The sequence below is a fragment of the Oncorhynchus masou genome, chromosome 27 (assembly GCF_036934945.1).
Source record: "Oncorhynchus masou masou isolate Uvic2021 chromosome 27, UVic_Omas_1.1, whole genome shotgun sequence".
NCBI classification, from domain to species: Eukaryota; Metazoa; Chordata; class Actinopteri; order Salmoniformes; family Salmonidae; genus Oncorhynchus; species Oncorhynchus masou.
The window spans coordinates 33,045,452-33,189,436 of NC_088238.1; the positions used below are offsets into that span (position 1 = coordinate 33,045,452).

A 143,985-nucleotide genomic window follows, 5' to 3' on the forward strand; every position below is an offset into this window, starting at 1 on the left:
AGTTAGGAAACACATTTTAGACAGACCGACGGACAGAAACGAGGACAGACAGACGAAAGGAGTGGCAGAGTTTTTTGTCTACACCTCGGTTGTAGGTCTGATAACCATCAGTTTTAAGTTCATCTGCGTCCACATCACATGGACCAACAACATCACCACTCTTGTCAAGAGGGAGTGACAGGTAGGCTCTACTTCCTAAGGCAGCTGAAGAAATCCGGCATGCCATCCCAGGGCCTCTCCAAATACTACCGCTGCACCATCGAGAGCGTCCTGAACAGTTGCACCACGGCCTGGTATGGGAATTGCTCTGTCAATGACCGCAAGGCCCTCCAGCGGGTGGTGGCTCAGTACATCCCTGGGACCGTGCACCCACCTATCCAGGACATCTAATCAAAACTGTCCCTGGAGAAGGCCCGCAGCATCATCAAGGACCCCACACACACTAGCCACAACCTGCTCACTCCCTTACCGTTGGGCATATGGTATCAGAGCATGAGGTCTGATACCAACAGACTCAGATACAGTTTCTATATACAAACCATCAGTCTGTTGAAACCTTGAACTGATCACCTGCACTGACTCTCTGCACCTTAGCGCGCGCGTACACACACACACACACACACACACACACACACACACACACACACACACACACACACACACACACACACACACACACACACACACACACACACACACACACACACACACACACACACACACACAGAGAGAGAGTATACCAAACGTTAGGAACACCTTCCTAGTATTGAGTTGCACCCTCCCCTTTTGCCCTCAGAACAGCATGAACTCTACAGGTGTCGAAAGCGTTCCACAGGGAACTGGTGTATGTTGACTCCAATGCTTCCCACAGTTGTGTCAAGTTGGCTGGATGTCCTTTGGGTGGTGGACCATTCCTGATACACACAGGAAACTGTTGAGCATGAAAAACCCTGCAGCATTGCAGTTCCTGACACAAATCAGTGTGCCTAGCACCTACTACCATACCCCGTTCAAAGGCACAACTATTTTGTCTTGCACATTCCCCCTCTGAAGGGCACACATACACAGTTCATGTCTCAATTGAAAAGAACAGGTGTTCTTAATGTTTTGTACAGTCAGTGTATTCATGTGACACACACATCATAGTGCACAATTTAAACACTTGCTCCCCAATTCCACTTCCCCAAAACACGTGTAAATATTGAACTGTAAATTGTGCCTTCCTGTATTATACTTATGCTAAAATGTTTATTATATTCTACTGAGCCATTTACTTTATGTTCGTATTCTTAACTTTTATTATTTCTTATTGTTGTTGCATTGTCGAGAAGGAACCTGCAAGTAAGTACTTCGTTGGACAGTTGTATACCATGTGTATCCCGTACATACGACTAATTTAGGGGCGACAGGTAGCCTTGTGGTTAGGGGTCGGCAGGTAGCCTAGTGGTTAGGGGCGGCAGCTAGCCTAGTGGTTAGGGACGGCAGGTAGCCTAGTGGTTAGGGTCGGCAGGTAGCCTAGTGGTTAGGGGCGGCAGGTAGCCTAGTGGTTAGGGGCGGCAGGTAGCCTAGTGGTTAGGGACGGCAGGTAGCCTAGTGGTTAGGGGCGGCAGGTAGCCTAGTGGTTAGGGTTCGGCAGGTAGCCTAGTGGTTAGGGGCGGCAGGTAGCCTAGTGGTTAGGGGCGGCAGGTAGCCTAGTGGTTAGCCCTAGTGGTTAGGGGCGGCAGGTAGCCTAGTGGGTAGGGACGGCAGGTAGCCTAGTGGTTAGGGGCGGCAGGTAGCCTAGTGGTTAGGGGCGGCAGGTAGCCTAGTGGTTAGGGGCGGCAGGTACCCTAGTGGTTAGGGGCGGCAGGTAGCCTCGTGGTTAGGGGCGGCAGGAAGCCTAGTGGTTAGGGGCGGCAGGTAGCCTCGTGGTTAGGGGTGGCAGGAAGCCTAGTGGTTAGGGGCGGCAGGAAGCCTAGTGGTTAGGGGTGGTAGGTAGCCTCGTGGTTAGGGGCAGCAGGTAGCCTCGTGGTTAGGGGTGGCAGGAAGCCTAGTGGTTAGGGGCAGCAGGTAGCCTAGTGGTTAGGGGCGGCAGGTAGCCTAGTGGTTAGGGGCGGCAGGTAGCCTTGTGGTTAGGGGTGGCAGGAAGCCTAGTGGTTAGGGGCGGCAGGTAGCCTAGTGGTTAGGGGTGGCAAGGAGCCTAGTGGTTGGAGTATTGGGCAAGTAACCGAAAGGTTGCGAGATTGAATCCCCGAGCTAACAAGGTCAAAATCGGTCGTTCTGCCCCTGAACAAGGCAGTTAACCCACTGTTCCTAGGCCGTCAATGGAAATAAGAAGAATTTGTTCTTAACTGACTTGCCTAGTTAAATAAAGTCTAAATTGAAATAGACAGACAAAAGGATGATTTTTATTTAACCTTTATTTAACTAGGCAAGTCAGTTAAGAACAAATTCTTATTTACAATGACGGCCTACCAAAAGGCAAAAGGCCTCCTGCGGGGACGGGGACTGGGATTAAAATAAATAAATAAATACAATATAAATATAGGACAAAACACACATCAAACAAGAGTGACAACACTACATAAAGAGAGACCTAAGACAACAACATAGTAAGGCAGCAACACAACATAACAACAACATGGTAGCATCACAACATGGTAGCAGCACAAAACATGGTACAAACATTATTGGGCACAGTCAACCGCACAACGGTCAAAAAGGTAGAGGCAAAAATATATCACAAAAAGTAGCCACAACTGTCAGTAAGAGTGTCCATGATTGAGTCTTCGAATGAAGAGGTTGAGATAAAACTGTCCAGTTTGAGTGTTTGTTGCAGCTCGTTCCAGTCACTAGCTGCTGTGAACTGAAAAGAGGAGCGACCCAGGGATGTGTGTCCTTTGGGGACCTTTAACAGAAGGTGACTGGCAGAACGGGTGTGGAGGATGAGGGCTGCAGTAAATATCCCAGATAAGGGGGAGTGAGGCCTAAGAGAGTTTTATAAATAAGCATCAACCAGTGGGTCTTGCGAGGGGTATACAGAGATTACCAGTTTACAGAGGAGTATAGAGTGCAGGGATGGCGAATCTGATGGCCGAATGGTAAAGAACGTCTAGCCGATGATACTATTCTTTCTATACCAAAATATACAGTTTCAACTTGTGTTTCGAGGTCTTTCAACTAGATTCTTCCATGGTTCAGGAGTGAAAATAAAGCAGGATTACTATTCAAATTGCACAAGTTACAATAAACTGTGGGGTCTGTGGGAGCTCCGATATATAAGGCTTCATTAAACGACATGATCAGGACACAAACATGTGTATGTCATTGTCATTACATGTTACACAATGCTTATTCTGTATTCACACAGCAATCAATCAAAAACATACACCACAACATCAAAGCGTCATTAATTTCTTTCAATTCCCCCCCCCCAGGCTTGCCTTTAAATCCATGCACATGTACTGGAGCAGAGGCAAAAGGCAAGCCTTGCTCTTGCCCTTATCCCAGTAAGACCATGCCTTGGGGGGGTGGGGTTAAACGTTGCCACGCAGCCAGAGTCACAAGGCCTTTTGTTTGGGGTTGAGAGAGGTTTGGTTTTAGCCTACGGACTGAAGTAACTGAATGAAGGCACGCGAGGAGAACGAAAGCGCCCGTCTAAGGCAGTGCATCATGGGCTGTCAGTTGGTCTTTGGCATGGGCGGATGGTGGTTGGTGTAGTGAATATTCGGAGCTTTACTGTATGTGGGATGATGAGGAGGTTGGTACTGGACTATACTAGAGCAATGGTGGTGTCACTACAGTCAAGCATCACCTTTCTCTTCCTTTTATGTTGTTTGTGTAGTGGGGCATGCAGAGGCTATAGCCTGCCACTTGCTTCAGACAACTGTTAAAGATGCTGATAACAAAAACAATTTGCAGAGCCTTCCACACAATGCCTCTGACAAAGTTGACATTGTCAGCTCCCACACAGAGAGGATACATTCACTGCCTCCACAACACTGTCACCCTCAGGTGAAAAAGAGGAACACTGCAGCTTTTAAAGAGTCCAATGGGGCTTACTGATATGTCCCAAAGGATTTATGCTAAACAAAAATATAAACGCAACATACAACAATTTCAACGATTTTACTGAGTTACAGTTCAAATAAGGAAATCAGTCAATTAAAATAAATAGATTAGGCCCTAATCTATGGATTTCACATGACTGGGCAGGAGCGCAGCCATGGATGGGCTTGGGAGGGCATAGGCCCACCCACTGGGGAGCCAGGCCCAGTCAATCAGAATGAGTTTCTCCCAACAAAAGGGCTTTATTACAGACAGAAATACTCCTCAGTTTCATCAGCTATCCGGGAGGCTGGTCTCAGACGATCCCGCGGGTGAAGAAGCCGGATGAGGGGGTCCTGGGCTGGATTGGTTACACGTGGTCTGCGGATATGATGGCGGTTGGACGTACTGCCAAATTCTTTCAAATGATGTTGGAGACAGCTTATGGTAGAGAAATTAACATTGAATTATCTGGCAACAGCTCTGGAGGACATTCCTGCAGTCAGCATGACAATTGCAAGCTCCCTCAAAACTTGAGACATCTGTGGCATTGTGTTGTGTGACTAAACTGCACATTTTAGAGTGGCCTTTTATTGTCCCCCCCAGCACAAGGTGCACCTGTGTAATGATAACACTGTTTAATCAGTTTCTTGATATGCCAGACCTGTCAGACCTTAATTAAAAAATGTTTTAAAAAAGAATAGAAAACAAAGGTTATCTTGGCAAAGGAGAAATCTTCACGAACAGGGATATAAACAAATTTTACACAACATTTGAGAACAATAAGCTTTTTTGCACATTGAAAAATTCTGAAATATTTTATTTCAGCTCATGAAACATGGGACCAACACTTTACATGGTGTATTTTTTGTTTTTGTTCAGTATATAAAGTACTGTTTGGAAACACCTACTCATTCAAGCGTTTTTCTTTATTTTTACTATTTTCTACATTGTAGAATAATAGTGAAGACATCAAAAGTACGAAATAACACATATGGATTCATACTGTAACCAAGAAAGTGTTAAACAAATCCAAATATATTTATATTTTATATTCTTCAAAAATTGATGACAGCTTTTCTACACTCTTGGCATTCACCTAGAATACATAAAATACCAAGTCCATATTATGGCAAGAAAAGCTCAAATAAGCAAAGAGAAACGACAGTCCATCATTACCTTAAGACATGAAGGTCAGTCAATGCGGAAAATTTCAAGAACTTTCAAGTTTCTTCAAGTGCAGTCACAAAAACCATCAAGCGCTATGATGAAACTGGCTCTCATGAGGACCGGCACAGGAAAGGAAGACCCAGATTTAGCTCCGCTGCAGAGTTAAAACCCTGGATGGGAGACCAAAGGGTAGCTCTAGATAGATCAATTATCCAGTAAGAGGTACTGCCCAGACGTTTTAATTTTGTAATCTTTTTTTTAAAGATCTGACGTTGTTTTAAAGGTACAAATTCAACATATTTTGTACAAGGCGTGTCTATGTTGAAATCTGTTTACCATGATGACGTAATTCTGTAGTTGAAATGTCACCTTCAAAGCAACAGTTATTTGATGACTTCTTCCAAATCCAATGTATTTTACACCTATGGTCCACCTCACAATAGGTTCACAAATTACTTCACAATACATTGTCAGTGTGAGGGTGTGTGTGTGTGCGCGTGCACAAGTGTGTTTGATCCGACTAAACAAAACAGCGCCCCTCAGTCCCAGTATGTGTAGCGTATATATCTGATGCTGTCAGGTCAGAAATAGTATGATATTGTTGCCGCCCGTAGCATTGAATGCAAGAGAAGACAGAAAGCATTTGACCTCCGTTGATAAAAACAGTATAAAATATGAGCCAATCAGCGTTGACCTAAACTATGAATGCTCCAGGGGCACCAAAATTAAGCGTCAAGGGAAGCCAGTTTGGATTTGGCTTCAGACCAATCATATCACAAGCCAAAGGTCATTATTGGCAGAAAAAAAGTTTGAATTGTTGCATCTCGTTGTGTTGTTGTCCTCCGGTGGCTAGCTAGCTAAAATCGTTCCTTTCCTAAATTAGCCATGATGGTGATAGGGACATGGACTTGGTGATTTTTCTTAATTCTCCGTACTGGCCAGTGATTATAACGGCAATTCTGATCCAACCATAAATTCATACATTGTGCCCCTAATCTGAAAGAATAAAAGTTCAACATGTAGCTAGATGTACAGCAGTATACTAATGTTAACTAGCTCGCTGGCGTATCGTTGCCCATGAAAGGAAGTTAGGCTAGTGAGCAAGTATTTTAGCCAGGTTGCCTACGACAACAACAACAACTAAAAGTGTGTACTGTATGACAGAGTCATAGGCCGTATAGGCAACATGAAAGAGGAGGATGGCATTGTCAACATGTTTTTTCTACTTGCACGCATGCAAGCACACACACACACACAGAAATAAATACAACTATCATGTTTAGCCTTCGTTGACAGGACTAAATAGTTTTTGGAATGTTTTAGTTGTCAATGTATTAGACTAATCATACAGTGCATTCAGAAAGCATTCAGACCCCTTGACTTTTTCCACATTTTCGTACGTTACAGCCTTATTTTAAAATTTACACACAAAACCCCATAATGACAAAGCAAAATCAGGTTTTTAGATTTTTTTGCAAATGTATTCAAAATAAAAACAGAAATAACTTATTTACTTAAGTATTCAGACCCTTTGCTATGAGACTCGAAATTGAGTTCAGGTGCATCCTGTTTCCATTGATCATCCTTGAGATGTTTCTACAACTTCATTGGAGTCCACCTCTGGTAAATTTAATTGATTGGACATGATTTGGAAAGGCACACACCTGTCTATATAAGGTCTCACCGTTGACAGTGCATGTCAGAGCAAAAACCAAGCCATGAGGTCAAAGGAATTGTCGGTAGAGACAGGATGTTGAGGTACATTTCTGCAGCATTGAAGATTCCCAATGATTCTTCCTAGAGCTGGATGCCTGGCCAAACTGAGCAATTTGGGGAGAAGGGCCTTGGTCAGGGAGGTTACCGAGGTTACCAAGAACCTGATAGTCACTCTGACAGAGCTCCAGAGTTCCTTGGTGGGAATGGGAGAACATTCCAGAAGGACAACCACCTCTGCAGCACTCCACCAATCAGGCCTTTATGGAAGAGTGGCCAGACGGAAGCCATTCCTCAGTAAAATGCACATGACAGCCTGCTTGGAGTTTGCCAAAAGGACTCTCAGACCATGAGAAACAAGATTCTCTGGTCTGATGAAACAAGATCGAACTCTTTGGCCTGAATGCCAAGCATGACGCCTGGAGGGAACCTGGCCCTATCCCTATGGTGAAGCATGGTGGTGGCAGCATCATGCTGTGGGTCTTTCAGCAACAGGGACTGGGAGACTAGTCAGGATCGAGGGAAAGATGATCAAAGTACAGAGAGATACTTGATGAAAACCTGCTCCAGAGCGCTCAGGACCTCAGACTGGGGTGAAGGTTTACCTTCCAACGGGACAATGACCCTAAGCACACAGCCAAGACAACGCAGGAGTGGCTTCGGAACAAGTCTCTGAATGTCCTCGAGTGGCCCAGCCAGAGCCCGGACTTGAACATGATCGAACATCTCTGGAGAGATCTGAAAATAGCTGTGCAGCGACACTCCCCATCCAACCTGACAGAGCTTGAGAGCATCTGCAGAGAAGAATGGAAGAAACTCCCCAAATACAGGTGTGCCAAGTTTGTAGGGTCATACCCAAGAAGACTCGAGGCTGTAATCGCTGCTAAAGGTGCTTCAACAAAGTACTGAGTAAAGGGTATGAACACTTATGTAAATGTGATATTTCAGTTGCTTGTTTTTTATTGAGACGAGGTGCAAAAATGTAAAAAATCTTGTTTTGCTTTGTCATTATGGGGTATTCCTTGATGAGGAAAAATAACAATTTAATCCATTTTAGAATAAGGCTGTAATGAAACAAAATGTGGAAAAAGTCAAGGGGTCTGAATACTTTCCGAATGCACTGTAGGTGATTAGATTATGTTGGAAGGTTGAAGTTGAAATGGTGCTGGAATAGTGGAGGCAGCTCCTGTTTTCTTTGCGACTTGCGGTAAATCAATGGTTCTAAATCAATAGTTGTAAATCAATAGTTGTTTAGTAGTACAAAAATGTTGGAAACATTACCTTGCATGACCATGCTGTAGCTCAAATGCAGTTTGTTACAAGCAATGTGTTTTGTGGGCTTCACCAGACAGATGTTGTTCTCCGGCTTTGTAATGAAACAAATGTGTGGTTGAATTCATTCTGCCTCTTTGTCTTCTTAATGTCTCGGCTTTTTAATGTCAAGGTATATGAACTAATAGCTTTTTAAAGCAAATAACGCAATTATTACAACACATTTTTTTCTGGATTGGCTTTCTCTCTGATTTTACCCGCGCACTGCTTCTGATGGATACGTGTCTAAGCCACAATAACTGTTAATCAGCACAGCGGTAAGAGACCCTAAGCCAATTAACCTGCTGCAACAAGGCAGGAGCCCTGCTGATATACCGGTAAAGCAGAATTAAATGTTAGCGCAGGAGAAAATGTGCAGCACCTCACAGGCAACTGCTGCCATTGCCTATAGGTTTTCTTATAGAGATGGGGAAAGCAGATTTGTAAAGAAAAGAGAGGGAGAGCGAGAAAGAGAGAGAGAGAGAGAGAGAGAGAGAGAGAGAGAGAGAGAGAGAGAGAGAGAGAGAGAGAGAGAGAGAGAAAGTGAGCGAGAGCGAGAGAGTGTGTGTGTGCCAAGCGGTTTAAAACCTTGTCAAAAGTAATTAAGGAATTGCATGGTGCGAGTTACCTAAAGGCCTCTAAAAAAAGAGGGAGACAAAGAGGGAGGCATCTGGCTTTAGAAAAGGGCTGCTGTACTGTTCACTGATGAGAAGTGATTGTGACTGTACTATCATTTATTCAACAGCAGAATAGATATCAATACCAAGTAAACACTACCAAGGTAAGCTATATAGTACTGTTTGGGGTTGATAGAAAACATGCTGCAATAATTGCTTTACTGTATTTTTTAAATGTTCTTTTTCCTCGTCTGATTAATCATTTTATTCCAACACCAAAATCCATACTACTACAGAATGGCGTCACGTTTGTCGGTTTAATCCTAACTGGTGGTGTTGCAATGTGTTGCCATTAACAGAGCCTCTGTAGTTGGAAGGGAAACCAAGGCCTCTCTTCCTGCATGGATTCACAACACTAATGGGGTGTCATGATGATTCTTCAGCACACCGAGTGATCCGTCAGACGCTACCCATCTGGGGGCTCATAGTGACTAGTGACTAGTGAGAGTGATACGGGGGCTTGGTGGGAGAGCTCTACTGACACCCCTAGGCTGGTTTGGTGTCATTGGCATTAGCAGCACAGCCAGCGTTGTTCTCGGTTTAACCTCCCTCTCTCTTAACTGCTGTACTGAATGGCTATCCTGTCCTGGAAATGCCAGCTAAGCCCCCAGTCTGTGCTCTACGCAGGAGCTCTTAATGCTCTCTTCCAACACACACACCTCCCTCTTTCTCTCCCTCTCTCTCTCTCTTTCTGCAACGCTCCCACGCTTGGGGAACAAGGCTCAACCGGTGGTGGTGGGAGAAGCGGGACTGGAGTGTTTAATGCTGTAGTCACTGCTCTTGATTGTTTGACCCTGGGAGAAAGTTCTGCCACAGGGGGAAATATGTGTCTGAAACCGAGGGGCTGGAACAGACAGAATAGGAGAGGGATACCACGAGCGTGAGAGCCTCGGCTCAGGCTTTGACCATTCCGCTACCGGACGCCAGTGAGTATGGTGTGAGCCTACATGTAAATTAGTGTAAGTTAGTATGTGTAGAAGAAAATATGTGCATGTGTGTGTATGAGTGTATGTAAGAATGTGGGTGAAGTGCTAAGCCTCCTGACATATTTTCACATCATTGCGACATCACATCACCTTGAGTCACATGTGCATTAAAGGTCTCCGACCTCCATTGCCGTCTATCTAAGTGGTGATAATTGCAAACAATAACCGTTAGTCTAGGGAACATAATATTCCAACTGAATTAATATCTGGTGTGTGTGACCAAAAATATCATCATCTGTTATGCTATGACTCAACCATGGGTATTCATTTTTGGATGTCTATCATCAATGTATTACGAATTACAATTCGTACAATATGTTACGAATATGCAACGTTACCAATTCCAATTTGCTGTGGCTAATGTTAGCTAGGTGGCTAACGTTAGGTAGGAGGTTGACGTTAGCGAGGCTAGGGCTTAGGGTTAGGGGTTAAGGATAGGGTTAGGGATAGGGTTAAGGATAGAGTTAACGATAGGTTTAGGAGTTAGGTTAAATGGTTAAGTTTAGGGAATGTTCGAAGTGGGCCCTAATGCCTCAGTAATTGCTGTGTTCAGTAATCAAAAGCACTTTGATGAGTTTAGTTAATTGTGATGGGTGCAGGGCATGAAAGGAGTTCAGCTTTTCAGAAAGAAACAAACTGAACAACGTAGGTCTATTCAGCTAGAGCTCAATTTCCAGCAACAGACAAAGGCAGACTGGGTGAGGCCACTGTCAACACAGTGCACAGAGGTACTTAAAATAACTACCGTTGTGCTTTAATATATTGCAGCCCTTTCACGATTCACTATTTCTTATAAAATATGTTGAAATTGAGAAAATAATAATAAATTGAAATTGATATTTTTCACACCGAAGTCAAAAAATGCCCAGGACTTAATCAATCAGATTTCAAATTAATTTGGTTGGGGGCAGGTGATTCTCATTTTCCTGGTAATTTCTCAACTGCGGTAAATTGCCTGTATTGTGAAAACAGCCATTCAACCAGTTTTGAAAGGAGAAAACAGAATATTCTGCCCCATTGCACTTCATTGTAAAGTGCAAGGGAACCAATATATAAGTGCACAACTGTATGTAAATGCAAGTTTGATGAAAGCTCCTCTACAACTTCTGCATCCCTCCGTTAAAAATACCTATTAATTGTATTATTATGGTGAACCAAATTGACCCAGACACAAACGGGTGACATAAGCACAAAAGGGGGGAAACACAAACACACACTTATGTCTACATCTGCCAGGGGCAGGTGTGTCAAGTCGGTTTGGATAGGATATAGAATAATATTCCATATGTAATCCCCTGTTATCTGCCCGCGTGACAGAGACTGACTTCCTGTTGCGAAGGTATTTCAATCAGATTAAAGACGGTATTAATCCAGAGACAGACTGACTCCACTCCTAATAACCAGTAGACACACACAGCATTATCCACAGCCTTACCAGCTGCGTTATCAGTCTCTACTCTTTTTAATAGATGTTCTATTGTGCAATACAAAACAAGAACTGTTCCAAGGAATGTATCATTTCATTTTCATATACATGCCACACTAAATTAGTGAATTTATTTGTTTTTTGGGGTGAGGGCCATGAGCCCAATCAATATTATATATGGAGTGTGTAAAGCATTAACACCTGCTCTTTCCATGACATAGACTTACCAGGTGAATCCAGGTGAAAGCTATTATCCCTTATTGATGTCACTTGCTAAATCCACTTCAATGAATGTAGATGAAGGGGAGGAGACGGGTTAAAGAAGGATTTTTATGCCTTGAGACACCTGAGACATGGATTGTGTATGTGTGCCTTTCAGAGGTTGAATGGGAAAGACAAAATATTTAAGTGCCTTTGAACAGGGTATAGTAGTAGGTGCCAGGCTCACCGGTTTGGGTCAAGAACTGCAACGCTGCTGGGTTTTTCACGCTCAACAGTTTCCCACGTGTATCAAGAATGGTCCACCACCCATTGGACATCCAGCCAACTTAACAACTCTGGGAAGCAACTCAATATTAGGAAGGTGTTCTTAATGTGTTGTCCAACATATCCACGGTGCCGGCGTTATTCCAATTTGGCACATTGAGACAATTATATTTTATCCGCGTCAAATCAGCAGTTATAATCTTAATTGCTACGTCTGTAAAAGTAATCACATTCATCATAAGGTACTACTTGTACTGAACCACACTATTGTATTGAACACCAGGTAATCATGCTGACTTCCATGAAATTTCAACTGAAAAAGTGAGACTAAAAAACTGTACATTCTGTATTTCTGTTACTAAGCAAGCATAGTATCACTGAGCATGCATGATCTCATGTAAAGGAAACTTTGGGCATCCCATCGTGATGTACCTGTACGTCACCTCCTAATTCTCTAGCGCTGTTCGGTCAGAGAGGTCAGACGAGACCTTCCAAACACACGACTCAGACACATAGCCTAATTCCCACACTGAACATTATAACTACACTGAGCAGCGTGTGCATTTTTACACTCAAGCCACAGGTGGCATCTAAACACAATGTCATTTAAACAATAAATAGCAAACATTAAAATATATTAAAGTAAGATTCTATGACAGTTGGTCTCCCAAGTGGCGCAGCGGTCTAAGGCACTGCATTACAGTGCTAGAGGCGTCACTACAGACCCGGGCCGTATCACACCAGGCCGTGATCGGGAGTCCCATAGGTCGGAGCACAATTGGCCCAGCATCATCCGGGTTAGACGAGGGTTTGGCTGGGGGGGCTTTACTAGACTGATCGCGCTCTAGCGACTGCCTGTGGCCAGCCGGGTGCCTGCAGGTTGACCTCGGTCGTCAGTTGAACAATGTTTCCACCGACACATTGGTGCGGCTGGCTTCCGGGTTCAGCGGGGGGGTGTTAAAGGAGCCCGGTTTGGCGGGTCATGTTTCTGAGGATGCATGACTCGACCGTCACCTCCCGAGCCCTTAGTGGAGTTGCAGCGATGAGACGAGATCGAAATTGGGGAGAAAAAATAATCATTGATGCTATGTCAGTAAAGTTTTGAGAGCAGTAAAGGTGTGTGACCAATCCAGGTTCTGACTGCTAAGAGCAGGAAGGAGGGTGACTGACACTCATTGGACACTCATAGGTAGAGCAATCTGATAAATGGACCTAGGAACAAATGACTAGCCTGGGTGCCAGTCTGTTTCTACTCTCATGTCAACTCCCTATGGAAATGTCATGCCAAACATGTTTCGCATGACATGAAGGGGAATAGCTAAATAGACTGGAACACAGGCTAACAATTGACTAGCACTGGCCCCAGGCTAATTAAACTGCAGTCATTTAATGTGATCAACAACATAAAACAAAACACACATGAAAGGATTACTCGGGGGAGTGGTTCATTAGTCAACCTTAGTCATAATGAAAACAGTTAAATAACACAAGTTGCCTTGTTTTGGTGTAAGACATAGGCCTAAAAAACGTCAGAGAAACGAAAATATTGAGGATTTAAAAGTTGATTATACGAGGAGCCAAAAAAAGCTTTCAGGCACTGAGAACACTAAATAGACAATGAGGTGGGGTTTAACAAGAGAGGCCGCAGTGAAAGTCATGTTACCCGGGCAGGTTACCGTAACTGCCTTGGCAGAAGGCTGTTAGGAGTGACTAAAGAGGGACTAAATAGTTTGTAGCAGTGGTTCTCAATCAGGGGTAATAGGCCTATCCATGGGTGGAACTTGAGAAGACTCATAAGACCCTAGTCCTACTGGTAAAATGCACGGGGGGCTACTTCAGGGGTATAGTATTAGAAGGAGGACTAGCAGTGAATGCCAGGATGTAAACAAAGGGGAAACGGTTGTCAACTAGTGCTGGACTGACTGTACTTCATATTGGAAAACAAACCATCTTAATCACTAAAGTTTTTTGGGGATCCTGGTTACATAAATGCTGTCAATAATAATTTGCATATAATACAGAATTTAACATCCGGTCTCTGCTGGATTAAGTTATAAAAATGTAACGCCGCTATTTTGCTGCTGGTTTCTGTGGGTTCCAGGTGTGGCTGAGAGACTGGAGGCTCAGGAGGCCAGAGGAAGATGTTGACCCCATGGGGGCTGTTCCTCTGCCAGCTGGTAATAAACACGTCCTACCATGTCATCAAAGGTAGGCCAGAGTTCAATCAAACTCTCACTGTGGGGATTAGCGGTCTTGCTTCTCAAGTTGCCTCAACATGAAACTGCAAATACTGTGTGACCACTGGTATCATGTTATGGTTTTAGTACTTAACCACTTAAACCAAAACTACAATGCCACCTGGCCTAATAAAGAGAACAATGCTACTTATGGTTGAACCGCTAATGAACAATTGGTCATTGACATTTCATTTAAGTAATTTAATTGAGAGCCATTGACCCCAAATCTGTGTCTGTTGATTGACAGCCAGCCTCTGCCTGGGTGGGTCGGACATCTTTGCAACGGTGAGCGAGAACAGCCCCGTAGGAGAGTTCATAGCGAACCTCAGCATCATCGGGGACCCTACAGGAGTCAATAGCATCCGCTTGTGCCTCACCGGAGAGAACGCCAATTGGTTCTACCTTGAAGGGAGAACCATCAGGCTAAACTCATCCGTTTTAAGAGTCCTGGATCGAGAGGTAATAAGACATCACGCTGTTGCTGTCCTTCTGTTTTAATTCTTATACCAGAAAACCAGTTATCTGTTTTGATTGAATAGGACACATTAATATATTTGACAGTTCATACTTAACAAGTCTAATTAATAGCTTTTTCTCTCCAAGCGCCAGGGATCTGTATTGATGGCAGCATTAACATGTTATGAAGATGACATAATACAGGTAAGGCATCTCAATTACTCCATTATCTCAACTAGGCCTACAGCATGTTATTCCCAACCTTTACATTTAGAATGTGAACCGACTCAAAATGAAGGAGAGGAAATACCTATACTGAGTTTCTGAAAATACTGTTTTCTTTCTCTAGAGTGAATACAGGGTCATAGTTGAGATCCTGAATGAAAATGACAACAAACCAAAGTTCTTTGAGAAGACTATACAACCACGTTACATAAGTGAGGTAAAGATACATCTCTAGATCACACTATGATAATATAGATAATCTTGTGTTTCAGATGCATAATGACAGGTCTTCTGTATTTCATCAATCCTCAGCTCACTGCAGTCAACTCTGTAGTCTTCACCGTCAAGGCCATCGATGCTGATGGAGACACCATCACCTACATCATTGACAGAGCCTTGGTATGAAAAATGGCACTGACAGATAGGGCTGCCGTGCTTCTAGCTCTTAAGAAACTTTGCAGGTTTTTTTTATGTGTTATTTCGTACATTATTAGCCCCCCCAAAAAATGGTGTTACTACATACAGCCGGGAATAACTTTTAGATATCAGAGCGGCAGTAACTCACCAGCATTACGACTAGGAATATGACTTTCCCAACTCGGATCCTTTGTTCGTACCCCCCAGGACAATTGAACTGATTCCAGAGGCTGACCCAAAACACCGCCGGTGGAGGAGAGGTACTCGGAGTGGACTTCTAGACCGACTCAGGAGGCACACCACCCACCCACCACTTCCGAGTATATTACTCGCTAATGTTCAGTCTCTGGATAATAAAGTTGATGAGCTCAGGGCGAGGATTTCCTTCCAGAGAGACATCAAGGACTGTAACATACTCTGTTTCATGGAAACATCGGGATATACTGTCTGAGTCCATACAGCCAGTTGGGTTCTCAGTTCATCGCGTAGACAGGAATACATATTCTTTCCGGGAAGAAGAAGGTCGGGGGTGTATGTTTCATGATGAACTACTCATGGTGTAATTGAGCTAACATACAGAAACTCAAGTCCTTTTGTTCACCCGACTTAGAATACCTCACAATCAAATGCCGACCGTATTACCCCGCAAGAGAATTATCTTCGGTTATAGTCACAGCCGTGTATATTTCCCCTCAAGCCGACACCACGACAGCCCTCAAAGAACTTCACTGGACTTTATGCAAACTGGAAACCACATATTCTGAGGCCACATTTATTGTAGCTGGGGACTTTAAATAACAAACCAAATTTGAGGAAAATGCTCCCGAAGTTCTATCAACACACTGAATGTAGTACTCGCGCTGCTTGACCACTGCTACTACAACTTCCGGGATGCCTACAAGCGCCCCCCCTCCCCGCACTCCCTACGGCATATCTGATCATGACTCCATTTTGCTCCGCCCTTCCTATATGCAGAAACTCAAACAGGAAGTACCCGTGCTAAGGACTATTCAACGCTGGTCTGACCAATCGAAATCCAAGCTTCAAGATTGTTTTGATCACACGGACTGGGATATGTTCCGGGTAGCTTCTGAGAATAACATCGACGATTACACTGATACGGTGACCGCTACCAAGGACTGTGGGCTGATACGGTGACCGCTACCAAGGACTGTGGGCTCTCCTTCTCCGTGGCTGATGTGAGTAAGACATTAAGCGTGTTAACCTTCGCATGGCTGCCGTGCCCAGACGTCCTCAGAGCATACGCAGACCAGCTGGCTGGAGTGTTTACGGATATATTCAATCTCTCCCTATCCCAGTCTGCAGTTCCCACATGCTCCAAAATGTCAACCATTGTTCCTATACCCAAGAAAGCAAAGGTAACTGAACTAAATGACTATCGCCCCATAGTACTCACTTCTGTCATCATGAAGTGATTTGCGAGACTAGTGGAGGATCATATCACCTCTACCTTACCTTACCTGACACCCTAGACCCACTTCAATTTGCATACCGCCCCAATAGAGCCACAGACGATGCAATCGCCATCCAGGGCCTCGAGCTTAATGATGAGCTTGGAGGGTACTATGGTGTTGAATGCTGAGCTATAGTCAATGAACAGCATTCTTACATAGGTATTCCTCTTGCATAGGCCCTTTCCCATCTGGACAAGAGGAATACCTATGTAAGAATGCTGTTCATTGGGTAAAATTGGGTCCTGGACTTCCTGAGGGGCCAGCGCCAGGAGATGAAGGTAGGAAACAACACCTCCACTTCGCTGATCCTCAACACTGGGGCCCCACAAGAATGCATTCTCAGCCCACTCCTGTACTTCCTGTTCACCCATGACTGCGTGGCCACGCATGCCTCCAACTCAATCATAAAGTTTGCAGATGACACAACAGAACTAGGCCTGATTACCAACAATAACGAGACAACCTACAGGGAGGAGGTGAGGGCCCTGGGAGTGTTGTGCCAGGAAAATAACCTCTCACCCAACATCATCAAAACAAAGGAGCTGATCGTGAACTTCAGGAAACAGCAGAGGGAGCACCCCCCTATCCACATCAACAGGACCTCTGCATACACATCACTGACAAACTGAAATGGTCCACCGACACAGACAGTGTGGTGAAGAAGGCGCAACAGCGCCACTTCAACCTCAAGAGGCTGAAGAAATTTGGCTTGGCACGTAAAACCCTCACAAACTTTTACAGATGCACAATTGAGAGCATCCTGTCAGGCTGTATCACCACTTGGTACGGCAACTGCACCGACCGCAACTTCAGGGCTCTCCAAACGGTGGGCGGTCTGCCCAACGCATCACCGGGGGCAAACTACCTGCCCTCCAGGACAACTACAGCCCCCGATGTCACAGGAAGGGCAACAACACCATCAAGGACAACAAACACCCGAGTCACTGCCTGTTCACCCCGCTTTCATCCAGAAGGCGAGGTCAGTAAAGGTGCATCCGAGCTGGGATCAAGAGACTGAAAAACAGCTTCTATCTCAAGGCCATCAGACTGTTAAATAGCCATAACTAGCACAATAGAGGCTGCTTCCCTATATACATAGACTTGAAATTACTGGCCACTTTAATAATAATGGAACACTAGTCACTTTAATAATGAATACATATTTGCATTACTCATCTCATATGTATATACTGTATTCTATCCTATTCTACTGGAACTGAGGCTATGCCGCTCTGACATTGCTCGCCCAAGTATTTATATATTCTTAATTCCATTCCTTTACTTTAGATTTGTGTGTATTGTTGTGAAATTGTTAGATATTACTTGTTAGACATTACTGCACTGTTGGAGCTAGAAACACAAGCATTTTGCTACACCAACAATAGCATCTGCTAAACACGTGTATGGGACAAATACAATTTGATTTGATTTGACAGTACCATGAGCTTGAACTTACAGAGAATCATTGTGGGACAGTGTGTGACAGAATTTAGAGAGTATGAAGAGTTAATTGACAGCAGTCAAACTGTATTTTTACCAATAAAACTCCTCGCTCTCTAGTAGCACTTCACCTCAGTGTTGAATCCTGTTGTCATGTTCCTGTTTATTTCAAACAACGACCCAATATATCCACTTATAGTGACAACCCAACATCTACTCAGATGAAATCTATTTTAAATGCTCCTGTACTTCCTAATCTTGCTGATTACACCTCTGTGTCAATCGCTCGGTAGACCATCTGTGCACTAAATTAATGAGAATTCATTTCCATGTTTCCTCTCATCCCAGCCTGATGCCAGCTATTTCAGGATAGACCTACCCAACAGTGGTAAAGTGATCCTGGACAAGCCATTGGACTATGAGACCAAAACCCAGCTGCAGCTAGTCATCTACGCTGTGGTAAGACCTGCTACTTATCAGACCTGGGTTCGAATAGTATGTGTGTTTTCTTTCAAATACTTTGAGCGTCTGATTGAGCCTGTCTGAGGTACCAGACGGACGGGGTTGCACTTCTTGGACTATTTAAGTGAGCTCATTGAGTCAGACATGCTCAATCAAGCACAGCTGAAATTTTTTAAAGAAAACAAATACCATTTGAATCCATTTCTGCTACTAATCCCCTTTTTCATTAATCAACAAGAACACATTGAGGTCAGAGGCCAATAATTCTGAAAGCCAGAGGCTATAACTGTGTACTCCCTGCCTAGTCATATAATTGAAAATGATAATCTGAAAATATGTAATCTATTACTATGCCACTGCCTGACGAGACGTGTATTATAATCTACTCAACTATTTATGAGTAAAGCCATCCTCAAATACTCTGACCATAAATAGTTACAATGCAAAGCACATTTCGTCTTGCAGGCAGCATCATTCTCTAACCTTAAATCTCAAATGCTGTGGAAGGACATGGCTGGGCTGAATACTGGTCTCCCGACCATGTCTTTGCCTTCTCTTACAGAAAAACACATGGATTTCATGTGACCACGTGATTTTGTGTGATCTCATGTGATCAAATGTAATTTCATGTGAAGTTAATGTAATAACATGCGACAACATAAAACCACATGTGACAACATGTGAGCACATGGGAGAACATTATCTCATGTGAAACAAATGTGGAATAAATGTGACAACATGGGGATGAAACATTTCTACATGCAATACTATGACACTACACATGTAGTGACTGTATTTTCTTGACTGTATTTTCAACAAGGTTGGGATTTAATTTTAAGTCCAAAGTGTAGCAATACAGTCGAAATCGGTTACTTGACACAGACATTGTGGCATAGCAGGAAGATCGGAATGCTGTAAACCAAGAGGTTGTGAGTTAAAATCCCAAGTAAGACATGTTGAATAATAATGACTGTATAAATAAACATACACAATGTAGTATTGTTTGTTAAAGTGTGTCAAATAGGTAAGTTGAAAACACCATGTTAAAAGTGCTGTGTGTATCACGACTCTGGATGTGGCCCAGATGCAGAAACAGAAGGCGGATAGTTAGATTCTCATAATATTTATTATAATAAAGGGGCAGGCAAAGGGCAGGTCGAGGACAGGCAGAGGATCGTAATCCAAGTCAGAGTCAATCAGGGACAGAACGGCAGGCAGGCTCAGGGTCAGGACAGACAGAAAGGTCAGCACCGGGTAGAATAGAAAACAAAAACTTGAGAACAGGAGAAACATGCTGGTAAGACCTGTCAAGACGAACTGGCAACAGACAAACAGAATACGCAGGGGATAATGGGTCAAAAATAGGAGACACCTGCTGGGGGGGGGTGGAGATAAGCACAAGACAGGTGAACAGATCAGGGTGACAGAGGGTGTATCATAATGAGTCATTATTGTTCGCAGGGCATCACCTGTGAAATCTCATGTGAACATTTGAATCCACATGTGAAAGGTTATGTGATCGCGTGAACATTCACATGAGAAACTTCATGTGAAATGTTATCACATGTCAAGTGTTCCAAAAACACATGGTTTCACGTGATTTCACATGTGCAAAACAAGTAAAGATGTGAAATGTGAAATTGTGATTTTCCACATGTGAAATCAATGTGGTTTTTCCGTAAGGGTTTGCTCTCAGTCTTGCTTGTTCCATTATATTGGGTATCATTACTGAAGCTTAAGTAAAACATCATAATAAATATCTACTCCAGGAAACCAACACCAAGGAGTGGTACAACACTTCTGCCTCTCTGACTGTGCACGTGAAGGACGGGGACGACCAGTACCCTCAGTTCCTACCGTGCACACCCATCTCCCAGGACAACAAACACACGGTTGTCTGCACCAATCCCGTCTACACAGTCAACATCACAGAAAAGGACCAGGTCATGACTGCTGCTTAGTTCTTTCATTGTAGAATTTGAATTATATGGATGTGCATACTGCATACACTATTGATTCTTTTTTTTACATTTATTAACCCTTAATATATTAACCAGGAAAGACACTTGAAGTTAGAAATCTCTTTTGCGAGGGCAACCTAGCAGGAGTCAAGATCTAACAATTGATTGATTGAACAATCCATGTGGGTTCTAAGATGCAGTAATTCTCTGGTTTCAGGACATGTTACTGAATTTCTCTCCTGGTCCAATTCATGCTGAAGATGGAGACAGAAGCCTTGATACGCCTTTGCTCTACTCCATTCTCTCAGGTGTGGGCCTACCTAATAGTGTCTGCTTCATCCATAGTCGCCAATAGGCATTTTCAAGGCCTATTGAGAGGCCAGTAGACTGCTCTGACGTTTCTTTTTTGAAAGGATTGCATTGCAGCCTTACACTTGACAGAAGTGAGCTCATGTGGTCATTCTGTGTGACATCCCGGTGGCCTGTGTATTTACCTGTAACACATGTGCCTCAGGTGCTGACAAAAACAGGTTTCAGATTGACAACCGAACAGCAGAGATCACATTGACTAGACGGGTGGAAAACAGACACCTGACACCTACATTCCGACTACGCATCATGGTAAGAAAATCTTGAATGAAACAACGATAAAAGCACTAGTATCAGTAGCGTTCCTAATCAAAAAGACACAAATAAGACAATAAGCGCCGTATCCTAAATGTACTATGAGCCTTTTAAAATCTAATTTGGTAACCAAATAGATCTGAAATGGGATCTTCCTGGACTGACATTGAAAACACAATCAATCATGTACAGGCATCTCAGCTGAATGACCCAAAGAAGTACAGTGTGGCGACAGTGCTGGTCCGGGTGCTAGCAGAGAACCGGTTCCCTCCCCTCTTCAACAGAACCACGTACAAGGGCTTCATCGTCGAGAACTCCAGTCCTGCCACGCTAGTTTCCACCTATGGGAACGAGGTGCTTCTCATCCAAGCCATAGACCAGGACTTCGTAGATGTAAGCAGTGGGACAATGTGTGTGTCTGACTACATTTAGTTAGTTTAAAGGGATAATAAACAAAAGTATTTTCATCCCATCTTGGTTCCTGGTACATCATCTCTCAGTTTAACTTCCCTCCATTTACAGGGGGTGAATCCAAAAATGCATTACTCTCTCCCGCCCACATCAGCCACAACTGCACTGTACCACATCACCCAGGAAGGGGTCATCATCGCTAAGACCGACCGCCTACGACCCTTCGAGAGGCACTTCCTAGAGGTACGATCATAGTCAGACAAATATATACTGGACAAAAATATAAAATATAAAACGCAACATGCAATTACAGTTCATATGATGAAATCAGTCAATTGAAATAAATTAATTTGGCCCTAATCTATTTATTACACATGACTGGGAATACAGCTATGCATCTGTTGGTCACAGATACCTTAAAAAACGGTAGGGCGTGGATCAGAAAACCAGTCAGTATCTGGTGTGACCACCATCTGCCTCATGCAGTGCGACACAACTCCTTCACATACAGTTGATCAGGCTGTTGATTGGGGCCTGTGGAATGTTGTCCCACTCCTCTTCAATGGCTCCGCAAAGTTGCTGGATATTGGCAGGAACTGGAATTAGCTGTCGTACACACTTCAATTCAGAGCATTCCAAACTTGCTCAATGGGTGACATGTCTGGTGAGTATACAGGCCACGGAAGAACTGGGACATTTTCAGCTTCCAGGAATTGTGTACAGATTCTTGCGACATGGGGCCGTGCATTACCATGCTGAAACATAAGGTGATGGCGGTGGATGAATGGCACGACTATGGGCTTCAAGATCTCGTCACAATATCTCTTTGCATTCAAATTGCCATCAATAAAATGCAATCGTGTTCGTTGTCCATAGCATATGCCTGCCCATCGCATAACCCCACTACCACCATGGGGCACTCTATTCACAATGTTGACATCAGCAAACTGCTCACCCCCACGACGCCATACACGTGGTCTGCGGTTGTGAGGCTGGTTTTATGCACTGCTAAATTCTCTAAAACGACGTTGGAAGCGGTTTATAGTTGAGAAATAAACATTCAATTCTCTGGCAACAGCTCTGGTGGACATTCCTGCAGTCAGCATGCCAATTGTACACTCCCTCAAAACTTGAGACATCTGTGGCATTGTGTTGTGTGACAAAACTGCACATTTTAGAGTGGCCTTTTATTGTCCCCAGCACAAAGTGCACCTGTGTAATGATCATGCTGTTTAATAATCTTCTTGATATGCTAGACCTGACAGGTGGATGGGTTATCTTGGAAAAGGTAAAATGCTCACTAAGAGGGATAAACAAATGTGCACAACATTTGAGAGAAATAAGCTTTTTGTGCATTTGGAACATTTCTGGGATATTCTTTTTCAGCGCATGAAACATGGGCCCAACACTTTACATGTTGCGTTTATATATTTTTTTCAGTGTAAAAACCTGGATTTGTTAAACAGGGACAGTTGGTTTTACTAGTCGTCCCTGGCTAACTGTATAGCTAGGTTAGGCCAATAAGTGGCCCGGTAGTAATACAACTGTAGGTAAGACACACATTGAAATTAGCTTAATTTAACATTAGGGTTACAAATACACATCGAAGCCTTTTTTGTCTCGAATCTACAGCTCTCTGTAATATCATTATTTATCCCATAGGTGGTCGCTATGGATGAGGAATCAGGTGAGGTTGCTAAAGCCTCAGTCGACATTGAGCTGCTACAAAGAGGCCAGCCAGGTAAGTACTGAGCATGACTGTGAGGATACAGGAACCCCACATACAGACCACACCCACACACACAGTATCAGATCTTTGATAGGTAGGGAAAGTCACAATGACAGTAGTGTGCACACACACAACATATGGAGCTGATCAACACTGGCTAATACCACTAGGGCTCTCTGAATGTCAATAAAGAACAATACTATTTTCTTACAGTGTAGCCTGTAGATGCAGAAAAGACATCAATTGAACTCGACCAAAACAATGGAAATGCCATGGCAACTATAATCACGTGTCCCCCATGGGGGGGAAAGATTCAGAATCTCTTCATTGCCCCCCATCAAAAGCAGTCTACAGTTAGGCTATGGTATTTCCCGCTATTTTGGGATGAAAATCTGGGATAAAAAGTGCTTGTATGGATGTCAACCCCAATACATGTTCATGTCATTGTCACCATCCAACCCCATTACACTTAAAAACAGCTTCAAGTATCACCACAGATTTCAACATGCCTAGCTATGCTACCAGCTCACACGAATGGCAGTTAACAGAAGTCTTTTCTAACCCCGAAATTGACTATATCTAAATGTTATGCATCAAAAACAGCCAAACTCTTTAGTACCACATTGTGGGCCTGTTAGAACACAAACATCACAACGGATTTTTACAAACATCCACTAAAATCAGTTTCTGGGATGTGCGCTAAATAACGGTGTCCTTGTTCTTTCACCCACGGTCTGCATTCCAAATGATTGACACTCTTGATAAAGATCAAAAAGAGCAAAAACTACTGTATAAAATATATAATTGGAAAACGGAGCTACAGTATATTGTATGTTCCCCCCAAAAAAGGGAAATTATATTATTTTATACTAATACAATTGCTCAGAGAAATAGATTTTGTTTAACAAGTAATATAATATGTATATATATTTTAAGCTAGAGGTCAAAATGATTGATACCCTGTTTTCAATGCCTTACCTTGCGAGGATAACGGCACAGAGCCTTTCTAAAATGCCCTTTATATCCTTCCTATGCGCTTATGGGATTGCCCTCCTCAATTCAAACCACAGGTTTTCAATGTGTTTTAAGTCCGGAGACTAAGATGGTCATTGCAAAATGTTGATTTTGTAGCCAATTAACTATTTCTTTGTGGCTTTTAATGTGTGGTTGGTCTATTCATTAAATATTTGTGACCTTGTGATCTCCCAGTTCACCCCCCCTCCCCTTCAATGCACGGTCAATCATGCCACTCCAGGCAACAAGAATACAATACGATGGACGTCAAGCTGCTCGAATTTCCCAGAATGTATTTTCTCCCCATTCTAAGAAGTGTAGACTGAGCGACTGCTTACGAACCAGACACAGACTTTCTCTTCATCTGGGCGTCAGGCACAACGTTTGGATGAATGAATGGGACTCCGCAGGGCTATGAGCACGAGCCGGTGCAAAGTGAAGATAATGGACCAGTTGTGCGGGCAGTTGGACTTCATACTCTAAACCGTCTCTCCTATCCCTCCATCCTTTCCTCCATAGTTCCACGGACACCTTTCGGAGAAGAGCGGTTGTTCAGAGACATGGATGTGAGGATGGCTGGCGGTATCATGGGTGGGATGCTGCTGCTGTTAGTGGCCATCCTGTTCCTGCTGATCCGATGGGCCAAGAGGAGACGGAGACGGGACCCGGCCAGACGAGGGGCTGTCATCCTGGGGAAGCACCCCAATGTGGTAAGGGCTGCTCCATGTACAAAAACACACACTGTATCCACACACATGACTCTCACACACACACAGGGGCAACTAAAGCACGCACACAAGTGAAAGAAATATATTGATCCAGGTGTTGAACTATTGAATGACCATTTGCTGGCCAGTTGCGACTGAAGGAATGGCAAAGACACAAAGTATAAGCATGCAACAACATGTAAACCCACTGAGTATTACAGTCAAACACAATTTGCTTATACAACCCTAATCTGAGCTAAATGTGTCATTAACCAGGTTTTCATCCAAACTTTTCTCCAAAGTTTAAAAAAAAAAAGCTGTTGGTGAACTTTCCAAATTTCGACAAAACCAAATACGCTACATAAAGTGAGATCTTTTGGTGTCGTCAAATTAATAATGCATGAAATACCGGAGGAAACACCTTTATGGGCAAATATTGATACAATAACCATGATATTGAAGTAAACTCGCGATGATATACTGTGTGGTCCTCCCACTACGACTCGGGAAGATATGCAGTTTGTTAGACTACTGATGAAATAAATGATGATGATGAACTTCACAGCGTGGTGAAAGTGCACGGTGATCTTAATGCTCCTCTCCAATAAGTATCAAAGGGTCTGATTCTGGTGACATGATGATCGATGCTTGACTGCCATTTGACAAGTAAAAATATCCTCACTTCTTATCTATAATAATCTCATCGCGTAGACGAGCCTACCCGCACTGTATCCGAGAGCTGTTGGCTTGAACGCACGTGCCAATACCATAATAGGCACATTTGCTATTTAACACAACAGTATTTGTCAAAAAACTACATCTGATTTTATCCGCAACAAGTCCATTTGGTGGAAACCACACTGGTTGGGAAAATGCACATATTTTCTATATGCAAGTTTTAGAATATTGGTATGACAATCCAATTGGATGGAAACCTAGCTACTGTCAAATCTAACCTAATCGACCACTTATCTAAACTACAGCGTAATACAAGGCAAAAAAACATTGAGACTAAAATATATATTTTTAAACATGTCTGTAACGCCATATCAACTACCTTCGTTTAACTAGGCAAGTCAGTTTTGCTCAATCTCTGAGCTGTGACTCCTAAACCAGTGGATGGCAGAACAAGTTAAAACTCAACATATCAGACAGTCTTTCCTTCCTCCCGCCCTCACTCTCTCCCTCTATGCCCCTGATGTCTTTTTTCACTAATGCTGTTTATATAGAGCTTAAGGGGGTTCCAGATGGTGAGTTTTCCTTGAAAGCATTGATTTGACGTACGCACTAGAGTGATGTTGTGGTTGTGACAGTGAGGTGGTGTAATGTGCGTTAAATGTTTACATGTGATGCACTTCCATTGCATAATTATGCAAATTGAAGTATGGCACCTGTGGTTGTACTGTGACGTCGTGGTTCTGCATTGTGTTTTGTTTTCCCAAGATGCAGCAACAAGAAATTGTAGTGCAGCTTGAGAAAATGTATTATGGTGAACTCTGTAAATGTTACACATCGGTGATGAGTAACAGTAACACATGAACCATAATAGTTACATGTACAGTGCAGCTCCAAAAGTATCGGGGCAGTGACATTTCTGTTGTTGTTTTGGCTCTGTACTCCAGCACTTTGGACTTCAAATGATACATCGACTGAGGTTAAAGTGCAGACTGTCAGCTTTCATTTTGCACCATTTTAGGGGACCAAAAGTATTGGGACAAATTCACTTATGTGTGTTAAAGTAGTCCCATATTCATAGCACGCAATGATTACAGAAAGCTTGCGACTCTACAAATTTGTTGGATGCATTTGCTGTTTATTTTGGTTGAAGTTCATATTATTTTGTACCCAATAGAAATGAATGGTAAATAATGTATTGTGTCATTTTGGAGTCACTTTTATGTTTCTAAACATTTCTACATTAATGTGGATGCTACCATGATTATGGATCATTCTGAATGAATCGTGAATAATGATGAGTGAGAAAGTTGGACGCACAAATATCATACCCCCAAGATATTCTAATCAAAAAACAGGGGAGGCTAGCATTTTTGGTGGGTATGATATTTATGCCTCTGTACCTTTCTCACTATCAGGTGACAGGAGACAAAGGGCTGTGAGACATGGGTTTACATCTAGACACACGAAAAGTAGGAAGTATACGGAGGGTACAGGACAACAGAGGACGAACAGCAGAGGGGCTAATGACTTTGGAGCAGGGGGGGGAAAGGTCTCGGCTTCCGGGGGCGTAGCCGCGGGGCTATAGCGGCATGCCAGCGCATCCGGCTTGACCTTCTTGGATACCGGTTGGAGCTCCGGAAGCGAAGTGGACCGGGCCTTACTGAACTGCTCCCGCAGGTCCTGGTGGTCTGGGGGTTGGCGGAGAGGTCCAATTTTCAAGCCCCCAGGAAGATGTCCCGGGGCAGGCAGAGCTGACTTCAGGCAATGAGTGTGGCAGAACGGGCTCTAGCCCACGATGGCACCAGTAGGCCAGTCAATCGAGGGATTGTGTCACTGGAGCCAAGAGAATCCCAATACCACGGGAACCTGCAGAGACTCAATTAGCAGGAATTGTTTGTCTCGCTGTGGTTCCCCGACACTCGTAGGTTGGTGGTCTGGTGGGTGACCCGGCCTATGGAGTGCCTGTCCAGCGCTCTAACACCCATGGAAATGGAGAGGGGTTGAATGGGGATACCCAGCTCGGACACCAGGGTAACATCCATAGGACTCATATCAGCCCCCAAGTCGATGAGTATGTGGAGGAACTTGGACTGGTCGCCCCACAGTAGGGTGGCATGGAGAGGGGGGTGAGTAAGAGGAGAAGCAACATTGTCCTTAAGACCCATCAGAGTACTCATTCCTACCAATTAGCTCGGTCTCTTGAAGGGACAGGTAGACACATAATGACCGGCAGTATAGCAATACAAACAACTCTAGGTGTTAAGTCTGTGTACGCATTCGGCTGGAGATAGCCTTGCCCTGCCGAGCTGCATCGGCTTGGGAAGGGTCAAATCAGCAGACTTCGGAGACTCTTGGAGGAACTCGGGTAAGCTCGGATCCTCTCGGAGACGAAGATGCCGGGGACTTCCAGAGTTCACCGGATGCAAGGTGGGATTCTTGAGTGAGCGTTTGGGACCACAATCAGACCTCTTCTCCCTCCTACGGTCCCGTAGCCAACCATCGATCCGAATGGTTAAAGCGATGAGTGAGTCGAGATCCGTCGGAAGTTCCCAGGCTGCAAGCTCGTCCTTTACTTCCTCCGATAATCTGTGCAGGAACGCGTCGAACAGTGCTTCCGGGTTCCAGGCACCCTCCTCTGCTAGCGTGCGGAAATCCACCGCATAGTCTACCACACAGAGGAAGTCCTGCCGAAGCTGGAGTAACTTCCGGGGAACCTCTCTCCTGGACACCGGAGCCTTGAAAACTTATCTCACCTCCTCCACGAATACCTCCAGACTGAGGCAGACGGCAGATTGTTGCTCCCACTCCGCCGTGGCTCAGGCGAGTGCCCCCCGGACATCAGCATAATAATGTACTCTATCTTCGAGCGGTCCGAGGGGAACGAAGAAGGCTGCAGCTCAAAAATGAGGGAGCACTGGGAGAGAAAGGCCCGGCAGATTCTGGAATCTCCATCGTAGTGCTCCGGGGGAGGTAAACGGGGTTCCTGGGAATCCGGGGTGACGGGGCTGCTACCGGCCGGGTTACTGAGTGGCATGGAGGTTACCGTTGTGGTAGGCTGCCTAGTAGGCTAACCACGGAATTGCTACCGCAAAGTGTCCAATGCTAGGTCGTGACGTTCGGCCATGTCCTGGAACCCTTCCATCAGACCAAGAAGCAATTCCTCGTGCCTTCCAATGAGGGCTCCTTGGGAGGAGATGGCATTGTGGAGCTGGTCCAAGTCTGCTGGGTCAGTCATGGCCAGTTCGTACTATCAGGTTTCAGGTAAGACCCAAGTGCAGACTGCGTTGAAGTAACAATGTGTATTGCAACAACAGGGGCAGGCAAACAACAGGTCAAGGCAGGCAGGGGTCGATAATCCAGAGTAGTGTGGCAAGGTACAGGACGGCAGGCAGGCTCAGAGTCAGGACAGGCAAGGGTCAAAACCAGGAGAACGAGAAAAAGAGAGACTGGGGAAAATCAGGAGATGAGGGAAAACGCTGGTTGACTTGAACAAACAAGACAAACTGGCACAGACAGACAGAAAACACGGGTATAAGTACACAGGGGATAATTGGGAAGATGGGCGACACCTGGAGGGGGGGGATGAGACAAGCACAAGAACAGATGAAACAGATCAGGGAGTGACACTCACTTATCCTTACTCATGATTCATTCAGGATTATCCGTAATCATGGTAGCATGGTAGCACAGAGCCAAAACAATAAAAAATGTGTCACTGTATGTAATAGTTTGCATATGTAATTATTGTGAGTTTGGTGATGAGGTGAAATACTGACTTGTGTTTTGCATTGTAGACTGAAGCCGATTTATGGTCAGTACCCAACCCCATGTGTAAGCGGAATATCATAGATTCAGACATAGAATAGATCTAGTATCTATCTGTATCGATTCAGGAAGCTAATGTGTGGTGTTTTAATATTTCGATAACGGTGTGGCTGTGTGATCAGATTCTCTGGAAGCTTCTTCCCGATAGCAAAACAACCGTACCTTCTGCGTATGTGCTAGTTCAGCTGGCCAGAGCTGAAACAGGCTACTCTGGCAAATGTCAATGACGTACTGTCTATCATATCGTTTGTTGTTGCAAAATAACTGCGTTAGGCTACATGTTATGTTGTCATGTAGGCTTAATGCATTTGGTTTCACACCACATAAGGATAAGGATATTGGAGGATAAGGATAAGGATATTGCAAATAATATTGTTTGCGTACTGCTTATGTTTGTGCTACTGCAGTATCCTTAGTTACAACAGACAGAGAAGGTTGTAGTTACATGTCTATCATGTCGTCTTAAATTAGCCCACAAAATAGATATTTTGGGGGGAATGCTCGTTCAAAACGCTACAGGGTTTTTATTTCCGCTGTTCAAAAATGTGTGCGTAAAATAACACATGAACAGAATGTGATACGGTTGTTTGGCTCTGTGGAAGAGGCATCCTGGGAGGCGGGGTATGGACGTGGAGGGGCGGTTTGATCTGGTCGTACAGCCAAAGCTTTTCAGAAAACACTGTCAAACGTGCTGAATTGCTTGTCCATAGTTGTCCAACGTCATTTTCAAATTCTGAACGAGACCAATGAGACTTTTGCACGGACAAGGACAACGCCGCATCAGTTGGAACATAGCAAGTCACAAAGCAACCATTTCAACTCAAAGCAACCCTCTAAATGCCCCTTCTTTCCGTGATCGACAGGTGAACTCGGGCCGGCCCATGATCCCCCTGATTGAGGAGGTCTGCTACCAGAACAAAGGGTTCAGCATAGACTACGATGCCTCGGGAGGTTCCGGAAGCCTCTATGGGAGACATGGGGTCTACACCAGGAAACAGTCACTGATCCCACCACAACCACGCTCCCAGAGCAGCCATCCAGACTGCGGCTCCAGGACCGTAACAGGCGACATGCTGCCTATACTGGTGATGCCAGAGCCCTTGGTTAAAGACCTCACTCCCACCCTCATCTCTAATGGCAGGAAAGCTGAGAGCACCATCAGCATGGGGGCTGCGACAAAAGACAAGAAGGAGAAGGAGAGGAATAAGCAGAGGGATATGGAGAAGGAGGAGGAGGGGGAATGGGAGAAGGAGTGGGAACGCGCCGTTGACACAAAAGAGAAGAGATATTCTGAGGGGGAAAGGACAGATAAGTCAAGAGATGTTGTGGGTGCTTCTAGTGGTGCTTCTAGTGAGAACGCAGATGTAAGCGAGGCCTCTGAGGACCAAACAAACACAGAAAAGCCTCAGAGTCACAGGATGAAAACACACCAAATCAGAGATCCCAAAGACGGACACAAAAGCACTTCTGAAGAGGAGTCTGAGACAGAAAACCATTATAAGAATATGCACTCGGTGATCTGTCTTTCAGACGATTATGACAGAGCCATGGAGGATGAAGCTGGAGCCAGGTCCCGTTGCTCCAGCATCAGGACGTCGACGGGGGAATTGCAGCACAAGGGCTCAACAAAACAAACCGGCGACCAAGCAAACAGATGACCAAGTAACCCACAGATGCACCATTCGGACTCACACTCTGGGCTTCAGACTCACATTGAGGAAGATGCAAAAAACCTCTAACCATTTAATTCAAAAATAAAACTGACATTATGGAGCCAAACGAACACTGTACACAGACAAAAAATGTTTATAAATTGTTTTGTTGTCTCAGTGTTTTTCTCTCTCTCCAATTCCAAATGATTATTTTGGGCCTGAAAAAGTTCAACCACTTTTCAGGTCTTGACTGAGTAAATGGACGAATGGAAATCTGAAAACAGAAACGTGTGTTTTCTGTAAAACAGTGTGGGACCAGACTTAATGTGAATTAAGTAATTCTGTATTACCTTCATTTGCAGTGTTGAAGAACTAGTATTTCAGGAATTAAAGTCATAATGTAAGTGCATGCAATGTAACTACAGTGCTAGGGAAGCTACTCTGAAAATATAGTTTACCAAGCTACCAATTACTTCACACTGGAAGAAATTAAGCGACACTAAAGCTACCCTTAAGAAAAATATAGTGAACTAAACTTACTTTGAAAAAGTAGTTCACTCCATCCAAACTACTATACTTTATAAAAATTATCATATCTAAATCTGAAATGCCATAGACTACATATTGCAAGAACAATTCACTCCGGAATCAGATGTTACCAGAATGTGTAGTGAGAATTAGGCAGGTCTGATGCCAAAAAAGAAAGAAAATTCTCACCTACTTCACCTATATTTTCTTTTCTTGTTAGCAACAAAGTAGTGTGTAGTTCCAGTAGTTAGCTACACTGCTACATGGCAAAACACTACCAAGATTAGAATTTTGCTACTGCAAAATTAATTATTAATTATTAATTATTAAATTAAATTACTTGTTGAACTACACATAGTTCACTACTCCCGGACACTGTAACTATAGTGTACAGTGATTATGTGGCGTCACTAGTGTTTGCCATAGAGTAAAACCGAAGTTTCATACTGTAGATGTCCACACACAAAGACGTTAGTGTTGTTTCAAAAACAATGGTTCAACCCCACTTGAATGATGTGTTCAGCACATTGCAAATAAACACATTTTGTGATTTCAGTAACTGTTTCTAAATTGTGGTTTCTTGTGAATAACAGGAAGGAATGGATGTATTCCATGTGCAGCTATGATAGAAGGATATTGGGTGTACTGTATATGTAATTATGATATTTGTATTAATGTATAATTGTAGCTAGTAATAATTAGCTAAAAACTACAACACTTGTCCTAAACATAAAGGCACACTTTCAATCACTGAGAAAAGTTAGGTTATATTAGCTTTTTAGGCTTTTAATTGCCCTTGGGCTTCCTGAATCACACGTCCTGTCTGCCATGAGGCTCAGCAGCAGCCATGTTGACTTCCACGAGCCTGAACGATTGGACGAGTAGCGCTACGTGCATAAAGACTTCCCTAACAATGGCCAATAGGGAGTGGAGAATGGCCCTGACAGCCCATGAGACGTTGAGGAAACACCTGGCCATGGGCTGGAGGGTGTGGCTAAACAGTGCCCCGAACAGAGGTGTGATCACCTGTTCCCCTAGCACTACGACTAGTCCCACCATCAACACCTGTGTGCACACAGGTAAAGACAGGTGAACTAAATGCAACCAAATATAATATACTTTGAAATAACTGAATTCTAGTTATTAATCTGAATATACCCATGCACATCATTATCCCTCGGAGAGCAACTTTACCTTGATGACATACTGTGTGATGAAGCTGAGCAGCTCTATGATGAAGGCAGTAACCAGGGTGAAGGGGAAGCTGAAGGACTGGAAGATTCTGCGCCAACAGCTGTGGATTATCTTATTCCCCCTGCAGAGACAAAGTAAACTTCAGCAAGAAGGTCAATTTAAACAATGTGTGTGGCAAGAAAGGTGTGTCACTACCTGTGCAGGCAATGGTCACAGGCATCTTCATCCTCTGGGCTCATGCTCTCTCTGTGATTGGGTGACATTTGCACAGGTCTGTGAAATGAAAACAAAAATCTCAAAAACTTTATTAATAATCAATCAATAAATTGAATATTCAATGTGCACAACCAAACGACGCAGAACAACCAAACAATGCATCCTTTGCTAGGGGCTGTGAGCTGCTGTGTGCTTGCTTACCTATCCTCCATGTGGTTGTTGGCTGTCCTCTCACCTGTTGCCTCTCTCTGTCTGTCCCCAGGATTTGCATGAGCCCTGTCATCCTCTCCAGGCTCCTTAGAGAGGGAGAACACACATCACTCTGGACATCAATAACACATCCACAGACTGGACTGCTTTTAATTGTGATTCATTATCAGTTATTATGTCTGTATGACATGTACTGTATATACTGTAGTACTATCTCTTTAGAAGCACTGTTGCCTTTAGAGATGTTAGTACTGCAAGACATTAGACATTAGTACTGTAAGTACACCCATTGGCTCGTCTCGCTCGCTGCTGTATTGCCATCTAGTGTCTTGCCCCAGGGGGCCCTTCATAGTGTCGAGTTTCAGGAGAAGATGCTGGAGTTTGTCCTTTTTCAGAGAGAGATCTATCAGAGAAAAGAAAATAATACATTAACTTTAGCTAAACGCAAACCAAACATTAACGAGGCCTACATTTTGAAGAATAATTTTGCATCCTAGACAGTGAAAGGCCTATTTCTTAGGGTCATGCTCTGATCACTACCACATGCTGTGAAAAACATGATTCAGGTACATTAGTATCAACAAATCCACCCAGTATATTTCCCCTTTGCCCTGTCAAAGACCTCTGACATTTCCCTCTGACCACTGACTTTTGACATGGCGTTCCTTCTGGGCCCTGAGATGGGAACCGGCCTGCTGTTTGAGATGGAGTAGGTACTCATGGCTGCTGGGGGGAGTGTTGGAACTGGAGGGTCCTACATCATTGTCATCATCATTCCCTTTGGTGCTACAGCCCTCTATGAAAACACAAATCCTTCTACTCAAGTGATGTTTTGTCTTGCCTCAAGAACATCATAGTTAGCGGGTTTTTGACTGAACAGGGCCCTCAGTCAAGAGATACTCCTTACATTCCAAACACTAGATTGCGTTGAAGAGTGTCTCACCATGATCAATGGACAGGAAGTTATCATCGATGACCTCATAATTCTCTGCCCTTTGGCTTTTGCTGTGATTGGTGGAAGTGACATTTACAGGTGTGCTTGGACCTATACTTGAGAGATGTAAAAATCTGCCCTGAGACAGAGGCAATACCCAAAGATAATCACCTGCTTTTGACAGTTGTTAGCCCTAAATTAACATGACGTAATCCATTCAATCATCACGCGCCTGCAGTCTTTTTTGGACCTCATTTGTTACACAAATTCAGTGCTCTCTTTTTTACCAGGGTTGAGATTGTTCTCCCTAGGATGTGATGGGGGGGTAACATTCCCTGACACCAGCCCTTTCTCCACGTACTGAGGAACATTGCTGATCACCCTCTCGGTGGAACATCTGCAAAAACATAATAAACCATAGTGTTGCGCTCATAAGCCAGTTATCCAATTAGTGGCAGAAGAAAAACAACAGATAAAAGACAAAGCAAGTTAAGCCATGGCTGTGATGTTGGGTGTTGGCTGTAATAGAAGGCTACAAATTACAAAACAAATAAACAGTTGGCTGTGATTTAGTATTCTACTGTAGTCGGCATGTGTATTGTGCCAGGAACTACAATGCAGTTACATGGTAACAGGTACACTCAGCAAATACACTCATTTTGCATCTACACTGCCTCCACAATTTCTTTCAAACATTCAGCAGGGGGTCTACTACCTTGAAGAATTCAAAGAGTTCTGAACGGAGGCAGACACAAGGTCCTCTCTTCCTGTTTTGAGCCACTCATCATGAAATGATGCCTAGTTATGGGGAAAGTGTTAGAGAAAGAAATTAAAAACAGCATGCTGGTGAATTCAATGGATCACATTTAAATTATTTTACTCACCATAGTCAAAATTAGGTCAACTCTAGTACACTATGGTATCACAGACTTGCATTCACTTCATTTACTGATGTTTAGAGGACAGAAAGAGCCCGTGCAGGTTATTTCACATATCCCTTCCAAAGGTCATGGCTGAGATGAGACATATGGACATTAGTGAGAGATGACAAAAAAGAACACATAGAAAACCATTTTAAAGTAGACATATGGATCTATGCACATTTCAGCAATTGTTAGTTCACAATGGGCAGTTGCCATGGGGATAGAAAATCAAAACATTCAAGGTGAAATCAAAAAACTTCAGACCTGAAAAGATTTTGGGGTACATAATGTTTCCTGCTATAATTATATGTGTATGGAACCACTTGTTGAAGTGGACGGATGAATAATGGCTACAATACCTCCTATCGACTATATCATCAACCGTTACCGTTCTCCTAGCAGCAGGATAATATGGATAATAAGGATAACACATTCCCACCACTAAAGTGTCAATACTATCTCACAATTTCTACTTATTATAGACATTTGTAGATACCTAAGTAAACATTTCTAGATAATATCGAAACATTTACTAAGTCGAGGTTTAGCATGTCTTTGCAGGGAGACTGAATGTGTTGCCAGCATAATATCCTATGGAAGCCCATTCCCCCCGTCATTTTATTTTGAATGCCAATACTATCTTATAGCATTTGTTTCTTCATTTATAACATTTTGTGATTACATTGAGGGGGGGGTTCAACCTGTCAACTATCAGCTAATCATGAGTCTTGTCAAACAATCATCAAGCCCTTGATTGGGTGAATCAGGTGAACTAATTCAGGGCTAAAACAAAATTGTGAAATGTCTGGGTGTCCCCGAGGAGGTGTTTTAGAAGCATTGGGCTAGTTAAACTCCAGACCCTAGTTGGAGGATATGAAATAAAATGGTTTTATATGGGCTATGATGAGACCATATTTTTCTAATTAGGTCATATGGTAAACAAAAATAATAGACAACTGCAATTGGACAATAGAACCAACAGGGGCGTGTTTGCTTTATGCAGGGTTGCATCATGTAGGCCTTTGAATCTGTAATAAATTTTAAAAAAGGTTACTCACACAGTATGTCAACACTATTGTGTTAATTGATTAATTCCAGTCAATAATTGTGGATTGAAGGTCTAGGTAGACTAGCCACCAGAAGTTTGTATATGAACCAAATTTGATCACATTCACATTTTCTCTTTACACAAATAAATAGGCCCATTTTAGGCTATAAATACACAGTTTAGGCTACAAATACATGACGTTACTGATTATTTTCCCCTGGCCAGAGGGGATTAGCGCTTAATAGGCTTCTCTACCTGCAGCTGTGGTTGTTATCAGTAGGCTATCATTGATCAGACTGAAGCAAAGATAAATTGTGCATGAGTTGACAAATCATGATGCAAATCAGTCTAAACAACTTTACTTTGTTCCTATTTTCTTTTCTTTTTTTGAATTTTACCCCATTTTCTCCCCAATTTCATGGTGTCCAATTGTTTTTAGTAGCTACTATCTTGTCTCATCGCTACAACTCCCTTACAGGCTCGGGAGAGACGAAGGTTGAAAGTCATGCGTCCTCCGATACACAACCCCACTGCTTCTTAACACAGCGCCATCCAACCCGGAAGCCAGCTGCACCAATGTGTCAGAGGAAACACCTTGCACATGGCAACCTTGGTTGGCGCGCACTGCTCCCAGCCCACCACAGGAGTCGCTGGTGCGTGATGAAACAAGGATTTCCCTACCAGGCCAAACCCTCCCTAACCCGTGCGACGCTAGGCCAATTGTGCGTCGCCCCACGGACCTCCCGGTCGCAGCCGGTTACGACAGAGCCTGGGCGCGATAAGTCCCTATTTTCAATGCATTCCGTGTCAATATGTTTTATCAAACCGAATCAAAAGTGTTGGGGCATATGCCAACTCGCCACACGTTTGCCAGCGGCCCTGCTGATCTCTGCAACATGGCTAGATTGAGATCGCCACATAATTTTGAGATAGCATCTCAAACGTTTTAGATAGTATTGACACTTCTTTTTTCTTATTTTTTAAATATGTGAGATGGCTTGGGAAATCGAGAATTACTCGCAGTTAAGATGGCGTTATGGGATACTTATTGGCTTGTGGAGAGAACTTTTCTACCTCTCTCAGCTAAAGTGGGGTGGGAAATACTCAGTAGGGTCTATACTAAGCAAATATGGTTCGTTTTGGAGGGGGACTGCGTTGTACATACAGCACTTCATTCTCCAACCCTTCCATAGTCCCCAATGCAATACACTGTAATAGATTTTTACATGGGATACATACTGTGTTGTAGAAATAACTTTTCTACTTGTCTCAGCTAAAGTGGAGTTGGAAATACTCTGAAGGGCCTCTACCAAACAAATATGTGTAGTTTCGTACATATCCAGCAACAGAGCTTTAAATGACCTGGTAGCCTACGATCCATGGTCCTGAAATCAATACACAAGCATCAACAACAAAAAAATAATCACAAAAGCTAAACTTTTATTTACGTGAGACAACAAGGCTACAAGGCTAAGAGTACACATATAATCAAGCTTTGAGAACAACAATGGAGAACATTATTAGGCCTCTGTGTTGATTTCCTATCAATGTTAGCAGTATACTACTGTAAAGGCCTATTATCCAAGTTTTCAAAACCAATAACTGAGACAAGACTGGAAAATAATGCATAATACAGAGATGTGTTGATTATGTATCACGGTCAGCAAAGGCATTTTCTGTAGAGTTTAAAATGTATCTTGGATAACTGATATCAAACATACTCTGGCATGCCATTGTGACAAAGCGTATTCACATTGCCCTCTAATAAGTTTGCTTCAGAGAATAAGCACACAAACACCATAACTAATTAAAAAAACATTACTTTTGTTGAAGCACCTTTGGTAGCGATTACAGCCTCGAGTCTTCTTGGGTATGACGCTACAAGCTTGGCACACCTGTATTTGGGGAGTTTCTCCCATTCTTCTCTGCAGATCCTCTCAACCTCTGTCACATTGCATGGGGAGCATCGCTGCACAGCTATTTTCAGGTCTCTCCAGAGATGTTCGATCGGGTTCAAGTCCGGCCTCTGGCTGGGCCACTCGAGGACATTCAGAGACTTGTCCCGAAGCCACTCCTGCGTTGTCTTGGCTGTGTGCTTAGGGTCGTTATCCTGTTGGAAAGCAAACCTTCGCCCCAGTCTGAGGTCCTGAGCAGGTTTTCATAAAGGATCTCTCTGTACGTTGGATCCGTTGCTCCGTTAATCTTCCCCTTGATCCTGACTAGTCTCCTAGTCCCTGCTGCTGACAAACATCCCCGCAGCATGATGCTGCCACCACCATGCTTCACAATAGGGATGGTGCCAGTTTTCCTCCAGACAATGATGGAGGCTACTGTGTTCTTGGGGGCCTTCAATGCTGCAGACAGTTTCTGGTACCCTTCCTGAGCCTCGACACAATCCTGTCTTGGAGCTCTATGGACAATTATTTCATCCTCATGGCTTGGTTTTTGCCCTGACATATAGTAGGTTCACCAGCTTACGTCTATCAAGACACCCATGTCAACTCAATTCCCACTGTGATGAATATATTAATATATTTTGAATATGAATATATTTTCTTTGGAATGTGTAAAAGATTTGTCTATGCTATTTCAAAGATACTGTACTTTAATAATTAGGCTACATTGTTGTATGGGTGAAATGAAAAGTATTTTGTAATCTCTGCTTAGCATAGCCCCATTAAATCAAAATTATTTTCTTTCTTTACAATTTAAACACATTTAGCATAGACAAGGTAATTAGGCAAACCATCTTCATTGTCACAGTGGCACCTCCAGGTGTCTATCAGACTTTATTGGAGAAAAGTATCTGGCATTTGGACTTGGTAGTAGTAGTTGTGTGTATGTTTTAAGACATTTCACCACCTAGATTACAAAGGTTGGATTTGCACCCAAAAAATGTCATGTCAGCACAAGGCAAGTACAAAATCTGGTATAATTAGCCTCATATACATTGTCTACTGGTATCGTTTTTAAATTGAGAACATATAGCTGAACAATATGTAAACAGTGTATGAGTTAACCCTTGTGTTGTCTTAAGGGTCAAAAATGTCCCGCCACTATGTTCAACAGCAGAGAAAACCCCCTAAATTATATTTTTTAAACTTGAAATGTGGTGACTTTTCCTAGAGTGACCCCAACATTAGGAAAGTGAAACATCGCCTCTGTTCATATTTCCATGAAAACTGTACACCACCAGGGTGGTGATACAAAGATTGTCTTAAGGTCATTTTTGACCCGACAGTCCTAAAATAATTTACACACCACAAAACCACAAAGACATACACACACACAATAAGAAATTGAGATTATGTGTGTGTCACGCCCTGTTTCACCTGTCCTTGAGATTGTCTCCACCCCCTTCCAGGTGTCGCCCATCTTCCCCATTATCCCCTGTGTATTTGTACCTGTGTTCTCTGTTGCCAGTTCGTCTTGTCTGTCAAGTCAACCAGCATTTTTGTCTCAACTCCTGCTTTTCCCCAGTCTCTCTTTTTCTCGCCCTCCTGGTTTTGACCCTTGCCTGTCCTGTCTCTGAGCCCGCCTGCCTGACCACTCTGCCTGCCCTGACCCTGAGCCTGCCTGCCGTCCTGTACCTTTGCCCCACCTCTGGATTATCGACCTCTGCCTGACCTGACCCTGAGCCTGCCTGCCGTCCTGTACCATAGTCCCACTACTCTGGATTATTCTCAACCCCTTCCTGGCTTGACCTGTCGTTTGCCTGCCCCTGTTGCTGTAATAAACATTGTTACTTCAATACAGTCTGCACTTGTTTCTTACCTGAAGTACAAACTGATAGTACAAACTGGCCATGACTGACCCAGCAGACTTGGACCATCTCCGCAACGCCATCTCCTCCCAAGGAGCCACCATTGGTAGGCATGAGGAGTTGCTTCGCGGTCTGATGGAAGGGTTCCAGGACGTGGCCGAATGTCATGGCCTAGCATTGGACGCATTGCGGGAGCAATTCCGTGGGGTGCCTACTAGGCAGCCAACCATGACGGTAACCTCCATGCCCCTCAGTAACCCTGCTGGTTGCAGTGCCATCATCCCGGTTTCCCTGGAACCCTGCTTACCTCCCCAGGAGCTCTACGATGGAGATTCCAGAATCTGCCGGGCCTTTCTCTCCCAGTGCTCCCTCGTTTTCGAGCTGCAGCCTTCTTCGTTCCCCTCGGACCGCTCGAAGATAGAGTACATTATTATGCTGATGTCCGGGGGGCACTCGCCTGACCAACGGCGGTGTGGGAGCAACAATCTGCCGTCTGCCTCAGTCTGGAGGTATTCATTGTGGAGGTGAGAGAAGTTTTCAAGGCTCCGGTGTCCAGGAGAGAGGCTCCCCGGAGTTTACTCCAGCTTCGGCAGGACTCCCTCTGTGTGGCAGACTATGCTGTGGATTTCCATACGATAGCAATGGAGGTTGCCTGGAACCCGGAAGCACTGTTCCACACGTTCCTGCACAGATTATCGGAGGGAGTAAAGGACAAGCTTGCTGCCCGGGAACTTCCGATGGATCTCGACTCACTCATCGCTTTGACCATCCGGATCGATGGACGGCAACGCGAACGTAGGAGGGAGAAAAGGTTTGATACTAATCGCAGTCGCTCACTCTAGGATCACAACTTGCACACCTGTACACAGACTTAACACCCAGCGTTGTCTGTATTGCAGTACTGCCAGTCATTGTGTGTCTACCTGTCCCTTCAAGAGACCTAGCTCATTTATAGGAATGAGTACTCTGATGGGTCTTAAGGACAATTTAGCTTCTCCTCCTACTCACCCTCCTCTCCATGCCACCCTGCTGTGGGGTGACCAGTCCAAGTCTCTCCAGATACTCATCGACTCGGGTGCCGATATGAGTCTTATGGACATTACCCTGGCGTCCGAGCTGGGCATCCCCACTCAACCCCTTTCCATTCCCATGAATGTTAGAGCAGCGAGATGATCCAATTCCTGCTAATTGAGTCTCCGCAGGTTCCTGTGGTATTGAGATTCTCTTGGTTTCTGTCGTTTGCCTGCCCCTGTTGCTGTAATAAATATTGTTACTTCAACACAGTCTGCATTTGGGTCTTACCTGAAACGTGATAGTGTGATACTGATTGAACTCAGACAAAACTAAAATGTTTTTGTGCATTTGCATCATCTCCCCTCCACAACACCACACATGACTCAAGTTCACAGACAAAATAAAAACTATTTCAGACAAACTAAACAAAATTTCAGACAAAATAAAAATGCATTGAAGCATTGTTTACTAAATGGGGAATGCAGTCAGAGGCTATAAAGGTGCTGAAGATGACAGTCCCCCCACAGTTCTCTCTTTGCTAAAGCCATGAGTGCACATTTCAGTGGCCAACAGATTGTAGATCTGATTTATTTCAGATGTCCAGGAGGAACAAGAGAACAATGACTTAGAAGAGGAGGTATATGAAGAAGAAGATGGGGAACAACCCAGAGCACGATCAACCCAGAGCACGATCAACCCAGAGCACGATCAACCCAGAGCACGATCAACCCAGAGCACGATCAACCCAGAGCACGATCAACCCAGAGCACGAGCCATCATCCTCAGATGAAGAAGAAAATCCCCAAGCTGAAAGAGAGACATTTTGTCAAAGAACAGCAAAACAACATAGTACTTGTCACCACATGACACCCAGGGCAGGATGGCAGCACAACATGTCATAAGGATGACCCCAGGGACTACAAGACATGCAGTTGCCCATGTCCAGGTCATCACCTCAGCATTCTACATGTTCATCACACCAGCCATCAAAAAAATCATCCTAGAGATGACAGATTTGGAGGGTTTCCGTAAATATGGAGACAACTGGAAAAGTATGGATGAGATTGATCTGCGTGCCTACATAGGGCTGCTAATCTCAACTGGTGTGTATAGGTCCTGAGATGAGGCTACATGGAGTCTTTTGGATGCAAAGAGTGGAAGGGCAATTTTCCGTACCACGATGCCACTGAAAGTCTTTCACACTTTCTCAAGAATGCTACGATTTGATAACAGTGAGTCAAGACTCTCTTATGGTCGCCAGTGAGAGACACTGGCGGCCATAAGAGAGGACTCGGAAAAGTGGGTGGAGCGTCTGCCATACCTCTACAACCCTGGGCCTGAAGTACCAGTGGATGAGCAACTGGTTCCATTCAGAGGTACATTTTTAATTTCATATCCGTAATGTAAGTGATTTTCACTGTTCATTTTATTATGTATTGCTGTAATATCATTGATTTATGTGATTGTTTTATGTGACACTGATACTAATTAGTGATAGTAATCTCTATTGTCAAAAGGTCGCTGTCCTTTCGGGCTGTGTATGCCCAGCAAGCCAGCAAAGTATAGCATCAAGATATGGGTGGCCTGTGACGCACAACCCAGCTACACTTGGAAGATGCAAGTCTACACAGGGAAGCTGACCAGTGGAGGCCAGAAAAGAACCAGGGGTTGTGGGTTGTGCTTGATGTGAGGGGGACACAATGATGTGAGGGGACACAATGTCATGTGTGACAATTTCTTCACTTCTTATGAACTCAGTCAGCAGCTCCTGAAGAGGAAGATCACCATGGTTGGCACAGTTAGAAAGACCAAGCCTGAGCTCCCCCTGCACTCCTCACAACAAGGGGGAGAGAGGCCTTCTCATCAAAGTTTGCCTTCACCCCCACCACAACTCTAGTTTCCTACCTCCCAAAGAGGAAGAAGAATGTGGTCCTCCTGAGTACACAATGGCTGAGATCAGTGATCATGAGGACAGGAAGCCAGCCATCATCCTGGACTACAACCACAACATGGACAACCTGGACAAGGTGATTGGAACTTACAGCTGCAGGAGCATGACTGCCCACTGGCCCCTGGTCATGTTCCATAATATCATTGATGTGTCCTCATACAATGCCTTCGTGATATGGAACAAAATCAACCCTACCTGGATGCCTGATAAGCGTAACAAGAAGAGGGTGTTCCTGGAGCAGCTGAGAAAGGCACTTGTAACCCCACACATTGAAAATAGGGATGGCCTCCCTCGCACAGCAGCCTCTGCAGCGCTTTTGAAAGCTGTTCAGGGGGCTGAATCTTGTCCTGATCCACCTGATCCACCTGTATATATGTAAGGGTTTTCCTCTGGTGAAGGAGAAGCGGACCAAAATGCAGCGTGGTGGTTATTCATGTTCTTTAATAAAGGAACTCGACATGAAATAACTAACAAAAACAATAAATGTGTTAAAACCTAAACAGTCCTATCTGGTGAAAACACAGAGACAGGAACAATCACCCACAAACACACAGTGAAACCCAGGCTACCTAAATATGGTTCCCAATCAGAGACAATGACTAACACCTGCCTCTGATTGAGAACCATATCAGGCCAGACATAGAAATAGACAAACAAGACATCCAACATAGAATGCCCACTCAGATCACACCCTGACCAGCCAAAACATAGTAACATACAAAGCAAACTATGGTCAGGGTGTGACAATATATCACCATGTTGCCGAAACAATTAAAGACTGTTATTGTTTCCCTTCAATAAAATGCATTCAAAACTACTTTCTGCAAACTTCTGTTACTTTCTTAGGCTATACAAGTGCTATCTCTTGCTAAAAAATATATGTTTACACCTATGCAGTACCTTTAGCAATAATAATAATGAACCTACACTTTAGTAAAGAAAACAATTATGACAGGTGTGTTGTAATAAAAACGAGGGGTGTTCACTGATCAAATGCAGTCTTTCTGCATTGTGAAGAGGGAAAACACAGATATTTAAAGTGTGTGATGAATGAAGGTTGTTTCTTCATGCAAAATAGATTCGGGTTTAAAATTCAATTAAGCTGCTTTATTTTAGGGGTTGAGGGAAGCGGGTCATTTTTTATCCTTAGGACAAGGGGAGTATACAGAATGTTAAGACTACACAAGGGTTAAGCTATTCTCTGCTTCAATTTGGCCTCAGCGTCACACCATCCATACGTCGCCTCCGACCACATTTTCAGATCAAGCATAAATCATCTCTAATGCCATCATACTGTAGGCCAGTGGTTCCCAACTCCGGTCCACGAGTAACCCCCCCAACAGCAAAGTTTTATTGTAGCCGCAGACAAACACACTTGATTCAAATTGTCAACTAATCATCAGGCCCTCAATGTGTTTAATCAAGTATGTTTGTCCCGGGCTACAACAAAAGTGTACTGTTGGGGGAACTGGAGGACTGGAGTTGGGAACCACTGCTGTAAGCCTATGGCTGCATTGGCGTTGCATGCCATTATCAGCTGCAAAATTGGTTCACATAGCTGAAACAGTTGTGACAATCAAGTCAAACTAATTGGAGAGCTTATGACTTCACAAAAAGGTCCTGTTCATTTGAGAATACAACACAGAAACAGACAAATTAGAGACAGATTCCACTTCTTTATAGCAGGATTGTCAAATCAAATCAAATTGCATTTGTCACATGCTCAGAATACAACAGGTGTAGTAGACCTTACAGTGAAATGCTTACTTACAAGCCCTTAACCAACAATGCAGATACAACCAACGCACATAGTCTGGGTAGCCATTTGATTAGATGTTCAGGAGTCTTATGGCTTGAAGGTAGAAGCTGTTTAGACGCTCCTTGGACCGAGATTTGGCGTTCCGGTACCGCTTGCCGTGCGGTAGCTAGGGTGGCTGGAGATTTTGACCATATTTAGGGCCTTCCTCTGCCACCGCCTGGTATAGAAGTTCTGGATGGTAGGAAGCTTGGCCCCGGTGATGTACTGGGCCGTGCGCACTACCCTCTGTAGTGCCTTGCGGTCGGAGGCCGAGCAGTTGCCATACCAGGTAGTGATTCAACCCGTCAGTATGCTCTCGATGGTGCAGCTGTAAAACCTTTTGAGGATCTGAGGACCCATGCCAAATCTTTTCAGTATCCAGAGGGGGAATAGGTTTTGTCGTGCTCTCTTCACGACTGTCTTGGTCTGCTTGGACCATGTTAGTTTGTTGGTGATGTGGACACCAAGGAACTTGAAACTCTCAACCTGCTCCACTACAGCCTTGTCGATGAGAATGGGGGGGTGCTCTGTCCTCCTTTTCCTGTAGCCCACAATAATCTCCTTTGTCTAGATCACATTGAGGGAGAGGTTGTTGTTCTTGCACCACACAGTCGGGTCTCTGACATCCTCCCTATAGGCTGTCTCGTTGTTGTCGGTGATCAGGCCTACCACTGTTGTGTCATCGGCAAACTTAATGATGGTGTTGGAGTTGTGCCTGGCTGTACAGTCATGAGTGAACAGGGGGTACAGGAGGGGACTGAGCACGTACCCCTGAGGGGCTCCCGTGTTGAGGATCAGCGTGGCGGATGTGTTGTTACCTACCCTTACCACCTGGGGACAGCCCGTCAAGTGGTATCGCCCTCATTTTAAGTTCAATCCTGTTCCATGAACTGAACTCTCGTTTTAATATGGTGAAACTTCTTATTTTTTTCTCAAAAGAAACATTGAACATACTCAAATCATTGTGTAAAAGCAGGTGAGCTGATTCTACTCTTTTTGGCCATATGCTGGTGTTTTGTGGTGGAAAACTGAGCGGATCAAGTATAACACGTCAACCCTGTTACTCATAAAACATTTTATGTGTGAAGCTTGCATTCAATTGCCACTCCAGGTTGCTCACAAATAGCTTCCATTCCCCATGTCACAAGGGAATCTATGGTTGATATAGTCAACCGATCAACTATGTTACTTTATTTGGCACTACAGCGGATGGTTCTAATCCTGAATGGTTATTATTTAAAACCGCATTCCAGCCGGTGTCTATTCCACAAGTTACAACCGGATAAATCTATGACGTTAAAATGCTATTTACTCTGTTCCATCAGACTGCACAATCCACTGTCTCATCAGCCCAGCTAGGCACTATATAAACTTGATCTCCACTATAAAGATCTAGACATGATTTCACATTTCTTTTAGACTAACATTTTGTTTTGAACGGCGGAGATTTGTATAAACCTTGCTGTCTGTCTCAACGACATTTGCAACATTGTTTCAATATTCAAATTAGACCTCCAGCTGTCCCATAGTAGTCTAGTGGGAGGCTTCTCTCGGGCCTAACACCCATGTTGATATATCCTCCAAACACGGGAATTATCACTTAATTACAGGCACTTACTATAGTCTTTAAAAAATTGTACTTCTTGAGATGTGAAAGAGTATTTATTTTTTTATTCAAAGATTTAAGTTTTGTTTTTCAGTCAACAAAGAAAACACAATACACATTCACAAATGTGGCAGACATAGAATAAAAAATAAAATGAAACAAACAAATTTGCAGCAGCACTATTAGCGATCAAGTTAGGTATTTCCAGCTTTCGCTGAGATAACGAGAACATCATTAGTTTTATAGCCCCTTACAGACACATTTCCTTAAATCACCACATTTCACTCTGTCCAGTTTGAAATATAGTTGAGTAGTGGAGACCGACCCTGGGTTGTCTCTTGCGGAGGTCATAATTGAGCTTTACAAGAGGAAGAAATTCAACAATCTGGTCAATCCACATTTTAAACGTAGAAGAGGAATCAGAAGCCCGCATTAGGAGAACACATTTGAAAGATTGTTTTTTTTTTTACAAAGTTGAACATGTGCTCTTTTATGACAGAATGTTAAAATTAGTTGAAATCCCCCCCCAAATTGACCAAGTTACACTTCTCAAAAGGCACGGAATTGGTAGAACAACCTGTTTGTATTTGAACGTGACTTGTCTGACTGGATGGGGGTGTTGATGAACACTTCTTAATTTGAACCTCTCTTTCTTAGGGATGGAGTGAGAGACCCTAACTTCAGTAAAATTCTCTTCAGAATGGAGGACAGCTTAACGGGGTGGGGCAGAAGAATGTTGTGTGTGTATGTGGAGGGTGTGTGGCGCCATCACCTGGCCCAGCTCAGACATCACACACCCCCAGGAGAGACTGGAGACAGGCCAATTACATCCTCAGGAAGTTCAACTCTGACAGGTGATTGGTCCGGACATGGAACTGTTTGTTTTTACCTTTATTCTTAATTCGTCAGGTCCTTATGGATCTTCGGTAGCCCAAGCCCAAATTCCCTATGGACTGACAGGATTTAATAGGTATCTGCAATATGGTTAAACTTCCACCTAGCCTTTCAGTGAGCAAGTGGAGCTATTATCATATTGCTCACATTTTTCAAATCCTCTCCGATCTCGATAAGTGCATAGGGTCTAGGGGTCCATTTGGGATTGGGCCTCTGTGTAATGTGACTAACCTAACCCCTGACCCCTACCCCGTCAGAGCTAAGTTGATCTCAGACCGTGGCGGTGTAAGCATCACTTCTAACCACCTTGTTGTTGACGGCCTGATCAAGATCACTCTGGAGAGTGAGACAGAGGTAAGACCAGAACTTTAACCCTGACTCTGTCTGACCCTAATGCTGCGTTCATAACATCTCGTAAATTCTGAAATACCAGCATACGACTGGTAATTACCAGTGGGAAACTCATCTATCATTTCTGAACTCTTGACTTCTCCAACATGTTTAACTCTGAAGTCATATACTAAGTAAATTACCTCGATTACAGCATTTTCTGCAGTTAAATGCAACAAAACCTTATTTATAAAAAAATGATCTATTCATGTTTTTTGAACACTAATTAGTTTGCCTGCATAATATCTGTACTTTTAGTTTATGTTTGTCTCAGCAGCCAATTGGTGTTCTTGACGAGTTCAAAGCATGTGAATGCACAGAACGCAGACAACTCGTTCCTCCCAGTTTACAAGTAATATTTTACGAGTTTTCCACTTACTGTGAACGCAGCATTACCCTAGCATTGTTTAAATTGCGGACACACGGGGGAACGCCCAGCACCCAACATCAGAGTTTTTCCCTGCAAAGCCGTCATGGAATTTATACTAGTGCGTTAATTAAGGATAGGTGTCCCGCTAGTGGGACAACTTCCGGAGAAACTGGAGGCCGCGCAATTCAAATAAATAATCATAAATAATATGGATATTAAATATTTAGGTACATATACAGTGGAGCAAAAAAGTATTTAGTCAGCCACCAGTTGTGCAACTTCTCCCACTTAAAAAGATGAGAGAAGCCTGTAATTTTCATCATAGGTACACTTCAACTATGACAGACAAAATGATAGAAAAAAATCCAGAAAATCACATTGTAGGATTTTTAATGAATTTATTTGCAAATTATGGTGGAAAATAAGTATTTGGTCAATAACAAAAGTTTATCTCAATACTTTGTTATATACCCTTTGTTGGCAATGACAGAGGCCAAACGTTTTCTGTAAGTCTTCACAAGGTTTTCACACACTGTTGCTGGTATTTTGGCCCATTCCTATTTTGGCCCATACTCATATTACACAGTGTCCCTGTCCCTCTCGAAAAACTTCGGGAAATATGTCATACTCTAGTACAGGTGTATTCATCTCTTAACCTATGGGGTCTGGAGCCTGCTGGTTTTCTGTTCTTCCTGATAATTCATTGCACCCACCTGGTGTCCCAGGTCTAAATCAGTCCCTGATTAGATGGGAACAATGAAAAAATTAGGTGGAACTGGCTTCAAGGTCCAGAGTGTAGTTTGAGGGCTCTAGTATATACAAAGCCCTACCATGCAAGGCAGGGGATGGCAGAAGTGTTGTACCTGCCTATAGTTGTAGTGTCACTGTCAACACTGCCAGCTTCAATCTTACCCAGTGGTGCAGGTGTGGTGGTGGCCAGACGTGCACACCTAAAGTGCATTTGGAAAGTATTAAGGTCCCTTCACTTTTTCCACATTTTATTACAGCCTTATTCTAAAATATATATATATTTTAAATTCCTCATCAATTTACGCACAATACCCCATAATGACAAAGCAAAAACAGGTTTTAGGACATTTTTGCAAATGTATTAAAAATAAAATACTGACACATTACATTTACATAAGTATTCAGACCCTTTGCTCAGTACTTTGTTGAAGCACCTTTGCAGTGATTACAGCCTCAAGTCTTCTTGGGTACGACGCTATAAGCTTGGCACACCTTTTATTTGGAGAGTTTCTCCCATTATTCTCTGCAGATCCTCTCAACTTCTGTCAGGTTGGATGGGGAGCATCACTGCACAGCTGTTTTCAGATCTCTCCAGAGATGTAGGCATCAACATTGACAGTGGTGTATAAAATACTTTAAAGTACGACTCTTGTCCGTTTTGGGGGGTATTTGTACTTTACTTTATATTTTTGAAACTTTTACATTTACTTCACTACATTCCTAAAGAAAGTAATGTACTTTTTACACCAAACATTTTCCCTGCACCCCAAAAGTACTCGTTAAATGTTCAATTAACACACTTATCAAGAGAACATCCCTGGTCATTCCTACTGCCTCTGATCTGGTGGACTCACTAAATAAACACACATGCTTAAATGATGTGCTCCTGGCAATCTGTAAATACAAATAAATAAATAAATGCAATCTGGTTTGCCTACAATAAGGAATTTGAAATTATTTCTAATTCTACTTTTGATACTTGAGAATATTTTAGCAATTACATTTACTTTTGATACTTAAGTATATTAAAACCAAATACATTTAGACTTTTACTCAATAGTATTTTACTGGGTGACTTTCACTTTTACTTGGGTCGTTTTCTATAAGGTATCTTTACTTTTACTCAAGTATGACAATTGGGTACTTTTTACACCACTGAAAATAGATACATCTTACAACCACTAGGCTAGTACTAGGAGCCTGTCGAAAATGAAACAATGTTTTTCATATACTTCTGTCTACTTTAGAGCGCTGTCTATCAACCGGCAGGGTGGCACCACGTTTGTTCATGTTTAACCTCAAATCATGATTGGCCACTGTTTGTGGAAAGTTTTCTGAATAAGCCTTGGACTATCTGACTGTCATTTTCCCACACAGTCATTGAACTTGTGACGGTGTTGGGCAATGTTTTTGTCAGTTCGCCTACCTAAAAAGTAAAAAGCTTACCTGTGGCAGCGCGCATACTCTCTGCCTGGCCGGTTTCTGTTTGTGGAAGGAGGGATCCCTACAGTCAGCGTACTAGAACTCTTCGATACAAGAGAGCGAAATCATTTTGAGGAGAAGACCCACCGTTAAAAGGTGGGTGCCGCTTAAAGTTGTACTTATTTCCTAAAACAACTATAACTTTTAACTCCATCTATAACTCGATTAACTCCATCTTTTGAAGATTCTGTACATACTCCTGTCAGTGTCAGGCAGCCTATTTTCAGTTTTTGTCGCTTTTTGTTCACTTTTTTTTCAACCTGCCTTCTGCACTGAATGAAAGCTAGTAAACCTATTCCTGTTTTAAAACAATTTTCATTGAAAACAATTTTCATTTAAACATACTATCTATGGAGTCTAGACAATATAATCCAGACTTGTGCAATTGTTAAATTCTTGAAACTAATGGGAAGTCCCCTTTTTATCCCCACCATGTCTCCACCAACATTGTGGTTACTCACAATACTAACCTAAATGACAGAGTGAAAAGAAGGAAGCTTGTACAAAATAAAAATAATCCAAAATGTGCATCCTGTTTGCAATAAAGCACTAAAGTAAAACTGCACGAACAAAATGAATGTCCTGAATACAAAAGTGTTATGTTTGGGGCAAATACAACACATCCCTGAGTACCACTCTTCATATTTTCAAGCATGGTGGATTATGTTTAAAAAAAAATCATAGAGGAAAACCTGCTTCAGTCTGCTCTCCAACAGACAGAGACAAATGCACCTTTCAGCAGCACAATAACCTAAAACACAAGGCCAAATATACACGAGTTGCTTATCAAGACAACATTGAATGTTCCTGGGAGACCTAGTTACAGTTTTGACTTAAATCGGCTTTAAAATCTATGGCAAGACTTGAAAATTATTGTCTAGCAATGATCAACAACAACTTGACAGAGCTTGAAGAATGAAAAGAAAAATGTATGCGCAAATATTGTACAATCCAGGTGTGCAAAGCTCTTAGAGACGTACCCAGAAAGACTCACATGTGCATTCGCTGCCAAAAGTGACTCTAACATGTATTGACTCGGGGGTTGAATACTTATGTAATCAAGATATATTTGGGGTTTTTCTTCATTTTTTTTTTTATATTTTTTTTTACAAATGTTTGAGTTTTTCTTCCACTTTGACATTACAGTATTTTTTGTAGATTGTTGAGAGAGAAAAATACCATTAAATCCACAACAAAATGTGGAAAAAGAAAAGGGATGTGAATAATTTCTGAAGGCACAGTACAATGTAAAGTGCTTTAAGCACCAGCAAAAAGTGCATATGGGCCTACCGGTATAAAGTCAATTCATTATGTATTGCTGAAGTGCTTATAGTTGAATCCCATTGAGCTTTTACTCTGCCACCTCACCACCTCTGCTCACTGGGTGGGAGCCTATAGCATGACATGTTTTTCATTCACAATGTGTTGAATGAATAACTCAAAATAAATGTGTGGTTGTGTACTGCATCACAAGACATCTCAGTTCACCTAGCGAGGGGTGTCATGCACCCCAACAATCTAAGGGGGCACTGTATGCAAGGATGGCTGGGGTGTGCTCCAGAGGGGGCCTAGTCCCCCCTGTCTGCAAGTTGGAGAATTTATCCTTTTTGAAACACCTAAAACAGCATTTTCCTGCAATCTATAGAGCCATAATCATTATTCTTAATTCTTAAATCATTATTCTTAAAAAAAAAAATATATATATATATATATCTCCTGAGCTGCCTGTGTCCTCCTGACTGGTGTTTTTATTTATTTTAAGAAACTAAATATGCTTCTCTGGATTTCTGAAAAAATCTGGGCAGAAGATTAAAAGGAATGCGAGTCTTATTCAATCAAATCAAATGTATTTATATAGCCCTTCGTACATCAGCTGATATCTCAAAGTGCTGTACAGAAACCCAGCCTAAAACCCCAAACAGCAAGCAATGCAGGTGTAGAAGCACGGTGGCTAGGAAAAACTCCCTAGAAAGGCCAAAACCTAGGAAGAAACCTAGAGAGGAACCAGGCTATGTGGGGTGGCCAGTCCTCTTCTGGCTGTGCCGGGTGGAGATTATAACAGAAAATGGCCAAGATGTTCAAATGTTCATAAGTGACCAGCATGGTCCAATAATAATAAGGCAAAACAGTTGAAACTGGAGCAGCAGCACGGCCAGGTGGACTGGGGACAGCAAGAAGTCATCATGTCAGGTAGTCCTGAGGCATTCAATACATTTTGTGATTGCTTGCCTTTCTAAATTCTTAACAACCTTGCCAGCAGGCATGCCAGCTAAGCTAGGTAGACAAGCTAGCTACTCTAATTTGATTGATAGCCTGAAATAACTTATTGGTAGCTAGTTATGAGGTTGGAAAATTGGAAACTCATCTGGACTATTTAAAGCCAAATATAAACGGGACAAATCTGAGGGGGCACATGCCCCTGTGCACCCTATGGGCATGACGCCTCTGCACCCAGCTGTTGTTCTGTGTTACATACTCCTTAAAGTTACATTGCCTTTTTCAACGTGTGTGTGTGTGTGTGTGTGTGTGTGTGTGTGTGTGTGTGTGTGTGTGTGTGTGTGTGTGTGTGTGTGTGTGTGTGTGTGTGTGTGTGTGTGTGTGTTGGTTCAAGGGCTCAGAAGGACATGTGTGGGAGCCTCGGGAAGAGGACATGTTCTATCCAGATGCATTAGTTTGTCTGTCTCAGCACGTCCAGAGGAAGATGCAAGCTGGCCTTGTATTTGCCTCTGATGTGCTGCTTGAGATGGAAGTTGGTCTTTGGCTGTAAAGGAGTTACCTGCATTCCTCTGTGTTCATATGATCCTCTGTGATCTCATACAATACACTTGTTTGACAGTGGACCCTGCATCTGTGCCCGGAGGGCCTAGGCTTGTTGTCTTAGTATCAAATCCAACATTTTAGGATGACAAAAGCGAATTTGGTACTGTCATGGAATGGCGTAAAGGATTAAGGAATAGTCTACAACTGTTACATGATGTGTATGTTAATTCACCAAACTCTATAATGTTGTTTTTTATTGCCTTGGAAGTGTTTTTGTTCTGTATCCTTCAGCCACTGAGCACTTTTTTTTGTTTTTCAGCAGATCATTTCATAAACAGGCCTGTTGCCATCATAAATAAAAACGGGCTTGTTTACTACTCTCTCCACCCTCATACCTCCCTTTTCCCCACCCATCCTCTCTCTCCATTTTCCCCAGCCCTCTTACTGCAAATGGTAGGGAGTATCTTCTTTCAACCCTCCCCACATTACCCCCATTGCCTCATCATCCATCGGAACCATTACTCTTGTATCACGCTTCAAGACACTCCCTCAGTGCCCAACTCTCTCCCCTACTCCCAGTGCCCCATCACCCATCTTAACCATTACTTTTCCCTTCACCTTTCCAGCCTCTTCACTCACCCCATCTGAAGCCCATTTCTCGTCCCTGTGTGGTGCTCTGCCCCATGATGAGTGCGCAGCCTCGGAGGATCCGCCTAAAGCCCTGGCTGTTAGCCCAGGTGAACAGCGGGAGGTACCCCGGCCTGCAGTGGCTCAGCCCGGACCACCGGATCTTCCAGATCCCCTGGAGACATGCCACAAGACACCTGCCCACCTCAGAGGAAGAGAACACCATCTTCAAGGTGAGAGGGGGGGCCATGCTGAGAATGGCATGACAGATCTGAATACTTAGACTCCGTCATTTGGATATCAAACTGTAGTTAGATCAAAGTTTTGTCTTAGATCTACTTTTTCTTGGATCACTACTGGCAAGTCGAGGAACAGACATTTGTCAAAAGCTAAACCATTTTCAGAAGTGTTTAATCAAAACAGCACAGACATTATTCCCTTCAAGTAGCACGTTTCAAAAAAGTATTTCTAAGGAACTATGCTACTAAACTCAGCAAAAAAAGAAATGTCCTCTCACTGTCAACTGCGTTTATTTTCAGCAAACTTAACATGTGTAAAGATTTGTATGAACATAAGATTAAACAACTGCGACATAAACTGAACAAGACATGTGACTAACAGAAATGGAATAATGTTTTCCTGAACAAAAGGGGTGTCAAAATGGGCATCTTTCTTTTGGTGTTTTTCAGAGTCAGTAGAAAGGCCTCTTTAGTGTCTTAAGTTTTCATAACTGTGACCTTAATTGCCTACCGTCTGTAAGCTGTTACTGTCTTAACGACCGTTCCACAGGTGCATGTTCATTAATTGTTTAAAGTTCATTGAACAAGCATGGGAAACGGTGTTTAAACCCTGTGAAGGTCTGTGAAGTTATTTGGATTTTTACGAATTATCTTTGAAAGACAAGGTCCTGGAAAAGGCATCTTTCTTTTTTTGTTTGTCATCCACACACTTCCTTATCCCATTCAGCGATAAATGCATCAACTGTTTTAGTGAACTGAAAGAGCCTTAGTTTCATTTCCACTGCTTCTCTAGTGTCAAACCTCTCTGGGTGTTTCTGACCTCGTGTATAAGGATGTCCACATGATATCCACTGCACCAACAGCAGTAATTGCCTACTCCCTGCCTGCTTTTGGCTGGAGTCATTTCCTCATTAGCCATTACCCTGTTCTCCATTTACAGTGCATTTGGAAAGTATTCAGATCCCTTTTTGCACATTTTATTACGTTACAGCTTTATTCTAAAATGTATTAAATACGTTGTTTCCCTTATCAGTCTACACCAATACCCTATAATGACAAAGCAAACCATTTTTTGACATTTTTGCAAATGTAGGAGAGAAAAAAAAAAAAAAAACAGAAGTACCTTATTTACGTAAGTATTCAGACCTTTTGCTCTGAGACTCCGGTGTATCCTGGGAAGTGTACCAAAAAAATGATGCAGCATTGAAGATGCACAAGAACACAGTGGCCATCATTCTTAAGTGGAAGAAGTTTGGAACCACCAAGACTCTAGGAAGAGCTGCCCGCCCGGCAAAACAGAGCAATTGGGGGAGAACGGCCTTAGTTCGAGGTGTGACCAAGAACTTGATGATCACTCTGACAGAGGTCTAGAGAGTTCCTTTGTGGAAATGGGAGAACCTTCCAAAATGACAACCATCACTGCAGCACTCCACCAATCTGGCCTTTACGGTAGAGTGGCCAGACAGAAGCCACTCCTCAGTAAAAGGCACATGATAGCCCGCTTGGAGTTTGCCAAAAGACACCTGAAGGACTTAGACCATGAGAAACAAGATTATCTGGCCTGAATGCCAAGCGTCACATCAGGAGGAAACCTGGCACTATTCCTGTAGTGAAGCATGGTGGTGGGAGCATCATGCTGTGGGGATGTTTTTCAGCGGCAGGGACTACGAGACTAGTCAGGATCGAGGGAAAGCAGAACAGAGCAAAGTACAGAGAGATCCTTGATGAACCTGCTCCAGAGCAATCAGCACCTCAGACTGGAGTGACGGTTCACCTTCCAACAGGACAACAACCCTAAGCACACAGCCAAGACAATGCAGGAGTGGCTTCGGGACAAGTCTGTGAATGTCCTCAAGTGGCCCAGCCAGAGCCCGGATTTGAACCCGATCGAACATCTCTGGAGAGCCATGAAAATGGCTGTGCAGCGACGCTCCCCATCCAACCTGACAGAGCTTGAGTGGATCTGCAGAGAAAAATAGGAGAAACTCCCCAAATACAGTTGTGCTAAGCTTGTAGTGTCATACCCAAGGAGACTTGAAGCTTTAATCTCTGCCAAAGGTGCTTCAAAAAAGTACTGAGTAAAGGGTCTGAATACTTATTTAAATGTGATATTTCTGCTACAATTTCTAAACACCTGTTTTTGGGTTGTCATTATATGGTATTGTGTGTAGATTGATGAGGGGGGGGACTATTTAGCCCATTTTAGAATAAGGCTGTAATGTAACAAAGTGTGGAAAAAGTCAAGGCGTCTGAATACTTTCTGAATGCACCCTAGTTGTGACTAATGTGGTTGGTTAATGGCAGTGCAGTAACCCACCCATGACCCCTGTAAGCTTATGAAACAATAAGTTAAATACTCGGCAGTGGCCAACTTTTTACAGGCACATAATGCCGAAATTAAATTGTTTATTCATCATTTGTTCCAGGGCACTTCAATTAGCACTGCTACCCTTAATAATTGCCCCTTGGGGATGAATTTGAGGGGGATAAATTTGATTTGAATTTAATTTAACCCTCACCCATTTGATTCCATCCAGATTTGACCCCTTCTCCCATTCATTAAAATGTAACCTCATTCTCCTCCTTGCCTACCCCTCTCTTCCCCCAGGCCTGGGCTCTGGAGACAGGGAAGTACCAGGAGGGTCTGGATGAGCCTGACCCTGCCAAGTGGAAGGCCAACCTGCGCTGTGCCCTCAACAAGAGTCGGGAGTTCAAACTGAAATACGACGGCACCAAGGAGACACCTGTCCAGCCCTACAAGACCTACGAGGTCTGTGACCAGCCCTGCAATGGAGGTAAGAGTGTGTGTAAGCATGCAGGCTCATTGGCAGCTTTGCAAGTCTTATCTGATTGTCTGTCTTCAAATTTAAATTAGTTCTTTTAGAATAACTTTGTTGAACTTGTCTAACCTCCAGATATGAATGTTTTGTGAAACTAATGAGATTTTCTCCCCCATGTTGATGGCATATTCCTTTTTGATTTGGTTTCAGACACAGTTGATGAAGATGAGGAGGAGGTAAGGTGTAGACAATCACTTTTCCATTATTTCAGAACAATCTGAGAACAATACCCATATATCAGCTTTTTTACACAAACATTAAATCTTGTCTTTTTCAGATGCCGAATATTGTCGGACTCTCCATTGGTAAGTGTATACTGTCAATACACCTTTGCTACTGAGCCATGGGTGAATTGGGCAGAAATCGCTTGAAAGGTTAACTGTTTCAAATGTACCACTATTGACATTATGCGACGTCTTAAGTGTGTGTGTGTGTCCTCCTGTCTCTCCCAGACCCCAGAATTAGTGACCCACACAGTTTTCAGACATTCCCTACTGCACAAAGGACAGACTTTCCCTTCAGCTGCGCTCTCAATGACAGATATGGCACCCCCCACCACACCCCTATGTACTCCAATCCCAACGGGAGCGTTACCATGGCAGCGCGTCTCCCTCAGCCAACCATGGCTCCCCCGGAGTTTTCTGCCGACGTTCCATTGGTGGTGAAGTTGGAACACGAGGTCTTTGTGCACCCTGGACCCGTAGGACCCTCCAACAGCCTGGGGATGTGTGGAGGGAGCATGCAGCCTCCTGTGGTCACCGAAATATCCCCCATGGTCCCTTCTGCTGCATCTGTGGCTCCAGTTGCCCCTGACCCAGGTGCCGACCCCATGGAGGCCATGTCAGGAGTCCAGAACCAGGAAGAAGGGCAGGCGGTGCCACCCTACAAATATGACCTGCTGAACAGCCTGCCGTGTGAGTGGAATAGAACCTATAGGTCCATGCTGTGTTGAGAAGAATACTGCTTTATGTACAATAGCTTTACTTTCGCAGTCAGGGACTTCTGCAATAGTTCCTTGCATGTTATCCAAAAAAATCATTCATTGCAATTCCCCTACCATAAAAACAGGGTGTTCAACTTTATTTGGTATTGCAATTCATTCACTCAAATTGACTCATTCGATGGATTATAGGCTATCGGGCATTAGTGTAGTAGTCTGGAATACCTGCCTGTCACACCTATCAAATGGAACACACCGGCAGCTGTCTGAAAGTGTGGGGGATTGTAAGACAGGTTCTGTCGTGAATTGGAATGGGCAAAATCGAGTTTTGCCCTTTTAATAGCTAAAGCGGTAATGTGTTATTCATTGATTCTAACCCCTATTCAGTCTTATGACAACTTGGTATCAGAATACTATTGGGCATGATTAGAAAGAGCTTTATTCAATGTTGACTTTTTGAAGTGCCCACAATTATTCTAACACTACATTATTTGACTCTGGTTTCAGTGACTGACCTAGACATGAAGTTCCAGTACCGGGGTCGCAAGATGGGCTCCCTGACGGTGAGTAACCACCAAGGCTGCCGGCTGTACTACGGCCACCTGGAGCCCACCCCGGATCAGGTGGACCTGTTCGGCCCTGTCACCCTCAACCAAGTTCTCTTCCCTGGCTCGGCCGACATCCGGAACGAGAAGCAGCGGTTGTACACAGAGCACCTGCTGGATGTGATGGACCGAGGCCTGATCCTGGAGATCTGGGAGCAGGATATATACGCTATCAGGTTGTGTCAGTGCAAGGTGTATTGGTCTGGGCCGGGCGTTGACGAGCAGGGGCCACCCAATCCTATGGAGAGGGAGAGGAAGTACAAAGTGTTCAGCCTCAATAACTTCCTGCACGGTGAGTCAGTCAATCCATTTTATTGCTGGGTATTTTAGTCATCTAAGGCACAAGTTTCATAGTGTTTGAATCCCCATCTGATCCCTCAAAACACCCTATTTTTCGATTGAGATTCAATAATCATATAACACCAAATTATCCTGTCAGATGACAATGCTGGACTCCATTGCCATGATTTTTCAGTTAACTTGAGGCTGTCTGAGTTTCAATTGATCCCTGAATATTTCAGTCACATGCCCTTTCTGTGAGTAAGCTCTTGAGTAGTACTTATTGCTTGTACTGCTATTGTTGCACAGACCAGGCATCCAAATGGATTAGCTGTAGAACAGATATTACAGGAGATAACCTTTATTCCTCCCTCTCATTCACACACATACCAACAACAGGGCTCATCTTGTTCCAGAAGGGTGAAACTCCCACCCCACCACCGTTTGAGCTCTACTTCTGCTTTGGGGAGGACTGGCCAGATCAACGGAAACCCAAGGAGAAGAAGCTCATCGTTGTGCAGGTGAGCCGAACGAATTGACCCCATACCCTTGACAGATCCAGTACACACACATGACATAACAGGGACCCTCCATGTCTAGGTGGTCCCCGTGGTGGCGCGGATCCTAACAGAGATGTTTTCCGGAGACCTGTCCTGGTCCACAGACAGCATCCGGCTGCAGATCTCCAACCCAGACCTGAAGGATCAGACGGTGTTACAGTTCAAGGAACTCCAGAGGCTTCTCCAGAGTCAGCATGGCCTGGGACCCTGAGTCAGGGGCCTCTTTCTGGGTCTTAAACAGGGCCTGTCCTGGATAAATAACCTTATTCAGCTGCCATTAATGTTTTGTGTGTTGGAATATTAGCCTTCTTTCAACTCTGAGCCTCCCTCAATACCATCCAGCCTAGAGCCCTGTGTCTTAACTGGATCTTGGGCAGAACTGCTTCTACATCATCAAAACCCAGACTGCTGTATCCTTAATGTGTTTAGTCTCTTAAATGATTTTTTTGAATTACAATAATTACCACTGCAGTATTTTATTTTTATATAGTTGTGGCAGATATTACTTAACTGTCACTAATTCTATCCATTTTCCTTTTGCAACACTGTAACTGGCTCTCTCTAATGCTATGAAGCCAAAAATGTGACACACGCAATGTGAAAAGTATTGGAATGTTATTTTTTATGAATACATTAATCAGCAAAGTGGTAATTTATTTCTTGACCAAAACAGACCATTTTGTACTCGAGTCAACTGTCAGAGGGTGTTTAAGTCAAGGCAAGGATGCAGTTGAGAATGAGTGGAAGTATCCACTGGTACTGTCGCTTCACACACCCTCAGGTTCCATAGGCAATTCTAGAACATTGAGAAACGCTTACCTTCATTCAGTTAACAGCTGGAAGGGAACCTGTTTGACTTGAACACAGAGACCGGGTCGTACATTGTGGGCGTGATCCAAACATGTACTTGGCAGTGAGGGTGAACCGGTCAGCAAATTACCCTCAGCTGTCACTCACCACCCTTCTATGGAGTTCTACACATATTCACTGGAAATTTGATGAGTGTGAATGGGCTCAAGGAAAAGTAGGGGCTTGTGTGTGGAAGTGTCTCTGGATCTATTTCCACCGAGTTGCAGCTACACAGTAAGCTACTTAAATGTCCAGACAAATGCATGTCGGCATCTAAGTAGAAAACACCTATGGCACTCCAAATGCATAATATCAATGTGCGTATGTGATGTCTGAGACTAGTGGCTCTGCAACAATCGGTCAACCTCTAGTCAAGTTGTTCTTTATGATTAACGACAATTACAACAATACTGAATATAATGCAAAGTGTTGAGGAAAGTAAAAGCGCAATATGTGCCATGTAAAAAAGCTAACGTTTAAGTTCCTTGCAACATGAGACTTAAATATTCCGAGGTTTTAGGTTGTAGTTAATGTAGTATTTATGACTATTTCCTTCTATACCGTTTGTATTTCATATACCTTTGACTATTGAATGTTCTTATAGGCACTTTAGTATTGCCAGTGTAACAGTATAGCTTCCGCCCCTACCTAGGCTCGAACCAGGAACACAGACACCCCCCCCTGAAGCGTCGCTCTGCAAGGGGAACAACTACTCCAAGTCTGAGAAAGTGACTTTTGAAAAGCTATTAGTGCGCACCCTGCTAACTAGCTAGCCGTTACACCAGCCTAATCTCGGGAGTTGATAGGCTTGAAGCATAGTGAAGAGCTGCTGGCAAATGCACGAAAGTGCTGTTTGAATGAATGCTTACAAGCCTGCTGCTGCCTACCGCCGCTCAGTTAGACTACTAATTATAACATAACACACATACGAGCCTTTGCTCATTATGGTTGAATCCGAAAACTAATTTTGAAACCAAATTGTTCCGTATTTTATCAAATGGGTGGCATCCCTAAGTCTAAATATTGCTGTTACATTGTACAACCTTCAATGGTCGTCATAATTACGTAATATTCTGGCAAATTAGTTCGCAACGAGCCAAGCGGCCCAAACTGTTGCATATACCCCGACTCTGCGTGCAATGAACACAAGAGAAGTGACAATTTCACATGGTTATTAATATTGCCTGCTAACCTAGATTTCTTTTAGCCAAATATGCAGGTTTAAAAATATATACTTCTGTGTATTGATTTTTAAAAAGGCATTGATGTTTATGGTTAGGTACAGTCGTGCAACGATTGTGCTTTTTTCCCCAAATGCGCTTTTGTTAAATCGTCTGTTACGAATAAAGCCTTCAGTTTGCAACGAGCCAGGCGGCCCAAACTGCTGCATATACCCTGACTCTGTTGCAAGAGAAGTGACACAATTTACCAAGTTAAAAGAAATTCATGTTAGCAGGCAATAAACTAAATATGCAGGTTTAAAAATATACTTGTGTATTGATTTTAAGAAAGTCATTGATGTTTATGGTTAGGTACACATTGGCGCAACGACAGTCCTTTTTCGATTATATGCAACGCAGGAAACGCTAGATAAACTTGTAATATCAACCATGTGTAGTTTACTAGTGGTTATGATTGTTTTTTTATAAAGATACATTTAATACTAGCTAGCAACTTACCTTGGCTTCTTACTGCATTCACGTAACAGGCAGGCTCCTCGTGGAGTGCAATGAGAGGCAGGTGGTTAGAGCATTGGACTAAGGTTGCAAGATTGAATCCCTGAGCTGACAAAGTAAAAATCTGTCGTTCTGCCCCTGAACAAGGCAGTTAACCCACCGTTCCTAGGCAGTCATTGAAAATAAGAATGTTCTAGTTAAATAAAGGTGTTAAATCAAAATTCGGCGTCCAAAATACCGATTTCTGATTATGAAAACTTGAAATTGGCCCTAATTAAATCGGCCATTCTGATTAATCGGTCGACCTCTAACCTTGACCAACTTGTTATTTTTAGGGGGTGAGGGATCTGGTATGAACAAACATCTAAACTCTAAAACATGATACAGACAACAGCAAATTTGTTCCTCACGGTTGTTTTATTGTTGTTCACAACATGGCTACAACGCCGACGGTGGTGTCTACCTCCAAGAATGGACGATGCCAGAGGTGGAAGAACAAAAAAAATATATACTATTTGCCAGAGTCCCACTCGACCTGTCACAACTCTCCTTCCCTGGAAATAGAGAACAGTAAAACTCCAGCCAACATGTTTAAAAAGGTCAAAGGTGACGCCAAATCTCCCAGCATTCCCTTCAACCATTTCCTAAATGCCTCCACAAAGCAGTGGTGACCATTTTGTGAAGGGCCTCGTGGGTTTGCTATTTATTTTTCTATATGGCACCGACAGCAAGACCATGTTAAAGTTCTAAAGACACATCCATGAAAATAAATCATTTCTCAATTTAAAAACGTACAAGTCTTTTTTTGATGCATTATGATTAGCAACCAGGCACATCCTTTGTTTTTTTCCCCCCCTTCCCTTCACTTGTTCTTTTTGAAGATGGATCCTGTAGAAATCCAACTGACGCAGAACTAATCCCATTTCTTTGAGTCGGTGAATTCTCCCTCCTCGGACATGCCCCCCTGCCCCGCCCCCTTTCAACCCTCGTGCCACCTGTAACTGTGGTGACAGTGAGGCAGGGGAGCGAGAGGGAGCGGAAGGGGGCGTCTTCTCACACAGCCAAAGGCGCATTTCGTTTGCGGGTTCACCCTGTCACTCCAATCCTTGCGATGCGTCTTGATTGGCTTTCCACAGTGCCAAGTCCCGCCCATCTGTCCAGTAGGAGATCCCTTTAGATTCTCGTCTGCTGCGGTCTTCAGCCTCTTTGCCGTCACCTCTGAATGTTCGCCAAAATATTTAACCTGAGGAAGAAAAACATTTAAAATCAATGGAGATGTTACTGACACTTGCCAACCTAAATAGGATCAGATATGTTTTTGGAACCATCTAAAAGACATGGGGTGAGATGTGTCTGCAGATCCCAGTGCGGGGGCTGTTTAGGTTTCTGTGTTGATGCCTAACCTGGTGTTCTGGCAGAGCTCTTTGGGCGTGGCTATCGGAACAATCTGGTGAACTCCCGGATAGCCCAGCACACCTGCTTACACTCCTCCGCACTGGAGAGAGGGGAAGAGCGAGAAAAGGGCAACGTTATTAATGTGGTGCATTTACATGGTAAAGGTTATTTCAAATGAAATAGGTAATTCAACACATTCAGGCTCGCTATTTATTCAAGGTCACTTTAAATTAATCTGAAATTAACCCACGTCGAGCATGCAGGGTCTCTCACAAGACTCCCACTGTGAACTCAAGGTGCTCCCTGAGAATTACCATCTAGTGGTCATCTGTCTGAAGCTCCCATTCCCTCAGAGAGACCGCATGTGAGGGAGGGTGGAACGCTGGAAAACTGGGGAAGGGATGCTTCGAGGCGAGCCTGAACGTGTGGCAGGGAATCATGAGGTTTTCCTACTCCGGTTTTCCAGCGTTCCACTGCTGCAGGAGCATTTTGTTTGAGCATGCCTAGTGACACATGAGCTCTTCCCAGAGTCAGAACATAAACAGCTAGCTGTTTTCCAGTGGGAAAATGCAAAGTTTCACCTGACATAACTCCTGAACCTATGAGGACAACACGTGGCTAGTTAGTTATTTTCTGCCAGAAATGAATGCACCAGATTCCACTTGAGAGCATGGAAGGGGCGTGGCTGTGATATGCTCACCTGGTGACCTGCTTGTGGAAGTCTGTGAGCTGTTTGTGTGTGACGGTCACCGCCCCGCCTGACGTCTCCTTAGGAAGCCCCTTCAGCGCGTTCTCCAGCCAGCGGCAGAACGTCTAGAAAACATATCTGCAACGTTAAACATCAAACACACATCAGGAGGCAATGCAATGGTAGTACTACAACACTTTCTCACAAGGGAAAGTGCTGTCATGCCCATATCATTGGAAGTGTGTGTAAATATGAATTGTGGTCCCTGTTGAAAGATGTTCTCTTCGCGCCATCTTGTGGTATGACAGCGAGCACCTGTCAAAGACTATGTGTACATCTACTTTCAACTGCATATGTATTATACAAGTACTGCCAGGAGTGGTAGAGCTAAGAGCGTGTGTCAATATACATGTGACTCACCGGCCTCTCGAACACCATGATCTCCCACAGCACCTCAGCCACATCGGGGAGTGTGTAAGGTGGCAGGCAGAAGCAGCATGTGTGCATGAGCTGAGTGACCAACTGCTGCCCATGCTGCCCCATGGCCTGGCCTATTAGCTGCTTCCGCAGCTCAAAGTCATCCTCGTGCTGCAACGGAAAAAAAACACAAAAAAACACATGACAATGTGACTGACATATTGTTTTTATTCAGAGGAGACTTTTGGTTGATCGTCAGACAGTGAATCCCCATGTTTGAGGGGGCCAGTTTGAGCAAGGCGAGGCACAGATTTGCTCATCTTGATGACAAAGACTAATTTGGGATACAAATATATTTGTAGATCAGTGATTCTGCGCAGTCTGCAACAGAGACAAACAAACATTGACTGTTGAAATAGATTTGACTTTGTTGGGGCTGACTCACGTCGTTGCTGACGCCCGTGTGGATGAGGTCTCTGACGAACTTCATGACACTGCAGTTGGCGTCCCTGTGGTCCAGTGTGGTGGCCGCGATAGCACACTGGATGATGTGGACAATGATGCCACTGCTGAGCAGGGTGACGGGACTACGCTGGACAAACCTGCAGAGAAGAAGCAAGAGAGAATCTTCTTTATAACCTAAATGCTGCTGTAAAACAATTATGCCTGTGTCAGGTCCCCAGCAATGGTTATTTTTCATTCTTACCCCTCAGACAAAGCCCATTGAGTTTACATTTAAAAGTGAACTTATTATTTCGAGGGAGAGGAGCAACTGCTTGAACTGTGTTCCAGTTGATCATACCTGGTGGCGAGTCTGAAGAGGTCATCTACTGTGTCTGGGTGGTTACGGAGACCATTGGGCTGCTCCAACAGCTGGAAGGTGGGCATACACAGAGCCTACGGGGAGCGAGAAGGGACAAAGTCAGTTTAAAACCAATAGAACAAACCAGAGTTCCACTGCCACTCCAGTAAACTACAAGTACCTATGAAAGTGGTGTTTTTGTCCTACCTGTAGCATGTCTAGTAGACCTTGTCTGCAGCCTTCCTCCATGCCGTACTCATCCACCAGGATGCTGCCCAGATAAAGGAAGCAGGAGTGGGGATACACCTGATACACACTGACCATCTGAAACACCACACATTTAACATCTTTACACCTGATACACACTGACCATCTGAAACACCACACATTTAACATCTCTACACCTGGTACACACACTGACAAGGGCCTGACATCTTTTGGGACTGAATTTTTACCTGTCCGAAAGCTCAAGTCTGAAAATTGGTGACTGAAAATTGTGTTGTATGATGCAAGGAACCACTTTACCAATAACATTCATTATTATCACTGGTATTGACAATGGAATGCTGCTGGTCTCTGATCCCATGTATTATATCTCCCCCCCTAAGTAAAATACAGCACAGATAGGCTACTGTATATAAAACACATGGTTGGTCAACCCTCCATCTGGAGAACTACTGTTGAGTATAGGCTTTTTAGCCAACCCTGCTCAAGCAACAGTCAGCTTATCAAGGTCCTGTTGAGCAAGGTGGTGTGTTAGAGCAGGGCTGGAGCAAAATCCTGCACACCCAGTAGCTCTCCTGGTTGGCCACCCTGCAACATTACAACAAGGGATGCACGATATAAAACAAAAAAATATATATATTTTTTTTTAAATCGGTGAACATAAGATATTAGCTAAAAATACCAACATTGGTATCAGCACGATGTTTAGTAACGCCGATGTGCAAAACCGGTGTCAAAGCTGACGTGCATACCTATACAATGTAAGTACATGACGTAATGCAACGTAAAATTTTGCGCTACACGTGCAACACTGCAATCCTAACCTAGCCCACAATGTCTGCTGTTTGGATCGAACAGTCATCAAGTCAAGCAATCATTTGAAAGAGTAAGACAATTTCAGCAAGACAACTCAAATGCAAAATAAAATAACGGCAAGATAATAGAATTCATTGCCTTTGACAATCAACCGTTCTCTGTCGTGGGTGATGGCTTTCGAGTAACGGTACACGTCGCCATACCAGAGTTACACAGTAATCGTGGTCACTGCTATTAGCTTCACGACATACTATGGAACGCCGTTTGAGTCTTTGCATGCCAAAAAAGATACACGTCAACACTTCTTGACCAGTAAAATAAGCTTTTAATTCGACACGTCAAATAACAGTTCTATTATAGAATGTTGCGTGTTCCGTATTTGCACATGCAAGCCAAGTGCCACCACTACTATCAGTAGCACTGTCAAAGCTGTACAAAAGAAAGTCTGCAAACAACCAAACACTGGCCACAAACGATGCGTTTCCAATACCGCATTAGTAATAAAGCATTATTTGTTTGACCGCAACTTCTGGGGTAGCTAGCTTTCGCTTGGTACCTAAGCTAGCACCAAAACAACCAGCCTGAAAACAATGAGTAGAAACCAGTAATTTTCATTATTCTTAGTAATGATTTAGGAATCCTTGTAAGTATTAGCTAGGTTGCCACTTGTTCACCTATTGAAATTGAACTTCAGTTCATGAAAATAAATAGCCTAGCCAGCTCCTTAACCCCGTTGCCCAAAGCTAACATAAGCAGCCAGCTAGCTTCATCTGGCTAGTGAGGCTCGACCGGACCGGGTTGTGAAGCTAGCCACAATAAGGATTAGGCATAATAGTGGAATTTGCGGTTTGCCTTTTAATAAAAGTACCCATTTGAAAGAGATGCAAAATATTACAATTGGTGGAATCCTGCCATATTTAGACTAGATAATGCTGAACAAGGTTGGAATGTGAAATCAGTCTACTCAATACCCAAGATAAGTTTCCCCCAACGTCTTCCTCAGAGTTATCAGACTCCAAAACATCCACGCAGTATTGTTTTTCCTCTGGAATAGTGTTCAATACACATAGGTTGACAATAAATGTGGCTCAACTCACAGTAGTTTGAGTCCCACAATAAGAGCTACGACGCTAATGTTCTCTGGGTGTCAATTAGTAGACTGATACCTATGGATCAAATTAGATGGGGTAAGGCTGTACAGGGAAATAAGTATGCCTACAATGCAATTCTAAAGTCTAATACATCCAGTGTGATTACAGATTTGTCAAATTAACAAATTGTATTTTGTTGATTTTATATAACATTCCAACCTCGTTTCGCATGATCTATTCAATAATGGCATAATTCTACTATTCATTTGCATCACTGTCAATGTCTTACTTTTATTTTGAAGGCTAACTGCAAAGTCCACTATTGTGGCTAGCATCACATAGATGGGTCAGACCCCCATTAAGCAAATAAGAACGGTCTTATAAATTAGGGTTATTTTCGACGACACCTAGCGATATAGTTAGTTAGCTAACTATTGCTACTGAAACAGATGTTTTGCTATGTTTGGATCCATCAGCTAGCTAGCACTGTAGGTAAGTTACGTATCGATGAATCGTTGTGACATATGAAATAAGAGAGTGGTAGAGTAATCAATGTGTAATAACTACGTTAAAAAAAAGTATGAATGTGTTAAATGTGATGCAGTCATATTCAGGTCCTGACTGGTCAAAAGTGTTATTTGACACGTATATTTTATGACACGCAAAGACCCAAAACAGCGTTCCATAGAAATCCTGGTTGAGAATGAAACAACTGAACGAAACAGCACAGCAAGTAGGTGAGAGAAATAGATTTTGATTATGTTTTACTGGTAATCGGGACATATGTAAATGCCAACAATATAACTTTGTTGGTCAGTGTGGTGTGTGTGTGACTAACTAGGCAAGTCAGTTAAGAACAAATTCTTATTTACAATGATGGCCAAACCCGGACAACGCTGGGCCAATTTTGTGCCGCCCTATGGGACTCCCAATTACAGCCTCTCGCACTGAGATGCAGTGCCTTAGACCGCTGTGTCAAAGTGTGTGTGTGCGAACTATTTAACTGTACTAGAATGCATAAAAAGGCCCCTAAAATGTAAACATCTCTTTTGGGCAAGGAAAATATCGTAATCAGTCAAAAATGTAATTTTGGTATATCACTAATTACAACCAAATACTTATGTCTTTATAAAATAATTTCACTCATTTAATGAACCAGGGATTAAAATGATTAAGGTGGGCGAGGTAGCCTACTAAAAAGTTTCTATTTGTAAGGTTAAAATATTCAGTGTTCAGGGGAGATCATTACAGCAAAGGAGTTACTTGTCAATTGGGCTATTCTAAGAATATTTGTTAACGTTGTCAGAATTACATGGCCAGTATTGAATAGAGGAGAATCCTAGCCAATTGAGTGCTGTAGAGATGGTTTTACAACCGGAGTATGAAGTATCAGTTTCATCAACTGCGCACCCATATCAAAATGTGTGTTGGCCATTTGCGGCAATACACAAGTTCCTGTGGAAAGTTATTTTAGTTAGTCGGACATGACATTTAATGCATACTAACAGTTAACTAGCGAGATTGAAATTCAAAGCAGTGTAGTTTGGCTGGTTATCATTATTTTGCAAATGTACTTCAGTGTCGCTCTCCCTCCCTCTGGAAACTGGCACACAGCTGATGCACAGGATTCTTATTGTTGAAAAAAATGTGCTATAACTGGGAAATAGCTAACTAGCAATTATCATCAACAAATGTGCAAACGCGGATCCCTTTGACCTCAAAAACACATCTTGCGACAACATGATTGAAAGACCACTTTGCCTATGTGATAGAATTACATATTTACCTGATTTGTTTGACATTAAGTTAACGATGATATACTTAACTATAGTAAGACATTTCTGTTCTTTTAAATGTTGATTTTCTTTAAAGGGATGGTTTCCACTAGCCTCATGCAGTTAATGTGGGCGTATGGTAAGGGAAATGGGTTTTGCTAGAGATTGCTTGAGCTGACAATGACTTGGTGATAAAAACCTAAAGCTGGCATTCCATAGACGAGATGTGGTGTGTGTAACCCAGATAGAGATCGCCTAGAAGAGTTTAGAACAATCACTCATTGTCTTATCTTCCAGGCATCTGGGAAACTAAGCCGGGTTGGGGGTTAAAATAAAATAAAACCTGTGCGGATGACCACAGGATAAATCCAAAGTGGCTAATGGTGCCCCCAACCTTTTTTGTGAGGGGTGGAACCAGCCACGACTAAGCATCTTTAGTATATAAAAAAAAAAAACTGTAAAGTTAGTCTTTAAAGTTTAGGCTGCTCAGCCCAACAGTCACGAGTGTTGGGTTGACGAGTCTCATTGTAATAATTCAGTAAAATTAAATAAAGATGATTGTTTGAAGAGATAACAAAATCTCTGTCAGTATGAATTTCCATGACACCCGTCAGTGCAGGCCTACAATAATTATACTGTATTCCGATGCGCTCTGCAGAGATTGGGAGTGCGCAAAACATCGCATCCGGAGGACACAGATCTAATTATGAGCAAAGTAACCTAAATATATATTTTTTCAAAAATGACAAGCAGACAAGCGTTAATGTTATGCTGACCATCTGAAACACACACTGTTAAGACCTATACTAGGGTCAAAAAATGTCCAGTAACTTTCCACAGATTCCCAGAAATCTAGATTCAAGAGGGAATAATCAGGAAACAAGGGAAACTGTCAACCCAGGAGTTGAAAAGTTACCGGAATTTTGCAACCCTATACTGTACATTCAGTCTAACTTTGTCATAAGTCACCAGCTGCCTGCCCTGGGCTCAACAAGCACCCAGTGGCACTGGACATTGTATACACAAATAACAGACACGCCAACAAAGATTAACCCATCTGCATATGGGGCGTATTGTGACCCAAACACAGGAACACGCACCTGTGTGACAAGTGGCTGTAGTAGAGAGGCAGAGCCCTTGCCCACGCAGCGCACAGCGAACCGCAGGCAGCGACAGCAGCGTTCCACTATGCGGTTATCAGCCTGGTGTGTGTTTAGAGTCTGTGACAGGACCGGCCAGATCTACAGAGAACCAAGGAAACACCAAATATAGGTTAAGCATGAGAAACTGTGGGAATGTCTGTACGCAATCATGGCCTCAAATTGAAATTACAATCTGAAAAGGAGAAAAGCACCAAGGTAGTTCCATTTAAACAACTTAGTCCAATTAATGTGTTGAACAACACAGGTTGTATGCAATTGGTAGCTTCGTCCAAATACAACACAAAAAAAAGCTCAACTGTAGAGGGTGAAAGAATAAAAAACTGCCAGTTGCTTTACCTCCTGGATGACTTTCTGACATGGGTGTGTTTGTCCATTCTCTACAATGGGGTTTGTGTGTCTGGGGGGGAGAGAGAGAAAAAAAAAACATTAAGCCAAACATTTCTGCTTAAAATATTAATCAGCCCAAATCATATCAGTATAGCTACATTAGACAGTTCGTGGCTTGTGCAACCAGGCTATGTGTATATATAGCACAATATGTTATAAATGAGTTGAGTGTACCGGAAGATTACTGCTAGTCTGTCCAGCCAGACAGTGGGGTCAGCGGCTTTCCCATTGCTGGGGTCCTGAGAGAGAAGCTGAAGATAGGAGACAAATAAGCAAACCTGTTGGTATCACAAATACCCAATCCACAAAACTACTACTATTGTAGTGGGTTACACACAACCTACAACCAAACTTGCACATAAACAAATGGCAGAAAAACACACCTTTTTGAGGGCCATGACCTGCACAGCACACAGGTCACTCAAACACTCAGCAATCTTCTCCAGGGGCAGACGAGCTAGGACCAGGGCTGTACCTGCATTGCAAAACAACCAGCATTACCATGGTGACAGAGCAACAACACTCGTTTAATACAAATCAAACTCATTAGGTAATCAAATAGAAAACTGGACCCACAGTCCAGAGAGAACAAGTTGCTGAAAGAAATGGACTAGCAAGTGAGACAGAAATGAATAAAAACAAGAGATTGAAAGTGAGAGATGGAATAGAGAAGGAGTGGAGCAGAGAAAGACTGGCATGTTATAAATGCCTGGACTACATTCATTTTTGAGAATCTCTTATACAAATGGGTTAAAGTTATGCATTAATAGTAAATAATGGCCACTTCTCAGAAAGTATTAAAATTGTCAAAAAGGAGTTAAAACACGTCAACTATTGCCGTTAGAGGTCGACCGATTAATTGGGGCCGATTTCAAGTTTTCATAACAATCGGAAATCAGTATTTTTGGGCGCCGATTTAAAAAAATATATATACACACACACCTTTATTTAACTAGGCAAGTCAGTTAAAAACACATTCTTATTTTCAATGACAGCCTAGGAACGGTGGGTTAACTGCCTTGTTCAGGGGCAGAACGACAGATTTTCACCTTGTCAGCTCGGGGGATCCATCTTGCAACGTTACAGTTAACTGGTCCAAAGCAATAACGACCTGCCTCTCTCTCGTTGCACTCCACAAGGAGACTGCCTGTTACACGAATGCAGTAAGCCAAGGTAAGTTGCTAGCTAACATTAAACTTATCTTATAAAAAACAAATCTATCATAATCACCAGTTATGGTTGATGATATTACTAGATATTATCTAGTGTGTCCTGCATTGCATATAATCTGAATGAGCATACAAGTATCTGAGTATCTGACTGAGCATGGTAGGCAGAAGCAGGCACGTAAACATTCATTCAAACCGCACTTTCGTGCGTTTTGCCAGCAGCTCTTCGTTGTGCGTCAAAAGCATTGCGCTGTTTATGACTTCAAGCCTATCAACTCCCGAGATGAGGCTGGTGTAACCGAAGTGAAATGGCTAGCTAGTTCGCGCGCACTAATAGCGTTTCAAAAGTCACTCGCTCTGGGCCTTCTAGTAGTTGTTCCCCTTGCTCTGCATAGGTAACGCTGCTTCGATGGTGGCTGTTGTCGTTGTGTTGCTGGTTCGAGCCCAGGGAGGAGCGAGGAGAGGGACGGAAGCTATACTGTTATACTGGCAATACTAAAGTGCCTATAAGAACATCCAATAGTCAAAGGTATATGAAATACAAATGGTAGAGGGAAACAGTCCTATAATAACTACAACCTAAATAATAACTACAACCTACTTATGGCCCTGCCTACACAACTTTCTAACACTGTTTTATTCTACTTTATTTGGAAAGGGCCTATTCATATAATGATTATGAATTTGGAGGGCAGAAATGACTAAATTTTAAAGCATTAGACCTCTCACTTAAATGCTTCAATCATACAAAAACTATACATATATCCAAACTGGTTCTCTAGCAGATTAGTAAGAATGGCTCACCTAGTATTCAAGAATGGCCTTTTTCTCTTCATTCAGATTACAACCTCTCACTTTTGGTTATTTTTAACACAAGACATAGAAAACTGTTGGCAATTTCAGTTTAATCCACCAGAAGAGACAGAACAAATATTATCATTAAACTCCAATACACTAATTGATTAAAAAAGTGTTTTTGGAGAAAAATAATTAAAAATGTATAATCTTCTAAATTATATAAATATGACTGGTGGAGTTCTCACACTGGCAGTTAACAAAAACATGGAAATGTCTGCTCTAACCAAAATCACAACCAACGGATTGCAGCATTACTGCACAAATGGAGGAGTCAAGTGGAAGAAGGTAAGGAACTTGTCTTTTGTCCCTACATGAAGACCAAAATCATTTACAGCTGCGCCATACAGGTTGACAAAGTAGTCAGGAGATTTGCGATGTACCGATTCCCTGGCACATGGTTAGTGAACTGAGACAAAACGACGCCAGATTAAAAACATAGAATTTCAATTATACAAAATTATTGCGATAGTGCACGCACACACACAGTACCAGTCAAAAGTTCACACCTATTCATTCCAGGGTTATTTTTACTATTTTCTACACAGTGTAGAATAATAGTGAAGACAACATATGGACTCATGTTTTAACCAAGAAAGTGTTAAACCAAAATTATTTTATATTTGAGAATCTTCAAAGTAGCCAACTTTTGCCTTGATGACAGCTTTGCCTTCTTAAAAGTGAATGTGGAATTTCTTTCCTTCTTAATGCGTTTGAGCCCATCAGTTGTGTTGTGACCAGGTAGGGCTGGTATACAGAAGATAACCCTATTTGGTAAAAGACCAAGTCCATATTATGGCAAGAACAACGCAAATAAGCAAAGAGAAATAGTCCATCATTACTTTAAGACACGAAGGTCAGTCAATCCAGAACATTATGAACTTTTAAATGTTTCTTCAAGTGCAGTCGCAAAAACCATCAAGCACTATGATGAAACTTGCTCTCGTGAGAACCACCACAGGAAAGGAAGACCCAGAGTTACCTGTACTGCAGAGGATAAGTTCATTAGAGTTACCAGCATCAGAAATTGCAGCCCATATAAATGCTTCAGAGTTCAGAAAAGACTGCATGAATCAGGCCTTCACGGTCAAATTGCTGCAAAGAAACCACTACTAAAGGACACCAAAAATAAGAGACTTGCTTGGGCCAAAATACATAAGCAACGGACATTAGACTGGTGGATAACTGTCCTTTGGTCTGATGAGACAAGATGATCTCTGCATGTGTAGTTCCCACCGTAAAGCATGGAGGTGTGATGGTGCTTTGCTGGTGACACTCAGTGATTTATTAAGAATTCAAGGCACACAACCAGCATGGCTACCAAAGCATTTTGCAGCGATAAGCCATCCCATCTGGTTTGCGCTTAGTGGGACTATCATTTGTCTTTCCACAGGACAATGACCCAACACACCTCCAGGTTGTGTCAGGGCTATTTGACCAAGAAGGAGAGTGATGGAGTGCTGCATCAGATGACCTGGCCTCCACAATCACCCAACCTCAACCCAATTGAGATGGTTTGGGATGAGTTGGACTGCAGAGTGAAAGAGAGCTTAGCATGTGTGGGAACTCCTTCAAGACTGTTGGAAATGCCTTCCGGGTGAAGCTGGTTGAGAGAATGCCAAGAGTGTGCAAAACTGCCAAGGCAAAGGGTGTCTGGCTCCTTTGAAGAATCTCAAATATAAAATATATTTTGATTTGTTTAACACTTTTGGTTACTACACGATTCCATGTGTTACTTCATAGTTTTTACATTTTCACTATTATTCTACAACGTAGAATAAAAGTACAAATAAAGAAAAATGCTTGAATAAATAGTTGTGTCCAAACTTTTGACTAGTACTCTGTGTGTAAAAACAAAAAAACACATGAGATACAACCATCCCAGCTCTGCAGACCCGACTGAAGAACCAATCATTAGATCACTTGTTTTGGTACTGCCCATATGTACTGTTGCTTGTTTTTGGTCGCAGGTTCAGGAATGGCTGAAAGCTCCAGGTAAATGTTGGAATCTAACTCCACAAATTTTATAAGTCAGTCAAATCGATCAATAATACTCTTAGCAAAGGTTTTTTAACTTTAAAATTTACAATCTGTAGAAATTATGAGAATAGAAAGTTTCAAAACATTTGTGAACATCAGTGGAAAAATATATGGCAGCTAGAAATCAAAACTGGATGGTCTTCAGAGATAGATGGGAGGGGTTGAGAGTAGTTGAAGGATGGGACTAAAATAAACAAAAGATTAGTCATGTAAAATATAATTGTCTGTAAAATGTGTATCTATATCTAGTATTTATGAGCTGGAAGTGGAAGCATAAATATTTTTGTCCATTAGTTTACTCCAATTAGGGGAGGGGGAAAATAATAAACATCTACAAAATAAAATAAAAAGTGGGATTGAAAATGCAGACGACACTGATAGAAGCCACAATCTGCCATATTAAAACTGATCTACCATAAAAAGTGTCAAAAATAAGGGTGGTATAACGTCACCTTTGAGGAGGCCTACGGCGGCTTCGGTGGTCAGGGCAAAGGAGTCGAGGGCACGGGCGATGTCCAGCAGGCCCTGGAAGTGCTGGGCCATGTGGTCCCGGCACACAGAGCAGATGTTATGGATTGCCTTGGCTGCCACGGAAGCCAGGGTCTTCTCCCTCAGGCCCTTCATCAGGTAGTTCAGCACGGGGTCTGTGACAGAGCGGGGCTAAGGTCATACACACATCCAGAGTATACAACCAAGAGGGGCAGAGGTGTAACAAAACAGAGTGACACAGGCATTTGACACAGGGCGGAAAAAGGAATGGAAAACAGAGAAAAATTACAAGGAAACAGACGTGCTCAAAACTAGAGTTATACACACTAACACACAGATGAAGATGAACCTCCAAATTGATTAACTCAATCACTCAGGTCCCGAGCTAAGCAATTGACTGTAACGTGACCACTGAACCTACCGAGGAACCGCGGGTTGCGGTCAACGACCTCGCTCATCTCCCCCACCAGCTCAATGCTGGTGTAGCGCACGGCGATATGGACAGTCTCTGGCAGCAGCACCACCTGCTCTAACACCTCTGTCAGGGTGGGGTTGTTCTCACTGACAGGGGGAAAGCATTAACACGTTACACACAGGAGTTATACATTAAGCACAAATTAAAGATTGAAACGTTACACAAACACCCTGGGGGGGGGGTATACAAATCTACAGCAGTTGTACACATTCTACACAGTGGGGAAGGGGTTTAGTCATTATTCATTCTATTAATGAGGAATGACGTGCAGAGGGCACTCACGGGTCTACACTCTTGGCGATGGCGGCCATGATGAAGAGAACAGCCTCGGTCACCTCCCAGGGAGGGTTGCCTTCTTTTAGAGTGGAGTACAACTGAGAGGGTGAGAGGGAGAAAGAGGAAAACCAGGAGAAGACAGTCGGTATATCTTGTCATCGAAATGACACCATTTGAACTTGCAATTTCCAAAAGGTTGCTACCTGGGAGAAACATTCCATGGAGCCCACAAGGAAGATGACATCCTTCACAAGATCAGACACCCTCATCCTGAACTCCCCAAAGTCATCTGTATCTTCTGGGATGCCCTCCTGTGGATCAACACAAAAGTGGAGACCATGAGTGAAGGATACGCTACTACCAAAGCCAAATGATGTACTGAACTACTTGGTAATACGTGCACATGGTTAAGGGATTCTACAATAAGATACGACATAAGCAGAGTATTGGGGAGTATGTTTGGCATCACTGGAATTGGTTAAGGACTCGTCATGTGTTGGTGGTCCTTACGTGGTCGGGGTCTAGTTGGCAGTGGCGGGCCAGGCCGTGCAGCAGTCTCTGGATATAGGGTCTGAAGATGCCGTGGAGGGCAGGGTCGTTGGTCTTATACAGGTTCTCTCCCAGACGATACCAGAAGTTAAAGGAGATCTCCACAACCTGAGATTCACCAGAAGAGAACACACACACTTGAAATCCACCCAAAACAGAGTGTGTGTGTGTGTGTGTGTGCATATCTTGTGTTGTGTACCTCATATTGGGGGTGTCCTGCACAGATGAGCAGCAGCTCAAGCGTTCGCAGGTCTCCCATGCCCTGGCCTGGACTCTTGACTGTGGTCTCCAGAAACGTCTCACACAACTCAGTGAAGATCCTACAGTAATTCAACACTCTGACAGAACAAGGGAGAAGGAGAGAGAGTTAAGGAAGGAGAGAGTTGTGGATAAAAGTTATCATTCTTTTCTTCCACACAGAGGACAGTGGAGAAGAGTCAGACGAGTTCAACATCAAGAGCAATCGAGGAAGGATAGGTTTGGGGCAGGAAGGAGTGTGGTGATTAGATAGGTGATCTTGGTGTATGTATGTAAAGGGGAGTAGTGTGTTCATACTTGTCGAGGTCCTCCCGTGCCACAGCCATATGGTAGGCCGTCTCTAGCGTGAGGACGCCCTGAAAAAGCTGCAGGGCCAGGGGCATGTGTGTGTCCACGTTCTCGATGGCGTACAGCGCTGAACACACACAGTCGGATGCAGCCTCGTGCAGGTTAGTGGACGTCTCGTCTCTTTGCTGCCAAACAGAAAAAAAATAACAGTATGCCATAATGCATGAAACCCATGCATTATGCATACAAGCGATTAGCATTCTAAACTGGCATAAATTATTGCCCCGCCCCCCCATGGTTGTTGCACAAATAAGGGTTTGGAACGAATGCTGCTCTAATATTTCGAGAGACTTTGGGAGTGTTTGTCACTAGCACTGTTTATTTGTGCTTCCAAAATGCCATGAGAGAGAGTGAGAGAAAGAGACATACCAGCACTTGGAAAAGGACCATCAGGAGCTGGTTGTTGGCCATAAAGTTGCTGTCCAGGACTCCCAGGTTGAACCAGCTTCCCAGACAGCGGAACACCTTGATCAGCATCTTCTCATTGCTGCCAGACTTCTCCACACATGTCATCTAGAGACAACACATATGCGCTAACAACACTGATCCTTATCAAAACCACAACGCTGTGTCTGAAGCCAAACGCACGAGGAAGTTCACCCAACGAAACAGGAGTCACGACAGGTGTTATTGACCCAAGGAAAATTGTTGATTGTAGGTTGAGGTAACCCCCAACACAAGCAGTATAGTTCTGTCTCTTTTCTGTTGGGTTTGGGAGGACAATTCCTACATCCTTACACTTAATCCTCAAAAACATCTACAGTCAAACTTGGACATTCTGCAGAGAAAATTATACTACAAAGTGAGTGGTTCAGTTCGTCCCTATAAGGTAGTGGTAGTAGCTGAATAGCTTTGTGATAATGAGGCTGTACATCACAGGGTTTTATAATGAGAGGATGAACCCATGGGGGGTCTGCTTAACCAGTAAGGGGGAGTGGTTACAGGTGCTCTAGTTTAGACCAGCTGAAATCAGGTGGGTAAAATAGGCTAGTATGTGAGTATTGGCGAGAGAAAGATGAATGGAACGTGTGCGTGTCGGCCAGAGAGAGAACTCTCACCAGTAGGGTGACCACAGTACTGGAGTAATAGGCCAGGTCCTCGATGATCTCTGTCCTGCGATTGGCTCCGATGCGTAGGGAGCGGCTGTGAACCTCCTCGGGGAGCACTGTAAGGATCTCTATCAGAAACGTCATGGAGCTGACATCATTGCTATACCTGAGAGGCAAGGAGAGTGGAGCAGAGACGGCAGCAGTCAGTAATGAGAAAATTAGCATGAAGGAGATGTATTTGAAGCTTAACGTCACCTCAAAAATACCAACTATTTACAATGGCTTTTGACTTTATAGAACCACCCAGTCTAATATCCTGTAACTCTGGCATTCTGTTACCCACAGGTGTGATCTGAGATGAGTGGTTGAACGGCAGGGGTCTTACTTTTCAATGAGGGTGTGGACACAGCCCTTCCAGGAGGCCATCTGTAGGGCGAGGTCTGCAATGGCCAGAGCAAGCTGAGAGAGGGAGGAGAGAAATTAGACAAGAAATCAGGAAGAACTTGTAAGGATTAGAGTATCTTAATGCCACGTAATACTGTACTTGTTAAATTGTACCACAGCTACACCCCTGTGGTGGTACATTGGGGTAAATGCGAGAGTTCTATTGCTACTGTGCCATGTGCATGGCTAAGCCTTTGGGACATTTCAATGGTCAGTGGGACATTCCTCGAGAGCATTCTAGGAGCATAAAGGCTAAGACAGAAATCCAAGTCATCCGAGAGTGTCAGTGGTCACTGACAGAGGGTGAAACCGGATGGACAATAATTGGATGGAAGGAGCGTTACCCTATGTTACATCAATGTGCGAGGAGGCCATTACCTGAGTGACGATGATGGGGGAGAGGTCTTTGAGGCTCTGTATGTGTGAGAGCAGGGAGTCTCGGAGGGCGATGTGTGTCTCTGGGGGGAGCTCAAAGAACGACGTCTGGATCTTCATCTTCATGGTCTGGGCGGCAAAGTAACAAGACTCCACGTCCTGTTTCAGCTGGAGGAGCTGGTCTGCCATCTCCCACGCGTACATCTGTGGGGAGGGGATACGGGGAGAACAGTTAGCGCCACCTTTAACTTTATTCAGACAGAAAGGTTACGGAAACAAGGAAGTCAAAAACAGGGATACTGGTGCGGAACCGCCCTGAATGAGAGATGTGCCCCTGCTACAGTGGTAAATATGAAAATCAAAGCCCATTCCAAATGAAGCAAATAAACCCACCTACGTTTCATTATTTAAACAATTTTTCCCATGTGGCTGCACTTGTCATCCCGGGACAGTGCCGTATTTCAGGCCCTTTTCAAGTGTCACGTCATTTCTTTCTACAAAAAATGACCTTTTGTCAGCGAGACGCATCCATTAATTCAGACTGCAAGAATGTAGACCTAATGACAATCACCATTATTACACCTTTTGGTGTTTTTTAACATACGTCTCTTTCCATTTATCAAATGGGTGCACAGTGCACGATTTTAGATTTATTTCTAAACTCTAGTACTTTTTCATGTGATTTGGTTGACAATCAGAAGAAATCATGACTGGTTGTGTTCATGCCACATTAAAGGGTAATACATTTTTGGCATTAAAATGGCATGACTTAACTATTAGGCCCCTAAAAATAGTCAGACATGTTACGCCGATTGTCAAAAAAAAAATTCACTACAAAGAGTAGGCTACCTGTACATGTTCATCCACTCCATTAGCCTAGGCTATAACCCACTAAACAGACTGGATCCACACTGAAAATACACAATAATTTCTTTGATAAAAGACCTACTCACAAAAGAGATGGAATTGTTAATACATTTAGAAAATTCCAAAGAAAAGGCAGAATAAACTAAATCAAACATCTTTATATCAAAAAAACAAATTTTGGTCTATAATCCTGGGGGGAAAAAATGTCTTTCAACGAAGCAAATAGAGCCCAGTTTCAAATGATCACTGAGGATAACTGTTGCAGACTTCAGATGCGCATCACATCGGCAACTTTTTCTAAATTCTGTTATATTCATGTTTTTTGTTGTCTTTTTTTTACAATAAAAATAAGTGTCTTGACTGTGATAAGGGCTCGGGGAAAAAAGCATTGTGTCTGCTAAATGAACAATGGAAGGTTATGCAATTGCACAGCCATAGGCTTCTACAAGTAAGCACCACTGCTGAGGTTACTGCCTTTTTGAAGATTGTGTTCCACAATATAATCAGTTGACATTAAGGTTTCAATAACTTCACTTGGTTTTAAATTAGGAATTGTTATCTGTAATGGTTATGATAAATTAGGCATTGTTGGCATAGTCCTACAGAAAAATGTAAACAATTTTAAAGATATTTTGTTCTCACATGGGGAAAGAAATAAGGTGAGAACTCAGTCACAGAAAAAAGCACCTCCCAGTAAATGGATTACTTTGCTTACATTCTCAGGGTTGGGTTCCAACCTACTCAAATTATTTCAAAACCACACTAATCACACAAACACCCAAAGGGAGTAGGCCCACTTAAAAAATGCAGTAGGCCAAATCTGATATCATTCCTATGCAACACCATCAGGTGTCTGTTGCTAGCTGCCTTCATAGAGGGCTTGTTGCCTTAACCAACAGTTGGTCAGCTATTAGATATTCTAGAGTATGGTATAAAGTAAAACCTGGTAAAAATGTGTATGAGAATTTAAATTGCAAAGTGAAACAGCCAAGCCCCTTCCCCATTTGTCCATCAGTGTACAGTATGTCCTGGCAGCCAGGGTGAAAAAGCTGCTGACAGCACAGAGCACACACACAGTGCTCATCACTCAGATGGCTCCTACTCTCCCAATTTAGACCGTTCAGATCCAAGTGCCAGCAAACTCAGGAAGTTGCTTGTCACAGTCTAAAGTGTTTTAAAACATGTTATGCGACATTTCATTTTTTCTTAGGGAATCAACACATGGCTTTGTGAGGCCTTTCTGAGGAAACTGCATGATAGTGGGGAGAAGTAGCTGTTTTGAATCCAGTTACCCTGAGGCTGTCTCTCTCAATGCAACCTATAGGAAGGCCATCTATTATAGAAGTTATCACAATAATACGTTAAAGTTGGTAGGAATACGTAGCGGCAACATGAAGGTGGGCCGTATTTCAGATCATTGATTGTCCGATGACAGACAATAATTACATTTCCTGCAGTAGTTAAGACAGTAACCAATGAATATGCGGAAACCAGACCGACGCAGCACCAATTGATGAAAAAAAACAAAAAAACAAATGCGGAAATAAAACGGCTAACGTTAACCAACAGCAAACAACTTTAAGTGGCACACCATTTACCCAACATAATCAACACAAATGGAAGTTGTTCGTGGAGCTAGCCAAGTTAACGTTCGCTGACTAACTCAAAGCAAAAGCCCCCCTGGCAATATCGTTAGCCCGCTAGCTAACTTTAGCTAGCGAGGCAACACGCCCCTCTACTAAGCAATTTAGCCTTATGTGGCTAAAACGGCAAGTTTGCTAGCAAGTAATGGACGCTAGCATGGTGGCCACCCTCGCCTCGCGCTCTTCCTGTGCTATAGCCGGCTAACGTAACTGTAATTAGCGCGAGCTACTGATTATGTCAAGATAGTAGTTTAGTTAACCATAGGCAACTACATAAGCTAACTAGCAATACATGGGTGTTAAACTAGTTACTGTATCTGATGTGTGGCTAACTAGCTAGCATTGTCAAACGCCATGGATTGTGTAAGGACTAACGTTACACGCGAGAGAAAGCTAGCTTGTGTTCGCTTTATTATCTTCGTTGCACATAGGAATCCCCATAGATCTATAACAGTTTCCATTTGACAGTTACTAGCAGGCTAGTAGTGGAAAGAGCAACTGTGCGGCTAATTCTAAGTAGTTAGTTTGCTAGCTATCTACCAAACTAGCTTAACTAAGCCAACTAGATAATGCTATGCAGTTTGTTGCTAGCTAGCGTGTGAATCTATGCTCATTCATTCGTAGTTGGGTTAGCATATACAAATACATGTCTTTTTTATCACCATGGTATTACGCATTCTGATGCAATGATTTGTTTTCGGCCTCACACGACCTGCCTAGCCATGTCTTGTTCTAGGCCCATTCCAAGTCCCCCCCCATCTCTCGAGTTTACTTACCGATCTCTGTAGCTCCCCCAGCCACACCGAAGCTCGCTCTTTACCGGCTGGGTCCGGATCATGATAAAGAGCCTGCACAGCTTGATACACAAGTGCGACTGTCGGTTTCTCCATAGCGCTATGTTACGTTACAGTTTAGTGTAAATGTGAAGGCGCTACAAATTCCACAGATTATGTTTAGACGGGGTAATATTTATTCGTTCCTTGTGCTCGCTGTTCCGACCGCCATCTCAATCGAACACAGGCTCCCCGTGTGTCGCCGACAAACGCCCCCGTCTAGAAATACAGATAGAGGAACTAAAAGCTGTACACACTAAAAGCTTCACATATTCGAGAGACACAATGGGCGGGTCTCTTTTACTGTTATTGTAAAAACAAGAAACACCATATCAATTGAATTTAATTAATGGTTACAATGTATAACTATGTTGCTATGCGGTATGTAAAAGAAAATGTAAGAGAACCCCAATATACACTGAAAGGCCGTTAGATGTCAGCAAAGCGCATGATTTACAACAGTTGTTCTCAAACTGGGGTACTAGTACCAAAAATGCCTATTAATCTGTGCTAGGAGTACCCCTGAGGGTACCTAACTGGCCAATCCACAGGGGCTATTTGTGAATATGCATAATAACATTTGCTTAACTATCAGATGGACATGAGGGGGTACTTCAGTTCAGATTGAGCAAGATGTGATTATAGTAACCAAAAAAGGTTGAAAACCACTTACAACAATCGAACCAGATAGTGGGTCATTACAGGTTTGCGTCCTCGAAGCAATTGTCAATAGTTTCCCTGCAGGAGAGTAACCTGATGCAAAGGAGACATTGGACCCCAAGTTGTTCCTGGTTAGGTCACATGGTTAGAAAAACTCCTGGCACTATTGGCATGTTTCATGGGTGTAAGTACACTACATGGCCAAAAGTATGTGGACAGCTGCTTGTAGAACATCTCATTCCAAAATCGTGGGCATTAATATGGAGATGGTCCTCCCTTTGCTCCTACAACAGCCTCAACTCTTCTGGGAAGGCTTTCAACTAGATGTTGGAACATTGCTGCGGGGACTTGCTTCCATTCAGCCACAAGAGCATTAGTGAGGTCGGGCAAGGATTTTGGGTGATTAGGCCTGGCTCGCACTCAGCGTTCCAATTCATCCTGAAGGTGTTCGATGAGGTTGAGGTCAGGGCTCTGTGCAGGCCAGTTAAGTTCTCCGACAAACCATTTCTGTATGGACCTCGCTTTGTGCACGGGATAATTGTCATGCTGAAACAGGAAATGGTTTTCCTCAAACTGTTGTCACAAAGTTGAAAGTACAGAATTGTCTAAAATATCATAGAATGCTATAGCGTTAGGATTTCCCTTCACTATAACTAATGGGCCTAGTGTGAACCATGAAAAACAGCCCCAGACCATTATTCCTCCTGCACCAAACTTTACAGTTGGCACTATGCATTCAGGCAGGTAGCGTTCTTCTGGCATCAGCCAACCCAGATCGTCCGTCGGACTGCCAGATGGTGAAGCATGATTCATCACCCCAGAGAATGCGTTTCCACTGCTCCAGACGCTTGGCATTATGCATGGTGATCTACCACTTCGCGGCTGCTCCTGACGTTTCCACTTCACAATAACAGCACTTACAGTTGACCGGGGCAGATCTAGCAGGGCAGAAATTTGACAAACTGTCTTGTTGGAAAGGTGGCGTCCTATGACGGTGCCAAGTTGAAAGTCACTGAGCTCGTCAGTAAGGCCATTCTACTGACAATGTTTGTCTATGGAGATTACATAGCTGTGTGCTCGATTTTATACACCTGTCAGCAACGAGTGTGGCTGAAATAGCTGAATCCTCTCATTTTAAGGCGTGTCCACATACTTTTGTATATATAGAGTATCTCAAGTTTGATAATTGTTGCTTGCTCTATAAGGAGTGTTGTTTTACATTTACTATGGATGTTTAGAAGCCTATGTGTGAAAGATTTGATTAAAGCATCACTATATTTTAAAAGAGTGTGTGGTTTACCCCTTTAGGATCATTATGCTGTTACTCCACCCTCACAAGATTACATTTATTTCATAAATCCCTTTTTAAATCAGCAGTTGTCAAAAAAGGCTTTACAGATATCCAGTCTAAAACCCAAAAGAGCAAGCAATGCGGAGGCAGAAGCACAGTGGCTCGGAAAAACTCTCTAGAAAGCAGGAACCTATAAAGAAACCTAGAGAGGAACCAGGCTCCGAGGAGTGGCCAGTCCTCTTCTGGCTGTACGGGTAGATCCCACTGGTGTCACCGACCCCCACAACTGCTAATCTAAGGGTTTTCAAATGGATGCTTTTCTATTGGCCATGATCTCACAAGAGCAGATTGGACCGAAGTACAAGGTTCGTTCTATTCAGTTTATTTTGTGGATCACTTTTTGGAGGATACTTTTGTCACAAAACACAAAATGCAAAAGTCAAGAGTGTCATTTTAAGCAATTTTACAGCTGTTAAAACAATTCCTTTTGGGCTGCTATTACATTCTTATCTTGGCAAAATGGAAAGGAAAAGTAAAAGGGAAGAAAATACATGCAAAATACTTAGTTATAGAGAGCCATTGGTGTTAGCATCCTCTGTTTGAAGGCAGCAGCAGACCACCGTCAAACCCAGGTCGTATCATACCCATACGTCTAACCCATACAGCTTGGTTATGATACAACCCTGAGTCTGGGGATGATATTTATCTTGCACCCGTTCTTTCACTCGCTCTCCATCTTTTCTTCATCATGTATCTTGAAGGACTGTAGTGGTCCTTCATCTTCACCTAGTTTGAGGAAAGAATTTTCAAAATGAGGTTCATCGCAATGCATGCACTTCGGTTTGCTGTGCAGTACAAACACAGTTTTGTTGTCATTAGTGTCAAACTATATCAAATCCTTTTTAATGCTAAAAGTTATATACATTTTTCCAAAGATCCAATCTCAGTCAAATAAGCATTGTCAACTGAGATTTCTCCTTAAAGCTTAAAATCTCAAACTGATCTATATACTTCAAATTAAACAACCGACCCAAATGCTAAGGTGAAATATAGTCTGTTAAACAAGCCTACTTACACATACAAAAATTCTGGAAATGAAAATAGCATACCTTTATTGCTGATGGTAAATTGGGAGAAGCTCTGGTTTTCAAGCAAAAACTAGATCAAAACCCTACTGCCATTAAATTTAACTAGAGTAGCACTGATCTGAAAAGACACGAGAGACAGAGAGAGGAGGACAGAGGAGGACAGAGGAGAAGGATGGAAGAGGAAACGGTTCCTTGGAGAGGTTCCAAGGGAAAGAGGATTGGCTGACTGTGTGCAGGTGTATAAAAAGGACAGGGGGCACGGTGAGGAGGAGGAGGGACATTTACCAATAAACCAACCCCTGATCCTTCCTCAAATTAGTCATTTGACCCCACAATCTGTGGCTAAAGGGATGATCTTGTAGTTTGATCCTTATCCCACGTTACATCCCTGCAGTTTGCAGAGATTGGAAGGATTGGCCAGGTACATCTCGGGTAAATCTTGTTTCCAGATTAAGGCTCATCCCTATATTGTGGCATTTTAAGACACCAATGTCAAGCGATCTAGTATACATGGCAGGCAACAGGCAGCAGGTGGATGGGAGAAAGTTTTCACATGTGATGAAGCTCAGGGAAAGGGCTGTTGACAACAAAACTAAGCATCTTATGTAGCTAACATTAGCTGTACCTGTTAGCCATGAACATGTATGAGTTTAAAAAATAACTCCAACTACTATAGCATACAGTTTATTAAGTAAATCAATAAGATTGGGGAAAACCTTTCCATGTTTACATAGTGGGGTGGTGTCATGAGAGTATGTTTTCCTATTGGTGTTTCTGCATGAGTTATTGGTATAAAAAAAACAGTAACTGAAAAAAGTAGCTGAGACACTTTGCAGATCCAATGTCAGTGGCTGCCATCCCTGACAATATATGCAACAGTATCGTGAAGAGGAAAAATAGACAAGACATTCTGAATATCCATGTCCTGCACAGAGAATAATTATTTGTTAGTGAGATATGTTGATCAGAATTCACCTGATTTCAACTCTCAGAAACGTAGACACCCTTTCCAGGGCGGGAGTGAGGGAGGGAGGAATGGACGAAGGGGTGGGGTGTATTGGGGGCTGATTGTGCTCTAATTGGCTTGCTGCCCGGATAGTTGTAAGCATTCTGTTTTCCCCCGATCAAGGTTATCTATAACTCTAAACCGTAATCTCTGTCCCACGTCAAATGTCATCATTGAAATAGTGTAATGCAAGGAGCATTTTAAGGGTCAAATGCCTTGCTCAAGGGCCAGAGTTCTTGGTACGAATTGGGGATTCAAACTGGCAACCATCAAGTTGCTGGCCCACCTCTCTAACCTACCTGCCATTCATTATATGGCACTCATTTTTTGTTCCATTCAAGCTACATCTTGATTCCAGTAGGTTAATAATTTAAACCTGAATGTGCACTGTTAAAATAAGTGCTTTTTAATACCCAAAATAGTGGCAACTGAGCTGCCACCAACTTGAAGGAGACAAAACATCTGCCTTAAGAGCCTTAAGATTGCTTGCTGTTTGGGGTTTTAGGCTGGGTTTCTGGACAGTACTCTGTGACATTGACTGATGTAAAAAGGGGTTTATAAATACATTTGATTTGATTGAAAACTTTAACTTTGCTGGATTATTTAAACACATCATCCTAAACTGTTATGAAACATTACATGGTGTATTGTAACATCACTTAATCAAGAGGAGTGCAACACCCGACTGGACTGAGAGCCCTACCGAAAAAAAAGTTGAAAGCATAATGTTGATGTTTTGAGTCCTGTTCAGTGCAGAATTAGATACCTTCTCTTTTGGTGCCATTTCCTCTCTCTAAAGCTTCTAAACACTACTGTGGTGTTTCAATGCTGTCTAGTGCAGAATTAGATCACTTCATCTAGAGAATTGTAATGGTTAACATTGTTTCATGTATTTAATCGTTTGCCATTTTGGCAGGCATTGTCATGCACAGTGTTCAAATCACCATCAGCGACTGGAGGTTGAACTGTGTGAATTGAGAATTCTGCACTTGCCTCTTCAATTAACAATTATGAGTTTGGGAATGGGTGCTGTGCTCAATGAACGTCAATTTGTCTGACTGTTATGATATCCATTCATCAGGATCCATTACACCTCATGACACAACAAGCTTAATACTAGTATAAAAACATACCTTTCTTTCTTCAAACATGTATACAACATTGTGTGAAATAATTATGAAGTCTAAAAATGTTGAATTACCCACAATCAGAGTCAAAAGCGGCAAGATAGAAAATGCAAGCTGATTAAAACCACTTCCAATGAGTTCAATCACTAAATGTTGTCTCTCTTTGGTTATCCTCATGAAAGATACTTACATTTTGAGCAACACATTAAGTTGTATTCAATCTTACATTTTTTGGTCAAATTAAATGAACAAATCATTTAAACAACTTGCATAATTAAAAATATATATATTTTGGGTGTATTTTCACACTTTATTGAAATGACAGAGGGGTTACAGATAGGTGTGAGAAACAGATTAAAGGGTTGGAGCGGGGGAATTTATCCCAATCTTCGGTGGGGAGAGGGGTGTTTTAGTGTGTTTACCGCTAGACCACAGGCTCTGCATGACTTGCATTCATTTTTTTATTAAGTGTTTTTTGTTTGTTGTCAATGTCAATAAACCCAGAATAATTTCTTATAGCCTGGCTGTGTTGTTGAGTGGGTAAAATTCAAACAAAATGTTTCATTTTACTGCCCCTCCTGTTTCTAATCTGTCTAAGTAAAGCATTGAAAAAATAACAAAAAATATTCTTCATAGTCCCTTATCATCAATCAATATATAATCTATAAACCATGTCCATTTCTAACCCACTTATTGTATGAGAAACACAGTTTTTGTGTTTTGATGCTGCCTTTTACATGCACTGAAAGTCCAAAAATAAAAATATTTTTACAACACTCTTAAAAACACCAATATTCAGGTTGAAGAACCACTTTAGGTGTCTCAGAGTACTTCATTTCTGTTTTAAACATACTCTGTGAACTACAACACGTACATTGGGTTAACATTCAAACACCCTCTAAACACCAGATCTCAGTTTAGGTGCACTACTTTTCATGGTTTCACTAAACAATCATGGTGTTTTGAGACATTCTATTTTTACATTGTGACTTGTATCTTTCACAGTGCTCCGTGTTCTAGAGCTTCCCTGTAGAAAGGTAGACAACAAGAGCAAGGCTCTCTATGTTAGCTTGGTATCGGCAATCAATTAATTCATTTGTTAATGGATTAGCACTTAACAATAACGAATTGTTAAAGTGGAGTTTCCACACATTGTTGATGTGATTGCCACTGCCCAGTCAGCTTGTTCTTTTTACCCCTGTTCACCACATCCCCATCCCCCATCCCCTCAGGTTACGTTCCTGGAAGGTTAATGTCTATCAAAGATTAGTCCCTCAGAGATTAATGGGAACTGGATAAGGCAGTTACCACCTCATTAGAACAGCCTACACAGTTTAGCTTGAATCAGTGATATACATTACAAACTCCAGAAGTATGGCAATGCTTTCTATCTTAACACTGTCCGCACCAACAAAAACAACGTGTCTCTGTTATAAATTCAATTATTCTTCTAAATTGTATTCTTTCACACTGGCTCTTTAAGATGGATTACTGCGCCCAACAAAGTAAGGTCTCTACTTACGAGTCATGGTCATGGGGGCAGCTTAATCCTAAAGTTTATTCTTCCACCTACAAGATCAGGAAGATCCGCAGGAGAAGCTTGTTCCTGACATAATGTAAAGAGGTTTATAAGTGGTTTGTGGTCATATAAAAGGGAGCCTTTCAGCGTCACAGTGCACATCTAAGGGACGGACGGGTAGGGGTACTGAGTCAGAGAGGAGCCAAAATGGGAAAGAACTTCCATCCGTACGAGAACATCTCTAAGGTCAGCCCATTTGAGGGGCCACAGTATCACCTGGCCCCAATATGGGCTTTCTACCTACAGGCTGCTTTCATGGGCTTTGTGTTCTTTGCTGGAACACCCCTAAACTTTATCATTCTCGTGGTGACAGTGAAGTACAAGAAGCTGAGACAACCGCTGAACTACATCCTGGTCAATGTCTCGTTAGCAGGTTTCATCTTTGTGACTTTCTCTGTGAGTCAAGTGTTCGTTTCTAGTGCGAGAGGATACTACTTCCTGGGTTACACCTTGTGTGCAATGGAAGCTTGCATGGGTTCAATAGCAGGTAAAACTCATCGTAGCAACAAAAACAACAAACAACTTAAGCGATTCATTTTACGCCTCTGATTATTTACATGCAAACTAGTTTTTGTGTTTGATGTCTTTGATATCTCCTAAACTATTGATAGCTTCTTCTCTCTTACTCAGGGTTGGTGTCAGCTTGGTCTCTGGCTGTCCTTGCCTTTGAGAGATACGTGGTCATCTGCAAACCCTTCGGCACCTTCAAATTTGACAACAACCAGGCTCTGGCGGCTGTTGCCTTCACCTGGGTCATGGGGATCGGATGTGCAACCCCACCATTCTTCGGCTGGAGCAGGTATTCATCCCCAGCCTCTCACAAACACTTTGATCTTGTCTGGATTAATAAATACTCTGTATTTGGCTACTATTAGGTTATTTGGTTCATATCGCTCTGGATAAGAGCGTCTGCCAAATGACTTAAATGTAAAATGTAATATTGCACACACAGGGGATGGGGGAAATGGCAAATATCCTAAAATGATGTGTTGCCGTACATGTAAGGTTCAGAGCAGCAATTTACGTCACTAATTGGCTACGTTTGCGTCGCTCACTGCTTTTCAAGTTAGATAGGTCGCTGATTTATATAGGCATGGAAGAAACCCTGCAGAGAGACAACGTGTGGGGCCGAGTTACAGTAACCTGGGTTTGTTTTACAGGTAGTGCTCCTGTGGACCTGACTGGTATACAAACAATGAGGAGTACCACTGTGCCAGCGACACCAAATTCCTCATCGTTACCGGTTTCCTCATGCCCATTGTCTTTTTCTCCTACTCCCAACTACTGGGAGCCCTACGGGCTGCGAGTACAATGCTGTCTGGGTTAAAAAAACAACAGTATAGTCCGTTTTTGGAACCCAGATGTGACCAGTTTGTCCTGTCTATGTCTGTGTGTGTGTGTGTGTGTAGGAGGCAGCTGCACAGGCTGTATCCATCCTGGATACAGAAAAGTATCCAGGATGGTGATTGTGGTGGTGTGCTCCATTCTGTGTTACGGCCCCTACGCCTTGGCAGGCTTGTACTTCGCCTATACAGCGAGAACAAAGACTACCGCCTGGTCACCATCCCTGCTTTCTTCTCTAAAAGCTCCTGTGTATACAACCCTCTCATTTACACCTTCATGAACAAACAGGTGATTCCATAAGCCCCAAATACATATAAAATACACTGACAGTGGCACACATACTCATTGACATACCCTCAAATGAAGCACATGAATTAAGACGAGTCTTAAGACACACAACCTTATGTTCATTCTCTGTCATATAAATATCTGTCTCCCTCCTCAGTTCAACGCCTGCATCATGGAGACAGTGTTTGGAAAGCAGATTGAGGAGACTTCAGTTTCAGCCTCCAAGACAGAGGTCTCCACAGCCTAATCTTTGACTCTGGTCTCAGTCCATCAGGAGCCCATCCCCAACAGCCAACAGTCTTGGGGTGGATTCAATAAACCATCTAAGGTTCCCTAACACTTGAATGAAATTGTGAGTTCAGGGGAAATAGGGTTTATTGAATCTACTCCTTTATGAAATACTCATGTCAAATTATTGTAAGATAGCAGGTAAATAAGGATTTATATTGTATCACGATGCACTTTTAAAAACAGTGGTGGACAGTGTTTTATTTCAACCGCACTCTCCATTTCCTGGATATCTTAACTAAATCATTAACAAACACAACCAGACATACAAAATAAGATGTGCACTGAGGCTCAAGCTTGAACAAATAAGTTTACTCAATTCATTTTTTTTATTGAGAAAATGGGCTGTGGAATCCAAAGTACAGCATTTAATCCAAAAGATGAATGTCCATACATTCTATGTATAAACTCAGAAAATAAAACACTTGCCAAGTATGTAAGTACTTCAATATAATCTTAATTTAGGGCAAGCGGAATTCAGTAACAACGCTGCAATGCAAAAACCTTTCAGTTCAGCATGCCCCATAGGAAGGAAGTACAACCACTTTTATGTCTAACCAATAGAACAGATGCATTCTCACATGTGTGCTGGTTCTCAATAGTCTAAAATGGTTTCCTTTTGTTTCACATTGGTCGTCCAACATGCTTCTTTCACCTATCATTTGTTTCTAGATCAGTGCAGATGGAGGAAAGGAGAGGAAGCCACTGCAGACTATTGAGAGGCAGTGATTGACAGGAGAAAAGGCTACAGAAGCAGTGATGAACTTGGCAACATTGTAATAACAACCCTAGTCATGACAGACAAATACAGTACATATGAAGAAGAGGGGGGGTCAAAGTGAGCATTTATGGAGAAAACAGAGCAGGGTGAGGGATGATTTCACTGTAGTGGACTCACGTTCCCATGACCCTCTGATATTTAGTGTCGGTTTCATTGGTTGAGCTCCCAAAAGACTACTCAGAGAAGGCACACACTGGGTAAAAGGATACGCATGAGGCTAACGTTGGTTAGCATCTCTTATCTACACTAAGAAATGATGGGCTATTATTACAATCAGTGTCATTCAAAACATGACTGTAAAAAACACCAAATAATTCCCACATATGAAGGGTTTGTTGGAAGAATTATAAATTATTACAACTCCAAATGGAATATTCAGTGCTTGTGAGTATAGCATCATATTTTAAACAAAGGCAAAAATAATGACCAAACTAATCTACCTATGTTTGTAACAGAACAATAAAATGAAGTGTTGGGATGGGTAGTCAGTAAATATAACACCCACACAACTATTGAGTGCTATCAACCACAAACTAATTGGAGACAATGTAGTGTATGAATAGGTTTCGTACAAAGTACATTTGATCATTTATCAAATCAAGTTGTTTTCAAACTGTTTTATCGAGCTAGAACCAAATGACCTAAAACTCATCATGCCGTACTAGCGCCTCACCAAAGTCAGTTGCTTGACTTCCTACAAACAGGTCATACTTGTTCAGGATTTCTTCTTTGCTGAGCTTTCCATCCTGAAATCAAAACAAAAACGATATTTAGTCAATAGAATGCTTAAAACAGACACAGCCGTGTGAGTGAAAGCAAGAGAGAATGAAAACCAATAGAGCGATTGTCTCACCTTGTTCAAGTCAGACTCGTAGACGAGGTGTTTGGACTCGGCCTCTGCATGGTCGTAATCTGAAGGAAGGATCCAGTCCAAAGTCTCCTCCCGATCCATCTTCCCGTCTTTGTTCTTGTCTCGGAACTCTGAGAACTGCTCACGCTCCGTAGCAACCCAGTCTGGCTCCTCCATCTCATCTTCATGGTTGTACATGTCACCTAGGAAACGAGGGGGATGAAAGTGTGACTGAGGGTAGAAACATCAATATAGTAAATCTATTGAATGGGGACCTCAGAATAAAGTGACTGTACACTGAGTATTCCAAACATTAGGAACACATTCTGCAGTGCTTCCCACGGTTGTGTCAAGTTGGCTGGATGTCCTTTAGGTGGTGGACCATTCTTGATACACACGGGAAACTTCCCGTCTTTGTTGCAGTTCTTGAAACAAACGGTGCGTTTGGCACCTACTACCATCACCCGTTCAAAGCATAGAAATCTTTTGTCTTACCCAGTCACCATCAACATGGCACACATACACAATCCATATTTCAGTTGTCTCAAGGCTTAAAAATCCTTCTTTAAACTGTCTCCTCTGCTTCATCTACACTGATTGAAGTTGATTTAACAAGTGACATCAATAAGGCCTAGTCACTTTACCCTGCCTTCATGTACATATCCATCTCAAGTTCCTTGTACTACCTGTATATAGCTCTATTCTTGTGCATTTTATTCCTCGTGTTACTTTTTTCCCCCCATTCATTTTTGAAACTTTGCATCATTGGGAAAGGTTCGTAAGCAAGCATTTCACTGTAAAGTCTACACCAGTTATATTCAGGGCATGTGATAAATGAAATCACATTTTATTTGATTTAAGGGATCATAGCTTCACCTGTTCAGTCTGTCATGGAAAGAGCAGGTGTTCAGAATGTTTTGTATACTCAAGATTATGTCCACTTAAGTCCTTACCTATGTATTCATTCAGGTCAATGAAACCATCACCATTCTTATCAATGTCCTCCATGGTTTCCTGTGGGGTAAACAAGGAGAAAGGTCAGAGAGCCGACCGGTGAATACTGGTCCCGTGTTTCATTCTTTCCAAATACCTTTAAATCCAATGAACACAGAGAATGAAACACACATACCAGCACCACTATGTCCTTCATGTGGTCGTACTCCTCTGGGTGTAGGAAGGCGGTGAACTCCTCTTTGTTGGCAATTTGGTCTCCGTTCTGGTCGGCCATTTTGAAACGCCTCTCGTCCCTCACCATCATGTGCTGGTAGTTGTAACCATCATCTGGTTCCGGGTCATCTGTGGGGTCAAAGGGAAGCGGCTATGATCTCTAGTTAATCACACGTGATACACCCCAACCTGAATTGATACAGTAAATCAACCAATCAGTGAAACTAATACTAAAGGCCCTGCAACTATCGAATTAGTCATAACCAACACTTGTTTTGGACATATTGCCTGTCCCGGGCTCATGCATGCGCATGTCATGCCCTTCTTACCCAGATAGGTACCATAAGTTACATTCCTGTATTCCTCCCAAGAGATCATGCCGTCATTGTTGACATCAAAGTCCTTCCATTGGCGGTCCACGTTCTCATAGATGTACTTCTTCTGAGCCTTCTTAATCCAAGCTTTCAGCTCCACCTCAGTGACAAAACCATCACTGTCCCCATCAATCTTCTCTACAATCACACTGTATCAGAAAGGGGAAGAGGGAGAAAGAGAGAGACTTAACTAAAAATGTAGTTCAAAAGAGGTCAAACTATATTTACCACAATACCAATGTAATAACAGTCAACACCAAGATCTAGTAGAGTCTACATGAAAGTGATCGCCTGTTCTTTGAATCTGATGATGGGAAAGGGGGAATTCTACCTCTCCATTTACTAGTGATGGTTCAGATTTCAAAACTTTAATTATTGTTAATCCTCAGTTATACTAAAGACATGAGGGGTACATAGTCTAGGGTTTTACACCAGAAGTTAATGGTTTTCTGTAGGAGGAATGTATATGGTGGAAGCAATTAAGCTTGGAATGTACTGAGTGCAGGGAAGACGATCATGTTGGCAGGCACTGATAAGGGTGGAGAGCTGTGGATTAGTGAAGAAAGGGGTTGAGGTCAGGTCACATTAGGGGAGAAAGAACAGTTTATTGCCCGTATCACTTATCTTCCTGCCTAGAAATAAAAATGTAATGTTTAGAGAGGAGACTCCACCCAAATTGGGGTGGGTATATACCGTCGTGGTCAAAAGTTTTGAGAATGAAAATTAAGATTTGTGTCAAAGTCTGCTGCCTCAGTTTGTATGATGGCAATATGCATATACTCCAGAATGTTACGAAGAGTGATCAGATGAATTGCAAAGTCCCTCTTTGCCATGCAACTGAACTGAATTCCAAAAAAAACATGTCCACTGCATTTTAGCCCTTCCACAAAAGGACCAGCTGACATCATGTCAGTGATTCTCTCATTAACACAGGTGCGAGTGTTGACGAGGACAAGGCTGGAGATCACTCTGTCATGCTGATTGAGTTTGAAAACCAGACTGGAAGCTTCAAAAGGAGAGATGGTGCTTGGAATCATTGTTCTTCAACCATGGTTACCTGCAAGGAAACATGTGCCATCATTGCTTTACACAAAAAGGGCTTCACAGGCAAGGATATTGCTGCCAGTAAGATTGCACCTAAATCAACCATTTATCGGATCATCAAAAACTTCAAGGAGAGCGGTTCAATTGTTGTGAAGGCGGCTTCAGGGCACCCAAGAAAGTCCAGCAAGCTCCAGGACCGTCTCCTAAAGTTCATTCAGCTGCGGGATCGGGGCACCACCAGTACAGAGCTTGCTCAGGAATGGCAGCAGGCAGGTGTGAGTGCATCTGCACGCACAGTGAGGTGAAGACTTTTGGAGGATGGCCTGGTGTCAAGGGCAGCAAAGAAGCGACTTCTCTCCAGGAAAAACATCAGGGACAGACTGATATTCTGCAAAAGGTACAGGGATTGGACTGCTGAGGACTGGGGTAAAGTCATTTTCTCTGAATCCCCTTTCAGATTGTTTGAGGCATCTGGAAAAAAAATCTTGTCCGGTAAGACAAGGTGAGCGCTACCATCAGTCCTGTGTCATGCCAACAGTAAAGCATCCTGTGACCATTCATGTGTGGGGTTGCTTCTCAGCCAAGGGAGTGGGCTCACTCACAATTTGGCCTAAGAACACAGCCATGAATAAAGAATGGTACCAACACATCCTCCGAGAGCAACTTGGCCCAACCATCCAGGAACAGTTTGGTGATTAACAATGCCTTTTCTAGCATGATGAAGCACCTTGCTGTAAGGCAAAAGGGACAACTTAGTGGCTTGGGGAACAAAATATCAATATTTTGGGTCCATGGCCAGGAAACTCCCCAGACCTTAATTTAGAACACAACTCAAGCAAAAAAAGTCTATACGTTGAGTAACTTTTACTGAAAACAGGACATACTTCCTCATATGTTTCACATTGCAATGAGTACTCTCCCATGTATATTGCTCCGCCACGTTATCATACAGGTAACTTGATGGTAGCGAACTACATGAACAGTCTCTGACTGGCTCCTCAACTAGGGCTGTGACAGACTTAGAATTTGAGGTAACGGTAATTGGCACGGCCAATGTACATGGTCACCGACATAACTGTTCAAGGGATAGGGGTAAAAAAAAAAAAAAAATAGAGGTCACAACTGTACAGTTGCTTACATGGATATGCTTCTTAATAAAAGCCTAACAAGCCATTACACTTTGTTGTCATTTCATTACTATTATTAAGGTCATTACTTATAAATATTAAATCAACAAATTAAGAAACTAATGATCGTCTCTTCTGCTACGAAAAGACAGAATAATTCGATCACCTATTTTGGTATTGCCCCAATATAGCTGGTTTCTTGTCACAGGTTCAAGAATGGCTGAAAAAAAAAAAATCACAACATTGATCTAAAATTAACCCTACAAATAGCACTGGTTGGGACATTTGAAAAGCCATAGTCAATCAACAAAATATTTTTACTAAAAGTATTATCTTCAACTTACAATCTGTAGATGCTATGCGATTAGAAAGGTTCAGAATTTATGTGAAACATCACAGCTGAAAAATATTTGGCACATGGAAATCATAAGAGGGCGGTTTACAGAGATATGTGGGATGGACTGAGAGAAGCTGAGGGGTGGGGTTAAGGTGATATGTGGGATGGACTGAGAGAAGCTGAGGTTAAGGTGATGTGGGATGGACTGAGAGAAGCTGAGGTTAAGGTGATATGTGGGATGGACTGAGAGAAGCTGAGGGTTGGGGTTAAGGTGATAGGTGGGATGGACAGAGTAGCTGAGGGGTGGTTTAAATTCTATTGTTCTATTATAATTATGACTGAACAAGATGTATAATGTACAGCGTATAAATACTATCTATTGTAAAATGTGTGTAGAATGAACAGTACCAGTCAAGTTCACACATACCTACTCATTCAAGGGTTCTTAATTTTTACTATTTTCTACTTTGTAGAATAATAGTGAAGACATCAAAACTATGAAATCATGTAGTGACCAAAAAAAGGTTTGAAACAAAATCTAAATATATTTGAGATTCGTTAAAGTTTCCACCCTTTGCCTTGATGCCAAGTCTTGGCATTCTCTCAACCAGTATCCGCTGGAATGATTTGCCAACAGTCCTGAAAGAGTTTCCACATATGCTGAGCACTTATTAGCTGCTTTTTCTTCACTGCGGTCCAACTCATCCCAAACCATCTCAATTGGGTTGAGGTCGGGTGACTGTGGAAACCAGGTCAGCTTTCATTCTTGGTCAAAAAGCCTTGAGCTTGGAGGTGTGTTGGGTCATTGTCCTGTTGAAAAACAAATGAAAGTCCCACTAAAGCAAACCAGACAGGATGGCGTATCACTGCAGAATGCTGTGGTAGCCATGCTGGTTAAGCGTGCCTTGAATTCCAAATAAATCACAGACAGTGTCACCAGCAAAGCGCCCCCCACACCATAACACCACCTCCATGCTTCATGTTGGGAACCACACATGCGGAGATCCGTTCAACTACTCTGCGTCTCACAAAGACAAGGCGGTTGGAAGCAAAAATGTCAAATTCGGACTCAGACCAAAGGACAGATGTCCACCAGTCTAAATGTCCATTGCTCATATTTCTTGGCCCATGCAAGTCTCTTCTTCTCATTGGTGTCCTTTTGTAGTGGTTTCTTTGTAGCAATTCGACTATGAAGGCCGGATTCACACAGTTTCTGCGACTTTTTCTTATCATAAATCGCACACCTCATGTAGCCTAGCCCATAAGCTTATCCAGTTTTAGTCAGAAGTTTACATACACCTTAGGCAAATATATTTAAACTCAGTTTCTCACAATTCCTGACATGTAATCCTCGTAAAAAGCCCCTTATTAGGACAGTTAGGATCACCACTTTATTTTAAGAATGTGAAATGCAGGAATAGAGAGAATTAATTATTTCAGCTTTTATTTATTTTATCACATTCTCAGTGGGTCAGAAGTTTACATGTACTCAATTAGTATTTGGTAGCATTGCCTTTAAATTGTTTAACTTGGGTCAAACATTTTGGGTAGCCTTCCACAAGCTTCCTGCAATAATTTGGGTGAATTTTGTCCCATTCCTCCTGACAGAGCTGGTGTAACTGAGTCAGGTTTGTAGGCCTCCTTGCTCGCACACACCCTTTCAGTTCTGCCCACAAATTTCTATAGGATTGAGGTCAGGGCTTTGTGATGGCTACTCCAATACCTTGACTTTGTCCTTAAGCCAGTTTACCACAACTTTGGAAGTATGCTTGGTGTCATTGTCCATTTGCGACCAAGCTTGAACTTCACGACTGATGTCGCTTCAATATCGCCACAATTTTCCTTCCACATGATGTCATCTATTTTGTGAAGTGCCCCAGTCCCCCCTGCAGCAAAGCATCCCCACAACATACTGCCACTCCTGTACTTCACGGTTGGGATGGTGTTCTTCGGCTTGCAAGCATCCCCCTTTTTCCGCCAAACATAACGATGGTCATTATGGCCAAACAGTTCTATTTTTGTTTCATCAGACCAGATAACATTTCTCCAAAAAGTACGATCTTTGTCCCCATGTGCAGTTGCAAACCGTAGTCTGGCTTTTTTAACGGCGGTTTTGGAGCAGTGGCTTCTCCTGGCTGAGCGGCCTTTCAGGTTGTGTCAACACAGGACTTGTTTTACTGTGGATATAGATACTTTCGTACCGGTTTCCTCCAGCATCTTCACAAGGTCCTTTGCTGTTTTTCTAGGATTGATTTGCACTTTTCGCAACAAAGTACGTTCATCTCTAGGAGACAGAATGAATCTGCATCCTGGTCCCATGGTGTTCATACTTGCATACTATTGTTTGTACAGATGAACGTGGTACCTTCAGGCACTTGGACATTTCTCCCAAGGATGAACCAGACTTGGAGGTCTCTAATGTTTTTTCCTGAAGTCTTGGCTGATTTCCCCATGATGTCAAGAAAAGAGGCACTGAGTTTGAAGGTAGGACTTGAAATACATCCACAGGTACACCTCCAATTGACTCAAATTATGTCAATTAGCCTATCAGAAGCCAAGACAATTTTCTGGAATTTTCCAAGCGTCAAAAGTGTCACATCATGCAGCCTTACAATATATTAAAAATCAAAACAACCACGTTTTTTGTATTACAATGAAAGATAATTTAGAGTTTTTATCAATGTAAGCATATAGGAATACCCATTTCTTTGTTAACCTCTCAACACAGAATAGCCAAATGTGCGCACTACCTCAAATCGTTTGGAAAAATATTCATATTTTATTCAGCTTTGTTCAAAATGTATTCCTCATATTATAAAATGCCACAAAATCTTGTCTGCTAAATTAACTAGTGTAGCCCACAGCCATTTGGCATAGCCAGATCAGGAACAGTCAGAGTATGTATGCTATTCTGTTCTTCTGAAATGGACTACATTTTCTTCATATCATGCTTCTTTAGACCGGTCTAAAATAAATTATGTATTTATTGTGAAGGTGCAGGCTATTTTACATGGATTTATTAGACATTTTAAAATATAGATGTTCCAAAGGTCTGCATCAATGGCTTGTATGCCTTGTGTGGAACCCAGGAGATGCTAAATGTGTTTATGTTAATTAAAACGGTCAATTACCGTGAAACCGACAGCTATTTGCGTGACAATCACTGGCTAACAAAATTTTGTGACCGTCACAGCCCTAGTTGAGACAGGCTACTTTTAGAAACTTTCTGAGTGGACATTTAGGCCTATAGAGAGAATCAGCGAACTGACACACGCACACCCCCATAAATCAAAACCACCAGTGTACTGTCAGACACAAGAGCAAATATTTATTCTTTCACTAAAACATAAGAAAACCTTGGCCTAAGTTAGGCTTCCTGAGAGAAGGATGCAAGATAATTAAAGTATGAAGGCGACAGCTATGCCATAGTATGAAGATGAAATTGACCATCATTAAAATAGAAACAAATACACAAGACATCAGCGATGTTGATTATCGAGGGATTGGAAAGATTTTTCAAATATTTGTGAGGAACTATTATAATGGACTTCGTTGACTTACTGTGGGAAGTGAAGAAAATATGACTTAGAAGCCCAGCAGGGCACTTTCCTACATTTGCGAGAAGCAGGCCAGGTACTTCTATGCATGTTCAGGTGCATGCACTCCGTCAACATTAACAGGTCTGAGAAACCAGACATGCTCATATGGAGCTCGTAAATTATGATTTGAAATAAATCAAAACATGTTTGTCACAAGTGTAGCAGGTTTTGAACTGTGCAAACAACGTTTCCACTCAGAGAATGAGAACAGTAAATTACTAATTAATACATGCATTTACAGAAACATATGTAACCAGATTACAGGAATTAATGGTAAAATGCCTGTTTTATAAACGGTAGCCGACCACATGGGAATTCCTAAAAGTGCATTGCGGGCCTAGGCTACTATTATACTTTGCAGGGATAGGAGGACAGCAATTTCTTTGATCTGGTTCAGGGCAGCATATCAGCCAGAACCAGGCCTGATCAGCGTTGATTAGTCTATAATTTAAGAAAAGATTCTGTATCAAATTATACCATGCCTGGTTGGAGAGGCTTGGCAAATTGTCCATTTGACACAACAGGCCTCAGAGCCAAAACAACCTTGTCGACTGCTGTTGAATAATTAATGATATCAGAAACATCGAATTTTTTTTTTTTTAAAGACTGATTTATTTACTAGCAAGCAATGAAAATGTGCATTGTATAAAAAAAAAGTCCACACATCAAACAGTGTTAACTGAAGAGCCCTAGCCTATAGCACTCTACATCCCGCTCATCAAGCAAATAGCTGCTTAAGCAAAGGTAAATTGTAAAGGGGAGATGTAGAAAGTTTAATAGACCAACTAGGTTAACAAAACATTTGCAAACACTCCCGCTATTAGGTACAGTTTATCTACGTGAAAATATTTTTTTTAAATCCTAAAATGAATGTAGGCCTATTTAAACAGTTTTATTTTCATGATGCTCTTCATCTGTAATCATCAGTTACACAATTACCGTCACATCCCTACCCTCAACTTGATACTATTGATGCACAGCCGACCCGAGGAAAGGTGGCCACATTGGACTACTGAGACACAACCAGGTCGACACTTGAGTCTACTCACCCTAGCCTGCGCTTGCTCTCCTCTGGGCTGAGGTCGTCAAAAGACTTGGCCTCCTTTTGTCCTAGGAAGGCATCGTGGTCGTAGTCAAAGCCCTGAGCATCGTCATGCTCGCGGCTACTGAGAGGTGCATCGTGGTGAATGCGTTCCTTTTTCTCTGTGGGTTTACTGGTGGCATAGACCACGCAGAGGGCAAAGCACATGAGCAACGGCCTAATCTCCATCCTATGAGAGAGAGAGCAAGAGAGATATTAAAAACATTCTGGAAAAGGTGTCAACATCAAAGCCTGTGAATAGCTCACAGGCAGCATCTGCATTTGCTGCTCATTAGGGCTGCTTCTTTGACAGGCTCTTTGACATTAAGGTGTTACAGGACTTGTTTCACATGATCAACTGTTGGTTGTTTATTAAACTGCTGCTGGCAGCATGTCAGCATAGACTTGTGATAGGACATTTAAAAAACGGAAGAAAATAGATAGTCCTGTAGATACGATATATGAGTCAGGCAGGAATGCCAAATAGCATGAGTGCACTGCCATGCAGACATGTGTGGTATTTGTAACATTGACGTTTTAAAATAGTTTACAGTAATTGAATACAGATCAGGGGAAATGCAATAACAAAATTGCTCACTATAACGGTAAAGTGGAAAGAATGTAGCTTTTGGCTGTCTGAACACAAATAAAAAGGCACAGATTGTAACAACGTAGCAACTTATACAACATTCACACGGACTACACTGTTTATGTAAAATGTTCCATTTCGCTACATTACAAAATGTGGAACAACAAACCAGAAATCAGTTGTTGACAGTAATGTAAGATATGTTGTATTCAGTCTCTTCATCATAAGATCGGCTGCTAGCCGTTAGCTCTCGTCAGACTATTGGAATGCGTCTGAATTGCAAATCTTACCATTTAGGGTCAGCTGATCATACAAAGCAACACTATCAACGCATCAATATGAGCTTGTAAGAGACGTAATATCATTGTATTACCTACCTGGCTGATGATTCCAGACACAATATGTACACTATGTCTATTCCACAAGCCAACAGCTTAATAAGCACACCCCAGCCTCGGCCCTTTTCCTTCTTAAAGGAGATCCAATGAGATTATAGATATGAGCCTTCACGAGCTTTGATTGGTCCACTTCAGCAAAAAAGCACATTTGGCCGATGACTTCATGTTCCATAATAAAACGTTTATTCATCGCATTCACGTTTAATTGGATTACACGAAAGTTTGTAGCGTTTGAACCAATCGTGTTTTAGAGAATGTATTTACGCTGGGTAAAATCGTCGCTGCTGTCCCTTTGCCCGAAACCTCATCCTGGGCACCTGATTGGCTACTAATTGCCACGTCCCCAAATTTGAGTAAATCTTTCGAGAACTGTCATCACACACTGAAGTGTACATGGACATGTGTTTCAGTTGATGTTGAGCATTGGATAAAATAGAAATACATATAAAGTTAAAATGTTCTTCTCGCCATACTGTATTTCAGTCATCTGTCTTGAGTGGACCTGACAACTTTAACTTGCTGGCTTCAGTATCTTGGACAAGATCAAAATGTATGCAGCTGACTACGTATTACGTTTATGGGGAGATGGGTATGGCAGAGGGTAAATTAATTATTAGCATACTAAATGTTGTTTAACATTTGAGTTTGAACTTTTGTGGGATTAGATGTCGCCCGAACATGATTTCCCCCCCTTCACTGTCAATGGAGGTAGGCTAAACCCACTTTGGCAAGAATGCATGTGCAACATTCACAGAATTAAAAATATATATATATATACAGTTTATTGGTTACTACACAGTTTAGCAGACGTTATAGCAGGTGCAGCTAAGTGCTTGTTACTAGCTCATAACAATGCAGATAAAATGCAAAAGTACACTAATATATAACATCTTGAAATGTCAGAACAAATCCAATTAATCCAAATGCAATGGATAAATGTACACATGCGTAAGGAACGACTCTGCAGAAGCGAACCAGGTACACGGACAGGAACAGCATCAGAACTGTGAAACACAGACAGACGAGAACGAGAACCAAAGCAGCAGTGGGGAATTGACAAATATAAGGGAGGTAATAAACAGGTGATTGAGTCCAGGTGAGTCCAATATCGTTGATGTGTGTGACAAGGGAAGGCAGGTGTGCATAATGATGGTGGCAGGAGTGCATAATGCAGGGCAGTCTGGCGCTCGGGGAGAAGAGTGGGAGCAGACGTGACAACATGATTTACTAAGAATGATAAAGTATATACAGCAGTAGATATATTAGAGTGAGCTATGTCAAGAATCAGCATATTAACACATTTGCGGTGTGTACAGACAGTGTAACAAAAATACGTCCAGTAGTAGAAATAATAGAATAAATTATGACGAGAATACAGTATTTGTATACACAGCAACAACAAAAAACATGTACAAAAAACTAAATCGAGTCTGGAATATAAATATATATGTATGTGAATGGTGTGTACACTGAGTATACCGAACATTAGAAACAACTTCCTAGAAAGGCTACTCTAAAATGTGCAGTTTTTTCACACAATGCCACAGATGTGTCAAGTTGAGGGAGCTTGCAATTGGTATTTTGAAGACAGGAATGTCCACCAGAGCTGTTGCCAGATAATTAAATGTTCAGTTCTCTAACATAAATGTTGTTTTAGGGAATTTGTTGTCGTTGTGAAGGGACCATTTCAGGTCCTCAGTGATGTGCATGCAGGGTAACTTGAAGCTTTTGACCATCTCCACTGCGGCTCCCTTCGGTGTGGATGGGGGCGTGCACTCTTTGCTGTTTCCTGTAGTCCATGATTAAGACAAGCAGTCATGAATCACATTGCCATTCTACTGGCAAATCCGTTTCAATCCAACATTGGAAATCGCAAATTCAACAATGTGTCACGCCTGCTCCCGCTCCCCCTTTCTGGTGCTCGAGGGCGCAAGGCATTATCATTACACACACACCTGTCACCATCGTTACACACATCAGTGCTTCATGGGACTCACCTGGACTAATGCACCATAACTAATGCACATAACTAATGCACCATATCTAATGTACTATAACTAATGTAGTATATCTTGTGTATTGTAACTCATGTATTATCACGAATGCACCAATTACTAATGTATTATAACTAATGCACCATAACTAATGTATTATAACTAATGCACCATAACTAATGTATTATAACTAATGCACCATAACTAACGTATTATAACTAATGCACCATAACTAACGTATTATAACTAATGCACCATAACTAACGTATTATAACTAATGAACCTTATCTAAGGCAACATACTTAATGCATATCACTAATGCACAATAACTAATGCACCTAAGCTAAAGCACCATTACTAATGCATATAACTAATGCACCATAGCTAATGCATATTACCAATGCACCATAACTAATGTATTATCACTAATGCGCCATAACAAATGCACCATAACTAATGTATTGCTAATCACCATAACTAATGCACCATAACTGATGCAACATAACTAATGCACCAAAACAAATGTATTTTAACTAATGCACCATAACAAATGCACCATAACTAATGTATTATCACTAATCCCCATGACTAATGTGTTATCACTAATGCATCATAACTAATGTATTATAACGAATGTTTTGTAACTAACGCACCATAACTAATATATTATAACTAATGTATTATAACTAATGCACCATAACGAATGCACCATAGCTAATGCATATCACTATTGCACATAACTAATGCACTATAACTAATGCACCATAACTAATGTATTATAACTAATGCACCTTATCTAATGCAACATAACTAATGCACCATAACTAATGCACTATAAATCATATATTATCACTAATGCACCATAACTAATGTATTATAACTAATGCACCTTATCTATTGCAACATACTTAATGCATATCACTAGTACACATAACTAGTGCACCATAACTAATGCACCTAAGCTAAAGCACCATAGCTAATGCATATCACTAATATACATAACTAATGCACCATAACTAATGTAATATAACTAATGTATTATAACTAATGCACCATAACTAATGCATATCACTAATACACATAACTAATGCACCATAACTAATATATTATAACTAATGCACCTTTTATAATGCAACATAATTAATGCAAAACTAATACACATAACTAATGCACCATAGCTAATGTATATCACTAATATAAATAACTAATGCACCATAACTAATGCACCATAGCTAATGCATATTACTAATGCACCATAACTAATGTATTATCACAAATGCACCATAACAAATGCACCATAACTAATGTATCATCATCAATGCACCATAGCGAATGTATTATCATCAATGCAACATAACTAATGCACCATCATTAATGCATATCACTAATGCACCAAAACAAATGTATTTTAACTAATGCACCATAACTAATGTATTATAACTAATGCACATTATATAATGTTAAGGATCTCTTTTCCAAGCTTAAAATAATAAACATTCAACACCATGGGTAAGAGAAGGTTGAATACATTGGCCATGCTGTCAATCCAGCATGATTTATGCCGCGTTCAAAACAACCAGAAACTCTGAACTGGGAAATCTCAGACTTCAGTGAGTCCAGTGAGAATGACATATGGTGCTTTCAAGACAACTAGAAACTCATAAAAATCAAGATCAAATCATGTCAGTGATCTTCAGGTCAGAGTTCTAGAAATAGTCCAGAATTCCCGACTTGGAATACAGAGTTGGATCACCGTGATGGTGATCAATTTAGCATTCATTTAAACTTTATTTAAAAAAAATTATATATATTTTTTACCTCTACAGGATTGGTGGGTCACCCATGGGATGGTTGAGCTAACGTAGGCTAATGTGATTAGCATGAGGTTGTAAGCAACAAGAACATGTCCCAGGACATAGACATATCTGATATTGGCAGAAATCTTAAATTCTTGTTAATCTCACTGGACTGTCCAATTTACAGTAGCTATTACAGTGAAATAATACCATGCTATTGTTTGAGAAAGCACAGTTATGAACTTGAAAATGTATTAATAAAACCAGTTAGGCACATTTGGGCAGTCTCTATACAAAATTTTGAACAGAAATACAAATGGTTCTTTTGATCAGACTTTGCACATACAATGCTACCATCTCGTGGCCAATATCTAAATTGTGCCTGGGCTGGAATAATACATTATGGCCTTTCTCTTGCATTTCAAATATGTTTTTTTCTTTGTATTATGTTTTACGAGATCTAATGTGTTAATTTAACATAGACACAGACAGTGTCGTGAAGAAGGCGCAGTAGCGCCTCTTCAATCTCAGGAAGCTGAAGAAATTTGGCTTGTCACCAAAAGCACTCAAACTTCTACAGATGCACAAATCGAGAGCATCCTGTCGTGCCTGGTACGGCAACTGCTCCGCCCACAACCGCAAGGCTCTCCAGAGGGTAGTGAGGTCTGCACAACGCATCACCGGGGGCAAACTACCTGCCCTCCAGGAAACCTACACCACCCGATGTCACAGGAAGGCCATAAAGATCATCAAGGACAACAACCACCCGAGCCACTGCCTGTTCACCCCGCTATCATCCAGAAGGTGAGGTCAGTACAGGTGCATTAAAGCAGGGACCGAGAGACTGAAAAACAGCTTCTATCTCAAGGCCATCAGACTGTTAAACAGCCACCACTAACATTGAGTGGCTGCTGCCAACACACTGACTCAACTCCAGCCACTTTAATAATGGGAATTGATGGAAATTGATGTAAAATATATCACTAGCCACTTTAAACAATGCTACTTAATATAATGTTTACATACCCTACATTACTCATCTCATATGTATATCCTGCACTCGATACCATATACTGCATCTTGCCTATGCCATTCTGTACCATCACTCATTCATATATCTTTATGTACCTATTCTTTATCCCTTTACACTTGTGTGTATAAGGTAGTAGTTTTGGAATTGTTAGGTTAGATTACTCGTTGGTTATTACTGCATTGTCGGAACTGGAAGCACAAGCATTTCGCTTCACTCGCAGTAACATCTGCTAACTATGTGTATGTGACAAATAAATTTGATTTGAAACCTGTGAGGGTTGAGTTATTTACTTTATGAATATTGCATCTAAACAAATTAATTATTCAATATATATTGTTTATATTCACTTATGAAACATGCTGTAATGTGTTCCATGTGAACAAAAATGATATTTTAAGGCAGGTAGCCTAGTGGTAGAAGAGTTGGACAAGGCTCTTAACTTCAATTGTTCCTTTAAGTCGTTCTAGATCCTGAATTACTCAAGGATTATAGTGTATACATTCTAAGAATCCTTGATTTAACATTATCCATTCAAACATCTCGGGAATGACGGTACCCACAACAGCAGTAGAAAGACAAAAGCTGGGTCGAGCACATCAAAATGCTGACCCAGAAAAAAAGGGAACTATACCTTGAGAAAAAACAGAGATGGAAAACAAATGTTGAGGCAGGAGAAAAATAAAAAGATCAGTGATTTAAGTGAGAGGGACCAGCGTCAGAAGTGTAAACAGTAGAGAACAGCATGGAGAGGAAAAGAGCACTGAGGAACTGGAACTTTTTAAAGTCAAGCCATGGAAAAGGGGCTCCTGATGGTGTGGGAGGAACGTTGAAGAGAATGGCAGACAGGTTGGTAGCTAAGGGCTGAGTTCTCAGTGATGCACAGGAGATTTACTAAGCCTCCCGTGAGATAAACACGTCAGTGAAGCTGTTCTTTGTGAAGAGTGCCGATGTTAAACGTGCAATGGAGATGATGCCAAGCCCGATAAAAACGGTGCCCTCCACCATGACAATACACCAGGTCATCAGCCTTGCTCCTGGTGAGCTGATGTCTCATGATGTCAGCTGCCTTTGTTCAACAAAGAAGGACCTAAACTGTACATGCTTTAACACACATCACTTCAGTTTCAGGCAGAAGGTCCTGGCTGCTCCAGAACAGCCAGCCAATGAGAGAAATCCACAACCTGTAGACAAAATCCAATGGGGAAATGCAAGTCTTCTTGGGCAGTGGTGTGTAGTGGAATATGATGATGACCTTTATCCAGGCATCATCCTTGGGCATGGAGGAAATGAGTACAAGTGAAATGATTGCATCGTGTAGGACTAAACAGATTTTTCTGGCCTTCGAGATGACATCCACTGGTATCACTTTGATGAAGTCCTTGAGATGAGGCAAAAAAGTCCATGGTGTAAATACAATATAGCAAGTAAAACACTGGAATGGTAGATTTGTAGTAGAAGAATGTGCAAGGTAGAGATAGAAATAATGGGGTGCAAAGGAGCTAAATAAATAAATAAATACAGCAGGGGAAGAGGTAGTTGTTTGGGCTAAATTATAGATGGGCTATGTACAGGTGCAGAAATCTGTGAGATGCTCCGACAGCTGGTGCTTAAAGCTAGTGAGGGAGATAAGCGTTTTCAGTTTCAGAGATTTTTGTAGTTCGTTCCAGTCATTGGCAACAGAGAACTGGAAGGAGAGGCGGCCAAAGGAAGAATTGGTTTAGGGGGTGACCAGAGAGATATACCTGCTGGAGCGCATGCTACAGGTGGGTGCAGCTATGGTGACCAGCGAGCTGAGATAAGGGGGGACTTTACCAAGCAGGGTCTTGTAGATGACAAGGAGCCAGTGGGTTTGGCGACGAGTATGAAGTGAGGGCCAGCCAACGAGAGCGTACAGGTCGCAGTGGTGGGTAGTATATAGGGCTTTGGTGACAAAACGGATGGCAATGTGATAGACTGCATCCAATTTGTTGAGTAGGTTATTGAAGGCTAATTTGTAAATGACATCGCCGAATTCGAGGATATGTTTGGCAGCAGGAGTGAAGGATGCTTTGTTACGAAATAGGAAGCCAATTCTAGATTTATCTTTGGATTGGAGATGTTTGATGTGAGTCTGGAAGGAGAGTTTATAGTCTAACCAGACACCTAGGTATTTGTAGTAGTCCACATATTCTAAGTCAGAACCGTCCAGAGTAGTGATGCTGGACGGGCAGGCAGGTGCAGGCAGCATGCATTTAGTTTTACTTGTATTTAAGAGCAATTGGAGGCCACGGAAGGAGAATTGTATGGCATTGAAGCTCGTCAGGAGGGTTGTTAACACAGTGTCCAAACAAGGGCCAGAAGTATACAGAATGGTGTTGTCTGCGTAGAGATGGATCAGATACTCACCAGCAGCAAGAGCGACATCATTGATGTATACAGAGAAGAGTCGGTCCAAGAATTGAACCCTGTGGCACACCCATAGAGACTGCCACAGGCCCGGACAACAGGCCCTCCGATTTGACACACTGAACTCTATCAGAGAAGTAGTTGGTGAACCAGGCGAGGCAATCATTTGAGAAACCAAGGCTATCGAGTCTGCGGTGGTGGATGTGGTGATTGACAGAGTCGAAAGCATTGGCCAGGTCAATGAATACGGCTGCACAGTATTGTTTCTTATCGATGGCGGTTAAGATATCGTTTAGGACCTTGAGCGTGGCTGAGGTGTACCCATAACAAGCTCTGAAACCAGATTGCATAGTGGAGAAGGTGCGGTGGGATCCGAAATGGTCGGTAATCTGTTTATTGGCTTGGCTTTCGAAGACCTTAGAAAGGCAGGGTAGGATAGATATAGGTCTGTAGCAGTTTGGGTCAAGAGTGGGTCCCCCTTTGAAGAGGGGGATGACCGCAGCTGCTTTACAATCTTTGGGAATCTCAGACGATACAAAAGAGAGGTTGAACAGGCTAGTAATAGGGGTTGCAACAATTTCGGCAGATAATTTTAGAAAGAAAGGATCCAGATTGTCTAGCCCGGCTGATTTGGAGGGGTCCAGATTTTGCAGTTCTTTCAGAACATCAGCTGACTGGATTTGAGAGAAGGAGAAAATGGGGAAGGCTTGGGCGAGTTGCTGTGTGGGGGGGGGGGGGGGGAAGGAGGTGCAGTGCTGTTGACCGGGGTAGGGGTAGCCAGGTGGAAAGCATGGCCAGCCGTAGAAAAATGCTTATTGAAATTCTCAATTATTTATCGGTGGTGACAGAGTTTCCTATCCTCAGTGAAGTGGACAGCTGGGAGGTGTTGTTCTTATTCTCCATGGACTTTACGGTGTCCTAGAACGTTTTCTGCTTGAAAAAGCTAGCCTTGGCTTTTCTAACTGCCTGTGTATATTGGTTTCTAGCTTCCCTGAAAAGTTGCATATTACGGGGACTGTTCTACGCTAATGCAGAACGCCATAGGATGTTTGTGTTGGTTAAGGGCAGTCAGGTCTGGAGAGAACCAAGGGCTATATCTGTTCCCGGTTCTACATTTCTTGAATGGGGCATGCTTATTTAAGATGGTGAGGAAGGCATTTAAAAATAATAACCAGGCATCCTCTACTGAAGGGATGAGGTCAATATCCTACCAAGATTCCTGGGCCAGATCGATTAGAAAGGCCTGCTCGCTGAAGTGTTTCAGGGAGCGTTTAACAGTGATGAGTGGAGGTAGTTTGACCGCTGACCCATTACAGCTGCAGGCAATGAGGCAGTGATTGCTGAGATCTTGGTTGAAAACAGCAGAGGTCTATTTAGAGGGCAAGTTGGTTAGGATGATATCTATGAGGGTGCCCGTGTTTATGGCTTTGGGGTGGTACCTGGTAGGTTCATTTTTATAATTTGTGTGAGACTGAGGGCATCAAGCTTAGATTGTAGGAATGGCTGGGGTGTTAAGCATGTTCCAGTTTAGGTCACCTAGCAGCACGAGCTCTGAAGATAGATGGGGGGCAATCAGTTCACATATGGTGCCCAGAGCACAGCTGGGGGCAGAGGGTGGTCCATAGCAGGCGGCAACGGTGAGAGACTTGTTTTTAGAGAGGTGGATTTTTAAAAGTAGAAGTTCAAATTGTTTGGGTACATACCTGGACAGTAGGACAGAACTCTGCAGGCTCTATCTGCAGTAGATTGCAACACCGCCCCCTTTGGCCGTTCTATCTTGTCTGAAAATGTTGTAGTTTGGGATGGAGATTTCAGAGTTTTTGGTGGTCTGCTGACACAGTGGCAAGAGAAAGTATGTGAACCCTTTGTAATTCCCTGGATTTCTGCAGAAATTTGATCGGTTCTTCATCGTCGTCACAATTGAGAAACACAATGTGCTTAAACTAATAACAAACTAATTGTATTTTTCTTGTCTATATTGAATACATCATTTAAACATTCAAATGAAATCAAATTTTATTTGCCACATACACATGGTTAGCAGATGTTAATGCGAGTGTAGCGAAATGCTTGTGCTTCTAGTTCCGACAATGCAGTAATAACCAACAAGTAATCTAACTAACAATTCCAAAACTACTGTCTTATACACACAAGTGTAGGGGGATAAAGAATATGTACATAAAGATATATGAATGAGTGATGGTACAGAGCAGCATAGGCAAGATACAGTAGATGGTATTGAGTACAGTATATACATATGAGATGAGTATGTAAACAAAGTGGCATAGTTAAAGTGGCTAGTGATACATGTATTACATAAGGATGCAGTAGATGATATAGAGTACAGTATATACGTATACATATGAGATGAATAATGTAGGGTATGTAAACATTATATTAGGTAGCATTGTTTAAAGTGGCTAGTGATATATTTTACATCATTTCCCATCAATTCCCATTATTAAAGTGGCTGGAGTTGAGTCAGTGTCAGTGTGTTGGCAGCAGCCACTCAATGTTAGTGGTTGCTGTTTAACAGTCTGATGGCCTTGAGATAGAAGCTGTTTTTCAGTCTCTCGGTCCCAGCTTTGATGCACCTGTACTGACCTCGCCTTCTGGATGATAGCGGGGTGTTCCATCCACTACTGTTCCATCGATGTGGATAGGGGGGTGTTCCCTCTGCTGTTTCTTGAAGTCCACAATCATCTCCTTAGTTTTGTTGACGTTGAGTGTGAGGTTATTTTCCTGACACCACACTCCGAGGGCCCTCACCTCCTCCCTGTAGGCCGTCTCGTCATTGTTGGTAATCAAGCCTACCACTGTTGTGTCGTCTGCAAAATTGATGATTGAGTTGGAGGCGTGCGTGGCCACGCAGTCGTGGGTGAACAGGGAGTACAGGAGAGGGCTCAGAACGCACCCATGTGGGGCCCCAGGGTTGAGGATCAGCGGGGTGGAGATGTTGTTGCCTACCCTCACCACCTGGGGGCGGCCCGTCAGGAAGTCCAGTACCCAGTTCACAGTGTAGGTTGTAAAAAGTATGTGCACCACGAGGCTCATGACTTTTCTAGAAGCTAATTGGAGTCAGGAGTCAGCTAACCTGAAGTCCAATCAATGAGACAAGATTGAAGATGTTGGTTTGAGCTGTCCTGCCCTATAAAAAAAACTCACATAGAGTTTGCTATTCACAAGAAGCATTGCCTGATGTGAACCATTATGAGAATTTTGTTATCAATGTTCATAAACTTCAATTAATCTACTCAGTCTGCAACCCAGAGTTTGTAAGATTCTGAAACAGACACGAGTTCCAGTTTACAATTGTCAAAAAGGTTTATTCACGAGAGTACTAAGTCCATTATACAAATACATCCCTTTTATATCTTGCTCCTTCCTTACGCAAATACTTTCTCACAAACCATACATATCCTATGCACATGAACAGTAGGTGAGTGGTATCTTTCTCCAGAGTTCTCAGCACTGTATCACTACCCAGCCGATAGTTCCTTTCCCCTTAGTTTAGAGACCTTGAGAAGTACTCCCGGTCCTATCATAAGTTCCTCAGAGTTCTAACCAGATCGGTTCAAACACAGTTTAATTGTTCTTTGTGTTTACTGAGGCACACATGTTCCTCTCTTTGCCAGTCTAACCTAGTTGGACTGATATTTAATATTTTGAATTACTCCTTTTACATGCTACATAAACTCTAATCCCTAATGGTTAAGATTCCGGGTAGAATTATTTAATCATTATCTTTAAATCATATAAATTATTTTATCAATCCACTCTTAATGACTAAATAAAGACACACTGATATATCAAACACTATATGGAAACAAATGTTACAAGAATAAACCAAACCAATACATGTATTTACATTCGATTATTCATCAATGACTGTTCTAAGCCTATATCCAATTACAACTCTTCCGGTTTAGGATTTATCATAATCTTCATGAAAGTAACAGTCTCTGCTTAAACAGCTAGAATAGTCTCATCTAACATTGGCTTCTCGTAGTTAAAAGAGGAGCGTAGCCATCTCCTAGGCCTGGAAGCCTGTATTCATCATCCCACTGGACGGAGCTCGGGAATTGGTCCGTATCTCACTATCTGTTGCGTCATTGACCTCTCCAGAGATCTGGAAATGAGACCTCACACACAGAATCAAACAGCCACAGGATAATCAACACAGTTATACAGGTGAAGGTTGCCCACAACACAGTGATTATGACATTTATCCATTTCCCAAACATACTGTCAAACCAATTTGTTTGAGAATTATCCACCCCAGAGTTCTCTGCTCATTCGTGAGCTAATGTGGTTAAACCAGCCAGGGCCTTGGTCACTGATCCGTCTGGAGCGGTGTTATTTAAAAAATAAACGTACAGCAATGAACCTCAATCATTCCACATACCCCGCCCTTTTCTGCCAAGAACATATCGAGAGTCAGTCTATTTTACCAGGTCATGAGGGAGGTGGCGGATAATTGGTCAGAGAACCCCTTTACTGCATCCCCAGAATCATTCACGGATCTCTGTTGATTATAATAAATGTCACTAATCAAATCCACATTTTTATTTATTGTCAACCACCAAAATAAATGTAGCGGCAAAGCCTTCACCTATTTGATTCATCTGGAACTTCCTTGAGGATGCCAATAGCATCCATATAGACTCCCATCCTGGTCAAAACTCCTCCTGTGCCTACTTTAGCATCCTATAACTGGCCTCTGATGACTAACTCGAACTGGTTGGACCAATAACCCCGGGGCGCAAACCACCCTTTATGGTAGTTTCTGTCGTATGCGTCCTTTATTCTTTTGGTTAGGTCAGGGTGTGACATGGGTGATGTGTGTTTTTGTCTCATCTAGGGTATTTGTACTGTCTAGGGTTTTTCGTAGATTTATGGGGTTGTTTCCATCTAGGTGTTTATGTAGGTCTATGGTTGCCTAGATTGGTTCTCAATTAGAGTCAGGTGTTAATCGTTGTCTCTGATTGGGAACTATATTTAGGCAGCCATCTTCTTTGGGTATTTCGTGGGTTATTGTCTATGTTATGTTGCATGTCAGCACAGTGTTTATATAGCGGTCATGGTCGTCATAGCATTTTTGTTTAAGTCTTCTGTTTTCTTCATTCAATAAAGAAGAATGTATTCTAACCACGCTGTGCTTTGGTCCCCTCCATACAACGATTGTGACAATAGTATATCTATTACTTCTTATCAATGACAACGGCGTCATATAATTAGTACCGAAAGGTGGTAGATCTGGATGTATCAGAAAGATTACCAAGACTATGATGCACCTCAGTCCCTACTCTTCCCAAAAACCACCAACCCTCTCCTGCCCTTAGTCAGTCTGCTAGGTACCACCCCATACTCACACTTCTCGGAGCACCCACAGTGATGAACGGTCGGGATAGGAAATATTCGTTGAGGTAACCCCTGGACCCTGTTGGTACTCGGTTCTTCTCCTAACTCTGTGTGTGATCAGCCGTGCTCATGTGTACACACCTTCTTGCAGTGGGTAACGGGGACCCAAGTGACTCTCAGCTATTCAAATGGCAAGTGGTGGTTTAACAGAACCTGGTATGGGCCTTTCCAATGGGGCTGCTTCCAGTCTATTCTCCTCAGGGACTGGATCCACACCCATTCTCCTGGTATGATTGAGTGAATCACCTTCTCCTGTAATTCACCTGTCGGACACAATCTTGGACATACGGGTTTGGTTAACAAAAAGTCCTCCCATGTGTTCTGCTAGTATATCTTCAACTTCTATGTCTACCTGTCCTGTCCGTAACTCTGGCATTCTATTTGTTCTACCTGATTAGCTCAAATGTCATCCATTATTTAAAGAAATAGATCCTAGTAAACCAACTCTAGGCATAATATCTTGACCTAATATTTTAACTACCATAATCATGTCCGCCAAGTAAGTTGGGAATGCTTCTATCCATTTAATATACTTATTATTTTTAAACACCAGTTCTTCCCCTCACTTTGGAATAGTTCAATTTAGTCCATTTCCAAATGTTGGAGTGGATATTCTACAAAAACATTTTTTAAAGTAATTATCCTCCATTCTGTGTCACTTCTATCTTCTCTCCTCATGCTACTCCCCATCCATCAAGGTCTCAGCAGTGCGGGGAGGACTTCTCAGTCTGTCCTTCCTTCAGTCTGTCACTCTTTCTTACAGTCAGTATCAAATTTGGGTTGTTTCCAGATATTGACTAAATGTCTCACTGTCTCCCTGTCTGTACTCATGGATTCTTAGAAAAATCAACATGTTTATGGTAGTAATCTTTAAGATTATTACCTGGTTGATAAAGTTTCTCGATTCTCTCAATGATCCTGAATCACCACAGTATATATCCCTGTCCTGTTGGCTCAGAATGTCCTAAATACTTAAAATGAGTCTACCATTATAAAACTTAATCTTGCTAACTTTATAACCTTGTTCAACAACAAAATATAATAACACTATTATCTCAATTTCACAGCCTTGTTGTGTTAAATGTCTTACTCTGCATACAACAACAGCTGATTACCCAAGGGAAAACAAAACTTTGCTAGATTACTAAACATTACTTAAGCCAAAATAGTGAGTTTAAAACTAACCTTGACAGTTTTTTTATAAACCCACCATCACCCAATTTTTAACCCATAATTCTCCATGAGAGTATTGTATAAAAAAAATTGGTCAAAAGATAAGTTTCAAATAACATAATCAGATCAAAATCACTACTCTGAAACCCTCAACAAAGAAACATTATTGTACCCTTATGGCCATAGGAAGAGAGACTTAAGGAAGTCTACCCTTTGTCAAAGGTTATGCCCTATCTTTCTTCTCATTGGTTCAAATTACAAATATGTCAAAGAACTATAAACTCCATAATTATCAATTACACAAATTACCTTAAAAATCAGTTTTACAAATTACCTTAAATGCATTATCCAAATGGCCCTCCCATGAGGCTGATCAGACCACACAGGAGAACCATGATTGAGGTCATAAGTCAAACCACCCTTTCAAAAGAAGTGTTTCTTACTATACTAGACAAATTAAAGAAAAAAACATCAAACATTTTCTACATGTTGTATCCCAGGTTCCCGGAACACTCCCTTCTCTAAAGAATTCATGTGTTTAATTAAAACTCAGAAAAGAATACTTCTAAAATTCCATATGTGTGTACCCCTTTAAGATATCGTGACTCGAGGAAACATTCCAGAGAGAAAATGAAACACTCATTTTCCCAGAAAAAAAAAAATACAACCACTTGGTCAGCATTTCATTATACGACACCGATTCAGAAACCCAAACCTTGACCACAAACAAAACTTAGTAAAAATTATAAACCATTGTACTCCCTCCAATCATTAGTTTTGTTGAACAGAAAACCCAAACCTTATGGCAGCAGATGGACAAGGTCCGCCATGAGAGATGACTGTATAGGAAAAGCCCTTAAGGAAAAGCACCTTCAGTCAATCTGCTTTTGTTCTACGTAATGGGAACAGATTATAGTGTTAGAATACATTAACTTCCTGCTCAAATTCACTGGTATTACCGAAATAAAAAAAATAAAGAGTAAATCAGAAACTAATCATGAATTGTAAAAGTTAACTATTCAAACTTGAATCCCTTACAGCCAAAAATAAACCAACTTATCTATTCTTCCCAGTAGGCGAAAACATAACCCCTACTCAAACAGAGTTCTGCCTTACCTCTATCATAAGAGTATAACCAAACTTTACAACTTTCTCTTCTCTTTCGGCTTCACACTTATAAAAGATGTCCAAAACTTAAAAAGTAACATGTTTTTCACCAAATTTATAACATACATCAGTCAATCCATAAGAATAAAAAACATTTCAGTGGGCACAACTCTATCGCCATTATCTGTGATCTCAAATTCGTACTTCTTTCGTACTTCTTTCTCCATTTTGGGCATTAGATTTACCTCTCATCCCCGGTTAATTCCGGGACCTCCTTTGAGGATTTACCTCCCATTATTAGTTAAAACCTTGTAGTTATGACTATTAATTTGGATCCATGATTAGTTTCCCTCTTTTCGTTTAATTCAAATCTCGTGCCTCCTTTTTGGACTTCATTTCAGTATTGTCTTTTGAATCGGATCTATGCTTAATTCACTCTTGTTAATTGACCATTTGAGTTATTTTTTTCGCATAGAATTACCGTCCTCTCACAAAACCTATTTTATGTCCTCGCCTCCTCAATTTAGGACTTTATTTAGGTATGTCTTTTGAAATCGGATCTATGGTCAATTTACCACATGTTAATTAACCATTTAAGTTATCCTATTTGCACAAAATCACCGTCCTCTCTCACAGCACCTATTTTATATCCTTTCTTAATAACCTCTTGGCCTTTTTCAGAACTCAATTATTAAGCTAGTTTTATTTATGGTAGTGCACATGTACCCCAGGTCTTCGCGGACCTGCTCCCTTATCGATTACGTTAATAAACAAAGTAAAAACCATCACAGTGAATCTGTTTAAAATACCTAAGTTCCTAACCTTAATAAATTATAGGTGTTTAGAATATCAAGTTCAAGAAGTCTTAAAATAATCCCCCAAATTTGTGAATAAAGACTTACTGACCTTGTCTCATAGGCTGGGAAAAGCAATGTCAGTGGGATTCCGTCACGGTCTCTGTTGACCTTAGATTTATACCAGCCTGTTTTGGAACCCCAATGTCAGAGGACAGGTCTTTAATTTATGGGTCAGCGACCAGGAATGGTGTTCATGGGAGGACCCCACGTAAGAAGCCACTGCTGTCAAAAAAAATAAACATTCCTAGTGGCCTGAAGTTTGCAAAGGAGTACCTGGATGTTCCACAGCGCTTCTGGCAAAATATTTGGTGGACAGATAAAACTAAAATTGAGTTGTTTGGAAGGAACAGACAACACTATGTGTGGAGAGAAAATAAAAGGCACAGCACACCAACATCAGAACCTCATCCTAACTGTAAAGTATGGTGGAGGGAGCCTCGTGGTTTCGGGCTGCTTTGGTGCCTCAGGGGCTGGACAGCGTGCTATCATCAACAGAAAAATGAATTCCCAAGTTTATCAAGACATTTTGCAGGAGAATGTAAGGCTATCTGTCTGCCAATTGATGCTCAACAGAAGTTGGGTGATGCAACAGGACAACAACCCAAAACACAGAAGTAAATCAACAGAATGGCTTCAACAGAAGAAAATACACCTTCTGGAGTGGCCCAGTCAGAGTCCTGACTTCAACCTGATTTAAAATGCTGTGGCATGACCCCAACAGCGGATCAAATCAAAGTTTATTTACAGTGAAATGCTTACTTACAGGCTCTAACCAATAGTGCAAAAAAGGTATTAGGTGAATAATAGGTAAGTAAAGAAATAAAACCACAGTAAAAAGACAGTGAAAAATAACAGTAGCAAGGTTGAATACAGTAGCAAGACTATAAAAGTAGCGAGGCTGCATACAGACACCGGTTCGTCAGGCTGATTGAGGTAGTATGTACATGTCACTTTAATCATATCGACTATGAATATATGATAAACAAAGAGGATCAGTAAAAGAGGGGTTGGCGGGTGGCGGGACACAATGCAGATAGCCCGGTTAGCCAATGTGCGAGAGCACTGGTTGGTCGACCCAATTGAGGTAGTATGTACATGAATGTATAGTTAAAGTGACTATGCATATATGATAAACAGAGAGAAGCAGCAACGTAAAAGAGGGGTTGGGGGGGCGGGACACACACACACACAACGCAAATAGTCCAGGTAGCCATTTGATTGCCTGTTCAGGAGTCTTATGGCTTGGGGGTAAAAACTTGAGAAGCCTTTTTGTCCTAGACTTGGCACTCCAGTACTGCTTGCCATGTAGTAGCAGAGAGAACAGTCTATGACTGGGGTGGCTGGGGTCTTTGACAATTTTTAGGGCCTTCCTCTGACATCGCCTGGTGAGAGGTCCTGGATGGCTGGCAGCTTAGCCCCAGTGATGTACTGGGCCATACGCACTTCCCTCTGTAGTGCCTTGCGGTCGGAGGCCAAGCAATTGCCGTACCAGGCAGTGATGCTGCAGCTGTAGAACCTTTTGAGGATCTCAGGACCCATGCCAAATCTTTTTAGTTTCCTGAGGGGGAATAGGCTTTGTCATGTCCTCTTCACGACGGTCTTGGTGTGTTTGGACCATTCTAGTTTGTTGATGTGGACACCAAGGAACTTGAAGCTCTCAACCTGCTCCACTACAGCCCCGTCGATGAGAATGGGGGCGTGCTCGGTCCTCCTTTTCCTGTAGTCCATAATCATCTCAGTCTTGGTTACGTTGAGGGATAAGTTGTTATTCTGGCACCACCCGTCCAGGTCTCTGACCTCCTCCCTATAGGCTGTCTTGTCCTTGATCAGGCCTACCACTTGTGTCATCTGCAAACTTAATGGTGTTGGAGTCGTGCCTGGCCATGCAGTCATGGGTGACCAGGGAGTACAGGAAGGGACTGAGCACTCACCCCTGGGGTGCTCCAGTGTTTAGGATCAGTGTGGCAGATGTGTTGCTACCTACCCTTACCAACAGGGGGCGGCCGGTCAGGAAGTCCAGGATCCAGTTGCAGAGGGAGGTGTTTAGTCCCAGGATCCTTAGCTTTGTGATGAGCATTGAGGGTACGATGGTGTTGAACGCTGAGCTGTAGTCAATGAATAGCATTCTCACATAAGTGTTCCTTTTGTCCAGGCGGGAAAGGGCAGTGTGGAGTGCAACTGAGGTTGCATCATCTGTGGATCTGTTTGGGCGATATGCAAATTGGAGTGGGCCTAGGGTTTCTGGGATAATGGTGTTGCTGTGAGCCATTACCAGCCTTTCAAAGCACTTCACGGCTACAGACATGAGTGCTACAGGTCTGTAGCCATTTAGACAGGTTGCCTTTGTGTTCTTGGGCACAGGGACTATGGTGGTCTGCTTGAAACTGGTTGGTATTAGAGACTCAATCAGGGACATGTTAAAAATTTCAGTGAAGACACCTGCCAGTTGGTCAGCACATTCCCGGAGCACATGTCCTAGTAATCCATCTGGCCCCGCAGCCTTGTGTATGTTGACCTGTTTAAAGGTCTTACTCAAGTCGGCTGCGGAGAGCGTGATCACACAGTCGTCCGGAACAGCTGATGCTCTCATGCATGCCTCAGTGTTGCTTGCCTCGAAGCAAGCATAGAAGTGATTTAGCTCGACTGGTAGGCTCATGTCACTGGGCAGCTTGCGGGTGTGCTTCCGTTTGTAGTCTGTAATAGTTTGCAAGCCCTGCCACATAAGATGAGCGTTGGTGTAGTATGATTCAATCTTAGCCCTGTATTGACGCTTTGCCTGTTTGATGGTTCATCGCAGGGCATAGCAGGACTTCTTGTAAGCTTCTGGGTTAGAGTCCCGCACCTTGAAAAGCGGCAGCTCTACCCTTTAGCTCAGTGCGAATGTTGCAGGTAATCCATGGCTTCTAGTTGGGTATGTACGTAAAGTTACAGTGGGGATGACGTCCTCGATCACGGTGTTCAATAAAGACATGAAAACATATAATTGTTTGTGTTTTATTAGTTTAAGCAGACGGTGTTTGTCTATTGTTGTGACTTAGATGAATGTCAGATCAAATTTTATGGCCAATTTATGTATTAATCCAGGTAATGCCAAATGGTTCACATACTTTTTCTTGCCACTGTATGCCCCATTCCTTTATTTTACAGTTCTGATTTGGTGTACGGGGAGAATAATGTTCAGAATTCTGTCGCTGTACATTTCAAGTGTCTGCATGTCATATTGACTATGTTCGTCCTAGCTCGCTCATTAATGTCTTAATCAAAATGACTGATGGCCTTTTATCCACTCGTCATCCCCTTATGCCATAGTTTGTACATCTCAATTGTCAGTAGAAACCACATTTGTTTAAGCAAGTGGCAGGTAGCCTAGTGGTTAGAGCATTGAGCCAGTAACCAAAAGGTTGGTGAATTAAATCCGAGCTGACAAGGTAAACATCTGTTGTTCTGCCTGACTTGCCTAGTTAAAAAATATTTTAAAGGCAGTAAATTATGCTTTGTCCCACCAAGATTTACATGCTTAAACCACCACTGTGGACCGGTAAAACAAGTTCTCTCCATTGAATTTGTTCTCTTATCAGTAATAGATGAGGTAAAACGGACAAAAATAGAATGGAAACTTTTAGACTATTGAAACCATAACACATTTCTATAAATGTATATAATGGATAATGATTTAGTAAAATTTCGTACCATTAGTTATGTTTTCTATTATGCATGCAGACATCTGACAGTAAACAAAATAAAACGTGATAACGGTCTAATCTGATATCTAATCTGATAAATATTCGGTTAATTCTTTACCCACAGCAGTTAAGAGTGTTAGGCCAATAACCCGAAAGATCGCTGGTTTGAATCCCCTGATCAGGTGACAACTCTGTAGATGTGCCCTTGACCAAGGCACTTAACCATAATTATTCCTGTAAATCTGCTGAATGACTAATGTATAAATAATTGACTGGAACTCTCTGCTGCAACTGTTGCTCCAGCAGACACGGAGACCCACTCCCTAATATAATCTGCGACATTGCCTGTCTAAATTAATGTACCATGAATACATAACTAAATTATACAATTGTTGTAGATCAATTTATCTACTGATAAAATACTACTATATTAAAGATGTTCGATCTGCTTATCCATTCAATAAACAAAGTAGATTAGACCCTACATTTCCTTTCAGGCAGATTATTTGGTGCCTAATCCAAGGGGTCCTTTGCCGCACAAGGAAATCATTTTTGCTTATCAACACAAGTCTGATGTTTATTTTGAGAGAAATCGAAGGTAATAATTTTGTTTTAGACTATATTCTATAATGAACGATATGTAATTATTACTAATACATGTTGACACTTGTTTTTGGCTTATGCAGACGATTGACATCGACGATCTTAATGTTCGCGGGCTCCCAGGGCATTTGTTTACCTCTCGAGTCGCGACTCAAGCCGAAGTGGCCTAACAGTTATCTAGCTAACGCGTTAGCAACGTAACTTTGGCTTAATGTGTGCAGTTTTGTCAAAACTGGTGGTAAAAACATTGACACTTTTTCGTAGTTATAAAATGATTGCACATAGTAGTCGTACAATTGCTAAATTACGGTTCTTACCTAACCGTGTGTTCAACAAGTTAGCTTAGTTCATGTTAGCTATACGTGCGTCGTAGGTAAGACAATGTCAACATAGCTAACGTTACCTAAACATCACGATCACAAATGCAATTTAATAAGTGTCAAATAGGCTCACAACGCACGATGGTAAACATGTAATTGGCGTGTAGTCAACTTGGAGGTTTTATGCATTTTATGACATTACCTGGATAGGGTAGTTGGCGGAGATTTGAAAATAACTAGCGAACGTTCGCTATTGCAATATTCAATCACTGACATTTCATATTGTGACGCTTTCACCAACGGCTGGCTCAAACTTTTAGCAACTCGGTCAGTCACAAATCAAAGTTTGTCACTTGAGCCGAATACAACAGGTGTAGACCTTACAGTGAAATGCTTACTTACAGGCGCTAACCAACAGTGCTAGTACTGTTATAGCGACATTTTGTGATACATGTGTAGCTAGCAATGTGAATTAGCCAATGATATGATTAACGTTAAGTCAAAGTTGATATATATTTTTTAGATAAAAAAACATGACCTTGCGCACACCCAGAATAGTTTATGCACAGGTACTGACTAACAGCGATTAAACTAAGTGCCACACTCCATATGTATAAACTCCCAGCAATTGAATGGGTATTTACCAACGTTTCGGGGTCACTGTGCCTTCATCAGGGTAATATCATGAGTACTTGAACCGGGTTATGTAGACAAACAGTGCAATTAGTGTAACCAATGACAATAGTGAGGGGTGTGTCATAATTATTAAGTTAATTCAAATTAATTAGTGAAACTGTTAAAAAATAGTATATGGCATATTAAATATATTACACTATTGTTATCATATAGACACATAATGGAATATTGTAAATCATATTAGCATCAACATACAATATTGTTTAGTTCAATTTCACATAATTTCGTATTTCATTTCATTTTTGTTACATGAAATAATTTGGTTCAACCTTAATATATAATGAGCATCATCAACAGGGGGAACATATTAGGTGTACGCTAATAAGCTGTTTATTAAGGAAAAATTTGTTCATAAGAAGGGCCTGAGATCAAAGTCAATATTCAGGCCTCTAGGGTTCAATGTTTTTTATTGAACCTTTATTTAACTAGACAAGTCAGTTAAGAACACATTCTTATTTACAATGACGGCCTAGGAACAGTGGGTTAACTTCCTCCTTCAGGGGCAGAATGACCGATTTTTACCTTGTCAGCTCGGGGATCCAATCTAGCAACCTTTCGTTTACTGGCCCAACGTTATTAACTAGGCTTGCCTAGCACTGATATGGGTAACACTGCTAATGTGAATGATTCAACTTTGTTTTTCTAGAATGCTTGCTGAGGGCAAGAGATCATTAAACATGGATGAGAAAGAGGTGAGCTCCTTTAGTAACAAGGAGAAAGACAGAGAGGGTGATAGACGGCCCGCCTCCTCCCGGGATAAAGTGAAGGATGAGGCAAAGATGAGTGGCAAGAAAGATATCGGTAAGGCCGCAGAGGAAAAGAGGAGAAGACTTGAGGAGGACAAAAGAAAGAAGGAAGAAAAGGAGCGGAAACGGAAAGAGGAGGAGAAGCTGAAGGCAGAGGAGGAGCAGAGGAAGAAGGAGGAAGAGGAGAAGAAGCAGCAGGAGGAGCAGGAGAGGAAAGTTCAGGAGGAGGAGGCCAAGAGACAGCGTGAAGAGGAGGCAGCTCAACTCAAGTAAGAGCTCAGGGGTGGAACCACCATAATAATGTATCTACTGTAGGTGCTCTCAACATCATAAACTTTGTGTATGGATAGTATTTGTGAATTCCGATAATTGCTAACTTGATTCTCCATCTTTCTTCCCACTCCAGGGAGAAGGAAGAGGGTCACCAGCTCCACCAGGAGGCCTGGGAGCGCCACCAGTGCCGGAAGGAGCTGCGCATCCGCAACCAGAACGCCCACGAGGGCCGTCCCGAGGAAACCTTCTTTAGCCGCCTTGACTCCAGCTTGAAGAAGAACACGGCCTTCGTCAAGAAGCTGCGCACACTCACTGAGCAGCAGCGTGAAGCCCTCTCCAATGACTTCGGCTCGCTCAACCTCAGCAAGTACATCGGCGAGGCGGTGGGCTCGGTGGTGGAGGCCAAGCTGAAGATCTCTGATGTGGGCTGCGCCGTGCACCTGTGCTCCCTCTTTCACCAGCGCTACGCTGAATTTGCCCCACTGCTCCTCCAGGCCTGGAAGAGGCACTTTGAGGCGCGCAAGGAGGAGAAGGCGCCCAACGTGAGCAAGCTGCGCACCGACCTGCGCTTCATCGCAGAGCTTACCATCGTGGGCCTGTTTACGGACAAGGAGGGCCTTTCGCTCATCTACGAGCAGCTGAAGAGCATCATTGGGACAGACCGCGAGACACACACACATGTGTCGGTGGTCATCAGCTTCTGTAAGCACTGCGGGGACGACATCGCGGGCCTGGTGCCTCGCAAAGTGAAGGCTGCACGGGAGAAGTTTGGCCTGGCCTTCCCTCCCAGTGAGATCATCAACACGGAGAAGCAGCAGCCCTTCCAGAACCTTCTGAGGGAGTACTTCACCTCACTCACCAAGCACCTGAAGAAGGACCACCGCGAGTTGCAGAACATCGAGAGGCAGAACAGGTGATGGGGCCTAGGCTTCCTGGGAGAATTCTTTCAACATGACCCATCTCACAACTTCTCTTGTATTATTGATTTCAGTGTATACTCCTGCCACAGTACATGACGCATAGCCATTTTGAGTAACATGCTAAATGTCTTTTAGTGTACATAGTGACACCTCCATGTTTTTTCTTCCTCCAGGCGTATCCTCCACTCCAAAGGGGAGCTGAGTGAGGACAGACACAAGCAGTATGAGGAGTTTGCTACATCCTACCAGAAGTTGCTGGCTAACACCCAGTCTCTGGCTGACTTTCTGGATGAGAACATGCCAGAACTTCCACTGGACAAGACTGTGCAGGAAGGTAAAGAATATCAATCCTTGTATACTCTTTATTACTTTGGTATAGGAACAATATAAAGACTGTGCGTTTTGTTGTCATTTTGGGTGATTTTTGTTATAAAGCCACATTGTTATCATGTTTTTTTTGCTGTTGGTTATATGTAGCCAACAGTCTTTGGTGTCTGTATGTATCTAACCATCTCCTCTCTGTGTGATAGAGCACGGCCCTGGCATTGACATCTTCACCCCTGGGAAGCCTGGGGAGTATGACCTGGAGGGGGGCATCTGGGAGGACGAGGATGCCAGGAACTTCTATGAGAACATGGTGGACCTGAAGGCCTTCGTCCCCGCCATCCTGTTCAAAGATAACGAGAAGGGCAAGGACAAAGAAGAGGCTGCTGGTAAAGGTACAGCCACATACACACATGCACGCATGCACACACACACGGACTCACACTGTCTGACTGACCCTTCTCTTGTTGCTGTATCCTTTCCTCAGAGGCTAAAGATGCTGCGGCCACCACAGAGGAGTTGGAGTTGGAACTCGAAGCTCTAGACATCGCTGATGACCCTCTGGAGCTGGATGGACCTGACGAGGCAGAGAATGAGGCAGAGCTTGCCAAAAAACTATTGGACGAGCAAGGTAAAGATGAAGGTATTCTCTACCCACCAGCCTGCCTGCCACCAAGCAGCACACAACACCCAGCGCTTTGCACTGCCAGCTGTCCATTTTGACAGTTACATCAAGAGGGCGGCCATAATCAAATATCTACAACCTCTGGATAGAGGAGGCATGTTGGTTATTGACATGGACAGTGTCTTGGTGTTTGTGTCTCTTCCAGGGCTCAAGTTAGGGTATGAGAGAGGTCAGGGAAACAGAGCTAGAGCCCACTCATGGGTGCTCAGGGCCAATCAAGTAAACAGAGGTGTGTTGCTGAGCATGTGGAAACCAGACAGTCATTTACAAGGTTTCTAATATTCCACATGTATCAACCCCATTCTTAGGTCTATACCTATGCTATGGCTTTGCTGTTTCTGTTTCTGTCGCTGAGTGACTCTTTAAGTTCGCTAAGGGGATATTTGGAGCATGACTTTGTTGTATTCATGTTTGACTGTGTCCTCCCTGTTTCCGTGTGAAGAACAAGAGGATGAGGAGGCAAGCACCGGGTCCCACCTGAAGCTCATCGTGGACGCCTTCATCCAGCAGCTTCCCAACTGCGTCAACAGAGACCTCATAGACAAGGCAAGGAGAAAACACAACACACCTTCAGCATACCAGAAGGATCTATTCCATGCGTAACAATTTGAGTTTAGCCACAAAGGCAATGATTCACAGGGAATGTGGTACTAAATACGCAATTGTGCAGTGAATTAGTCTGACCGTTTGTGTGTTTGTTCACAGGCTGCCATGGATTTCTGCATGAACATGAACACCAAGTCAAACAGGAGGAAGCTGGTCCGGGCTCTCTTCACCGTTCCCAGACAAAGGTACCAGACTCACTATAAAGCAGATAGTTCATTTGAAAGGATTTGATCAGGAAGCTGGTCCAGACTTTCTTCACTGTTCCCTGACTAAGCACACATGCACACACACGCAAATAGTTAATTTGGAAGGATTTGATCATGGATTGATTTGTGTGGGAATGTTGTTGTTTTTTGGTCCCTTTTTTCCCCACTAGGTGGTGCCGTTGCTCATTTAATTTGAAATGGCATAACGGAGTCAATGGTACTAACACCATTGTAAAGCTCATATTTGTGTTGCGTTCTTCCAGGTTGGATCTGCTGCCCTTTTACTCCCGTCTGGTGGCCACCCTTCACCCCTGCATGTCAGATGTGGCCGATGACCTGTGCTCCATACTCAAAGGAGACTTCAGGTTCCATGTAGGTCCCAAGACTTTACAACAACTATTAACACCTTCGTCTTTGTTGTGTATTTCATACAGAACCACTGCCTCGTTAAAATAGGATCTGTACTGAAGGAAACAAACAGTTTTGAAGGCGATTTCAATACAGAATGCATGCTGTGTTTCTTTGTAGATCCGGAAGAAGGACCAGATCAACATCGAAACCAAAAATAAAACTGTACGGTTTATCGGTGAGCTGGCAAAGTTCAAGCTGTTCTCTAAAACGGACACTCTGCATTGTCTGAAGGTAGGGTATGCTTCTCTTTCACCAGGAAGCTGTGCTTTCATTAGCTAGGTTTCCATCCAATTGGTTGACAGATTTTCATACAACTATTCTAAAATCTGAAGAAAAAATTTTTTTTTCAAATCTTCCAACAAGAGGTGTGTTTCCATCAAACTGATAAAATACTGTGCGCGTTTTTCATGTACCAAATAAAAAGCAGAAGTTCAATGTTTCCATTTCATTTTTTAACTCTACCAATGGTTTTGTCACCAAAACTGTCGCGATAAATAGGTAACTTGCCCAATCTGGTTTTGGCGCATGCTCTCGAGACAACAGTTCGCTGATAAAGTGGACAGGGTAGGTTATAACTTATATGATGAGATATGGATAAGAACAATATCATTTGCATTTGATAATTGGCAGCCTTGCATCCATCATCACGTCACCAGCATTCAAATAACACCTTCAAAGCTCATCACCATCCATCACTTAACCACCAGAACTTTCAGCTGCTGAAATTTCAGCTGCCTATAAACTCTTAGTACTTTTCCATGCCGTAGTGGTAGTACAACTTCATATCCAGCATTCCTCGTGACTCCCAAGTTTACATCATCATGATGGTTTTATTATATCAATATTTGTGCATGAAGGAGTTTTCACTGCAATTGTCACATAATTCAATTTACCGACACAAAATGATCCCACTATGTCAAACGAACAAATTGTTTGTCGAACATTTATTAAATTGTACTGACACTTCCGGTCTCCATCACGCCTGTCGTGATTTGAAAAAATTATATATGACATGACTTTACTCGCATAAAAACTGTGAGTGGAAACTAGGTTACTGTTACAATTATTGTATTACACTGTCATCATCATGTTACTGAGTGATGTTTGTGTGTGTGTGTGTGTGTGTGTGTGTGTGTGTGTGTGTGTGTGTGTGTGTGTGTGTGTGTGTGTGTGTGTGTGTGTGTGTGTTGCTCTACAGATGCTGCTGTCAGACTTCTCCCACCACCACATAGAGATGGCCTGCACTCTGCTGGAGACCAGTGGACGCTTCCTCTTCCGATCCCCCGACTCACACCTCCGGACCAGCGTCCTTCTGGTACAAACACACACACGCACACACGGCAATGCACACACTTACGTATACAGCACAGGAGGTTGGCGATACCTTTAATTAGGGAGAACGGCCTCGTGGTAATGACTGGAGCAGAATCGGTGACATTATTTTTGAATAGATTGGATACATGGTTTCCAGGTGTTTGATGCCGTTCCATTTGCTCCTTTCCCACTATTATTATGAACCGTTCTCCCCTCAGCAGCCTCCACTAATGTACAAGCACATACACCTATCAAACACCATACTGGAATTCCCCAAAGGTTTTGGAGTGCATCCAAAGTCCCGGAGAGAGACATGTCTTGGCCTTTCTAACTGGTGCCGAAATCCAAGGTTAAATCTGATTTATAAAGTGCTATTAATCCAGCTTTATTGTCCCGAAATTGCATTTGGACGAGGTTATTCATGTCGCGTGCACAGCTGCCATATTTTTTTAGGTTACGTTTAGCAAGATAGTAAGATAACAAACCTTTTTGGAGGGCTTTTAGTTGGGTTCTATATTGAATGGCTCACTTGTTTTTGTATGTTTTGCTTGTTTCAGGAGCAAATGATGCGTAAGAAGCAGGCGCAGCACCTGGATGCTCGCTACGTGACCATGGTGGAGAATGCCTACTACTACTGCAACCCCCCGCCCATGGAGAAGACTGTCAGGAAGAAGAGGCCCCCGTTGCAGGAGTACATCTGCAAACTGCTCTACAAGGACCTCTCCAAGGTCACCACGGAGAAGGTATGAAGATTTTACATTTGAGTCATTTAGCAGACGCTCGTATCCAGAGCAACTTGCAGTTAGTGCATTCATCTTAAGATACAGTGAGCTCCAAAGGTATTGGGACCGTGACACGTTTGTTTGTTGCTTTGCCTCGGTACTCCAGCACTTTGCAGTTGAAATGATACTATGAGGTTAAAGTGCAGACTGTCAGCTTTAATTTGAAGGTATTTTGATCCATATCGGGTGAACCGTTTATGAAATTACATACATTTTTTACATACGTTTTTGTCCATAGTCCCCGCATTTTAGGGGACCAAAGGTATTGGGTCAAATTCACTTATGTGTATTATAATAGTAAAACGTATTTGGTCACATATTCCGAGCACGCAATGACTATACAAACTTGTTGGATGCATCTGCTGTGTTTCAGATCATTTTGTGCCCAATAGAAATGAATGGTGCGTAATGTATTGCGTCATTTTGGAGTCGCTTTTATTGTAAATAAGAATAGAATGTGTTTCTACATTCTACATTAATGTGGATGCTACCTTGATGCTACGGATCATCCTGAATGAATCGCTATGAGTGAGAAAGTTCGACGAGCAAATGTCATAACCCCCAAGACATTACAGTAACAGTGGAGATTAGTATTTTTTTCTGGGGGGGGGGGTATCATATTTAGACCCCTGGAACTTTCACTGGAACGGTTTCGCCACCTTGTAGAGACAAATTGAGGCTGTTTTGAAGGCAATAGGGGAGCAACTTAATATTAGGAAGGTTTTACTAATATTTTGTACACTCATGCTACACACACAACTGCCGCGACCAAACTCTTATTATACAGCTCTATTTATACCCTTGCCCCCCACTGTCCCCAGTACACATGTAAATATTGAACTATAAATTGTGCCTTCCTGTATTATACTTATGTGTTATTCTATTCTACTGCCAATTATTATTTTTTTCATATTCTTGTTGCATTTTCAAGAAGGGATCTGCAAGTAAGCATTTAGTTGGACGGGTGTATACCATGTGTATCCCGTACATATACGACTAATTCAACTTGAAGTCAGTAAGGGGGGATTAAAGTCACGCGCAAGTGTTAGTTCACGAAAGGCTTTACATTTTATTTTTATGGTGCCTCATTTATACAGTCACTGGCTTATGCATATTCATCAAAACACTATCGAGAGATTTGAGGGGGGGAAAGGGTCTTGACCCCCCCCCCCCCCCCCCCCCCGATTAGTCTGTAATTTCTTTAACATACCAAAAAACTAAACCACAACAGGAGTATCAAACACCTGCCGATTATCATCTTTCCTCTCTTCTCTGGTTCTCCGCTTCCTTGTCTCCCTCTTCCTTGTCTCCCGCCTCTTCATCCCCTTCTCTCCTCCCTCCCCTACCCTAGGTGTTGAGGCAGATGCGTAAACTCCCCTGGCAGGACCCAGAGTCTAAAGGCTACCTGATCTGTTGCATGGTCAACATCTGGAACATCAAGTACAACAGCATCCACTGTGTGGCCAACCTGCTGGCCGGCCTTGTGGCCTACCAGGAAGACGTGGGCATCCACGTGGTGGATGGGGTCCTGGAGGACATCCGCCTAGGAATGGAGGTGAGCACCATGGGAGGGTGTGGGGAGGGCAAGGCAAGCCCAGGGTGGTGAGCTGTTTCTGGGATTGGAGGTGAGGACCAGGGAGGAGGAGCTGGTTGGAGTCAGGCCCAGATTCAAGAGTTCATTCCTGGATGTAAGGGCTATGTGAAGAGCCCGAGCAGGAGAGATTGATGGTACTTTTTTTATGACTTGAATGAGTGATTGTTGAGGCTACGTGTTGTATACCGTGTGAACAGGCTGTCGAACTGCTTGTTTCTGTTTCAGATATGTGGTTTGCGTGACACACAGTAACAAATTGAGTGCTAAATCTGAGGTTCATGTGGGTGAAGTCTTCCCTGGGGCTTATTTATGGTGTTTCAACACCTTTCTGCCATTCTACCTCACCTGCTTTCTCTCATCTCTCCCCCTCCTCTCCATGTCTATCCATCTCACCCGTTTTCTCCTCGATCTCACCCCCCATCATCACTCCTTCTCCCCTCTCCTTTGCAGGTGAACCAGCCCAAGTTCAACCAGCGTCGGATCAGCAGTGCCAAGTTTCTGGGGGAGCTCTACAACTACCGCATGTTGGAGTCAGCGGTCATCTTCCGCACCCTCTTCTCCTTCATCTCGTTCGGCGTGAACCCGGACGGCAGCCCCAGCCCCCTGGACCCCCCCGAGCACCTGTTCCGCATCCGCATGGTCTGCACCCTGCTTGACACCTGCGGACAGTACTTTGACCGCGGTTCCAGCAAGAGGAAGCTGGACTGCTTCCTCATCTACTTCCAGGTCAGTCGGTATGACCGTTTAACCTCCCCTTATTTCACTCCTCTCAGCCTCTCTTTCTCTCTCACCATGAATGGTTTTTGATACTGTTGTGACAATGTCAAATACATGAATTCGTTACAAGACTGTCCCTAAATTGCGATGTGTTGTTGTCTGTCGTCCAGAGGTATATCTGGTGGAAGAAGAGTGTGGAGGTGTGGAGTGCGGAGCACCAGTTCCCCATCGACATTGACTACATGATCAGTGACACCCTGGAGCTTCTCCGGCCCAAGATGAAGCTCTGCATCTCCCTGGAAGACTCCACACGACACGTCACCGAGTTGGAGAGGGAGTTCCTCGTTAAACTGGGTAAGAGACGGAGAGAGAGCGATTGACAGACACACAGGAATGCATGCATAAGGGCATGCACACACACGCACACACACACGCACACTACAACAAGGTTGTTAAAGATTGTCATACACGAGTCCCCCACATGTTTCTAGTGCGTGTGTGTGTGTGTGTGTGTGTGTGTGTGTGTGTGTGTGTGTGTGTGTGTGTGTGTGTGTGTGTGTGTGCCTGCAAGGCCTCGGAAATATGTTGCTGTAGCAGCTAGATCCTCAGGTTGGCCCACTCCTGCTCTCTGTCCTCCCTGCTGAGCAACATTCCCCCGTGTGTAGGAGGCTGCTTCAGCTCCTACCACTCTCTGTCTGTCAGACAGGTCTAATTCCCTCATAATAACACACATACCTGGCCCTCACACACATATACCACAAACACACAGCAGTCAGACCTGCCTGCACTGTAGACTGCCACTTAAAGCGCACACTCTTAAGTCTGCACAAACAAAAACATGTTTACTCAAGTAAGTGTTCACTTCAGGGTTATAGGGGAATATTAATAAATACCTGAGTGACATCCCAATGACACGATGTGTCAATATATGTGTCAATAAATACAACATAGCCGTATTGCGCCTGCTGTTCTAAAGTGGCACAATACTGAAAGTGTTTATTTTGGTGAAACGCAGTTGGTCGCTATCTGATGGAGAGGAAAGTAAAGAGATGCACAGAGATAGAGAAACAATCAAGAGACCGACAGGATGTAGATAATGAAATACCCCGTGGGACACAGAGGAGGAAGAAGGAAGCATTGGCTTAGCGGGTGTAATGCGTTCTGAGTCACAGAACAAGTAGTCCGCTGTATTAACCCAGGCACAGAACATTGTTTCAAGGTTTCAAGGTGTTGACGTGGAATGCGAGAGAGAACGCTTCTGAAAAACCCTGTGCGTGTCTGTCCGTCTGTACTGTGAGTGTTATGAGTGATTGATGAGGGTGATGTAAGCCACAGGCTGTACAGTGGCCTCATTGTTTCGCCATTCATCCTTTAACCAAGATAAGGCACTGAAGGCATTCCTCTGCCTCTGCTGAACCCTCCTTAACTAAGTTCTGCTGCTTAGTAGCGTCTCTTTACATCTATCTGCTCCTCTTACTGCTCTCAGCTCATCAGGCTTTTGAAGTTATATTCATGGTCTCCCCAAGCATCTGTTTTCTCTCGAAGGTCTCTTGCTTCAAGACTTAGTCTTGCAACCTGACGCTGCACCATTCGAATGAAGGTGTGTGTGTGTGTGTGTGTGTGTGTGTGTGTGTGTGTGTGCGCGTGCGCGTGTGTGTGTGTGTGCGTATGTTTGTGTCCTGCAGGACTGGCCATGGATGGACAGAAGGACGGCCGGCCCTCCAGTGCCATGGGGAGTGAAGGCGAGGCTCTAGACGAGGATGACGAGGATGACGACGAAGAGGGAGGGGCGGACACAGAGGAACAGTCTGGCAATGAGAGCGAGATGAACGAGCCAGAGGAAGAAGTGATTCTGTCAATTTTTTATTCATCCATTCATTCATTGCATGTCTAAGACACAAGCCTCTCATAATAGGTGGATACTAGATCTCTCACTCGTTCACTCATCTATCGTTCATTCATTTGGCCCTCACCCCTAGTTTTGTAGGGGGGGGTCACAAACTGAGGATAGAAGCCCAGTCCTTAGCAAGATACTGTATAAGGAAGCGGGTCATCTTGTTGTGTTGCTAGATTGATGTGTTGACTCAACTCTTATCATGCCCGACGTACAACATAGCTCTCCAGGTTTAGTGTTTTGTTTTTCTACCTTACAGAAGCTAGCACACAATCACCCCCCCATCTAAGAACCTGCTGTGTGTTCCAGGAAGGATCTGAGAATGAGGAAGAGGAGCGGGAGGAAGAGGAGGAGGAGAACACTGACTATCTGACCGACTCCAACAAGGAGAACGAGACGGACGAGGAGAACAATGTAAGAAGATGGCAAGGAGAGGGAGAAAGGGAGAGAGGTTATTGTGTTGCTGACGGTCTTGTCCTGTAGGAGGTGACCATCCGTGGTGGCGGTCTGAAGCATGTAGCATGTGCTGAGGATGAGGACTTCATCCAGGCTCTGGACAAGATGATGCTGGAGAACCTGCAGGTACAGTATCTCTCCTATTCTCTCTAATCTGTGTGCCACAGTCACTATGTCCGTAGTACTGTACTACTTTTGTTAAATAAACGGGTATGAACAGGAGTTGTGTGTGTGTGTGTGTGTGTGTGTGTGTGTGTGTGTGTGTGTGTGTGTGCGCGTGCGTGCGTGCGTAGCAGCGGAGCGGGGAGGCGGTGAAGGTGCACCAGTTGGACGTGGCCATCCCCCTGCAGCTGAAGAGCCAGCTGAAGAAAGGCCCTGGAGGACCCGTCTGCTCTGGAGAGGGAGACGGAGGCATCTCAGACACCATGCAGTTTGTCATGCTCACGCGCAAGGGCAACAAACAGCAGGTACACGCGCACACACATACTAACTTGTTGAAGTCTCCTTCGCTGTTAGTTCAGTCAGATCCCTCCACAGAATCAGCACTGTCAGACAGACCCAGTGAAAATATTGACTCTGAGTGTGTGTGTGTGTGTGTGTGTGTGTGTGTGTGTGTGTGTGTGTGTGTGTGTGTGTGTGTGTGTGTGTGTATTTAGGCCCAGTCCACTGGTGGAATGAATGGTGGTGGGGTAGAGACGACAAGCTCTTTTACTGTTGTAGGTTCAGAGTGTGTACACATTCTCTGTCCAGAAAAATCAAGACGTTAAAGTAAAGCTCGCTAAACTCAGTCCAAGACACTTCCAGCAACTGCTTTTAAAGGACATTTACCGGATAACAAACCTTATGTAAACATTATGTTTTGACCAAATAACAGTACCGGCTATAGACGTTTTTTGTTGATATAAAATGAAGCTATATAAATTGCTTAATGCATTATAGATGACGTGTCTCTCCATACACCCCCATGGTAAACACACTATCCTCTCCTTAAGTGCGTTTCCTGAGGTGAGGATAAAGCGGTTCAGTGTGTGTTAGTAGGCGTCACAGATATCTGGACCCCTCCCTGTCAGACACATTCACTGCATTCCTCTGTCAGCTCCACACCATGGGAGTGGCCCTCCCTCACTTTCTCTGCTGCCTGGACCTCCGTCCGGGAAACACATTTGAGTTTTAGCACAGCCAGAGAAAAAACATCACGGGGCATGTTGTAAAAGGTTGAATAGTGAGCCAGGAGAGCATGTTTCTGCAGTGTGAATACTGAGCACTTGTCCCATTGTCTGCCGACAGCATGAGATGTAACTCGTGCTCCTTCTCAATGCTTAATGTGCCTGTTTCAGATCTCCTAACTGTAGTTAAAGTTCTTGAATGTGTCACTGTTTTGTCTCTCTTGTTTTCCAGTTTAAGATCCTGAATGTGCCTTTATCCTCCCACCTGGCTGCCAACCACTTCAACCAGCAGCAGGCAGAGCAGGAGGAGAGGATGAGGATGAAGAAGCTCACTCTGGACATCAACGAGAGACAGGAGCAAGAAGACTACCAAGGTATTAAATAGGGTGTCCACTCACTCTGCCTCGCGTGAGTGAAAACTAACTTCGGTGATAAAATGTCACTTTCTTATGTTATAAAATACATTTTACCAAGGCAAATATGATTATTCATGTTCTGAGTCATTCGGTGTGGTCTTTATCTAACATATCATTAACTTTATATCCAAAATGTTGCATTTCATAACCTAATACAGCCGATAAAAAAACAAACAGTCACCACTAGCCGGCCTCCGCCCAGTACCCTGCCCTGAACCTTAGTCACTGTTACTAGCCGGCTACCACCCGGTACTCTACCCTGCACCTTAGAGACTTCTGCCCTATGTACATAGTCATTGAACACTGGTCACTTTAATAATGTTTGCATACTGTTATACCCACTTCATATGTACAGTGCATTCGGAAAGTGTTCAGACCCCTTTACTTAAAAAAAAATTGTTGTTACGTTACTGCCTTATTCTCAAATTAATGAGGGGAAAAAACTATTTAATCCATCTACACACAGTACCCCATAATGACAAAGCAAAAAATATACCACATTTACTTAAGTATTCAGACCCTTTACTCAGCACTTTGTTGATGCACCTTTGGCAGCGATTACAGCCTTGAATCCTCTTGGGTATGACGCTACAAGCTTGGCACACCTCTATTTGGGGAGTTTCTCCCATTCTCTGCAGATGCTCTCAAGCTCTGTCAGTCGCTGTACAGCTATTTTCAGGTCTCTCCAGAGATGTTCAATCAGGTTCAAGTCTGGGCTTTGGCTGGGCCACTCGAGGACATTCAGAGACTAGTCCCGAAGCCACTCCTGCGTTGTCTTGGCTGTGTGCTTAGGGTCGTTTGTCCTGTTGGAAGGTGAACCTTCGCCCCAGTCTGAGGTCCTGAGCACTCTGGAGCAGGTTTTCATCAAGGATCTCTCTGTACTTTGCTCTGTTCTGCTTTCCCTCGATCCTGACTAGTCACCCTGTCCCTGCCGCTGAAAAATATCCCCACAGCATGATGCTGCCACCATCATGCTTCACCATAGGGATGGTGCCAGGTTTCCTCCAGACGTAACGCTTGGCATTCAGGCCAAAGAGTTGAATCTTGGTTTCATCAGACCAGAGAGTCATGCTTCTCATGGTCTGAGAATTTTTAGGTGCCTTTTGGGAAACTCCAAGCGGGCTGTCATGTGCCATTTACTGAGGAGTGGCTTCCGTCTGGCCACTCTACCATAAAGTCCAGATTGGTGGAGTGCTGCAAAAATAGTTCTCTTCTGGAAGGTTCTCCCATCTCCACAAAGGAACTCTTTGTCACCTCCCTGACCAAGGCCATTCTCCCCAGATTGCTCAGTTTGGCCGGGCTGCAAGCTGTAGGAAGAGTCTTGGTGGTCACAAACTTCTTCCATTTAAGAATGATGGAGTCCACTTTGTTCTTGGGGACCTTCAAGGCTGTACCTATCCCCAGATCATGCGTTGACACAATCCTGTCTCGGAGCTCTACGGACAATTCCTTTGACCTCATGGCTTGGTTTTTGCTTTGCCATGCACTGTCAACTGTGGAACCTTATATAGACAGGTGTGTGCCTTTACAAACCCAATTGAGATGGTTTGGGATGAGTTAGGAAAAGCAGCCAACAAGTGCTCAGCATATGTGGTAACTCCTTCAAGACTGTTGGAAAAGCATTCCAGGAAGCTGGTTGAAAGAATGCCAAGAGTGTGCAAAGCTGTCATCAAGGTAATGGGTGACTACTTTGAAGAATCCAAAATATATTTAGATTTGTTTAACACTTTTTTGGTTACTACATGATTCCATATGTGTTATTTCATATTTCATACAATGTAGAAAATAGTAAGAATAAAGAAAAACCCTGGAATGAGAAGGTGTGTCCAAACTTTTGACTGGTACTGTATGTGTGTGTATATATATATTCTGACATAGCTTGTTCTGATATTTCTTAATTTCTTAATTTTTTTACTTTATGCATTATGTGTGTTACTGCACTGTTGGAGCTAGAAATACAAGCATTTCGCTGCACCTGCAATACAAATCTGTGTACGTGACCAATAAACGTCTTTTTGATTTGAGTAAGCACCGTGCTCTGTTGAAATAGCGACGCAGGTTTCTTGTAGCATCTTTTGAAGATTTGACATTTTGTGGCTGTCGTCTTTAAAGTTGTTTCTGCAGGTCGCAAAAAAAGCTAAATTAGCATGACACGAGCTGAATTAAATGTAAAAGGCTCTGAAAATAATCAACTTGGTATACGCTCAGTGCTCCGTTGACATTTCACAGAGATATGCTTGTTTTTGTGTGAAATCTTCTAATTGAAAAAGCGTATAATATGAAAATACTATGTGTCATGTCTCAAAACCGATATCCATCTTACCTCTTGTTTTATGTACTGCCGATTCAAAGAAAGATGACGAGTTCAATGGGAAAGTGATCCTGTCAGGGAGCAGTAGCCTTAATTCTTGCACAGAATCCTCCAAGCTGATGCAATGCAATTGTCCTGACTGTTGCCTACTTTTCTTCTCGCGCCTCCATTGATTTAGTTCTGGCCATCCTACAAGAGTTTAAAACTCCAATAGGTTTTGTAACGGATTATGATAGACATGAGGTTTGGAAGAGACATGAGGATTTCTTAGAGGAGTATCTACACATTACTTTACTCGTTTGTCAAAAGATGCATTTTTGGTTGGACACCCTTTTATTATACAGTACTGATAAGAAGAGGGACAGTTGGAGAATGGGGCATTGGGAAAAGAAATGGGGAGTGTTTTTGAGAGATGACGAGAGAAAGCAGCAGTACGACCAAAATTCAACATGTCTACACGTTGTTGGTTTGTGTAGCGTTGTTTTAACATTGTTGGTTTTTGTTGCATTTGTTTCTGTAGCATTGTGTTAAACTCGCTTGGTTTGTGTAGCATTGTGTTTACCTTCTTGGTTTTTGCTATGTAGAAATGATGGCGTCTCTGGCCCAGCGGCCCGCTCCTGCCAACACCAACCGGGAGCGGCGCCCGCGCTACCAACACCCCAAAGGGGCACCCAACGCCGACCTCATCTTCAAGACCGGAGGAAGGTGAGACTCGCTCCTCAACTTACCTACCCACTACACACACACACACACCACCAGGGCCTGGAATCAACAGCAGACCACCAGCCAAATGCTGGTAGAAAGTCTGAGTGACAGGTGAACTTTCTTTAATGCAGCAGTCACAGTGGCTGGGACAGTGGTGGAATGAAAAGTTTGTTTTGTGTCCTAATCACCACCACACCTAAATACAATCACACACAGCCTGTATTCACTGCGGGGGGAATAGGGTTGGCATTAGAATGGGATCCTGTCGAAGGACGTGGTGCAAGTCAACTCACTGACTCTCCCTCCTTGTTCTCTGCACCTGAACAGAAAGCAGGAAACAAAGCAGGAGAGAAATGAAAGGCACGAAAAGCGTGACAGACAAGAAAGGCAAGAGAAACACAAGAGAAACAACAGATATGAGGGCCAGGAGGCTAGGGCCAGCCAGCTCAGTCACAGGACACGCTACTGACAGACTGCATTCTGCACTCAGGCCCTGCTTATGTTAAAAATGGAAATGGTTCATGTCTCCCAACTGTCAAAAAATATTTTGTTTTGAGTATTCTGATCAGATACAGACGTGTCCCCCTTTATTTTTGCACAGTGAAAGAGAATATATATGTTCTGCTTTGCAGGCACTAAAGTGCATTTTCATATTATTTTTCCTTAAAGCTGTAAAGATTCCTTTCTATTTTTGGAAATAAAGATTGCCCAAACTTTCTATTTTCATGAGAACAGAAATAGCTTGTGGTTCTTTGTCCTTTCCTCATATTTGTCTTGGAAAAGTGACAAAATAATTCAGAAAGGAGATATTTAGATCCACATAACGCACCATATTCATGCCTAACATACATTTGACAGATGCTTACATGATACTGATGGCAAAGTACACAATTATGCTTTTGATGAATAACAACTTTACAATTACATTTTCTCACGAACAGACGCTAGACCATTGCAACCTATGGATGGAAGGAGATGCAGTAATGATGGTACTGAAGGAGTGAATGGGGACAGATATTGGGGCAGGAGGTTGAGGGAAGGATGGGTGGGGGAAAGGAGGTGGATATTTTGGGGATTTGAGGATGGGATAAATACTCCAGTGAGTGTTCTGGAGACAGCTACTACAGTAAAGCCCTGCTCTGTCCCCTAGGAGATGCTGATTGGAGTCTGGCCGAGGGAGCAAGCAAATGAGAGAGCAAGACAGGGCGAGCGGACCATCGGTCTCGCCTGAGCAGGGAGTGAGTCCGCCAGCCGCCCACTGACGCAAGCGTAGACGCCCACACCTAACCCCGCCGCCGGAGGAAGAGAAGGAGAAAGGGCATCAACGAGGGGTGGGGAAGAGGGGGGCACCCCCTTCAGCCAGCTAAGGCGTTCCAGAGAATACCCCTTCCTTTCTGTGCGTCGCCCGGGACGACACGAGCACAGCAGCACAAACACCCACCCGCCTGAACAAAAGAACAAATCAAAAGATGAATGAAAGAACGATCGGCCAGCTGTCGGACGTATGTACGGGCAGACATGGACGCAGACAAACAGACGCACGGACAGCTGGGCTGCAGGACAAGGGACTACAGTCGTCTTCTCTTCGCTCCCATGCAGGATGAGGATATGGTGTACAAGGGCTCACAAGAGGAGGACAATGGACAGAATGTGTCAAAGCAAAGGGGACGGGTGAGGGTGTAACATCTGTGGAGATGAACTGTGCTTCTCTTACTGGGAACAGATCTGTTGTTCAGTCTTTTTTTCTCTTTATCTAAATCACACACTGTTCAAAGGCAGCTTGATGGAGGAGGAAGAGGAGAGGGAGCACAGATAGGGTCGCCACTACTAAATGACTCGATAAACAAGGGAACAAGGAGGACAGGATGATGTACAGAAAGGCGTGGTTGCTTGTGTGAGCAAGGGTTACAGATGTAGGATCTTCATTTGAGTCAGTTTGCTACAGCAGGACAATAATCCTGCAGCAACAGGAAATGTGAATTATTATGATTAACAGACTTTTTGGTTGATACATTTTTGTAAAGTTGAAATTAAAATCTTCAGAAGCCTTTTTAAACCTCATGAACTACACGTTTTAAAATGTCCTGCATTGCAGGAAAGTAAGTTATCCTGCAACAGGGTGATCTAATTAAGATCCTACATCTGTACCATAGAGATGGTTTGCTCCTCCTAACCCTGTTGGAAGTGGAACACCTTGTCACGGTGACGACCCTGACCCCGAGGCCGTTACAAGACCAGGGTTGACTGACCAGCGTTTCATCATCAGAAATAAAAAATAAAATATAAGTGATGAATATAATACATATTCTTTATTTTTTCAGCATTTTTGCTTTCTAGATGTTTCCTTTATTTTGATGAAAAATCTATACTTTTTTGGGGTGATATACAGTTTGTTGATTTGGAATTTGTCTGCTGTATTGTAGTTTTTGACAAATGGATAAGATACTTATCTGTGCTCTTGCCTCCTGAGTCATACTCAATGATGATCATTTCTGTTTGATTATTTCTGTCTGTTGAATATATAGATAGATAGATAATCTGTACTGTATTGCATGGGCTTTTCTGCATCAGCTCTGTAAGCCGATTTCTGCCTGTGTTTCAGTAAAAGTGTCAGTTTGTGACTCACTCCTCTGGCTTGACTTCTTTACTGCGTCCATGATCTGTGTCCCACCCAGGGTTGGGTAGGTTACTTTCTAAGTACAGTTACTGGTCGGTCACCTGTCCAAAATTGTTATCAGTAATGTAACTTTTGGATTACCCAAACTCAGTAACGTAATCTGATTACATTTAGTTACTTGTAGATTTCTTACCCCTTAAGAGGCCTTAGAAGAATACAAAAATGTATGTTACCAATTGAACCAAATTTATTGCAGGATAAATAAATGTTGAAGTTTACATAGGTGACCATATATGGATGTTACATTTTACTTTATGAGTTGGTTATGTCGGCTTCTTCTAACCCATCGCTTTACATATTTACATTAAAAAACAGTCTATCAGAATTTCAGTCAGTCCAATAAATGTTATACCTGTTAATCTTCAAGAATAGGACTTGGAAATACAGAAGTATAGATTAGCCAAATGGTTTTACCTGAGCATAACCCCAAAACGAAGGAGTTATTAGCCAGCCCAATGTTGTTTATTTTGTTGTCACGGAGGACTGATTGGGCTTATTGATTCAAGCTGAAAATAAATAAATCACTCTTGGAATGGCATGCTTTGAGCACTACAGAAAAGTGCTATTTACATGTGAAAAATGAACGCCATATGCTGCATTTGCTATAGGCCTATTGGTTAACTTTTTTTGTGACACTTTGACATCTTGATAATATGCAGCTGTTTAAAGGGAAAATCCACAGATGAAACTGCCTTCTAAGCAGAGTTGCAAAGAAAAAGCCATATCTCAGACTAGCCAATAAAAATAAAAGATTAAGATGTGCAAAGGACACAGACACTGGACAGAGGAACTCTGCCTAGAATGCCAGCATCCCAGAGTCACCTCTTCACTGTTGACGTTGAGACTGGTGTTTTGTGGGTACTATTTAATGAAGCTGCCAGTTGAGGACCTGTGAGGTGCCTGTTTCTCAAACTAGACACTCTAATGTACTTGTCCTCTTGCTCAGTTGTGCACCGTGGCCTCCAACTCCTCTTTCTATTCTGGTTAGAGCCAGTTTGAGCTGTTCTGTGAAGGGACAAGTACACGGTGGCAGGGTAGCCTAGTGGTGAGAGTGTTGGACTAGTAACCGAAAGGTTGCAAGTTCAAATCCCCAAGCTGACAAGGTACAAATATGTCTTTCTGCCCCTGAACAGGCAGTTAACCCACTGTTTTTAGGACGTCATTGAAAATATGAATTTGTTCATAACTGACTTGCCTAGTTAAATAAAGGTATAATACATTTTAAAAACTGTTGTACGAGATCTTCAATTTCTCGCATGTAATAGCCTTCATTTCTCAGAACAAAAATAGACTGACGAGTTTCAGAAGAAAGATTTTTGTTTCTGGCTATTTTGAGCCTGTAATCGAACCCACAAATTCTGATGCTCCAGATACTCAACTAGTCTAAAGAATGCCAGTTTTATTGCTACTTTAATCAGAACAACAGCTTTTAGCTGTGCTAACATAATTACAAAAGTGTTTTCTAATGATCTATTAGCCTTTTTAAAATGATAAACTTGGATTAGCTAACACAACGTGCCATTGGAACACAGGAGTGATGGTTGCTGATAATGGGCCTCTGTATGCCTATGTAGATATTCCACAAACAATCTGCCGTTTCCAGCTACAATAGTCATTTACAACATTAATAATGTCTACACTGTATTTCTGATCAATTTGATGTTATTTTAATGGACAAAAAATGTGCTCTTCTTTCAAAAACAAAGACATTTCGAAGTGACCCCAAACTTTTGAACGGTAGTGTATAAATATAGTTGAAGTCGGAAGTTTACATGCACTTAGGTTGGAGTCATTAAAACTCGATTTTCAACCACTCCACAAATTTCTTGTTAACAAACTATAGTTTTGGCAAGTCGGTTAGGACATCTACTTCGTGCATGACAAGTAATTTTTCCAACAATTGTTTACAGACAGATTATTTCACATATAATTCAATGTATCACAATTCCAGTGGGTCAGAAGTTTACATACACTAAGTTGACTGTGCCTTTCAACAGATTGAAAATTATGTAATGGCTTTAGAAGCTTCTGATAGGCTAATTGACATCATTTGAGTCAATTGGAGGTGTACCTGTGGATGTATTTCAAGGCCTACCTTCAAACTCAGTGCCCCTGCTTGACATCATGGGAAAATCAAAAGAAATCAGCCAAGACCTCAGAAAAAAATATTGTAGACCTCCACAAGTCTGGTTCATCCTTGGCAGCAATTTCCAAAACACCTGGAGGTACCACGTTCATCTGTACAAACAATAGTATGTAAGTATAAACACCATGGGACCACGCAGCCATCATACCGCTCAGGAAGGAGATGCGTTTTGTCTCCTGGAGATGAACGTACTTTGGTGTGAAAAGTGCAAATCAATCCCAGAACAACAGCAAAGGACCTTGTGAAGATGCTGGAGGAAACAGGTACAAAAGTATCTATATCCATAATAAAACGATATCGACATAACCAGAAAGGCCGCTCAGCGAGGAAGAAGCCACAGCTCCAAATTAAAAAGCCAGACTACGGTTTGTAACTGCACATGGGGACAAAGATCGTACTTTTTGCAGAAATGTCCTCTGGTCTGATGAAACAAAAATAGAACTGTTTGGCCATAATGACCATCGTTATGTTTGGAGGAAAAAGGGGGATGCTTGCAAGCCGAAGAACACTGTCCCAACTGTGAAGCATGGGGATGGCAGCATCATGTTGTGGGGGTGCTTTGCTGCA

The 143,985-nt window shown here is 42.7% G+C and overlaps 5 protein-coding genes and 1 pseudogene across 15 annotated transcripts; 4 read left to right on the forward strand and 2 right to left on the reverse strand.

Moving 5' to 3' along the window:
- Positions 1–14,070: 14,070 nt before the first annotated feature.
- cdhr5-rs (cadherin-related family member 5, related sequence) lies at positions 14,071–34,200 on the forward strand. Its single transcript, XM_064939108.1, has 14 exons — positions 14,071–14,089; positions 14,280–14,491; positions 14,636–14,692; positions 14,838–14,930; positions 15,026–15,112; positions 18,394–18,504; positions 20,277–20,450; positions 20,686–20,776; positions 20,983–21,089; positions 21,285–21,485; positions 21,615–21,746; positions 23,166–23,244; positions 24,766–24,956; positions 33,309–34,200. The coding sequence occupies exons 1-14, from the start codon at positions 14,071–14,073 to the stop codon at positions 33,345–33,347; spliced, it is 1,593 nt and encodes a 530-aa protein (XP_064795180.1). The 3' UTR covers positions 33,348–34,200.
- A 15,740-nt stretch (positions 34,201–49,940) lies between these two features.
- On the forward strand, positions 49,941–59,674 carry LOC135516036 (interferon regulatory factor 6-like). The gene is made up of 9 exons (XM_064940009.1): positions 49,941–50,275; positions 53,566–53,799; positions 56,414–56,600; positions 56,796–56,821; positions 56,923–56,950; positions 57,098–57,559; positions 58,093–58,482; positions 58,869–58,990; positions 59,070–59,674. The coding sequence occupies exons 2-9, from the start codon at positions 53,623–53,625 to the stop codon at positions 59,238–59,240; spliced, it is 1,563 nt and encodes a 520-aa protein (XP_064796081.1). The 5' UTR covers positions 49,941–50,275; positions 53,566–53,622; the 3' UTR covers positions 59,241–59,674.
- Positions 59,675–61,952: 2,278 nt separating this feature from the next.
- On the reverse strand, positions 61,953–82,189 carry LOC135516035 (transportin-3). The gene is made up of 23 exons (XM_064940008.1): positions 81,927–82,189; positions 78,644–78,844; positions 78,207–78,280; positions 77,831–77,987; positions 77,142–77,285; positions 76,722–76,897; positions 76,366–76,504; positions 76,128–76,274; positions 75,821–75,928; positions 75,624–75,715; positions 75,288–75,427; positions 74,830–75,021; positions 70,697–70,788; positions 70,488–70,564; positions 70,263–70,323; positions 69,864–70,004; positions 65,064–65,180; positions 64,857–64,951; positions 64,500–64,656; positions 64,058–64,225; positions 63,650–63,762; positions 62,958–63,049; positions 61,953–62,797 (listed from the first exon to the last, which is right to left on the reverse strand). Exons 1-22 carry the CDS (start codon positions 82,038–82,040, stop codon positions 62,989–62,991), a joined length of 2,766 nt encoding a protein of 921 aa, XP_064796080.1. The 5' UTR covers positions 82,041–82,189; the 3' UTR covers positions 61,953–62,797; positions 62,958–62,988.
- Positions 82,190–88,881: 6,692 nt separating this feature from the next.
- Positions 88,882–90,613, forward strand: LOC135516038 (putative violet-sensitive opsin; annotated as a pseudogene).
- Positions 90,614–90,945: 332 nt separating this feature from the next.
- LOC135516039 (calumenin-A-like) lies at positions 90,946–102,081 on the reverse strand. Of its 3 annotated transcripts, none has more exons than XM_064940012.1 (7): positions 101,981–102,081; positions 100,983–101,204; positions 93,794–93,975; positions 93,415–93,581; positions 93,239–93,299; positions 92,289–92,488; positions 90,946–92,181 (listed from the first exon to the last, which is right to left on the reverse strand). In XM_064940012.1, exons 2-7 carry the CDS (start codon positions 101,201–101,203, stop codon positions 92,077–92,079), a joined length of 936 nt encoding a protein of 311 aa, XP_064796084.1. In that variant the 5' UTR covers position 101,204; positions 101,981–102,081; the 3' UTR covers positions 90,946–92,076. The 3 variants fall into 3 exon arrangements, with proteins under 3 accessions (XP_064796084.1, XP_064796082.1, XP_064796083.1); XM_064940010.1 differs by having other exon boundaries at positions 93,782–93,975; XM_064940011.1 differs by having other exon boundaries at positions 93,782–93,975; positions 101,977–102,079.
- A 19,893-nt stretch (positions 102,082–121,974) lies between these two features.
- On the forward strand, positions 121,975–141,220 carry LOC135516040 (regulator of nonsense transcripts 2-like). 9 transcript variants are annotated; one of them, XM_064940015.1, is made up of 23 exons: positions 121,975–122,048; positions 123,716–124,084; positions 124,222–125,001; positions 125,182–125,342; positions 125,539–125,727; positions 125,820–125,975; positions 126,460–126,563; positions 126,723–126,808; positions 127,093–127,201; positions 127,358–127,471; positions 128,439–128,555; positions 129,112–129,297; positions 130,688–130,891; positions 131,381–131,656; positions 131,818–132,001; positions 133,333–133,493; positions 133,851–133,955; positions 134,025–134,123; positions 134,291–134,464; positions 135,396–135,537; positions 138,475–138,595; positions 139,537–139,584; positions 139,746–141,220. In XM_064940015.1, exons 2-22 carry the CDS (start codon positions 123,717–123,719, stop codon positions 139,541–139,543), a joined length of 3,843 nt encoding a protein of 1,280 aa, XP_064796087.1. In that variant the 5' UTR covers positions 121,975–122,048; position 123,716; the 3' UTR covers positions 139,544–139,584; positions 139,746–141,220. The 9 variants fall into 9 exon arrangements, with proteins under 9 accessions (XP_064796087.1, XP_064796088.1, XP_064796086.1 ...); XM_064940016.1 differs by having other exon boundaries at positions 139,749–141,220; XM_064940014.1 differs by lacking the exon at positions 139,537–139,584.
- The last annotated feature ends 2,765 nt before the right edge of the window (positions 141,221–143,985 follow it).

What these genes read in the sequence shown, in the direction of transcription:
- cdhr5-rs (XM_064939108.1), top strand. An exon ending in ACATCATTGACAGAGCCTTG is followed by an intron (nt 15,113 to 18,393) that starts GTATGAAAAATG and finishes CTCTCATCCCAG; the next exon opens with CCTGATGCCAGCTATTTCAG. An exon ending in GCTACAAAGAGGCCAGCCAG is followed by an intron (nt 23,245 to 24,765) that starts GTAAGTACTGAG and finishes TTTCCTCCATAG; the next exon opens with TTCCACGGACACCTTTCGGA.
- LOC135516036 (XM_064940009.1), top strand. Translation starts at nt 53,623, where the DNA reads ATGATGAGTGCGCAGCCTCGGAGGATCCGCCTAAAGCCCTGGCTGTTA. An exon ending in TGACCAGCCCTGCAATGGAG is followed by an intron (nt 56,601 to 56,795) that starts GTAAGAGTGTGT and finishes ATTTGGTTTCAG; the next exon opens with ACACAGTTGATGAAGATGAG. An exon ending in AGAAGCTCATCGTTGTGCAG is followed by an intron (nt 58,991 to 59,069) that starts GTGAGCCGAACG and finishes CTCCATGTCTAG; the next exon opens with GTGGTCCCCGTGGTGGCGCG.
- LOC135516035 (XM_064940008.1), bottom strand. Translation starts at nt 82,040, where the DNA reads ATGGAGAAACCGACAGTCGCACTTGTGTATCAAGCTGTGCAGGCTCTT. An exon ending in CCATGGAATGTTTCTCCCAG is followed by an intron (nt 75,716 to 75,820) that starts GTAGCAACCTTT and finishes TCACCCTCTCAG; the next exon opens with TTGTACTCCACTCTAAAAGA. An exon ending in CTCTTCAGACTCGCCACCAG is followed by an intron (nt 64,657 to 64,856) that starts GTATGATCAACT and finishes TCTTCTCTGCAG; the next exon opens with GTTTGTCCAGCGTAGTCCCG.
- LOC135516039 (XM_064940010.1), bottom strand. Translation starts at nt 101,203, where the DNA reads ATGGAGATTAGGCCGTTGCTCATGTGCTTTGCCCTCTGCGTGGTCTAT. An exon ending in TGAAGGACATAGTGGTGCTG is followed by an intron (nt 93,300 to 93,414) that starts GTATGTGTGTTT and finishes TTTACCCCACAG; the next exon opens with GAAACCATGGAGGACATTGA. An exon ending in ACGAGTCTGACTTGAACAAG is followed by an intron (nt 92,182 to 92,288) that starts GTGAGACAATCG and finishes TTTTGATTTCAG; the next exon opens with GATGGAAAGCTCAGCAAAGA.
- LOC135516040 (XM_064940014.1), top strand. Translation starts at nt 123,717, where the DNA reads ATGCTTGCTGAGGGCAAGAGATCATTAAACATGGATGAGAAAGAGGTG. An exon ending in GGACAAGACTGTGCAGGAAG is followed by an intron (nt 125,343 to 125,538) that starts GTAAAGAATATC and finishes TCTGTGTGATAG; the next exon opens with AGCACGGCCCTGGCATTGAC. An exon ending in AGACGGACGAGGAGAACAAT is followed by an intron (nt 133,956 to 134,024) that starts GTAAGAAGATGG and finishes CTTGTCCTGTAG; the next exon opens with GAGGTGACCATCCGTGGTGG.